General features: G+C 54.2%; 4 protein-coding genes across 6 annotated transcripts; 1 reads left to right on the top strand and 3 right to left on the bottom strand.

Annotated features, from left to right (window-relative positions):
• The first annotated feature begins 38,122 nt into the window (after positions 1–38,122).
• On the top strand, positions 38,123–44,849 carry ALX3 (ALX homeobox 3). Its single transcript, XM_030965537.1, has 4 exons — positions 38,123–38,351; positions 41,898–42,199; positions 43,225–43,287; positions 43,957–44,849. Exons 1-4 carry the CDS (start codon positions 38,123–38,125, stop codon positions 44,485–44,487), a joined length of 1,125 nt encoding a protein of 374 aa, XP_030821397.1. The 3' UTR covers positions 44,488–44,849.
• Positions 44,850–46,861: 2,012 nt separating this feature from the next.
• STRIP1 (striatin interacting protein 1) lies at positions 46,862–62,406 on the bottom strand. Its single transcript, XM_030965536.1, has 21 exons — positions 62,259–62,406; positions 60,242–60,311; positions 59,900–59,974; positions 59,239–59,373; positions 57,296–57,416; positions 56,938–57,006; positions 56,466–56,572; positions 55,942–56,069; positions 54,869–55,051; positions 53,952–54,169; positions 53,380–53,445; positions 53,123–53,186; positions 52,388–52,459; positions 52,071–52,145; positions 51,807–51,904; positions 51,161–51,287; positions 50,974–51,074; positions 50,302–50,368; positions 49,472–49,576; positions 49,097–49,325; positions 46,862–47,536 (listed from the first exon to the last, which is right to left on the bottom strand). Exons 1-21 carry the CDS (start codon positions 62,382–62,384, stop codon positions 47,274–47,276), a joined length of 2,499 nt encoding a protein of 832 aa, XP_030821396.1. The 5' UTR covers positions 62,385–62,406; the 3' UTR covers positions 46,862–47,273.
• An 896-nt stretch (positions 62,407–63,302) lies between these two features.
• AHCYL1 (adenosylhomocysteinase like 1) lies at positions 63,303–92,128 on the bottom strand. Of its 2 annotated transcripts, XM_030965867.1 has the most exons (17): positions 91,923–92,128; positions 76,527–76,638; positions 76,016–76,159; positions 75,190–75,290; positions 74,073–74,175; positions 73,162–73,256; positions 72,300–72,406; positions 72,103–72,219; positions 71,897–71,960; positions 69,967–70,055; positions 69,466–69,536; positions 68,763–68,857; positions 67,802–67,900; positions 67,206–67,274; positions 66,081–66,159; positions 65,574–65,694; positions 63,303–65,108 (listed from the first exon to the last, which is right to left on the bottom strand). In XM_030965867.1, the coding sequence occupies exons 1-17, from the start codon at positions 92,025–92,027 to the stop codon at positions 65,102–65,104; spliced, it is 1,578 nt and encodes a 525-aa protein (XP_030821727.1). In that variant the 5' UTR covers positions 92,028–92,128; the 3' UTR covers positions 63,303–65,101. The 2 variants fall into 2 exon arrangements, with proteins under 2 accessions (XP_030821727.1, XP_030821728.1); XM_030965868.1 differs by lacking the exon at positions 63,303–65,108 and having other exon boundaries at positions 65,570–65,694.
• A 4,589-nt stretch (positions 92,129–96,717) lies between these two features.
• On the bottom strand, positions 96,718–105,133 carry CSF1 (colony stimulating factor 1). Of its 2 annotated transcripts, none has more exons than XM_030965754.1 (9): positions 105,044–105,133; positions 103,659–103,787; positions 101,859–101,921; positions 101,402–101,581; positions 100,367–100,544; positions 98,760–99,538; positions 98,359–98,414; positions 98,209–98,276; positions 96,718–97,955 (listed from the first exon to the last, which is right to left on the bottom strand). In XM_030965754.1, the coding sequence occupies exons 1-8, from the start codon at positions 105,062–105,064 to the stop codon at positions 98,225–98,227; spliced, it is 1,458 nt and encodes a 485-aa protein (XP_030821614.1). In that variant the 5' UTR covers positions 105,065–105,133; the 3' UTR covers positions 96,718–97,955; positions 98,209–98,224. The 2 variants fall into 2 exon arrangements, with proteins under 2 accessions (XP_030821614.1, XP_030821612.1); XM_030965752.1 differs by having other exon boundaries at positions 98,224–98,276.
• Between the last annotated feature and the right edge of the window lie 20,676 nt (positions 105,134–125,809).

Below are 125,809 nucleotides of genomic sequence, written 5' to 3'. Positions count from 1 at the left end.
GAGCCTGGCTGCATTTCCCAACCAGTGTATTTCTGGTGCTGATGATGCTGGTACCAAGAAAAACCCTGATAGGAGGAAAAGCACATTTGGAAGAGACAAACTCCAGAGGATTCAAACCTCCAGCCCCAAGCCACGCTGCCTCAGCTCCTGGATCACAGTGTTTATACACATTCCTGGCCTTTCCAGCCTATTAGGCACAGAAGGATCAATTCTCCCAGGTGCTTGGGAGCTGGGCCAGCAGCCATGGCCATAACTCTGCCTTTTCCCTGGGAGAAACGAGCCACACTCCATTAACTGTGCCTCTCCCAGCCTGGCTCTGGGGAAGGCAGCCCTGGAAAGGGAATGAACCCATCACACTCATGATTTAAAAATCAAAACACACTCCCAGTGCAGCATCCACAATGGCAACATCTCCTCTGATCCAGGGAGTGATGGGTGGTGGATCCAGCCCCTGTCCTGGATTGCCAAGCAAATTGGATTCCATTTGCCATCTGGATGGCAGTTGGCTTCTGTTCAGTGGGCAGTTTTCCTGATCTCTTCTGTTGGAATGTTGGGGGACACGAGACAGATGATGGACTTTGGACTGGTTAACAAAAGAGATTTGATAACAGGATGCCTTGGCAAAAGAAAACGGAACTTTGAAAATTAGGCCTGGATTGCAAGAAGATGAAATCAAACGGGTTTACAGGAAAAAGAAAATCCCATTAAACTCTGCAAGCAGGAGATGTTGTTATATGCATAAGTGTGTGTATGTGATTTTAAATAATAAAAAGTTTGTGTATGTGATTTTAAATAATTTAAAAATAAAATCATAGTCTCCCTGAAGTACTATATAAGTGTTTGTGTCCCACAATAAGATTGGATTCTGATCACCGAGTCAGTCTCCCCGTCTCTCTCCATCACCGACATCTTCCACACCCAATCCTTCCTCAGGGACACATCTGCTGATAACAGGCTATTGAGTGTCCCTGCATGGCTGATCAAATTCCATCATCCCATTGGGAGATGTGAGCCCAGAGGGAGGAGCCAAGCATTCCTACCCGGATATAATCTGGAGATTCTGGAACACCAGCACGGCTTCTGCACTGGATTGCCCAGAGGAACAGCAGCTGCCTCTTCCCCTGGATCTCCAGAAGCAGAGACTGCACCTTTCTCCAGGATCCCTGCTCCAGCAGAACCACCCCTGACACTGCAGGAGGGCTGAGCCACAATTCCAATGGGACTGCTGCCAGCACCCTGAACCACAGGGTGTCAGGTTGGGTTCTGACTCTGGCAGTGTTGTTTTGGTTTACTGCATTGTTTATTTAATCTTTTTATTTTCTTCCTTAATAAAGAACTGTTATTCCTGCTCTCATATTTTTGCCTGAGAGCTCCTTTAATTTAAAATTTGTAGCAATTCAGAGGGGTGGGGAGGGTTTACATTTTCCATTTCAGGGGAGGCTCCTGCCTTCCTTAGCAGATACCTGCCTTTCCAAACTGAGACAGCCTGGGAGAGCTGGGATGTGGTCAGCACCTGCCAGGGGCTGCTCTGGGCTGTGGTCAGTCCTGGTGACCTCTCCAAAGATTTGGCACTTCCTGTGTTTGTGGCACTGCCCTCCCTGTGGGACGTCCCTTGGGTGGTGGGGAAGCAAACAGGGAAGCCAAGGAGGAGATGCCCAGGCTGGGACAGGCAGACATGGACAGGACAGACAGCCAGGACCCCAATGGGGACACACAGGGGATGTGGGAAATGGATTTGTAGAGAATTCTCTACAAAGCTTGACAGAAGGCTCACCTGGTGTGCACCTGTATGCAAACCTTGTGATTAGAAATGTAAACCTTGAGATAAGAAATGCTGGCTTAGAAATGCCATGGAATAGGACAAAGAGATGGAGATAGAAACAAGAAATGGAACCAGAAACAAGAAATTGAACTAGAAACAAGGTCAGAAAAGGGCATAATCAGGGGACAGGGAGGTGAGGCCCTGGCACAGGTGCCCAGAGCAGCTGCGGCTGCCCCTGGATCCCTGGCAGTGCCCAAGGCCAGGCTGGATGGGGCTTGGAGCAGCCTGGGATGGTGGAAGTTGTCCCTGCCATGGCAGGGGGGGCACTGATGGGCTTTAGGGTCTCTTCAACCCAAACCACTCCATGATTCCCTGACTCTGATTTCCAAAGATGGGGATTTTTTTTGCCTCTGTGGGAAGATGGGCCTGAGCTTGGAGGGCTGGGGAAGGGGAGCTGCAGGTCCTGTGGGCTGCAAGTGCCAGCAGCAGCAAACTCTGCACACCCAGATTAACAGCAAGAAGATCAGGCAACCTGATTAGGGGGTCTTAAGCAAAGAGAAATCAAGGATCCTTCTGAAGGAGGGGCTGAAGCAGCCACTGAGCTCCCTGTTCCTGCACATCTCATCAGGGAGCAGGGATAACCCCACTGCAGATGGGCTGACTCAATGGCACCTTAAGGTCTCACAAATCCTCCCCTGTGGATTTAAAATCTCCCTTTGGTTCACCATGCATCACCAAAGTGCTGGTTGGTAAAATGAATGACACCTTAAGGTCTCACAAATCCTCCCCTGTGGATTTAAAATCTCCCTTTGGTTCACCACGCATCACCAAAATGCTGGTTGGTAAACTGAGGCATGGAAATATTCCCAGGTGTATCAGAGCTAAAACCAGATGAGAAAAGCTGGATTTGGGCTCTGCCATGAACATTTCCAGGACCAAAAATTCAGGTTATGGCCCAGGCAGCCCCCAGCAGAGGAGATGCCAGGGGCAGATGCAGGAAGGTTACGGCTGCGTTTGGCTGAGGCTGATTCAGAGAGATTCAGGCTCAGGAAAAAATAAACCAGACCCTCTGCCCGGTACTTTTCCGACACCAGGCTGAGCAGCAGGAACAGTCTGGATTAAAGCAGAGCATGAGTAATGTCTCTCCTGGAAGAGCAGTGCCCCGGAGAGCCGGCGGAGGGCTGATACCACGGTCCAAGGCAGACGCATTTCCATAAACGCTGGAGCAGCAGCCTATAAATAACTGCCTGAATTTACCGCTGCTCTCATGTGACCCTGATCCCCGCATTTCCCGCTGCCATCTGTCACCATGGAAATGGCATCACACGGCCACCAGCCGTTCATTCATGGCGCTGGCCCGGGGGAGGGGGTCCGGCGCGGGGGGCGGGGGGGCTTTTTAAAGGGTTGGAAGTTGTGATTTCGGGAGGAAAAATACAAAGGGGAGGTTCCGAGGGAGCGGGTGAGGATGGAGCAGGCGGAGATGGAGCGGGGCCTCCCGGCAGGGATGCGGCAGAGCCGGCGCTCAAAAACGCGCTGTGGGGAGGGACGGACAGACAGACAGACAAACCGGGATGGACAGAAACCAGGCATGAATGGGCACCTCCAAGGAGCGCAGGGATGAATGAATCCCTCCCCAGGCATTTCGGAGCATCAAGAGGGAGCTGCTTTTCCCGTCTCATCTACCCCAGCCTCATCCTGTGCCTCTGGGAACCCACCTGGGTGCCCCCTCTGCCTTTAGAACCCACCTGGGTGCCCCCTCTGCCTTTAGAACCCACCTGGGTGCCCCTTCTGCCTTTAGAACCCACCCGAGTGCCTCCTCCGAGGGTGAAAGAGCCCCCAAAGGCAGCTTTCTCCCCCAAAACCAACTGGGAACAGGCTGGGGATTAACAGGACAGCGAGTGCAGAGTGCCAGAACGCTCGGAAGATGATTTTCCACCTAAGCTGTCAAGCCGACCTACATTCAAGTGATAATAATTGCAGGGGATAAAGCCCTCTGGTTTCTAAATAGGAATTTGCCTGCAAAGCCAGGGCCTGTCGTGGCTCATTCGGGGCCAGCACTGCAAACAAGGAGGGGAAGGAGCAGACCCGGGGAAGGAGAGCCCAGGCTGACTCAGAGCAGAGGAATTTCTGGCTCTTACGGAGCCGTTTTGCACCCAAGAATCCCAATCCCAGCTCTCTCTGCCAGGATGTTTCTCTCATCCCATGAGGCAAAGAGATGTGTCCAAGAATGGGAGAGGCTGCAGCACGCCTGGGATGCCAAGCAGGGCATTCCCCTTGGGTTTGCCTTCCCCATCACAGAGATGTCCCTTCCTCAGGGACGGCGTGAGCTTGTGACCATCGACCTGGTGGCACTTCCAAGGGTTCCCAAACCTCTTGGGTCGCTCAAGAGTGGGGTGACAGCACCACAGGGCAGCGTGTCCCCAAAAAAGGGGTTGATGGCAGACAGCCCCAGCTGGAAACATCAGGAATCACAGAGAAAATGACCTTGAAAAGCATCATGTCCCTTTTTCAGGGGTTCTAATTAACCCAGCCCGGTGCCCCTCCATGCACTCACCTGTAGGCTGTGTGCCTCCAGCCCTGGAAGGAGCAGGGATCATCTATTTTTGGCCTAAAGATCATGTCAGAAAGACAAAAGGGTGGCTGGGAGGAGGCAGCAAGCCATGTCTGAGCGCAAGAAAACCACACTGCTTCCCTCAGCCCCGGGGGACAGGCATGCAGGGAATCAAGGGGACTCTGCACAATAGAGGGGAAAATAATAAACCCCAGCCCAGGCAGAGGAATGAGAACCATGTCCCACGGCCCCTGGGAAGGGCTCCAAGCAGTGGGACATGCTTTAAAGAGCTGCTGCTCCAGAGTTCTGGTATTCATTTTCTCCACATGCCAAGCTGCCTGGGGTGATATTGTGCAACGGGGCGAGCTCAGGAGCGCCAGGGCTGGGTGGCACCACTCCAGCTCAGCCTGGCACTGCATTTCCAGGAGCTTTTGGTGGCCTGGATGCATTTTTGGAAGGGATTTGGGTGATCTCAGAGAGGTATTTTAATGTTTTTCCCATAACTTGGGTGATGTTGTTCCCCACATCAGATTTCTGGTGCTGCCCCTCGCTGACTGCAGGGCCCATCTGAGGCAGCTCCATCTCCCCGGAGGGTTTCCAGTGGCACAGACCCCAAAATCTCTCTCACAGCTGGACCCAGCCCTCTCTGCCCTGCACAGAGGCCTGAGCTGGGATCTGGGATGGTCTCAGTGCCTGGACCCACTCTGGGGAGCTGCTTGGTCCTTGGACATTTTGTCCTTGGAAATAAAAAATAAAAATAAAAATAAAAATAAAAATAAAAATAAAAATAAAAATAAAAATAAAAATAAAAATAAAAATAAAAATAAAAAAATTAAAATTAAAATTAAAATTAAAATTGAAATTGAAATTAAAATAAAATAAGAATAAAAATAAAAATAAAAATAAAAATAAAAATTAAAATAAGAATGAAAATAAAATAAAAATAAAGATAAAGATAAAAATAAAAATAAAAATAAAAATAAATTAAAAATAAAAATAAAAATAAAAATAAAAATAAAAATAAAAATAAAAATTAAAATAAAAATAATAAAAATAAAAATTAAAAATAAAATTAAAATTAAAATTGAAATTAAAATAAGAATAAAAATAAAAATAAAAATAAAAATTAAAATAAAAATTAAAATAAAATAAGAATAAAAATAAAAACAAAAATAAAATTTAAAATAAAATAAAAGTTAAAATTAAAATTAAAATTAAAATTAAATTTAAACCCTTTCAAAGGCTGCTCAGCCTCAGATCTCCTTGCACAGGCACTGCTGACCGTGCTGCTCGTTCCTGGAGGAGCAAAGAGAGATCTCAGCCTGACTCGGGGCCAGTTTCTCTGGGTGGGGCTGGTTATGAGATGTCAGCAGAGAACAAAAAGAAGGATCCTGAAAGCGACACGTGTCTTGTAGGTGATCACACCACGAGATGGGAAAGCAGATGAGAACTGGCTAAAAATATAATAGCAATACTTTATAAATAATGCTTATCATAAAAATCAATACATTCACATTATACAATCAATGCATCAGCAGTAAGTGTTTGAGGAAGTTAAGAGAACATTTTTTTAAACATTTTTTAAACATTCCTTTTACATTTTCTCATGTTACATTTTTAAAACATTCATGTATCAAGGAAACAGAGCAAAAATTTTTAAAACAATTTGATATTAACCCCAAGGCCTGAAGGGAGGGCACAGGCCTGCAGGGAGGGAGTTTGCAATGGTTTTGTCTGATGCTGCCCAAACCAGCCCTTGGCTTGCTCCTGCAGTGCTCACCCTGACTGTGCAGACTGCCTGGTGGGCTCTGCAGGGCTCCAAGTGCCAAAACCAGAGGATTTTCACCCCAGCCTGCACCTTCTGTGTGGCAAAAGCATGGCCCGGGCTCCTGAGCCAGCCCTTCCAAGCTGCTCATCATCCCTGTCCCTCTGGGGAGGTGACCCTCAGCAACTTGGCACCCAGCAGCGTTTTCTACCCAGCTAATGAGAAGCAGCCAGACACCATCCAGCCAGTCCCCACCAGTAGCTGCTTCCAACAGAAGTCACCCAAAAATCGCCTCGGGGCCGTGCAGCCACAGCCCCGGCTGTGGGAGCAGATGGGAACCAGGCGGCCACCTGCTGTCCCCAACCCTCTGCTGTCCCCATCCCTCCCTGCTGTCCCCAACCCTCTGCTGTCCCCAGCCCTCCCTGCTGTCCCCAACCCTCTGCTGTCCCCAGCCCTCCCTGCTGTCCCCAACCCTCTGCTGTCCCCAACCCTCTGCTGTCCCCATCCCTCCCTGCAGTCCCCAGCTGTAAGAGCCTGAATGGGAGATGTGGGGCTCCAGGCAGCTCTCCAAAATGCAGTTTATTCCATCCAAGAGGTTACAGCAGCCCAGGGTGGTGGGTGACAGAGCTGTGCTACAGCTGTCAGCTCCAGCTGCAGGCAGGCCTGGAGACCCCTTGGTTTTGGTTACAATGCATGATATACTTTTCTTTTGGTTACAATGCATTATAAACTTTTCTTTTGGTTACATTGCATTATTTACTTTGCTGAGGTCTTAATGCAGTAGAACCAATCTATACCTTAACCTTTATCTATAGCCTATCATAACTATTATAATTACCTTATTTGTTGGGGAAGATGAAACAGGAAAACCTTATAAATATGATTGTCTGGCAAAAGATTTTGAGAATATGGAAACTATAAGTGAGATTGAAATGAAAGCAAGCTCTGAGATACCTCAGTTACTGAACAACTGGAAAACAATGGTGTGGCTGGCTGAAGGTGATCCCCTTTTGATGGAACATCACCCTCTGCTTGCAGACAGGCCCAAGGGTCAGAGCAGACCCTACAGCTTGGCAGAAGGGCCCAAAGAGGAGTTTTTAGGGTTTAAAAATGTTACTATTCTCCAATCACTCAATGTTAGTACATTACAGTTTAAGCTAGAAGTTGTTTTTCTGTTTTCTTGCAGTGGAAAATTCTGAGACCTTTTTCTACTTTCAACATTTGCTGACTTGTTTGCCTGTGCTATCTTTCTGCTTGGTAAAAGTATCTCTTTGTCTGAGGTGGGTTTATCTTTTTCTCTAAGCCATACAAACCCCTTCTAACTAGCACACCCTTTGCCTCCTTGGTTATCCGGTAAGATTGGCTCAGCAATTTTTTTCTTCTCTATCAAAACTTGCTTCCATCTCTATTCCTTCTTCAGACTCTACATTTAAAAATCTCTGCCAAGCACACAGATCTCTGAGACTTTCTTGTCAAACTTTCATCCTTCCCAACACCCAGCCCTCCCTGCTGTCCCCAGGCTGGCAGAGCAGCTCCCTGGTCATGGTCAGAAACACAGAATCACAGAATTATTCTATGCAGGTGCTTTTATTGAAGAGCTCTGGGTGTCAGGGGTACAGACCCAAATCTGATTTCGCTACGGGTTCAGGATGAACACATATTTATACCCTTATCATTATATAACTCTCAGGTTTCTGTGGTTGAAATGGCTCCTGAGGTATTAGAAAGTCTTTTTCTCCCAGCCCTGCAACAGAAGAAGAAGCCGAAATTCATCAGTTCTGCTTTTCAGGGTTGTTTATTCTCTCTCATCTATTCCATTCTTTCTCTGACCTGCTGAGATCTGTCCAGCAGGTCGGGTTGTGGCACAGTCCCTGCCCTTGGGGTGGTGTTGGCTTTTTACACTACAAACTACGTGTACTTTATTTACAATAATTTTCCAATACCTATCACCTTTGTTAGACAGTCTGTCTCTGCTCTAAACCAATCCAGAAGTGTCACCATCCCAGCAGAAGATGGAGAAGAAGAAGAAGGACAGGACACGCCCAGATTCCTCCATCTTGCCTCTTGAACCCCCATTCTAAATCCCCAAAATTCTACTTTTCCACCCTGTGACAAATTCACTATCATTCTACTCAAACTCTTGTGGCTTGTGAATCTTCACACAAAGTTGGTAATTGTTTCCATGGGTTAAAATCCAAGGCACAGGTGTCTGTGACTCCGTGCCAAGGTCTCTGAGCCCCTTGCCAGGGTCTTGAGTCATCCAGGGCAGCCAGAGGAATATCCTGGGTTCTGACATATAACTACATATTAATTATTAAACTTATATTGTTCTATTGTATACACCGATTCCATCCGAGCATGGATTTTTGTAACTTCTATCAAAACCCACCAAACATCATTCCTCACGGTTCTTGTTAGGATTAAACAATAATTATATCCAATTACCAAACGATCATCACATTTAAAATTCATATCATTTATCATATAACAACCATATCTTTTATCACAGCCATTAAATGATTACACAGGTGCAGTTTCACATGATCCAGTAAAGCCTAACATTCCCCCAGGGTCCTACCAGGCCCAACCTTTCTTTCCAACTCCCCTGAATATCCCATGATTTTAGAAACATTTTATGCCTGTGCCATCAATGGCAAGGGCTGGCAAGCAGCTCCAGCAGGAGCACAGATCCCCAGGCTCCCCTGGGACTCGTGCTCAGAGCTCCTGTTTCACCAGCTGCCATGTGATTTTGCCCTGGGTATATTTTAAGCGCTGTGTTTGACGTCACACCTTCTTCCCCAGGATGCTGCTCTCTATAAGTTTCCAGGCAAAACCGTTCCCAAATCTCCTTTTCAGCTTCTCCCCAGCAGGCAGGGAGCCACCGTGGCCTGGATCTCCCCTTTTCCCTGCAGCATTGGCTCCCCACAGCCAGGTCACCCCCTGGCAGCTGAGCAGAGCTGAGGGGCAGGGAGGGGTTAATGATCCCTTTGGGAGAACAGGGAAAAGGTGGAAAAGCAGGCTGTGAGATGGCCAGCTCAGCCAGCAACCAGCCTGGGGCAGGATGGCTCCATCAGCCCCACAGCGTGGGTGTGGGGAGCCAATGCTTCAGGGATGGGTCCACACAGGGTGGTGGGTTCAGCCTGCCTCCCTTCTCTTTTAGAGCTTGGCACATATGAAAAATCCTTCCTGTGTCCCAACAGATGACCTCAAAAAACCCCATCAAGCCAGACCCTGTCCCATCCTCCCCACCCCAGCTGCACTCCTGGATCTCATGAAGTGCTGCATCCTGCCCCAAACCAGCACCAAGCCTCCAAATTCCTCCTGTCCCAGGCTGGAGCCCCTCCAGCCACCTGAGGCAGAGGACCTGGGCAGGGATAGAGCAGCATGGACGCTGTGCTGGCTCTGGTGGCTGGGCAGGGCTTTGGCAGTGCTGCAGCACACCACAAACTGAGCTTGGAGCTCCCACAGCCCATCCCTGAAACCCCCCAGAGACCCTCACCCGAGCCTCCCAGCCCCTCTGACCCAACAGTTTGGGCTGGGCCATTGCTGATGCAGAGCAGAGGGGCAATGATCCAGCCTGTTCTCCCTCCTGCTGGGAATTCTCACCTGTGGCTGTGTCTCAGCACATCCCACTGGATCCCAGTGCCAGCACCAGGCACACAAATGCTCTTTGTTCTCCCCTGCATGTCCCCAAAGCCAGGAGGTGCTGTAGGAACACCCACATGGCACAAAGCCACCCTTCAGTGCCCTGAGAGCACCCCTGGTCTGAAACAAACCCAAAACACCTGGCCAAGGGACTCTTTCCTTCCCCTGAACAGGCACAGCCCAGGTTTCTCATTGGGGATCACCCAGCCAGGTTCCTCTTTTAGGATCACCCAGCCAGGTGTTTCTGTTGGAATCACCCAGCCAGGTTTCTCTGCTGGGATCACCCAGCCAGGTTTCTCTTTTAGGATCACCCAGCCAGGTGTTTCTGTTGGGATCACCCAGCCAGGTGTTTCTGTTGGAATCACCCAGCCAGGTTTCTCTGCTGGGATCACCCAGCCAGGTTTCTCTTTTAGGATCACCCAGCCAGGTGTTTCTGTTGGAATCACCCAGCCAGGTTTCTCTGCTGGGATCACCCAGCCAGGTTTCTCTTTTAGGATCACCCAGCCAGGTGTTTCTGTTGGAATCACCCAGCCAGGTGTTTCTGTTGGGATCACCCAGCCAGGTTTCTCTTTTAGGATCACCCAGCCAGGTTTCTCTGTTGGGATCACCCAGCCAGGTTTCTCTGCTGGGATCACCCAGCCAGGTGTTTCTCTTTTGGATTCACCCAGCCAGGTTTCTCTGCTGGGATCACCCAGCCAGGTTTCTCTTTTAGGATCACCCAGCCAGGTGTTTCCACAGCTGTCCTATACCAGAATATCTCAGTCTGTGATCCAGCCCCCACTCGAGCTGCACAGGCACAGGAGGGCTCTGGACAAGGAGAGGTCACTGGGAGGACTAAAGCAGCTGATAAAAAAAATAAAATTTTAAAAATCCCATCGCAGCAACTCGGCTGGAAACGATCATCCACGCGAAGACAGGCGGCTTGGGATGAGCTGCCCTGCCCTCCCCTCCCTCCTTGGTGCTCCTCAACGATCTTTAAAGACAGAAGAAGCCTCGAGGAGTGTGGAACGCTGCTGGAGAGAGGAGCCTGGATGCCGTCCCTGCTCCCATCCAGCGGGGCGAGCCAGGCTCCCAGCAGGGCTGGCAGCAGCCAGGGCACCTCCGCTCGTCAGCCCCGGGCTGGCTCTGCCCTCCCGGGCTGCACACAGCCCCAGCCCGCCTGCAACAGGGCCGGGGGAGGGAATCGGGCTGGGGAGGGCTTTGAGGAGCGATCCTGCCCCAGCAGCAGCTCCTGGGGTGAGCTCTGAGTGTCACCAGGGGTGCGGGGTCGTGCCTTGAGCATCCCGCACCTAGGCAGCTCTGCACGATGCCAGGACAAATATCCAGGGGGATTTTTCAGGCCGGGCAACATTTCCTGCAGCTTGGCAAGGCGTTCCAAGAGGGGGATTTTCATCCTTAAGGCTCCTTACCTGACAGAAACCAGGCATTGTGACCGTGTTCACAGGGGTCCGAGGATGAGGGAAGAGATGAGGATCTGACTCCATGTTTCACAAGGCTTGATTTATTATTTTATTGTATATATTATATTAAAACGATACTAAAAGAATAGAAGAAAGGATTTCCTCACAAGGCTAGCTAAGAATAGAAAAAGAAAGAATGATAACAAAGGTTTGTGGCTCAGACAGAGTGTCTGAGCCAGCTGAGCTTTGATTGGCCATTAATTAGAAACAACCACATGAGACCAATCACAGATGCACCTGTTGCATTCCACAGCAGCAGATAACCATTGGTTACATTTTGTTCCTGAGGCCTCTCAGCTTCTCAGGAGGAAAAATCCTAAGGAAAGGATTTTTCAGAAAATATCATGGCTACAAGGCATGAATGGGCACCTCCAGGGATCTCCCCCCAGGCATTTTGGAGCATCAGGAGGGAGCTGCCCTTGCCATCTCACCTACCCCAGCTCCCTCCTGTGCCTCTGGGAGGAGGCAGCCGCCTCTATAACCCACCTGGGTGCCTCCTCCGAGGGTGAAACAGCCCCCAAAGGCAGATTTCTCCCCCAAAACCAAGCGGGAGCATGGTGGGGATTAACAGGACAGCAGGAGGTGCTCCCAGCCAGAGCTCCCCACCTGGATGAGCATGGCTGGCTGTGGTTGAGGGTCTGGTTTGTACCTGCTCCATCCTCCCTTGTTTCTGGCCTCTCCTCCTTTCCCCCAGAGCTTTCTGAGCTGGCTCCAAGTGGAGATTCCTCTGCCCCATCCCTTCTCCCGCAGCTCCAGCACCACCCGGAGCCAGGGGAAGCTGCAGCCAGCGCTGAGATCAAGCAACACTTGATGGAATCAGGGGAGGATTTACAAACAGGACTTTGCTCCCTGTCCAAAAGCCCTCAGAGATTCGGGATCCTGCTGGGACCACCCTCCCACCCCTCCCAGGCATCCCCGGGCACGGGGGATCAGGGACAGATCTTCCAGTGGAAATGGAGATCAGCATTAGAGGGAAACCATCCAAGCAGGGCCCGCCTGTGGGTGCCCGTCCTGTCACAGACATTTCTTTTATGAAAAATCCTCTCTCAGGGTTTTTCCTGCTGATGGAAACAATAGATTGTCTGCTGCTGTGGAATGCAACAGGTGGATCTGTGATTGGTTCTGGTGTTGATGTTTTGGTTCAGTGACCAGTCACAGCAGAGCTGGCTTTCGGAGTTTGTCAAGGCCAGCTTGTGTGTTATCATGCTTTACTTTTCTTACTTAGCTTAGCAGCTTCTGGAAACTCTCCTTTTCTTTTTAGTATAGTACATGTATATATCATAACACAATAAATCAAGCCTTCTGTAATGGAGTCAAGGATCTCTTCCTTCACCCCAAAACCCTTGTGAGCACCGTCACACCCGTCCCTCCTCGCTGCCAAGCCCGCAGCACGCCCCATTGTCCGCGCCGCATCAGCCGCTGCCTCCCGCGAGGAGCTCCGGGCATCCAACAAAACTGGCACTGCCAAAGAGAGCCCGGAGGAGGCGAGGAGACAAACAAGAGGAGAAATCAAGCCCTCCGAACAAACAATGCAGCTTTCGGATCAAGCTGGGATCGTCCCCGCTGCAGGGCTCGGGGAGAAAGGGAGCGCGGAGGAATGCGGGCAGCGGGGGTCCCGGGCAGAGGGGGAGCGGGGGAAATTCGTGTTTGGGACGGGGGAGAGGGGGTTGCAAAGCCCGAGGCCTTTTCAGAGGCTTGGAGCTCTGTTTTGGCTGTGCCATCTGGGGATTTAACCCCTGGGCTGAGAACAATCCGGGAGTCAAGGGAAGAGTTTGGGGGTGCAGAGGGAGATAAATCCAATCAGGCTGATTTTATGGAGATTCAACCCCTAGAGCTGAGAACAATCTGGGAGTCAGGGGAAGAATTTGGGGGTGCAGAGCGAGATAAACCATCCAATCAGGTTGATTTTGTGGAGATTTAACCCTTGAGGCTGAGAACAATCCAGGATCTGAGGAGTCAAGGGAAGAATTTGGGGGTGCAGAGGGAGATAAACCATCCAATCAGGTTGATTTTGTGGAGATTTAACCCTTGGGGCCGAGAACAATCCAGGGTCTGGGGAGTCAAGGGAAGAGTTTGGTGGGCAGAGGGACACAAATCCAGTCAGGCTGATTTTATGGACCCCTGGGGCTGAGAACAATCTGGAATCTGGGGAGTCAAGGGAAGAGTTTGGGAGTGCAGAGCGAGATAAACAATCCAAACAGACTGATTTTATTGAGATTTAACCCTTGGGGCTGAAAACAATCCGGATTTGGGGAGCCAAAGGAAGAATTTGGGGGTGCAGAGGAAGATAAACCATCCAATCAGGCTGATTTTATGGAGATTTAACCCTTGGGGCTGAGAACAATCCAGGATCTGAGGAGTCAAGGGAAGAGTTTGGTGGTGCAGAGTGAGATAAACCATCCGATCAGGCTGATTTTATGGAGATTTAACCCTTGGGGCTGGGAACAATCTGGGATCTTGGGAGTCAAGGGAAGAGTTTGGGGGTGCAGAGGGAGATAAATCCAATCAGGCTGATTTTATGGAGATTTAACCCCAGGGGCCAAGAACAATCTGGGAGTCGAGGGAAGAGTTTGGGGGTGCAGAGGGAGATAAATCACCCAACCAGGCTGATTTTATGGGTGTTCTAACCTTCCCTTCTCTTTGATAGCTGGAATTTACAGCTCCTTCAAAAAGATGCTCAGGGCAGGAGCCAAGGACACAAAACACATGGCAGCCTCTCTGCAGCGGGGAGAGGAATGCGGAACCAGCAGGTCCCAGCCTCCTCCGTGCCTCAGTTTCCCCTCAGAGGGAGCTGTGTCCTCACCTCAATTCCTCAGCAGCTCAAGCTTTGGCTTTGCACCGTGCAAAGGAATGCAAAGGTGGGAATAGGGGCTGGGGGTGCAGGAGAACGTGGGGGTCCTGCTTGGCTGGGAAGGGCTCCGGGCGATAAATCAGCAAAATAGAAGTTTCATCATGTTGAGATATTTGATGGTGCTGGGAGGTCGATTAGGGAGTCGTTGATGATTTTCAGGATTTGGTGGTTTTTACGAAGGTTGAGGGCCGTTGGTTGTTTCTGTATGTGGATATGAGGATGATGAGGATGGATAAGGTGAATGATTAGGCCGGAGTGGAGGGTGGTGGCAGCTTTGGTTGCTGTTGGTTGTAGGTTGGCTGCTCCTTCTGGGCCTAGTGTTTTGTATCAGGAAAGGCCAATTAGCTGGGAGGCAATGCTTTGGCCTCTGTTGAGGAAATTAGTTATTGTATTCCTAAATACAATCAAATCGTAAACCCTCTCTACCTAATCACCCATAAAAAAACACTTTCCACTAAAACCCTGAACAACAACAAACCTTTACCCAAATCAAACAAAAAATTACTCATACAATAACCCTTAACCCAATCAAAACAAAACCAAAAATAAAAAAATACTCTACTCTACAACCAAAAACCATAATTTATCCTAAAACCTTTAACCAAAAAATACCTAAAACACTCAAAACCAACCACTAAAATTTTTAAGTCAAAACTACAAAAAATGTAAAACCAACAATGCTCCAACAAAAAAAAATCTTAACTACCTATAAAAAAATCCAAACCACCTCAAAAATAATAAACACTAAAACACAACTCCTCCTAATACCCCAACTACCAATACTAAAATAAATACTCAAAACAAAAACTCCCTCTACACACCATACCACCAACACTACATAAAGAAAATAAACTGCTATTATCACACAACGCACCCATATTAAAAAACTAAATCACCCTAAAATTCTAAAAATAATTACAAACTAACCAAAAAATAAAAACTTTAACCTCACTAATTAAAAAAAAACAAAAACAAAAAAGTAACACAAACTAAAAAAACATCAATGCTCTGTTGAGGAAATTAGTTATTAGTTATTTAGTTAGTTATTAGTTATTTAATTAGTTATTTAATCTGCCGGTTAGGCTACGGATTAAAGGATTAAAGTAACCTAGGGATGTGGAGAAGTTTGAGAGAGGGGTTTGTTTTGTGAGGATGAGCGTATTTGTGAAATTTCTAGGGCTGAAGCCATGCCTAGGGCTGTTACGACCAGGGCAGTTATTTTAATGGGAAATGGTATAGCTGTTGGAAGGGTTTTTGTGGGGATGATAAATGAGGAGGAATAAGAGGAGCTGGGAGAGAGAAGGAGGAGAGGAAGAGCGAGGAGGCGGCGGCGGGAGCCAGACGGCACCGACCATCTGCTGCGAGCGCTCTGCATCGCTCGGGCTCGCTCCAGCCCCGCTCCTCGGCTCCTCTGAGGGGCTGCAGCCGAGGGGAACCGTCCCCAGCCCCAGGGAATGGGGCAGGACCAGGGCAGAGCCGCGTTTTGTGGGGCTGAGCTGCGTAGGGCTTGGAACTTGTGGGTTATTGCAAAGGGCCAAGGGCAGGGCCCTGCTGGGAGCTGCCAGGCCCCAAAGAGGGAGAGAGAGGTAAAGAGAGAGGTAAAGAGGATGAGAGAGAGATGTTCCCGCTACAATACAATAAATCTTCTTCTGGTCTTGTGTCGCAGACATGTTTTATGAAAAATCCTTTCCTTAGGATTTTTCCTCCTGAGAAGCTGAGAGGCCTCAGGAACAAAATGTAAACAATGGTTATCTGCTGCTGTGGAATGCAACAGGTGCATCTGTGATTGGTCTCATGGGGTTGTTTCTAATTAATGGCCAATCACAGTCAGCTGGCTCGGACTCTCTCTGAGCCACAAACCTTTGTTATCATTCTTTCTTTTTCTTAGCTAGCCTTCTGATGAAATCTTTTCTTCTATTCTTTTAGTAGAGTTTTAATATAATATATATCATAAAATAATAAATCAAGCCTTGTGAAACATGGAGTCAGATCCTCGTCTCTTCCCTCATCCTCAGACCCCTGTGAACACGGTCACAGTCTTGGAACTTGTGGGTTATTGCAAAGGCACAAGTGCAGGGCCCTGCTGGGAGCTGCCAGCCACAGCTGGAGCAGGCCCCAAAGAGAGAGACAGAGGTAAAGAGAGAGAAGGCAAGAGCGTGGTAAAGAGGACGAGAGAGTAAAAGAGAGGATAAGAAAGCTAAGAGAGCGAGGTTCCCGTTACAATACCATAAATCTTCTTCTGTGTTGAATATTCTATTTCTCACTAACCAATCTAGTACAAGATACAAATCCTACAGCATTTCCATACAGCCTATAAGAATCATTACATTACCACACTGTGTTACATTTTAAACCCTAAAAACTCCTCTTTGGGCCCCTTCTGCCAAGCCAGCAGGGTCTGCTCTGACCCTTGGAGCTGTCTGCAAGCAGAGGGTGTTGTTCCATCAAAAGGGGATCACCTTCAGCTGGCCACACCATTGTTTTCCAGTTGTTCAGTAACTGAGGGATCTCAGAGCTTGCTTTCATTTCAATCTCACTTATAGTTTCTATATTCTCCAAATCTTTTGCCAGACAATCATATTTATAAGGCTTTCCTGTTTCATCTTCCCCAACAGAGACGGAGAGCAGCACCTGCCAGGGATGGCTCTGACACCAAACCAGGGCTGGGGAACCTCTGCAGGCAGAGCCACGCTTCAGGAGGGGAGGGAAAAGCTGCTGGGAGCAGCTGCAGAGATTTCACACAACCAGGCAGCTGCCTGAGCCCTCACAGCTTTTTAAGGATGCTTCAGTTGGAGTGCTCAGAGTGCACCTGGGGCTGCTGAGCTCTGCTCCAGGCTATAAATACCCCTCTGCTCCCCACAGCACCTTCTTGGCATCCCCAACTACCTCCCTTGTGCTCCTCATTGCTGCCCTCACACCTGTGACCCCCCCCAAACCCTCACCCAGAGTCCCCATTCCTGCAGCATTCCTGCTTTCCCCACACCCCAAAATCACCTTTGCCAATGGGCAGGAGCAGGAATGAAAATTAAAAATAAAATAAAAAAAAAATTTTAAAATAAAAAAAATAAAAATAAAATAGAAATTAAAAATAAAAATAAAATAAAAATAATATAAAAAAAATAAAAAATAAAAATTAGCAATAAAAATAAAATAAATTAAAATAAAATAAAATAATTTGGGCATCCCTCCTGGGTGTGAGATCTCCCACTGGGGATCCCCCTGCCAGTTTGCACCACTCTGGGTGGGTTTGGGGGTCCCCCCATCACAAGGGCTGCAGCCCATGAGGTGTTTGTGTTGGCCCTGCCATAACACAATAACAACAAGCCACCGTTCTCCCCACAGCCCTTTGACCCTTTGTTGGGGCTGGGGGGAACCCTGGCTGTTAATTATTCCTTGCTGTTAATTATTCCCTCACCACATGTGCAGCATGGATGGACCCAGGCCGTGCAGCATCCCCTCTCCAGGGGCTGGGGTTGGCTCACAGCTGGGCACCACCTGCCCTTTAGGGGCTCCCCAAGACCCCCCCAACCCTTCCTGGGCTGGGTGGAGCTGCCAGGAACCATCACGGATCCCATTAACCAGAGCCTGGTAATTGCTGTTCACAGCAGGGACGGTCCTGGGAGGGAAATGCAGAGGCAATGCTGCAGCCACGTGTCCCCACACACCAGGAGAAGGCAGCAGGAGCTGTGGCTCCAGCTCCTGGCACCCCTGGGGATTTGCAGGGTGGCCCTACAGGGGATTCCAGCGCTCCACACTGGGAATATTGAGCTGTCTGTGCTGCCCTGTCACAGGGGATGCTTTATAGCCTACAAAACTTGTGGGGCTGGGATTCAGAGGGGCAAAGGCAGCTCTTCTCCCCATGCCAGTGGGCAGCAGGGATGTGGCTGGGAACCCAGGGTTTGGACAAGCAGCAGAACTGCCCATCCCTCACTGCAGTGTTTGCAAACAGGATCAGAGCTGCCAGCAGAACAAATGTGCCGTGCCTGGGGTTTAAATTCCCTCCTCAGGGAAGGCTGGAGCTGAAATCCAGAGCTGCAGAGAGCTGCACTCACCCAGTGCTGGGTGCCAGGGTGAGGAGCTGGCTGGGCCTGGTCAGTGCTCAGTCTCTGCTTGTTAATCCCCGTGGGGAAAATTATCCCAACAAAGCCAAAAGATGGGGATGGACCTGTGGGCATCAGTGGAGGTGAGAGTCCAAAGGCAGTGAAGAGGATGAGGAGGTGAGTAAGTGTGACCGTGTTCACAGGGGTCTCAGGTTGAGGGAAGAGACGAGGATCTGACTCCATGTTTCAGAAGGCTTGATTTATTATTTTATTATATATATTACATTAAAACTATACTAAAAGAATAGAAGAAAAGGTTTCATCTCAGAAGGCTGGCTAAGCTAAGAATAGAAAGGAATGAATAACAAAGGTTTGTGGCTTGGAAAGAGAGTCTGAGCCAGCTGGGCTGTGATTGGCCATTAATTATAAACATCCAAGATGGGTCAAATGCAGATCCACCTGTTGCATTCCACAGCAGCAGACAATCATTGTTTACATTTTGTTCCTGAGGCCTCTCAGCTTCTCAGGAGGAAACAATCCTAAGGAAAGGATTTTTCATAAAAGTTGTCTGTGACAAGTAAGCGCCCTGTGTCCTGAGGACCAACACAAAATCCTGCCTGAAGGATTCCCAGGCACAACTGGGAAGATACAATGTCATAGTTTGACATGAAAATAATTTAAATAAGTAAATTCTTTAAAATAAAACCACCACATACATCCCAAGAGGTCACTCACCCAGCAGCTCAACGCAACAAGCTGAGAGCACCAACAGGAAAAAGCTGCAGGTGAAAATTGGATCTTTAATCTTGGATCAAATCCTGCTCCCATCCCTCCCCTCCCTCCCCCGCCTCATCCCACCCCTTGGAACTTCACTTTCATTTTTCCAGCGCCCCAGGAAGGTTTATCCAAGGTGGGTCACAGGGAGGGGACAGGCTGGGGACATCCCTCACACACGAGCACATGGGGGATGTGTCTGAGCTGAACAGGGGATCCTGCCTAATGCAGCCCCGGTTGGTTTTGGGGTATCCGCGGGGGGCTGCAATGGGTCTGGATAGGCCAGGCCTGCTCAGCACAGCCTGTCCCAGTTCCCAATGGGGTCTGGATAGCCCAGCCCTGCTCAGCACAGCCTGTCCCAGTTCCCAATGGGGTCTGGATAGCCCAGCCCTGCTCAGCCGCCGTCCAACCGCTCCCAGCCCAAGCTTAGGTGATATCAGCTCTAGTGATTATCAGCTCATTTGTGATTTCAGCTCTTTGCTTGCTGGGTGCCTTGGGCAGACACAGGGAGAGAGAGGGGAAGGCTGTGTGAGGTTCCATGGTTCCAGGAGTGTCTTTGTTGAATCTTCTGTGAAGGTTCTCAGGGACAGCTCTTCTGCCAAACTGGGCAAAAGTAGGGGTTTTTATAGGATACAGGAGTTTTAGAAATTGTCCAGTAGCAGGGGTCGAGGGGACTGTGACCTACAGTCTTACAGAGAGATAAGCAAGGGCCTGAAGGCAGACAAAGGGGCTTCTAAGGTCCAGTCATCATCACTGGGCATTTCCTATCTTGGGCTGCTGACTCCAGCCCTGCACACACCTTTGCACTGCTGTGGGCTGGATAAATCAGGCTTTCAGCAGCCTCCAAGCAGCCTGGGATTGCGGTGGATGAGTTTTGTTAATGCACATGGGTCCTCTGCCCTGCTTCTTCCTTCTCCTCCAGCTCAGGGCTGGGATTTGTGGCCTTTCCCTTCTTTCTAATCGCCCGGAGGGAGGCATTAATGGGCAGCTGGAATGAGAAATTGCAGGGCTGGGCAGCTGCTGGCAGTTTAGGATGGACGTGTTAATTATGTTAAAGGCACTAAATAATTTAACTGTGTTAATGAGGGAGGGAGGAGGGGGAGGGATGCTCTGGATGTCCGAGGATGTCCTGGTTTGAAAAGGAAGTGAGTTTTTTGGGAGAATATCTTTCCGTGGGGGCACTGGCATCGCACCAGCATCAAACCTTCACAGAGGGGCTGGAGGAAATAAGATGAGATATATTAATTATATATTATGTTAATGTTATGTTAATGTTATGTTAATGTTATGTTAATGTTATGTTATATTATATTGTATTGTATTGTATTGTATTGTATTGTATTGTATTGTATTGTATTGTATTGTATTGTATTGTATTGTATTGTATTGTATTGTATTGTATTGTATTGTATTGTATTGTATTGTATTGTATTGTATTGTATTGTATTGTATTGTATTGTATTGTATTGTATTGTATTGTATTGTATTGTATTGTATTGTATTGTATTGTATTATATTATATTATATTATATTATATTATATTATATTATATTATATTATATTATATTATATTATATTATATTATATTATATTATATTATATTATATTCAGCCAAAGCTTCACAGACACCTCGTTCCCCACAAATCCTTTGGAAATAAAACCCCCAGTTTTTAAGATTGAGCAGCCCGGTTTGGAGATGTTCGGGCTGGGTTTGCAGGGAAGGAATCAAGGCGAAATCCATCCCCGGGAGGGCCCGGCCGGGGCCGGTGCCACCCCTGCGGCGGGTCCCGTTGTCACTAGATGGCAGTGGAGCATCTCGGTGGGGCTCGGGGGTGCCCCAGCCTGGCAGACCCTCCGAGCCTGTCCCACCCCGCCTGGTCCCGAGGGGGATCCCGGCAGACCCTGGATACCGCCCGATTTCTGGCTGAGATGTATTTGGGTGGGAAACAGAAGATTTTGGTTGCTGAGCCGGGGTTTGCCCTGCAGCGGGCTCGGTTCTGGGCTCACGTCTGGGCTCTGTCGGGCAGCACCACGGGCGGGATGCAGATCCCAAATCCTCCTCTCTATCCCTACAAATAACCCTGTCAGACTGTCGGGATCTCTAGCTTGTGACAGTGACCCCGAGATGTGTTGGAAAGTCTCTTTTCCCAGCCCGGCGCTCGAAGAAGGAGTCAGAGCTCTTCATTTCTCCTTCTCAAGGTTGTTTATTATTTCTTATCTATAAAATTCTTTCTCCTGCCCTGCCGAGGTCCATCCATCAGGACAGTTCCTGTCACTCTGCCTGCTCCCAGGGCGGTGTTATCTTTTTATACTAAAAACTACGTGTACAATATTTACAATTACTTCCCAATACCTATCACCTATGTTAGACAGTGAGCTTCTGCTCTAAACCAATCTGTAAGTGCCAAAACATCACAGCAGAAGATGGAGGCCAAGAAGAAGAAGGAGAAAGGCTGGACATGCCCAGATTCCTCCATCTTGCCCCCTGAACCCCCATTCTAAAAACCCCAAAATCTACTTTTCCACCCTGTGATAAAGTCACTATTATTCTACTTAAACTGTTGTGGCTTGTAATCCTTCATGTAAAGGTTGGTAATTGTTTTTTCCAAGGGCTAAATCAAAGGTACAGGTGTTTTGGGCTCTGTGCCAAGGTCTCTGAGCCCCCTGGGCAGGGGCTGGAGCCCTCCAGGGCAGGCAGAGGAATTTCCTGGGTTCCCCCATCAGACCCTGTCAGACCCCAGCTGTCCCCTCAGAATGGACAGCCCCAAGTGCAGGGACCCCGTGCTCTCAAAGCCATAAAGGGGAGAGGCAAGACAAGTCCTGGAGCTCCCATGGAATAAATCCCAGCTCTTTAACCCAGCACAATCACACGGGAACGAACCCCCCAGGGCAGTTAAAGTGCCCCCATGGGCTGGCAGCAGAGCAGGGGATCCCAGCGCTGCCAAACAAGGAATTCCCCAGGAAAATCAGATTAGTTCAATCGCTGCAGTGGCTGGCACGGAGATGAGCCAATCTAGAAACCAGCTCCATTAGATTACTGTAATTTCTGGGTGTGGATCAGCTCTGGATTTACAGGCCTCCCAGCAGGGCACTGCCCACAGCAGAGTGGATTTCCAGAGAGGTCTGGTTTTTCTACCTCAGGACCTTCCCTCTGCTTTCCAGGACCAGCAGTCCTGGAGCTGAATCAATTCCTGCCTGGGAAAGAGACCGCAAAACCTGGGGATGGTTTCACCCCAACGAGGTCAGGCCTGGGATGTGCAGCTGCAGGCTGGAACTCCTGCTCAGAATGCACTGGGATACCTGGAAAGGGAGAAATCCACCCCAAATTCAAGATGAGCTGGGAGGACAAAGTCCCCAGGGCCAGCAGAGCAGAGGGATCACCCAGCACAGGCAGAGCACACCCAGAGTGAGAAAAGAGGGCAATAAATAAACTGGAATTACCCTGGTCCTTGCCGGGCAGACAGCCTTGCTGCAGGGCTGCTGTGATAAGGGAGATCCCCTCCAGCCCAGTAAAACCAGTATCCCACAGTTCCTTCATCAGGCAAGACCCACAACGCCCAGGAGGTGCCCCCAGACCAGCTTGGGAGAGAGATTTTGGGGTTCACCTCCTCCTTTTGGACACAGGACTGACCCCAGATGAAGGGAGCAGAGAGATGGGAACAGCCCTGACGCCTTCCCAGGCATCAGGTGGGACCCACGTGGCCCTGGGACTCAGCAAGCACAGCAAAGCCCAAAAGAGAGATGACACTCATTCACAATGAGCACCCAAATGTTTTTGGGGTGCCTCGGTGGGTGCACCTGGAAGCTTTTAACGCTCAGAACCCAGCACTGCCAGCACAGATCAGGGGGATGAAGCCCAGCACAGCCCCAGTGAGAGGCACTAAGACCCCATCCATCCTCCAAAGGGGTTTTTTTTTGCAGTGGGAAGGAGGGAAAGCAGCAAGATCTGCTCATTCTCAGCCAATTTCCACATCCCCCAGGAGCCGTGCTCCTGACTCCGGGGCATCGGGTTTCCATGGCTGAGCATCAGCCTCTTATCACCCAGAGCTGCAGGAAATTGGGGCTGATGGGAGGCCCTGGGAGCCAGGATGGGGCTGGGAGGTTGGATCAGCAGCTGCCAGGACAGTCACAGAGCCCAGGTGCCCCTGAGCTCACCCACCTGGGGTGCACTCCGGGGGGGAGTTTTGGGGGTTACCCCAGGGATTGCTTGTTTGGGGAGGGCACAGCACTCACCCCCTGCCTTCTGCCATCAGCACACAGGGCCTGGGGGGTACATGGAATGGGGGAGTGGGGAGAGCATGAGCCTCTGCTGGGCTCTGGAGCCATGGCAGGGAGAAATCCTCATCCTCATCCTCATCCTCATCCTCATCCTCATCCTCACCCTCATCCTCACCCTCAACCGCATCCTGCTGCTGTGACAGGACACAGAAGGAAAGATGTTTGTAGGAGCATCCAAGAGCCCCCAAAGTTACAACCCTGTGTCCTGTTACCCCCAACCTCTGCTCTGAGCTAAGAGACAAGCAAGAGGATCAGCAATTTCCCAGGAACCAGGGATGGCAGAGCCCCAGGATGGGGCTGAGCCTCAGGATGGGGCTGAGCCCCTCTCTTGGGGTCTCCCCAGCCCACCCAGCTCCTCCACACAGAGCTGCTCCCCCCCAGGTCTGTCTGCTCCATATTTATTAAAACAACGAACAGGGGCTCTGCCTCCAGGTGCCCTCCCTCCCACGTTCCTGTTCCATCCCACCTTCATCCATGCTCCCACATTCTATTTTCCCTTCAGCCTGGTAAAAAGCAGCACCCCAAAGGCAGCTGTTGGGTGAGGAGCAGTGTCTTGGTTCGGAAAGCCAGGTGCCTGCTAAGGAAGGCAGGAGCCTCCCCTGAAATGGAAAATGTAAATCCCCTCCCTCCAAACTGTTATAAATTTTAGATTAAGGGACTCTCAGGCAAAAATATGGGAGCAGGAATAACAGTTCTTTATTAAGGAAGAAAATAAAAGGATAAAATAAACAATGCAGTAAACCAAAACCAACACTGACATAGTCAGAACCCAACCTGACACCCTGTGGTTCAGGGTGCTGGCAGCAGTCCCATTGGAATTGTGGCTCAGCCCTCCTGCAGTGTCAGGGGTGGTTCTGCTGGAGCAGGGATCCTGGAGAAAGGTGCAGTCTCTGCCTCTGGAGATCCAGGGGAAGAGGCAGCTGCTGTTCCTCTGGGCAATCCAGTGCAGAAGCCGTGCTGGTGTTCCAGAATCTCCAGATTCTATCCGGGTAGGAATGCTTGGCTCCTCCCTCTGGGCTCACATCTCCCAATGGGATGCTGTAGTTCTTATCAGCCATGCAGTGACATTCAATGGCTGTTATCAGCAGATGTCCCCTCCCGAGGGAGGAGTGATTGTGGTCACTCAGAGAGAGAGATAAGGGAAACTGCCCACTTGACAGAAGATAATCTGCCATACAGATGGTAACAAATACATCTTGCCTTGCAATCTGGAACAAGCAGAGAGCTGGCTTGGGGATGGGCCCCCATGGGAGCAGGGAGCTGCAGCTCGTGGAGCCCCAGCAGGGTGGGATGTCCCAGCAGGAAGCAAAGGGATGATGGATCTCACCACACCTGACTCCAGGTGAATTTTTCTTCCTGTAGCAAATGCTGTCTCTCCCACCCAAGGAGGGCAAATCCCCCTTTTGGGGCTGGACAGAACCTCACTCCTTCCTGGGAAGCACCTGAGCTGCTGTGAGCTGCTGGGCCCTTGCCCAGAAGTGGTTGTTTTCCTGGGGAAAAGGGAATTGATGGATCCAGGCTGGGCTGGGATTCAGCCCTGCTGGAATCAGTGTGTGGATCTCAGCCTGGGACACCAGGCAGCCTCCACAGGCTCAGTGAATGCTGGTGTGGAGCCTCCTCTGGATTAAAGATTAATGAAATTACTGCGAGCTGGAGGGACACAGAGCCATTCTTGCACCTTCCTCCTCAGGAAAGCATTGCCAGGGGATGCTCTGAGGGACAGGAGTGTGGGGGTGCCTCAAAATCCCCTCCTGAGCATCCCTCCCCTGCTGGGCAGTGCCAGAGGGATGGAGAGCAAAACAGAGATGCTGCAGCAACCTCCTCACTGCTGCTGCTTGTCGGGGTCTCTCGCTGCTCACAGTGACACTGAGATGTGTTAGAAAGTCTCTTTTCCCAGCCCGGCACTTGAAGGAGTCAGAGCTCTTCATTTCTCCTTCTCAAGGTTGTTTATTGTTTCTTATCTGTAAAAAATTTTCTCCTCTCCTGCCGAGGTCCATCCAGCAGGACAGTTCCAGGCACTCTGCCTGCTCCCAGGGCAGTGTTATGTCTTTATACTAAAAACTACATGTACAATATTTACAACTACTTTCCAATACCAGTCACCTATGTTAGACAGTGAGCTTCTACTCTAAACCAATCTGTAAGTGCCAACATCACAGCAGAAGATGGAGGCCAAGAAGAAGAAGGAGAAAGGCTGGACACACCCAGATCCCCCCATCTTGCCTCCTGAACCCCCATACCCAAAAACCCCAAAATCTACTTTTCCACCCCGTGATAACTTCACTAATATTCTACCTAAACTGTTGTGGCTTGCTGATCTTCATACAAGGTTGGTAATTTGCTCCATGGGTCATAATCAAACCCACAGGTGTTTTGGGCTCCGAGCCAGGGTCTCTGAGCCCCCTGACAGGGTCCTGGCCGTCCTGGACAGCCAGAGGGATGTCCTGGGTCCTGACAGCTGCCAATGAACCCTCCTGGGGCAACTCCATCCCCTGGGCAGTGCCCAGGCAGGGCTGGCAGGACGGGCTGACCCTTCCCAGCCCCTCGGGGGGCACACAGAGGGAGCTCTGCTGCCCTAACAGCCGTGACTCCTCCTGCGGAAGGGGCAGCGCCGGGAAAGCCTCGCTGAGCTCATGCCCGGGGCAAGGTTATCGGATTTAGTTCTCCCCATGAGCTGAAGGGAAGGGGCAGCGCCTGGGAGCCATTAAACCCCATCCCTGCAGCCACACGGGGCCCCGGGGGTAGGGGGGACTCTGGTTCCTCCTCCCCAAGCAATGTCCTCCCAAAAAGAGGGCCAGGAGAAAAGCCCAGGGCAGGGGAGGATGGGGCCAGGCAGAGATGCTGAAGGAGGGTTGTTGGTGCAGGTCAGGTCCTGCTCATGGAGTAATTCCATCACCTGTGAGTGGATGTGCTGGGATCTGTTATCCAAATCAGCGGCGTCAGATCCAAATTCGGTGCTCCCTAAAGGCTAAAATTCCATGTGTGTGCTCTGAGATCCTCTGCCCCAATGAAAACACCTCTTACAGAGCCCCCCACTGTCACTATAGGACACAAAAGAACACAAGCACACCACCGTTCTCAAGGTGAAGGAAGAAAAAGGCAGTTTATTTTCTGACTCCAACATTTATAGTTTTCCAAAAGTGACAGCGCATTGGAGGGTGGCAGTGCCACCTCTCCAATGACACTGGACAAACCAACAGTCCATCAACTTTCTCCTCTTCCATAAAGGAATGCCAAACAATGAGTTATTTACAGAAAGTGTGTGATAAAGTTCATTACAAGAATGTCAGCATCAGAAGGCTTAGAAAATCTTAAAAAACCAGGGTGACACCCCACCCCACAGGATCCCCCAGGAGCCCAAGCCCAGGCTCCTGTGTCCCTCCCAATGCCCAGCAACAGGGGTTCCATCCCCAGCTCCCTCCCTCACGTGGGTCCCTGTTCCAGCTCCTCCCTCAGCTTTTGGGTTCTGCACAGCCCAGCTGGGGTGGGGAACCCCTGCTGAAGATGCTCAAAAGGAGCAGCAACAAAAAAGAAAATCACAAATCAACCATTTGCACCCAGAATGCCCCATCCTGCCCATTTCCCATGAGGAATGTGGTGCCCAGACCACAGTGTAATTTTTTTTCCCAGACCCACCTCTCTAAAGCACTCATTTCCCCCCAAATTACCTGAGTTGATGACTTTCCAGCAGGCTTCACATCCTGGATATGGGTTCTCTGAGTGATCCCTCCAGGAGCATCCTCCAGGTGTAGGGTTGGCTGCTGATCCTCACCCCCAGACCCAGGAGGTTTTCACCCTGGTTCCATGCAGGAAGGGCTGCTCCTGGCTCTTCCTCCCTCCTCAGTCACTCTGGGCACCGGGGTTTAATGGGAAAATGCTGTGGGCTGTTTGGGCAGCAGGAGGAAGGCAAGCCTTGCTCCAATTTGGCAGAGGTCGCCTCCACTTATTGCTCTGAGCTTTGCCCCCTGCTGCTCCAGAGGCTTTGAACCAGCTCAGATCCCATTAGTGGGGCTAAACAACAGCAGGGAAAACACAGAGTTAGTAACTGAGGCAATATAGGGAACCTGCCGGTGTTTAGGGCCTGATCCTGTGGGATCCAGGTTTGCCGTCACCTGGAAGTGGAGTTGTTCTTGATAAACACCCTGGAAAAGATCAAGTCATGGAAACGCAGTGGGCTGTGTTTGGGGAAAGCCTCAGGGCACACAGTTCTCCTCCAGGGGCTCACACACAGCCCATGGCCACACCAACGTGGTCCCCAGAGCCTTAATCCACTGACCAGGGGCCAAACACCCCCTGGGACATGGGAGCCCTGCCTGATCCCCTCGGAGCAAGCACAATCCCTTTGCTGTGCCCCTGCATCCCCTGCTGTTGTGTTTCCACCAATTAATTGCTCAAAGCAATTAAGGAGCTCCAACACCTCCAGCCACCACCTCCCCGTCACAGCGTGACCCAGAGGGTGTGAGCAGGGAGCAGGGGATGCCCTGGGGCTGGACTGTGCTGCTTTGGGATGGGACAGAAAGTCAGGGTGGAGCTTTGCTTCCATAGGCCACTGCTTTAGGCAGGAAGGGACTTTAAAATTCATGGTGTCCCATGGCAGGGACACTTTCACTGTCCTAGGGTGCTCCAACCTGGCCTTGGACACTTCCAGGGGTTATTTTCCTAAAAAATATCATTTCTATACTAAGTGTTGCACATATTAATGTGAATTTTACATGGATCAGCACCAGAGAGGTTCATACAAATTGATCCAAGAAAAACACCAACTCAGCTACAAAGTGTTTGTGTTTACAGCTCCTACAAAGCTGAAAACTGAAAAGGTTTCTGATTTGGATCTAATTCTGCCTTCTGTATCCACTGAAATGACAGAATCTCAGAGTGGTTTGGGTTGGAAGGGACATTAAAGATCACCTTGCATTCCTTTGTCCATCTCTGCCGACCTTTGTGAGCACAGCAAGCGACAGACTAAACAAAAACTGCACACTTCATCTAAATCTGAAAATTAATTTCTACTCCAAGTTAATTTTCTGACCCCCCCCATGTTTCAGCTCCACCCCCATGCCTTGCACGGGAGCACCAAGGGGTCCATCTGTCTGTCTGTCTGTCCCCAGTGCTGGGGCTGGCAGAGGTAAAGCCTCAGCATCATCGAGGTCTCTCACTCTCAAGGAAGAGCAAAGGAGGTGCCAGGTGCCCCAAGAACCTTTGTACCCCATCAGGGTGTCCAGGGGGGAGCACAGCAGCCTGGAGGGAAGGAGAGAAGAGAAAGAAAAGGGAAGGAAGCATCAGACCAACCCTCCGGACTGATCTGCCCACAGCACCTCCTACACATCCCACGTGCTGGCCCCGCTCCTCAGCAGGGTTAAACCCACCCCATGCTCCTCGCGGGGGCCCTTTTTGGGTGCTTTAGAGCTTTTTGGGGGGTGAAATTCCTTAAAAGTTCAGCAGCACAGGGGCTTTGTTTCCTATCAAGGAGCCTTTGAGATGCGGAACAGCCCGGGCTCCTCGCAGGGGGATTTGTGGTTGAAAGGTCAAAGCTGTTTCTGCTTCCCCTTATCAGCCTTGGCCGAGCAGGAGGAAGCGAAGGAGACCCCGGGGTCGGGTCAGAGAGGTCACTGAGGGGACAGAGCTCAGGGGCACCGGGGTCTGGAGACGAGGCACCGATGGCAGAAGGTGTGGAGAAACCCAGGAGTCAGGAATCCTGACTCAGTCCCTACAGCCAGGCCAGGGGGAAGGCGGCCCCACAGAGCCATGGGGATGGTGGCACACAGCAGCCACACCATGGCCCAGCGTGGATTTGGGCACTGCAGTTACAGATTGTCCCCAGGAGCGGCCCCTCAGCTCTCCAGACCTGTTCAATGTCCCTCCCAGCACTGCTGGGTTTGGTTTGGGTCACCCATGGACACGGATGAGGATCCACGCTGGATTTGGGGGCTCCTCCAGGGTTCTGCAGGAACACGGAGCTGGCTGGGCACAGTTCCCCCCCATGAAGCAGTGTTGGCTTTGCAGGACCAAGGCCTCCTGAGCCTGATCAGACCTGAGGGACAAGGTCTCCACAGAGTGTGTGTCCCATGGGACCCCCTTGGCCTTGAACCCAAATAACTCAGAGCAGACGCATCCTCCAACCCAGCAAAGCTGGAATGCTGCTGAGCTCAGCTCTTGCCCAGCCCTGTCTTGTTCACAGCTTTCATCCTCCTTTTTCCATCCATCCATCCATCCATCCATCCATCCATCCATCCATCCATCCATCCATCCATCCATCCATCATCCATCCCTGTCTCCATCCATCCATCCATCCCTCCCTCCCCCATCCATCCATCCATCCATCCCCCATCCCTCCCTCCCTCCCTCCCTCTTCCATCCATCCATCCATCCATCCATCCATCCATCCATCCATCCATCCATCCATCCATCCATCCAGTGCTCTGAGTTTTTGGACATTCCAAGCTCCCTTTCCCTTCCTGCTCTTCCCAGGTCCTCCCCCACCCTGCCAAGCCGACCCTCCAGGCTGGGCTCTGGGGCAGGGAAGGAGCAGCCCCTGGAGCCCATCTGGCTTTGTGTGGCTCCCGTGGTGCTCTCGGTGCTGTCACCTCTCATTCATCCTGACAGGCCCAGCCATCAACACCAGCCTGATCCCTTCAAGCCCTGATGGGGACAATCCTGTTATGGGAAAACAAGAGCTCCTGCTGATGTGCCTGTGGGGAAAGCAGAAAGCTCTGCAAAGCTGGGAGGAGTGGGAAGCACATGGGAAAGGGGGAAACACTCCCTGGGATCCTTGAAGGGGTTCCTTGGGGTCCACCTCCCCTTCCCTGCTTTCTCCAGGTGTAAAGCCATCCAAACATTCCCAATCAACCAATAAACCAGCAAAGGGAGAACTGGGGGAGTATTTGCAACCCCTGAGACCCATGCCACAGCCACATGCCTCAGTTTCCCTTTGGAAAGAGGGGCATTTTGTCCCCTGGTGTTGGCTCCATGATGGGACCACGAGGATAAGGACACATCCAGCACTCCCCACCAAGCAGCCTGCAATGCTGGAGAACCCCTGTGAGCTCCATTCCACGTCTGCCTGGAAGCAGGAGCAGTGGGAAAACGCAGCCCTGCCCCTGCAGAGCCCCGGCTCGGCTCCTTCCCCCGCCACCAGCCACCAAAAAAATCCCGATTGCTTTCAGGTGTCGGCCGGTTAATAAAATCAATCTTCCTTCTAGGAAAAAGGAGGTGTGCAGGGGGGGATTTTTTTTTTTTTCCAAAGGCTAAACACAAACCAGAAGGCAGCAGACTCCAGAGCGCTGGCTCCGCTGTCCTTTCGGGACACACTTGGAGACACTTCGGCTTTATTTCTTTTCTCTTGCTTCACCCCAAGAAAAAAAATCTTCCTTAATTTTTAGGAGTTGCTACGAATTTATCCCCGGAATCCCAAGGTGATGCCATCCCACCAGCTTGGCCACGGGGAGTTTCTCACGTTGCTGTTTTGCTACAGATTTTTCCGGAGAGAAAACTTTTTCTTTCCTTGCAATAAATTTTCCACTTACATTTTTTAAGGGAAGAAAATGTTTTCCGGTGCTTTTGCTGCCTCTCTGTCAGGAGTGATTACTCCCAGATTTATTGGGACTTGCAAAGGAGGCAGCAATACGGGGGATCTTCGAACCTTGCCGGGATAATGATGCAGGCAGAGCTTGGCAGCCTCAGATCTGATTTATGGAGCAAGATTTCACCCGTCCCGGTGCGTATAATTTACTGGGATCTGGAAGTGGCTCATTAGGGAATGGGATGAATAAATCCATCAATCCCCCAGGGAGGGGAAGGGCTTTGTCCAGCTCTGCTTGCAAATCTCGGGGGGAATTGGGGTTTTCCTTGGTGGCAGCCGGGTTGGGAGCGGGGCCCTCACCGGAGCGATTCGGCATCCCCGGCACAGCACGGGATGGAAATGAACCCTTGGGGTGGGGGGAAAATCATCCTGGAACATCCCCAGGCACCCTGAGGGTCCTGGGTGGGAATCAGGGGGTGCTGAACCCCCAAATCTACGGATCCCAAACGAGCAGGGGGAGCTGGAGCTGGATGTGTTTGCTCCCACAAAGCCGATTTTGGAATGGCTCGGATTTATCCCCGATCCCTCCCCAGATCACAGGGTTCTTTCAGTCCTTTTGCACTGCACAGCCAGGAGCTAAATTTCCCCCAGCCCTCCCAAATCATCACCTCCCTTTTGCTTTTTTCCCCCATTTCCAGCATTTTACAGCCATTTCCCGGATAAACTCTGCCCAGGGGTAATCGCATGGAAATTCGGAATAATGGAGCCCAGAGCAAGAGGCTCAGCCCTGCACTAATGATAGGAATAAATTAATTTATTCCCCTCAGGGAATAAATTCCCCCCACTCCCTAGGAGTTAATTCCCCCAAACCAGGCTGTTGTACATCCCATAGGAAGCATAAATCCACATAACTCCCAAATTACTCTGATTTACACCCATTTCTCCAGCTTCTGTGTTAATCCAGGGGCTGGATCCTGCTCCTGGCTCTGTAGATCGTAAATCCAAAGTGATCCCACTTAATTTAACGCCAACATTTGAGACTTGCAACTCTTAACAGGTTCAAATTAAAAACTCAAAAGGATTCAGATCCTACCGCTTCCCAGCAAAGCAATTTTGCAATAAATTCCCTTCAATAATAGATGGAATAAATTCCCTTTAATCCCTAGCTGCTTTTCTGATTTTCCAAGAACCTTCAGGTTTTTAGGAGTCAAAAGGACCATTTTGCTCCCAGTTCCACAGCTTTTACTGGGATTAAATGGCATAAACATTAATAAACATAAACTTCGAGCCCAGCATCTCTCCTGAATCCCACCCACTGCCCGCTCGGCTCGCTGCCGCCTCCAGGCTTCACTTCCACCCTTATTTTTAATATAATAAATATTTTTGGAGCAGCTGGAAGGAAAACAAGGCTGAACTTGCCATCCTGAAGTACTTCCCAAAGCAGCCTGGAAATTCCCCACAGGGATGAAGGACAAATCTTTCCTTATTAAAGCAAAAATCCAGCGCAGCATCGGGAGAAGGGATCCACGGAGCCCCCTCTGCGTCCTGGTGTAAAAATGAGTTTATGGGCCCAAATTACCCAGGGGTGGAATTCTCTGGCTGCAAGGAAGGAGCTGGATCCTCTTTTAAAGCAGCCCAAGGGGTTTAAACTGATTTATTCCTGCAGCTCCTCGAAAGGCCACTACTTAAATTTATAAAAACTTAGAATTTTATCCAGCAGCGGTAAAAAAAAATTGTTTTGATACTGGTTTGAATCGGGCGAAAATAACGTTAATTTTTATTTTCCTTTCTTTTATTTCCTCCTAATTTTTCTCCTTGAAATGCAAAGGAAAAGTCCTTGAATATCGAAGGAAAACCCCTTGAAATGCAGCAGAAAACGAAAGCGCCGAGCTCGGCGTTCCCGCCGGGTGAATCCCGTCCCGTCCCGCGTTTGTTTTCACGGGATTCGCTCCCTCGATCGTTGTTAAATCGTTAATTCACGGCACGGTTTGACACCAAACGCTGCTCCTGAGCCGGCACCGGGACAAAACCAGGAGCATCGAGGCGTCAACAACACAAAAAACAATGAGGGAAAATTGTTAAAAATTGAATTTTTACGAAATTCGCTGTTTTCCTGGAAAATTTCCCTCCTTTCCAGTGCTGTGTCCGTCTGTTATCCCCCCTTGCTGCAACCACACGCTTTGTACGTAGAAACTCCACAATCTCCATGTATTTATACAAATTTAGGGATTTATGCAGTTACTTGCATGTGATTTTCACATGCTCATCCTCATCTTCCTGTCATCCAGACACAAAATTCCATGATTTTAGTGTCCCTGTGCTGAGAAGATAAACTAACATGGAAATACACTGGTTTGGAGCAAAATAATTATATTTGCATAGGATTAACTTCTTCGGGAATATATCAGATCAGCTATAAATAGGTATTTTTATATAAATATGTATTAATATTTAAATATTGTTCTATATAAATATGCATGTATTAATACGGAATTACAGAATTACAGAATCATGGAATGATTAAAACTCATCTCATTTCACCCCTTGCCATGGCAGGGACACCTTCCACTATCCCAGGCTTGCTCCAAGCCTGGTCCAACCTGGCCTTAAATATTTCCTGGGATAGAAAAAATACTAAAAATATATAAAATTAAAATATTGCACAATTAATATTTAATTAATTCAGCATAGAACAGTATTTCTAATAATTTATAATATATATATGGTATGTATAATAATATACAATCCACATTGATTTATATTAAATATATACTGTTTATATAAATAGTATACTATTTATATTTTTATATATTTATATATATTTTTATATATTTATATATATTTATATATATTTTACATATATTTTACATATATTTTACATATATTTTACATATATTTTACATATTTATAGTATACTATATAGTATATAGTATAGTTTATATACTATTATATACATATATACTCTACTATTTATATTATATATATAATATAAATCTATACTATTTATATCTAATATTAATATATTGGATTAAGGTATTTTATAACATAATACGAATATTTAATTTATATTTAAATTACATCTCCAAACCTATTCCCATGCCTGTAAAACACGTGTGTGACCCAGGGGCATGGTGATTCCTTGTGGGTTGATATTTGTGTTTGGCTTTTTTGGAGTCCGGATCATTCCCTGCATCATCAACCTCAGAAAACAACAAATCCAGCCTGGATCTGGGATCCTGAGGGGTTTCCAGCCCCAGCTCCCACTCCCTCACCCAAAACAGCCTTGTGACCAGCAAGGGATTTTATTTCTCTCGATGTAAAATATATATAAAAATCACTTTATTATTTCCCCGGGGAATTCAGTAATTTTTCCTGCCACCAACATGAACGTCCCTGAACAAAACCCAACGGTGGCCTGGGATGAAGCTGTGCAGTGAGCTGGACACCAGGATCAGAGGGGTTGGGGATGTTTGGGAGGTGGAGAGGGACGTGCAGATGGACAAGGACAGAGGGTCAGGGAAAAGCAAATGTAAGGAAGGGCAGAGATTCCCTCCAGTGCCCCAGGAGGGGTGTCCTGGGACAGAGAGGGACAGGGATGGGTGTCCCTGGGATGGAGAGGGACAGGGATGGGTTCCCAGACTAAGCAGAGGATCCCACTGGCACCCCGAGGGGTGCATCCCCTGAGGATGGATCCCCTCAAATGTGGATCTCCCTGGGGATGGATCCCCTTGGGAAGCAGGGGAAGGTCCTGGATCAGTCGAGCCTTGGAACAACAGCAGAGGAGCAGGAGCGTGGCCCTGGCTGAATCCCACATCTTCCTCAGGCAAGGGAAGGAGCCCATGGGCATCCCCCAAATGCCCATCCCTTAAAGGACAGAGGGAATGGCCTTTGTTGTGCTGTTCCAGATCCTTCTGCCCACACATGGTGCTTCCCCAGGCTGAGAAGAAACAGGAATTTTTTTTTGCCTGGGGTTGAGAGGAGCAGCAGAGCTGGAGATCATCCTCCAAGCCCTGCTCCAAACTCGGCCAGGAAACACCCAGCAGAGCCGGGAATGCTGCAGGAGGGAGGGGCCTGCAGGGCCTGATCACCCTTCGGACAGCTGTCCCCAGACTGTCCCTTCTGCCACCACCCTGAAGCTCCTGTGTCACACACAGCCACGCTGAGCTGAGCTTGGGAAAACTGCAACTGGGGAAACTCTGCAAGACCCCTCCAAAGGTTTCATATCGTCATACAATTATTCCTTTCTAAAAATTATTATTTAAATATTATAATTGCTGCAGATGCCCTGAACATCCTAGACAACCTTTTAACTTTTAAAGAGTCCTAAGTAGGATTAGAAGCAACGTAAATATTACAGAAATCTTCCTTCCCAGAGCTTTTCCTCCACAGCCTCCCAGGAACGGTCTTTAGTCCCAAACTGCCAAAGACAATAAAACCCAACTTGCCCTTGAGGAAAAGCTGGACCTGGATGTCCTCATCTCCCCTGGCTGAGCCTCGGGCTGGGAGGGAAATGTGACCTTGGGGAAGGAGCAGGAGCGCCGGGCACGGCTCCATCCCCGCCAGCATTCCCGGGGCTCCGGGCACGCTGCGGAGCCTCGGCTGGGGAGGGATGGATGTTCCTCCAAAGCACAGAGCCCTGCAGAGCCTCCCTGCCAACTGCACAGCTCTTCTCTTCCCAGGGGAGGAGAGGCAGCGCTCAGGGATGGCGGGAGACAGCGGGAAAGCAAAAAGGATGTGAAAAGGGAGGGGAAAATCCTCCCAGCGAGCAGGAGAAAAAGCAAAACCAGCTTTTCCCCCACAGAGGATCCCATCAGAGTCCTCCTGCCTCTCCTGGTGGCTCTCTGGTGAGGCTCACGTGGTGGAAGATCCAATTAAAACCGGGCCACAAAAGGTCATTAATTAAAACTGGGCCACCAAATGTCATTAATTAAAACTGGGCCACAAAATGTCATTTCCACGCGAGAGCCGGCCCAGCAGCTCTTCCCCTTACGGAGATGGAGTCGGACTCTGTGACGTTGTGAGAAGTTTCTCCTGGAAGCTTTTCAAGCTGGTGGGATCATTCTTTGCCCAAAAATAAGCTCTGATCCATGGAAAATGAACCCCAGAGAGCGTCAGGAGCAGCACGGGGAGTTCCCCGGTGCAGTCAGTCCCACACTGGCACCCACCCATGGTGCCCCAGGAAGGGGCAGCACTTTTCAGCCTTTCCCTGATCCCAAAGCGCCCACCCCAAACATTCCCACACCCAGGAGAATGAGGAACCCTGCTCTGGCTCTACAGAACAGGGCAGAGGGCTGGTGGCAGGTTCAGAAGGAGATCCTGGGGGTCCTGGTCCTCATCCTGCCCACTGGAAGAACCGAATTGCTCAGCAGCTCCAGGAACCAACACAAACCCCCCAAAATCTCACAAACCTTGTGCTGCCTTCAGCTCCAAACACCCCAAATCCCACCTGCCCAAGACCTCTCCACTTGCCCAGGAGGGTCTCAGCAGTCTCTGGAGCCTGGAAAAGCAGCAATCCCTAAACCAGCACCCCCTAAACCCCTAAACCCCTGGAGCAGCGCATGAGGATAGACTCATCCCTCTGCCTCATCCCATTAAATTCCTTTAAGTGCCAGCAGTAAAACTGGGAGAGCAACCTTAAAAACTAATAAGCCTTTCCAGGAGTTATGTTGTGTTTAATAATATTGAATGACCTGTTGTGAGCCAGAGGCCTCCCAGTCCCTATTTAGCCATAATTTACAGCACCCTGTGAGCTGTGGACAGTGGAACTGGGAAAATCCTGGCAGCTCCAGCTGCTGCAAAGGGAAAGTGTCAGGGGAGGCTTGGGATGCCCAGGGAGCATTGTGGGCACTAAATGGGTGCCCACCCTGCAAGCAGGGAGCCAGATCCTCTTTTAAAGCAGCCCAAGGGGTTTAAACTGATTTATTCCTGCAGCTCCTCGAAAGGCCACTATGTTAATCTGTAAAAACTTGGAATTTTATCCAGCAGTGGCAAATAAAAAAATGTTGTTTGGATACTGGTTTGAATCGGGCTAATTAATATTTAAAGAGGGGGCATTGCATGCTCAGACCCCTCTGTGCAGAGCCAGCCCCTCACAGGATTCTGAGGGAATAATTTTGAGTCCAGGATCACAACGCAGCATTTCTCACAAATGCAGTTTCCCTGAGCAGGGCTGGAAAATGCAGCTGTGATTTACAGCACAACTGCACCACTCCTGCAGCAACAACAGCTTTCCAATGACCAAACAACACATCAACCCCTGCCAAGACACAGAGGTGACATTTACATCAGAAACTCTTTGAAATGGGATTTTCTCATGATTCCAGGTTTTCACCGTGCCTGGGTAACAAAGTCCAGCCCCAGCAGCAGCAATGAGAGCATTAATGTTATTTATGGTCAGTGTTATCCCCTTGCTCTGCTATCTCACATCACACATCTGGGATCCCCCGGGTTCCTCTCCACCTCTTTTTGCTGCTCACATGCAGCTCATGCCCTCCCACCCCTGCAGGTTGTTTTTTCATACACCTGGAGCAAGGAGTGGTGCCCAAGAATGAACTGAAAGTGTTGAAAAACAGCAAACAGAGGGGGGAAACCTCACCCGTCAGATTTCCACTTAGTTCTCCAGGCCCCTTATTTAGTTCCTTCTCCAAATCTTTGAAATTCAGATCTTTCCCCTCATTTTGCACACAAACACCCCCAAATCTGAATCCTCCCCCAGCCAAGCCAAACCTCCAGCCCTGGGGAGCAGAGGAGCAAAATGCAGAAAAGGGAGGATAAAGAAGTCCGAGCTCTGATCCACCCCAGTGCCTGATGCCAAAGCCAGACCCAAGCTGGGATGAGGGGATCCAAACCCTGGGTGTGGAAACATCAGCAGGGGAGCAGGGTAGGACCCTCTTGGTGCTGGGAGCCAGCAGGCACAGCAGGGCCAGCTCCAGGGACACTGTGGGATCCTGGCTCCCACATCCTGGGGCCACCATCACCCCTGAACCAACCTGACCCAGGCCTGGCTCTGGTTTTGGGCCGGGAAAGGCTGCAAAGGGACTCTGTAGAGCTTGTGAAGGGGAAAATAAACCCAGGGAGTGACAGGAAAATGGAAGTTTCTCCTCTGCCTGGCGTTTCTTGCTGCTATCAGCAGCGAGGGATGGAGTTTGGAATCAAAGAAGAGCCCTGGGTGTTTGGTGGAGCTGGGAGACGCTGGGAGAGCAGGGAGGGGGGCACGGCTCGCCCTGCGGCCCCCGCCCTGGGGGGATGTGGCCCACGCGGGACAGTGTCCCCAGCAGGGCAGGATTTGGGATTAGAGGGTTAACCCAGAGCCTGGCAGGACGCACGTGACCGGCTGGGGGGTTGGGGGTGTGCGGGCTGGGGGGGCTGCGGGCCGATCCCTCCCTCCCCATCACCCCCCCATCCCCGTCCCCCTCCTCCCCGTGCCCCGCACAAAATCCGCTCCCGCGGACCGTCCCCGTCCCGTCCAAGCCGCGCCATGGACACACCGGGCTGCCCGGCCTTCCCCCCGCCTCGCCGGCCCGGGGGTCCCCCGGGGCTCCCCCAGCCTCCCACCGCCTTCGCCCTCGGTGCTCCGGGGCCCCACCGGCGGCCGCCGCCGCTCAGCCCCCGGCCCGGCCGCTGCCCGCGGTACCCGGGGGTGCCCAGCCCGGGCCCCCCCGCCGTGGCCGTGCATGGGAAGCCCCCGTACCCGCCCGGGGCTGCAGGTACCGGGGAGCCGCGGGTGGATGGGGGGCCGGGGCTGCCGACCCCTCCCGGCCCCTTCTGCTTCTCTTCCCCCTCTCGGGTTCCGCCGGGAGCCCCAGCCCTGAACCCCCGAGGGTGTCATTGCGCTGACACGCTCCCCGGGGCTGCTCCGAGGCGGCGATGTCGCGATATGGCCCCGTCGGGGATATCCAGGGCGTTCCCCGACGGGAGCCGGAGCTGGGAAGGGCCGGCAGCTGGGCTGTGTCGCGACAGAGAGCGGGGTGTCCGGGCCGGTTCCCGTTCTCCAGAAACAGCGAGGGAAGGGGGAGAAAAAGCGGCGGGGAGCGGCCGAGACGGCGGGTACGGCCCGGGGTGGGGAACGGCCGGTCCCCGTTCCCGGGGATGGAGAGCGGCCGGTCCCCGTTCCCGGGGATAGAGAGCGGCCGGTCCCCGTTCCCGGGGATGGAGAGCGGCCGGTCCCCGTTCCCGGGAATAGAGAGCGGCCGGTCCCCGCTCCCGGGGATGGAGAGCGGCCGCGCTCCCGGAGGAGGCTGCAAAGTCCCGTCCGGCCGCCGACTCCGCTTCCCGGAGCCCACCGGGCAGGACCGGCGGCAGCAGCCGCGGTGCGGCCGCACGGACGGGCCCGAGGCTCCGGGACCTGGGGGAGGCCGAACTGCGGGGCTGGCAGCGCTGCCCGGGGCCCGGTGCCCGCTCCGGAGCCCCAGCGGTCCCCGGTGTGCCCGCTCCGGAGCCCCAGCGGTCCCGGTTCCCTCGGTACCGCTCTCGGGGGCAGTACCGCTCTCGTTCCCCAGTACCGGGCTGCGGCTCTCCCGGTTCCCCGGCTCTCCCCGGAGCTCCAGAGCACCCGGTTCCCCTCGGCCCGGGTGTCCCGGGGCTCCGTGGCCGTCCCCAGGCTCGGACAGGACCGAGCTCGTTCCGAGCTTCTCCCGCCGCTCCTTCGCGCTCTCCCAGCCCGGCCCGTCGGGGGCTGCTCCGGGCTCCCACTTTCGCTTTAATTTTATTCCCCTATTTCTGCTTTAATGGAAGAAGCAAAAGGCAGAGCCGCGGGGGCGATGGGAACCAGGTGGGACCGGGCAAAGCCGCCTCGGGGAACAGGTAGAAAAAACCCGAGAACTGCCGGGAAAAGCCGTCAGGGAGCCCCGGGAGGGCCCCGCTGCAGCGTTTACCTGCTCCAGCCGCGGCGCGGGGATGCTGCCGACCCAGGGGGGGTTCCTCCGGTTCCTGGGAGTCCTTTCCATGCCCCCATCCCTTCACTAATGATCCTTTTGAGTTCCTTCCCCTCCCCATTACCCCAGGAATTGTACAGCTGTTTCCCAGCTGCCGCCTTCCCCAGCGCCGCCAAATCTTTCGGGGGGTGTCAGTTTAGGAAGGAGTGGGAGAAAAAATATCTGTATCTTCCCTTTTTCCCCCGGTGCCGCTGTGTTTGTTTAGCTACGTGCCTGTATCCCGCTCCTTCCTGCCTTTTCCTTCTTCCTGGCTATTTATTTATTTGTCTCCAACGGCAAAACCCGTGGGTCAATTGGAAATGCTCCGCGTTGCCTTTGAAAAAAGAGGGGGAAAAACCCCCAAACTCGATACTTTATGCAGCAGGATTTTATTTTGGTCACTTTTCCCTTAATTTTGGGTATATTTGGGTCTGCTCTTCGGTGAGATTTGGTTTTGAATCATTAAAACCCTCCAGGCCAGCGGCTGAGCCCGTTGGAGGCCAGAGCAGGGAGGAAATGGCAATTCAGCCTCATTCCTTTGCCTTATCCATGACCAGACAGGTCAGTACTGAGAGGGACAGGAGCAATCACCCCCCCAAACCTCCCCCCAAATTACAATTCCTCATTAATTCAAAGCAGCTGGATCAGGGCTTGGCAGCTCCATAGCCCCCAAATTGCCTTAATTAGAAAACAACCAAAAATCCAAAGTGAAAGGCTGGAAAAGGCCGTGCTGGGAGCTGCTCTGGGGAGCCCTGGGTGGCTCTGCAGGGATGGGGACACCATTTCCCTGCTCTGCTGGGATGTGGTGGGCAGGAGGATCCATCCCAAAGGAGACATTTCCCCTCCTGGCCCTCTGAGGTCCCCACCTGCAGGAACCCCAAATCTGCAGCTGCTGATTGGGGTGGGATCAGAGCAAACCCGGCATTTTTTGGTTCTCCTCTCCCCAGGTGACACCTCTGTGTCCCCTCAGCACATGGGGGTCCCCAAGGCACCCCTCCCCATCTGCCAATTCCCAGCTCACTTCTCCTTTCCCTGGCTCAGCCCATCGGGGTTCCAACAGCACCCGGAGTCTTTTGGAGCTGCCCAGCTCTGGGTGTCCCCATGTGGGGACAAACGACCCTCCTGGTGGCCCCAAAACGTGTGGCAGGGATTTTCCTCCTAGATCCCATCCCATCATCCACCCCAGCAATGCAGCAGCACTAAAGGGAAGGGGGGGACACCCGGATTTCTTGCTCTGGTCCCAGAGGAGGGTGAGGGAAGGGAGTTTTGTCCAGCAGAAAAAGCAGGGTGGTGTTTTTTACTCCTTTCCAAGAGTTTTCCTGGGAGCTGCAGCTCCAGGGAAGGGCTGGCTCAGGGGCACAGAGCACCCCCGAAGGGCACCCACTGCTCCAGCCAGGCTTCCCCACCCTCCAGAGGCTTTTCCTGCCCACGGCTCCTTCTCAGGGATGGATGGATTTTGTCCTTCTCAGGGGTGGATTTTGCATTTTTCAGGGACGGATTTTTGCCCTTGTCAGGGACGGATTGTGCCCCTCTCACGGGTGGATTTTTGCCCTTCTCAGGGGTGGATTTTGCCCTTCTCAGGTGCGGATTTTTGCCCTTCTCGGGGATGGAGTTTGCATTTTTCAGGGACGGATTTTTGCCCTTGTCAGGGATGTATTGTGCCCTTCTCAGAGATGGATTTTGCCCTTCTCAGAGATGGATTTTTGCCCTTTTCAGGGACAGATTTTGCCCTTCTTGGGGATGGATTTTTGCCCTTCTCGGGGTTGGATTTTGCCCTTCTCAAGGGTGGATTTTTGCCCTTCTCGGGGACGGATTTTTGCCCTTCTCAGGGATGGATTTTGCCCTTCTCAGAGATGGATTTTTGCCCTTCTTGGGGTTGACTTTTTGCCTTTCTCAGGGGTGGATTTTGCCCTTCTCAGGGACGGATTTTTGCCCTTTTCGGGGACGGATTTTGCATTTTTCAGGGGCGGATTTTTGCCCTTGTCAGGGATGTATTGTGCCCTTCTCAGGGATGGATTTTTGCCCTTCTCAGGGGTGGATTTTGCCCTTCTCAGAGATGGATTTTACCCTTCTCAGGGATGGATTTTTGAGCTTTCCAGGGACAGATTTTCCCAGCCAGCTTTTCAGGGATGGAATTTTGCCCTGCTGTGTGTCCGTGCTGAGCCCTTTCTCCTGGGGCAATAGCTCAACATCCCCTGGGATGAGGGACGGGGTGGGATGGGATGGGACGGGATGGGACGGGATGGGATGGGATGGGATGGGATGCCAGGGCTGTGGCACACAGTTCAGGGCTTCCTTGGCACTGTTAACACCCCCTGGTGCTGTGCCTCTCCCCCCCAGGTGAGAAGGGTTGCAAAGGAGGGTTCCAGGCCATTCCCACTGGCTGCAGGGTCCCCCCAAAAGCCCCGGCGGATTTGGGGTGCCCGCTGGCAGCACCCCTGGGCAGCCTCCGGGATTATGGGATCCCTGAGCTCCCCGAGCCCCTGGGCAAGAGCAAGAGCAAGAAGAGGAGGAACAGGACGACCTTCAGCACGTTCCAGCTGGAGGAGCTGGAGAAGGTTTTCCAGAAGACGCATTATCCTGACGTGTACGCCCGGGAGCAGCTGGCACTGCGCACGGACCTGACCGAGGCCAGGGTGCAGGTATGGGCACAGAGGGATGGGCATGGGCACCCTGGGGCTGCCAGGAGGCGGGGGTTCTCCTGTCTGCAAGGTGGTGCTGAGATAGAAGCTGATTTCCCATGAAAATGCTAAATCCCAGATGGAAAATCTCACGCTCTGCACCCTCTGCTGTGGTTGGGTTTTGGTTGTCTCTGAACCCTCTGCACTCCCCTACCCTGGACCCAAAGGGTGGAAAGAGCCAAAATCTGAGAGGTCAGTGTCAACCACCCCCCTCTCAGAATGCCCTAATCGTGATGCCCCCAATGCATCCATCATTCCCAGAGAGGAACCCCGGGAGCTCCCGTGGGTGGCGCTGGGGTGGCACATCCCGCACCTGGGGCACGGTGAGACCGACCCTCCCTGCCCAGCTCCACTGCCCCCATGCGGTCTGAGGCTCCAGGAGGGAGGAGGCAGCTGGAGGGGACTCCCAGCAGCGAGGACATGGAGGTGGAGGGTAAGGAGTGAGCAGGGAGCTGCCATCCCCAGGAGCAGGAATGGGGACACGGCACAGGCAGGGGGAGTGTCCCCAGGAACCCACCAAAAGTGGGCTGGATGTGTCCCCAGGAGCCTCCAAACGCAGATTTGGGGTGGATTGAGATGAAACCACCCATAGCCATGAGAGCCTCAGGCCAAGTGTCCTGGTAGGGCATCCTCCTCTCCAGGAGGGGCTGCTGGAGTTGTCCCACCCCAGCACAGAGGGGACACGCAGACGGGACATCAGCACCCAAAAAGCCTCATTCTGCAACAAAATCTGGGATAAACAAGTCCCAGAAGCAGCAGGGAGAGGAAGGGGGAGCAGGATGGATCATTTTCGGTGCGGGACAAGATATTCCTGATGTAGGTAAAGGTCAGAGAGGTCCAGGGCTGAGCCCAGAGCAGCTTCCTCTGCTCGGCACCGGCTCTGGGGAGCGCCGGGGCACCGTGGCCGGCCCCTCCTGCTGCTGGGAGGAGCACAGAGCTGGGCAGGGGAAGGGTCCCCACACCTCAGCCCCCTCCTCCATCCCCAGGTTTGGTTCCAGAACCGCCGGGCCAAGTGGCGGAAACGGGAACGCTACGGGAAAATCCAGGAGGTGAGAGATGGCTCGGGAGCTGCTCCAGCCCTGTGTGCCCCCATTCCCAGGGGAGGGGTCCTGTCCCACCGCACCTGGGGGTGCCCCACATCACCCATTCCTGCCCCTTCTGCCCCACATCACCCATTCCTGCCCCTTCTGCCCCACATCACCCATTCCTGCCCCTTCTGCCCCACGGTTTTCCCCACCCTTGGGAGAAGGGGATGGAAAAGAGGGAGGATGGCATTTTGCCACATGTTGCTTTATGTCCCACTCCACTGCCCTCTGGGGCAGGTTTTGGGGTCCTCCTGCTGAAGATCCCCTTTAGCTCTCTCCCACCCATCCGTGCTTCCTGCCCCCCTTTTCTGCAAAGCTGCCTTTCCCCCCTCAGTATCGAAAAGCATAAAAATGATTTAAATAATTTAAAACTCAGCTTCATGCACATCCCTGAAGCCAAACTCTACCGGAGAGGGAATAATTCAAGCAAGATTCCACCCCCCAGGGGCAGAAAACAGAGCAAAGGCATCGTTCCCTCTGCACCCTGGGGGTGGATCTGGGGAGGTGAGGGGGATCTCAGGTGGGAATCCTGAAGGGGGGACATTGGGATCTAAGGCAGAATGGGGGGAAACTGAGCGGGGTGTGATGTCCCCAGCCTCATTTTGGCCTTTTTTGTTGTTGTTGTTATTTCAGCTGCAGAACAACCTGTGGCCGAGCCCTGGGAGCCCCCCGGGGCTGCTGCCCCCCGAGCCCATCCCGTCCCCCTGCATGTCCTCGTACCCCCCCGCTGCCAGCAATGGCTTCGTGGGCATCCCTGCATCCCCGGGCCCCCACCCCGGCATCAACAGCCTGTACCCCCTGCACGGGCTGCCCCCCGGGGCTGGCCCCCCGCCCCTTCGAGCCCGCCCAGCACGAGTACAAAGCGCCCCCGCTGGTGCCGCTGAGGATGAGGAGCAAAGAGGGCGCCGGGAGCCTCCTGAACTGGGCCACCTGATCCCCAAGGGGATGGACACGGATCCCTGCTCCCCCCGGAGGGTATCCCCCACCCCAGCGAGGGGGGCAGGCTGCTGGGGTCACCTTCACCCCCTCTCTGCAGCCCCCGAGCTTCCCCTGCATCCAGCGCTGCCCCCACCCCGTGAGAGGGGCCAGGGGGAGGAAAAAGAGGGGTCCCCAAAGCCAGGCTGCCCCACTGGCAGCTCGGAAACGGCTCCCCCAATTTCCTGAGCCCTCCCAGCACTTTCAGGACTGGCTTTGATGGAGATTCCCGGTGCTTTCCCCACCCCCCATGCGTGCCGGGCACTGCCAGCCCTGGGTGGGGCTGTGGAGCCCCAGGGCAGCACTTTTGGGGGCAATTCTCCCCTCTCCAGCTGAAATTTGGCTGCTCAGCCCCTGCCCAGCACAACCAGCAAGGGCAGAAATCGGGCTCCTCCTCTCCCAGTCCCATACTGGGAAGACTGGGCTGGGACAGTACTGGGGGTTACTGGGGGCAGGGCCAAGGAGCCCCAAAGCCCCCCCAGAGCATCACAGCTCCTTCTGCTCCCTCTTGGAGGGGAAATAAAGCCCTGGCACAATAAAACCCCAAATTAAGGCTGTCCTTGGGGGGGTCACCCTGTTACCCCTCAGGAAGGAGTTTTAATCCCAGCAGTGGGATTAAATTCCCAGTGGGAACCCAGAAATTCCCAGTGGGAACCCTCCCAGGATTGGGGTGGGTTGGGCACAAATGGGCAATTTTGGGGTGAGGGGTTTTCTGCATTTTGCAGGGTTCTGAACGTTACTGGTGGTACCTGCAAGAGCAGTAATGAGGGGGCACCTCATCTGTTCTGGGGGTCCCCAGGGGGGCTCCCCAAGTCCCCCCAAGAGCTGGCATGTCCTGTGTCCCCCCTTCACCCACTGTGACCTCCCCAGTGCAGGAAACACCAAAAAATGAAGCCAGGAACGACCCTGCTCACCCCAGCAGCAGGAGATGCTGGCACACCCCAGGGACACTCTGGGGCCAAACCCCCTCCCTGCACAACCTGCAATGCCCCCCTGCCCCAGCCCCACATCCCGAGATGGGCACACCCCCGTGGGGCACCTGGATGCCCTCAGGGAGGCACCAAACCTGCTGATCCAGCCCTGGCTGGAAAAGCCCAAGGTTTTGAGGCAAGCCCTGGGCACAGTGGGTGCCACAGGAGGCAGCCCAGGGCTGCCCAGCCTCACCCAGGATATCTGACACCCCCTCCCACTGGTGGGCGTTTTGTTCTTCATTTCTAAACAATAAACCACATTTTTCATAAGTTAATTATGGCTCCAGCAGCCCTGTAAAGCCAGGGGGGCTGGGGCTGGGGACTCCCAGCAGGCTCCTCAGGCCTGTGCTGGTGCTGGGAATGGGGTTTGGGGGGGCAGGATGGTGCTGGAGGCACCCAGGTGGGTGCCAGGGGTGGGCACAGCCCTGGTAGGACCCTGGGGGCACATCCAGCAGTGCTCTGTGGTTGAGGAGGGCAGTAAGAAAATTTAAAAAAAAAATCCCATTTAAAACCTCTGTCCTAGGGAGGATAAAATCCATTTGTCTCCCCCCGAGAGCCGGGCCTTGCCAGGACCTGATGCTCCCCTGGAATGTGGGATGAGGGCCGAGGTTTGGGCTGCTCAACACCCCAGCCACAGAATGGGAATGGAAACGCCCTCTGGGCTCATCCCAGCCCAGCAGCACCACAGAGTCTCCCTCTAAACCACATCCAGGGGTTCACTGGGGTGCAAAGTGCTGCTGAGGGAGCTTTGCTGGGTGGGTTTGCAGTGTCCTGAGCAGGGTGAGCAGGGATTTCTGGAAGTTTTACTCCAAATCATTAAACCAAGCCAGGGCAGCATTTCCTTCTCTGTGCCTCTCCTGGAGGCACATCCACACCTGGCTCTGGGCTGCCCATGGGGTCAGGGTGCAGCACTGGGCATCCAGATGGACCCAGGGCTCCAGCTCAGTGTCACTCCTGGCTGAGGGGGAAGAGGGCAGGATGGGGACATGGATTAAGAGCGCACAGAACTTCTCTGATGGCTCATAAAGCTGAGTTTGCTCCTTCCAGGGCTGAGGCTGAGCATCCCCACAGCTGGATTCACTCCTGGGGCTCCACAGGCTCAGAATCCCAGCAGGTGATGGCGTGGAATTGGTGCTGTCCCAGGCTCTCTCTGCCCACAACCATCTCTGTAAATTCCTGCCTCGAATCAGGGTGAATCCCCCAGGATTTCATCCCCCAGGGCTGCTGCTGCCCCTCTGCCAGGGAAACTGAGGCCAGGCAATGTGCAAGGCTGAGCTCTGGCAGGATTTGGTGTCAGGATCCTCTGCTGGGAGCAGGCACCAAAGAAAATCCCAGTGGTAACAGCACAGTGGTGTCAGAAATCCCAGCACAGAGCTGGGGGAGGGTTCAGTGACTGGGACAGGGAAAGAAGGGACAGCCTGTGAGAACCTGCTCCCCCCAACCAACAGACAGGGTGCAAGATTAAACCTTCTGCTGAGGGGCCTTCTGGGGTTTGAGGGACGAGTGGGGACAAGGACATGGGATGAGGAACTCTCACCCCAGCCCAGCTCCAGGCAGGAGGGACAGGGACAGAGCCCAGCCACGCTCAGGGCAGAGGTATCACCAAATATATATAATATATGTACAGCTCCTGCACCCCTCGTGGGGTGAGGGGAGGCCACCCCAGCCCCTCAAGCCCCCAAACCCCCCAGGGGGGCTGGGCAGGGCCAGCCTGGTGTCCCACCCAAGGACCCCACTGCCACCTGCTCCCCCTTCCTGGCCGGGGGGCACGAGAAGGAAATGCCCCTGAAAGCATCACAGGGGGTGGGCAGAGATCCCCCCCAAACAGGAAACCCCCAGGGCACCCTCAGCTTTGGGATGAGCCTGGAAGGAGGCAGAGGGGCAGGATGTGGTCTCAGCTCCATGCTCTTCCCAAGCCCACCACAACAGCACAGCCACCCAGAGACCCCCCTGCCCCGTGAGCCTCCAGCTCTCCAAGCAACCCATCCTGCATCCCTGTGTCCATCACTGCAGCAGCTCCTCCCACGAGATGGGCCGGGAGAACACCTCCCTCTCCAGCCAGAGGTCGTAGTTGAGCTGGAAGTCCTCGGGCAGCTCCACCCTCTGGCCCAGCACGCTCTGCAGGCAGTTGTCCACGGGCACGAAGTCGGGGTTGCCGTGGGCGCGGTCGTAGCGCCGCGAGTTGAAGCGCTCGATGCTGGCACGCAGGGCACACTCCTCTGCCTGGAAATCCCAGGGACGGGCATCCAGGTCTGGGAACAGGGATGAGAGGGGTCAGAGCAGAGCTGGGGACTCCTCAGCCAGCCCTTAACCCTCAATGTGGTGGTGTAACCCCAGCCAGACTGAGCCCCATGCGGCTGCTTGCTCGTTCCCCCACCAGCTGGAGCTGGGAACAATCAGGAGGGTAAAAGCTGGAAAACTGCTGGGTCAGGATAAAGAATAATAAAGCTTTTGCTTAATAAAGAAAGCAAAAGCTGTGCAGCACAAGGAAAGAAAAACAAGGAATTAATCCCCCACTTCCCATGAGCAGGCAGGTGTTCAGCACCTTCAGGAGAACAGGGCCCCACCCCAGGGAGTGGTGGCTTGGATGACGAACACCATCACTCCCAACATCCCCCAATTCCTCCTTTTTCTCCCCACTTTATATCCTGAGCAGGATGTCCTAGGGTCTGGAATATCCTTTGGTTCTGTCTCCTCCCAACAATCCAGCCCCCTCCCAGTTGGGAAAGGCCTTTGTAGGTACTTCACACAAAGCACAGAGCCAGGAGCCACCACCAGCTCCACCACCACTTCCAGCATCCCCACCACAGGGAAAGAACCAAAATGAAGCCAGGAATGGCAGCTCCCTTTGGCCCCACTTGCCTCAGCACCAGCAAATGCCGGAACACCCCAAAGGATATTCCTGGCCCAAAACAAAATCCCCAAAACTGCAATGCCACCCTGTCCCAGCTCCCACATCCTGATGGTGGGAGGGGAACACCCCAGTGGGGCACCTGGACCCCCTCAGGGAGGCACCAAACCTGCTGTTCCAGCCCAATCTAGGCCAAAAAGGGTTTTCAGCCCAGACTTGACACCCCTGGCAGAGCCCTGATCCCTGCAATGTCACCACCCAAAATTCCTCCCACACCCCAGACCTGCTGGACTCTGTCTGGTTCTGCTGGAATTTGTTCTCCCACAGGAGTCCTGCCAGTGCTGGGCTTTGCAGTGGGAGCTGGGAAGGCTCTGGGAACCCACCAGTATTCTGGTTCTGCTGGGCAGAGCTGGCACAGCACCAGCACTGTCTCCCCAAAATTCCCACCCCATCATGCAAGTGGGCAAGATCCTGGGAGGGGACACAGGCCAGCTGACCCAAATTAGCCGAGGGAATATTCCAGATTCTGTGATGTCAGATCAGATATAACAGCCAAGGAAAGGAGGAGGAATGATGGGGCATTTGTTATTTAAAACACGTGCAGCAGAGCTCCACGTGCTGCAGCTTGGCTTCCCCAAAGTGGCTGAACATCACTTGCTGATGGGAAGTAGAGAACAAACCTGGTTTTTTTTCTGCTCTTGCTGTACTAAACGACCTTATTTCAACCTACAAGTCATTCCCCAGCTGGTTTTCTCTGCCCTGTCCAGCTGGGAAAGGATAGAGCAGCTCAGTGGGCACCTGGTCAAGCTCAACCAGCCAAGATCCACCAAGGTCAACCCAGAGCACCTGCCCAAACCCCAGGCAGCAAAGGGCGAGCTGGGGGCACAGACCCTGGGGCAGGAGGGCTGGGGATGCCAGGGGTGCCACAGATCCTGGGGTAGGAGGGCTGGGGATGCCGGGATGCCAGGATGGGTACCGGGCTGGGGTGCCAGGGGCCACAGTCGCTCGTTGGGCTGGGATGCCAGGGTGCGGTGCCTCACTTTCTGGTAGATGGCTGACATGGTTTTCATGTTGCTCTTCCTCCACTGCCTGCCCAGGTACTTGGTCTGCACCTTGAGCAGCTTCAGCACGTAGAGCTGCATCATGGCCTGCTTCACCTTCAGAGCCCGCTTCAGGATCGGCGCCGACTTGAACACCACCAGCATCTGCCAGAACATTCCCACATCCAGCTGGGATGGATCCCTGGGCCAGCCCCTCCTCCATTCCCCTGCTCAAGCCCTGGGTTGTCCCAGGTTATCCCCAGTGCAGGTGCCTGGATAATGCTGAGCTCCAGAACATTCCCAGGGCTCACCATGGTGCGGGAATGCTTCCACTTGGTCAGCTTGTTCAGGATGCGCAGGAGGTTTATGCAGGAGAAGAGGTTCCGCCAGCAGAACTGGTTGTTGTCTCCAGCTTCCTGTGGGGAAGGAGATGCAGGGTCAGGCAAGGGATTGGAAAGGGGATGGGGAGAGGCTGGGGTGATCTGAGGAGCCATTGGACAAGGGGACAGCACAGCATGTGGGCATGGAATCCTCCAATCATGGAATTGTTAAGATTGGGAAAGCCCTCCGAGATCATCAAGTCCAACTGTTCCCCCAGCACTGCCAAGGCCACCAGTAATCCCTGTCCCCAACTGCCACATACACACTCACACATTTTCTGAACACTTCCAGGGATGGTGACTCCAGCACTGCCCTGGCCAGCCTGTACCAGTGCCTGACCATCCTTTTCACAAAGAATTTCTCTCCAATATCCAACGTGAACTTTCCCTGGCACAGCTTGAGGCCATTTTCTCTTGTCCCCTGGGACCAGAACCTGAGCCCCCAGTTCCACCCTCCTGTCAGGAGTTTTGCAGAGCCAGAAGGTTCCTGGAGCATCCTTTTCTCCAGGCTGAGTCCCCCCAGCTCCCTCAGCCACTCCTGGTGCTCCAGCCCCTTCCCCAGCTCCATTCCCTTCTCTGGACACGCTCCACCCCAGCAGACACCTCCCATCCCCATCCCCAAAATCCCAGTGGCACCAGGGGCTGAGCACAGGAGAGCTGAGGGTGCAGGGGCTGGGTGCTGGAGCCCTGCTGCCCCCTGCAACCCAAACTCCCCCGGGCAGCACCCCAGGTGCCAGGAGTGTCACAGCAGGAGGACTCACCAGGCTCTCAGCCGTCAGCTCTGGCAGCTCATGCACCACACAGTAGGGGTAGTCCAGCACGGAGATGCTGCAGGAAGGAGAGGGGTGCTTGTCCTGTTCCCCCAGATCCCCCCTGGCCCGGGGGCAACACAGCCCCCACTTCCCACACACTGCACATGGGCTGTGGTGGGAACTTTCCAGCTCTGCCTGAGCCTGAGCCACTGCCAGGGAGGGATTGCAGAGAGGCCAAAGAAACAGGGACCCCTCCCCACATCCCCAGGAATGCAGGTGTGTGTCACAGACGTTTTATGAAAAATCCTTTCCTTAGGGTTTTTCCTCCTGAGAAGCTGAGAGGCCTCAGGAACAAAATGTAAACAATGGTTATCTGCTGCTGTGGAATGCAACAGGTGCATCTGTGATTGGCCCATGTTGGTTGTTTCTAATTAATGGCCAATCACAGTCAGCTGGCTCGGACTGTCTCGGTCAGTCACAAGATTTTGTTATCATTCTTTTTCTATTCTTAGCTAGCCTTCTGATGAAATCCTTTCTTCTATTCTTTTAGTACAGTTTTAGTAATATATATATCATAAAATAATAAATCAAGCCTTCTGAAACATGGAGTGAGATCCTTGTCTCTGCTCTCGTCCTGGGACCCCTGTGAACACCACCACAGGTGTGCAGCCTTCTCCTCACCTGTTCTTGGCAGTGATGTAGGACATGATGTTCTGGTTGAAGAACTTGAGGATGAGTGGGATGCAGTTGGCAAAGACGAGGTGCTGGGCCATGTACTCAAACTGGGGAGGAGAAATGTGGGTGAACAGGAACCCACTCAGGGTCCTGCCATGCCCAAAGACCCGTGGGCACTGCTGGACCCCCTCACCTGGTAGATGTGGTTGAGCTTGAAGTGTTTGAGCAGGAGCAGCAGCACAGCAGAGATGGCTTTGACAATGATCTCCTTGTGCCGATTGACATCCACGCCCAGCTTCATGCTCTGCAGCACAGTGGTCCTGGGGGACACAGAGGGACAGTGTCAGCAGGAATTCTTCCCTCTCAGGGTGGCACAGGCTGTCCAGGGAAGCTGTGGCTGCCCCAGCTCTGGAAGTGTCCAAGCTCAACCTGGTCTAGTGGAAGGTGTCCCTGCCAATGGCAGGGGGTGGAACTGGATGAGCTTTAAGGTCCCTTCCCACCCAAAACATTCCATGATTCCTCAAACCCTCCCAGGGTGCACTGCAAGGGACACCACAGCATGCTGAGCATGGGGGGCTCCAGGGACATTTACACCTGCCCTTCCCAAACCCACTTTGCAGGATCACAGAATCATTCAGGTTGGAAAAGCCCTCTGAGATCATCAAGTCCAACTGCTCCTGCTGCAGGAGGCCACCAGTTCCTGCAGGGTGCAATCCAGGGCAGAGCAGGGTCACGTCCCCCAAGGAGCCCCAGCCCACAGCAGGTCACTCCCCCAGCTCACTCCCATCCCTCCTTCCCTTCCCAGCCCCAGCCAGCTCCTCTGCTCCACAGCCACTCACGGCATCTCCTCAGGCAGGACATCTGCCAGGATGTTGATGGAGTCTGTCTTGGCTTTGGAGGTGGGGGCTGCAGCCAGGAGGATCTTCAGCAGAGCAATCTGGGAAGAAGGGAGAGATGGAGGGGGAATGGGAGCTGCAGGGGACTGGCAACAGGCCCTTTCCCCACTGCAGGAGGGAGGAACAGGGCAGGGGCAGGGGGTGAAAACTTGGGGTGCATCACTGGAAAGGGACTGATCCAGGGGATCCCAGTGCTCCCCAGCTCACCATGTACTGGGGCAGGCTGGGCAGCAGGCCCTGGTACAGGATCTCTGCAGGGACTTGCTCCACTTCCTCTTCTCCCTGGTGCCAGGAGAGACCAGAAAACCTCATCCCAGGAGCTACCACCAGCAGAATACCCCCAACTCCTGCCCCACGCCCTTCTGCCCCTGAGAAACCTCTCTGCATCAAAACAAACCCTCAGCCCTGCCGAAAAACGTGGCAGGACCAAGTGCCCCCAACTCCCATCCCATCCCATCCCATCCCATCCCATCCCATCCCATCCCATCCCATCCCATCCCACCCCACCCCATTCCCACACTCACTCCTGAGAGCGGAGAGCGCAGGTACTCCTCTTCCATGTGCACCTGCACCTCAGCAATGGACGTGTACTTGTGCTGCAGGGGGACAGGGGGGGTCACCATGGTCCCCAGTGCTGCCCCCAGCCCCAGCCTGCTCCCACCACCCTGTTCCATCCCTCCCAGATCCCCGTCCCAGGAGTGACCTGGGTAGATGGGCAGGGTGGGAGTTGTTGGGCTCAGGTCTGGGACAAGGCCAGTAGGAAAGGGATGAAGGCATGAAGAGAGGGAAAAAACCCTCTTAGAAAGGGATGGAACTCCCTAAGGAAGGGATGGAACCCCCTAAGGAAGGGATGGAGCCTCCTAAGGAAGGGATGGAACCCCCTAAGGAAGGGATGGAGCCTCCTAAGGAAGGGATGGAACCCTCTAAGGAAGGGATGGAACCCCTAAGGAAGGGATAGGGATGAAGCCTCCTAAAAAAGGGACGGAGCCTCATAAAGAACAGATGGAGCCCCATAGGGAGGGATGGAATCCCCTAAAGAAGGGATGGAGCCCCCAAAGGAAGGGATGGAGCCCCCAAAGGAAGGGGCTCAGACAAGCCGTGAGTCCAGGATGAGATGAAAGCTTAAGGCTGCTCTCCCCTCACTAGGTGGAGGACATGGAAAATGGTCAGGAAAATCCACCCAGAGCTGTGATGGGAGCAGGGAGATGGGCAAGGTGCACCCATAGAGCAGCAGGGGCTGAAGGAATTCCTCAACTCACCAGCTTCAGGGTGCGGATGCTCTCATGGATGGGCCTGGGCAAGCCCACCACGGTGTTGGTGTCACTGGAGGAGGGAAAGAGCCAGGCTGGGAGCAGGGCTGAGCACCCAGGGGTGGGGCAGAGACCACCCAGGGGTGAAACTACAGCCCAGCCAGCCAAGGCCTTCCCTGCTGCCACACAGAGACAAAAGCAGCCCCCAAACTGGCCTCTCCCACAGGTCCCCAGTAATGGCAGCACTGGGCTGGCTCTGCACCCACCTGCCCAGCGTGTAGCCGATGAATTTGCTGCGGCTGGATTCCAGGAACATCTCAATGTCCTTCTCCCTGCAGCAAAGGCAGAAGGGAAGAGTCACACCCTCTGAAGCATCTGGAAGATGCCCAGCCAGGCACAGCCCAGTAAAGGGTGCCCAGCTGTCCTAGGGTGACATTATGATGCTTGTATCCCCATTCATATGTTCTGTTTCTGCAGGATATTATGTTCTGTGCCTTTAAGACTGGCTTTGAAGAGTGGAAGTTTTGTTTGGGTTTTTCTTATCAGGGACACAGGGTTTTTTTTGGGCTTTTTTTTTTTTTTTTTTTACTTTCTGCTTGGCTGCTCTCTCTCGCTTCTGCTTGCTTTTGCTTTTGCTCTTTAGCTAGTTTAGCTAAACAGTCCAAATTTCTTCCTGGACTGTGTATCCTCTTCTTCAACCCCACAAGAAAACAGCCATCAGAGTGACCCCCCCATCCCAAACACCTTCCCTACATCCCTGCTGAGATTCCCAACATCCAACAGCCTGCATTTCCCTGACGCTGCTCCAGTTCTCCCAGCAGGGAGACCCCGGACTCACCGGACCTTGGGGGCCCAGGGCAGCCCTTTGGGGCAGGTGATGCGGTCGCTGGGGGGGTGCTGGGTAGGGGGGGGCATCACTTCATCCCGTTCCAGGGGGAAGGTCTCTCCCTCCAGGCTGTTGTCATCATCATTTTCCTCTTCTTCCTCGCGGGAATCATCAGCCTTGTATGGATCCCGCTCGTTGAAGGCATCGAGGTTATCCTGCTTAATGAGGGCCTGGAGGGGAGAGCAGGAAGGGAATGTCCCAAAAACAAGCCCAGAGCCTTCTCAGAATCTCTGCTGGTCACAGTGACCCCAAGATGTGTTAGAAAGTCTCTTCCCAGTCCAGCAGTTGAAGAAGGAGTCAGAACTCTTCTATTCTCCTTCTCAAGGTTGTTTATTGTTTCTTATCTATAAAATTCTTTCTCCTGTCCTGCCAAGGTCTGCTCAGCAGGACAGTCAGAGGCACTCTGCCTGCCCCCAGGGCAGTGTTATCTTTTTATACTAAAAACTACGTGTACAATGTTTATAATTACATTCCAATACCTATCACCTATGTCAGACAGTGAACTTCTGCTCTAAACCAATCTAAAAGTGCCAACATCACAGCAGAAGATGGAGGCAAGTAAAAAGAAGAAAGACTGGACACACCCAGATTCCTCCATCTTACCTCCTGAACCCCCATGCTAAAAACCCCAAAAATCTACTTTTCACCCCATGACAAACTAACTATCATTCTACTTAAACTTTTTTTACTTGTAATTCTTCATATAAAGGTTGGTAATTGTTTTTTCCAAGGGCTATATCAAAGGCACAGGGGTCTTGGGCTCTGTGCCAAGGCCTCTGAGCCCCCTGGGCAGGGGCTCGAGCCCTGCAGGGCAGCCAGAGGAATTTCCTGGGCTCTGACAGAGCCCTCCCTGATGTCCCTGTCCCCACCTTGTGCTCCCTCCGGCCGCGTTTCTGCTGCTGCTCGATGAGGTCGGAGGCGGAGGCGGGCGGGGAGGCCGCCCGCATGTTGCGGATCACCTGGATGCTGTCCTCGGGCAGGGGGGGCAGGCCCAGCATCTCCCTCTTCTCTGCCTTCATGCTCTGCAGCTCCTCAAACCCTCCCAGGGTGCACTGCAAGGGACACCACAGCATGCTGAGCATGGCACAGGGGGCTCCAGGGGCATCTACACCGCCCCTTCCAAACCCATTTTGCAGGATCACAGAATTGTTCAGGTCGGAAAAGCCCTCTGAGAGCATCGAGTCCCACTGCTCCCACAGCACTGCCAAGGCCACCAGTAATCCATGTCACCAGGTGCCACATCTGTGTGTCCTTTAAATCCACCTGGAGGTGGTGACTCCAACACTGTCCTGGCCAGCCTGTGCCAATGCCTGACCACTCTTTCCATGAAAAAAACTTCCCAATATCCAACCTAAACCTCCCCTGACACAGCTTGATGTCATTTTCTCTTGTCCTCTCCCTTGTTCCCTGGGAGCAGAGCCTGATCTCCACCCGGCTGCCTCCTCCTGTCAGGGAGTTGTGCAGAGCCAAAAGGTCCCCCTGAGCCTCCTTTTCTCCAGGCTGAGGCCCCCCAGCTCCCTCAGCCACTCCAGACCCTTCCCCAGTGACGTTCCCCTCCCTGGCCACACTCCAGCCCCCCAAAGTCTCTCTTGTCCTGAGGAGCCCAAATCATTCCCCAGTTTCAAACAGGAGCTGCCTGTCCTGTGCTCCTCTTGTCATTGAGAGAGGCCAGAGGGACAGGAGGATGTCCAGGCATCCACAGCTGTTCAGAGCTTTCCTTTCCCCACCCAGGGACCTTGCTTTGGGTCTATCATCAGTATCCAGCTCCAGACACCAATATCCAATGCTTCCCTGTGGGGGAAAACCTGGGACTGGATATAAAGGAAAACTGAACACCAGAAAAAGAGGATGGAGCAATTACAGCCAACTAACTCTGAGAGCAGAATTCCCTCCTCTGTCAAGTATCAAACCACACATCCCACATCCCACAGCCTCTCCTTACCAGCACAGTCTTCCAGAGCAGAAGCAGCACTTTCTTCATGGGGAAGTGTGGAGCGTGGCCACTGCAGAATTTGGTCACCATCCCAAAGAGCATGACAGAGAAGGGTTCATTGTTGTACAGGGGGGCTCCTGGAACCACACAGCACCATCAGCCAGGAATTCCTCATCCCTGGCCTCACCCTGATCACCAGCATCACCAGCTCCTGCAGCCTCCTCCCCATTAGTTCCAAGATCCTCACCTCACCCCAGACAGCTCCCTCTCCCCTTCCAAGGCCTCATAAACACCAGAATTTCTTACCTCTATGTTTAAGAGGAAACAACAGCTCAAATATTCAATTTTATTCCCAGGGAGAGAGCACCCAGCAGCAGAAAAGCCTGGATGGCTTCCTCTGCTCACCTCCCTCTGCCCCAGAAGTTGAGCAGAAACCAACCCAGTGCTGCCAGTCACTATTACCCAACTCCTAGAGCCAAATGCCATGTCACTGTCTCCAGCCCTGCAGCTCTATCGCAGCTCCTGGTCCTCACCCAGCTCTGCTCGGAAGGTTTGCCTCATGCTCTTCCACTCAGGCTTGTCCCCCTCGGCCTCCTGGCGCACAGTCTCCACAATCAGGTACATGATGTTCAGCAGCACCCTGCAAAAACCAGGGCAGCTGAATCCCTGCCAGGGATAAGTTATGGAACCACTGCCAGCACTCAGGGAGAAGCTGGAGCAACCCAGACCACAACCACAATTCATGTGCTCCAAACCAGCACACAGGTACTGGGGGAAAAAGTCTCTACAAGTCCCAACAGGAAAAAAAATCTGCTTTCCCAAATTTTACTGCTTTCATATCCCCAACCTGTCCCATTCCTGCTGTGCAGGCTGAGCACAATGGACACCTGCAGAAACTCTCAGAGCTGGGACAGCTCCGGGACCCCTTCCAGTGCCTGCCTCAGCCTCCCAAAGCCCCCAGAAAACCCTGGAGCTCCTCCTGGTGCCCCCATTCCCACTGCATACCTGAGGTCGGTGCTGTCAGCCAGGGAAATGGCCGGTTTCCTCACGGCACTGGAACAGGCTGCGCTGTTGCTGCGGAGGGAGAACAGCTCAGAGAGAATTTGGGGAAATTCAGACTGCCATGGGCACTCCACATGCCAGCTCCAAACCCTGAGACAGACACTGCTGCCATGAACTCCCTGTTCCCAGCACAGCCACGTGAGGAGGAGCAGAGCTGCCTCTTTGCTGCCAGGCACTTTGATTCATGGGCAATTTCAGGAGAAATCAGGTATAATCCCACATTACACATCCACCTAGGACAACGGGAATCATTCTGGTGAATTCCAGAGCCACTCCTGAAGTGTTTTCCCGCAGTACTCACTCAATCTCCATGTTGAGCAGCTCCACCAAGGCGTTGAAGGTTCCCACTTCCAGCAGGAGGAAGATGTTGTACCTCATCCAAGCCTGGACCTCGGCCTCGGAGCTGCACTCGCCGAAGGTGCCTGCAAGGAGACCCTGCTGATGCCAGCCCCAGGGGCCCTCCCACTGCACCTCGTGTGGAAAACACACCCTTCAAAATGGGGGAAAACTGGGATGCAGAGCATTGAGCTGCCCTCCCTGGGGAACCCATTCCAGGTCTGCAGAACTGGGGTAACATGGGGAAATCAGACACATTTTGGGCCAAACTGCTCTAAACTATCTGATCCATGAGATTCAGCTTGGTTCCACACATCCCAGGTGGAATGGAATCCACAAGAAATGAAAACCTCTTTAAATATTATACATTAAAAGTAATTAGTAATTATAGTATCATATTAATCCTATACATTCATTATATATTGATATATTACATACAATATATATAACATACTGTGTATAATGTATAATATATATTATGAGTAACGTAAACTACATGTAATATATATAATATATATTAAATACATACAGTATTTAATATATAATGTATAAATACTCAATGCATTATATGTAAGACATAACGTAATATATGTAATATATAATATACAATATACAGTATATTATATATAATATGTATTGTAGATTAAATTGTATTATGTATTACATGTATTATACATATTATAATTTAATATTTTATGTATATATTATACACATATATATTTATGCATATACTACATATGAGATTATATTGTACTGTATCTCACATGTAGCACATATATAAAAATGTTACATATAGTATAAATAATAATATATCTTTATGTATTTATTATATATAACATTATATTGCGCTATGTCTCATATATATAGTATATACATATAATTATAATATGTATTCTACATGCAACACTACAATATAATCTACAATACATATTATAATACAATATACATTATACTATACATAATACAAAACTATATTACCTATTCTGTTATACACAATTGTATTATTGTACACATTGTATTATATAGTACATATATAATTGTATTATATAGTATATATAATTGTATATATATTGTATATAATACAATTGTATTATACAGTATATATACTATATATACTATATAAAATGTATTAAACATTTATAAGACACATAAAGATTTATATATAAAGATATATACATATCTTGTATCTTATAGATTTAAAAGATACCTTGTATCTTTCATATAGATCTTAGATATAACTTATATATATATCTTATCTATATCTTATATCAATATCCTATATATATATCTTATATCTTATATATAACTTATATATATCATAGATATAACTTATATATATATCTTAGATATATTTACACATATCTTGTATCTATGTATCTTATATCTATATCCCATATATATTTTATATATATCTTATATCTATATCTTATATCTTATATATAACATATATATTTTAGATATAACATATATATATATATATATCTTATATCCTATATATACCTTATATCTTATATATATATATATATAAAAACATTATGAACATAAAGGAGTTCTATATTAAATATTTAAATATACACTATATAGAAAACAGTTAACATACACAACATAACACATACAACTAACTTTACAACTCTACTGTACAATATATATAATATATATAATATATATAACATATAATATATATAATATACATATTATATATATTATATTATACATATTATATATGTGTTATATATTATATATTGCACAGTAATATGTATTATAGATATATATTACTGTACAATATATATTAAAGATATGATATAGATTATATAGTACAGTAATATATAGATATACAGTAATTATAGATATGATATAGATTATATAGTACAGTAATATATATATTATAGGGGGCAGGGGCGGTGTCACCTTGTGCCACGTAGAGGATGGCGCGTGCCACGCGCAGGCGCCTCTCGCGTGCCGTCACCTCCAGCCCGTCCAGCAGGCGCATGGCGTGCGTGCGGTGCTGCGTCCGCTCCAGCTCCGGCCACTTCTTGTCCCGCACTGCAAACCACAGCAGGGCTCTGGGCACAGCCTCAGCTGGCACAGCAGAGCCAGGGAGCGCTGGGGGAAGGGTGAGGGCTGAGGGATGGTTCCTGCTGTCCAGCAGGGGATCAGAGCAGTCCTGGCATCATGGAACGGCCTGAGCTGCATGGGACCCACAGGGATCATAGAGGGCAACTCTTGGTGCTGCACAGACACCCCAAGATCTCACCGGGTCACTGACAGCACTGACAGCATTGTCCAAACACTCCTGGAGCTCTGGCAGCCTCAGGGCTGTGCCCATTCCCTGGGCAGCCTGGGCAGTGCCCAGCACCCTCTGGGGAAGAACCTTTGCCTGATCTCCTCCCCTGACAGAGCCCCAGCCATTCCCTTGGGTCCTGCCCCTGCTCACACAGAGCAGAGATCAAAGCTGCCCCTCAGGAGTAGCTGCAGACCCCAGTGAGCTCTGACATCACGCTTCTCTTCTCTAGAGAAATCCCTGTGCCTCCCCAGGGGAGAGGAATCCAGAAAAAGATCCAGCTCTTACTGTGGATCCTGAAGTCCTCCTCGAAGCATTTTCTGTTGAGCAGGAACTCTGGCCCCTCTGTGTAGCTGTACAGCTCTGCCAAAAGAGGAGAAGCTCCAAAAACCTGCACCGAGCTGCAACTCAGCCCTGGGAACTGCAGTTTTAGCAAAATATCAAAATGTAATAAAACCCCACCCAGTGTAAGGCCAAAAATATGAACTACACATATCCTGTCCCTTTTAACATGAATATGGCATTTAAATGTAATAATAAAGCAATGCTGGAATTGACAGAGTTCCTTTAATTCTGCCAGGAGAGGAAGTCATGGTTGATTAATTGATCCACCACAGAATTATTCCTTACCTGACAGCTCTGCTGTCCATTTATCCGTGTCTGCATATTCAAACTCCAGGTCTGGTGACTCCGAATAGCCCTGAAAACCCGGGGGAAAAATCAGTTCCATTACAGCACATTTTAGGAAAACCAAAACCCCTGAAAACACTCACAATTCACCTCATCCTCCTGCAAATCCAGGGCTGCTCTTCCTGGTTTAGGGACCAAAAACATTCCTGCAGCAGCACAAACGTTACCGAGGCAACTCCAGCTCACCTCCTGCGTCTGCACAGGCTGTGTTGCATCCACTGCAGCACCCCCAAAGCACGGGGGGAGCCCCCAAAGCACAACAAACACGGCAGGACACAGGGAGAGGGTTCTCTGAGATCAAGCAGCTCTCAGAACTCACGTATTACGCACAAATTTGAGAAAATTTGGGCTATCCCCCAGTGCTATCCCAGCAGATGGGATTAGTGAGGATGAAACAACTCCAAACAGCTTTGGAGAAGCTGCAAAAACAGCCAGGAAAACCTTTAGTGCACAAAATATCAGCTCCCTTTACGGAAGTCAAGAACATCGACCCACAGCATTTCAGGGCACCCAGCCCTGAGTGGGGCAGGTGCACTGCAAGACTCTCACAAATTTCAGGATCCTGAAATCCACACCAGAACTCTTCTGAATTATGAGGCTCCCACTCCTGAGCATGGCGAGGATCCAGAATAGAATCCTCACCCACTCCTGAGTGAGGGGCAAACCCACACAAGAACCATCCCAAATTTTGGGGCACCCACTCCTGAGTGAGCGGCAGACCCAGAGCAGAATTCTCCTGAATTATGGGACTCCACTCCTGAGTAAGGGGCAGATCCACATCAGAACTCTCCCAAATTTTGGGGCACTCACTTCTGAGTGAGGGGCACATCCTGAGCAGAATTTTGGGACCCACACATCCCTGAGCACAGGGCAGACCCACACCAGAACCCTCTCAGGACACCCAGCCCTGAGCGAGAAGCAGAGCCACAGCAGAACCATCCCAAATTTTGGGGCACACATTCCTGAAAAAGGGGCAAACCCAGAACCAAACCCACTCAAATTTTGGGGCACCCACCCCTGAATGAATCCACAAGCAGAACTCTCCTAAATTTGGGGGCTCCAACTCCACTCTACATCAGGACAATCCCGAATTCCAGGAGTATGAGAGCAGAGTAGCTCCAACCACCTCAGGTTCTCCAAGATTCCCCCTCACATCCCTCCCCTGGCATTCCAAGGACTTTTCTGAGGAAGCCGTGGGAGAGAACGGCTCCGGGGCCATCCCAGGAGTGAAATGCTTTGGAGAAGCCCCGGGACACCTCAGCTCCACACAACCCTCCGACCCCAAGGCTCAGGGTGACCCCAGCACCGCGGGGTGGCCCTGGGGGGATTGGTCACCTCTGGCTGGATCCATCCCTGGTCCGAGCACGGCAGCGGGACCTGGCACCCCATTCCGGGCTGGAACCGACGGTAACACCGAGAAAACCCCCGGATGGGCTGGAGACCCCCGGGCCAGCCCTGTCACTCCCGTTTGGGACCGGCCGACCGAGTGACCCTCGCGGCCCAGCCCGGTCACAGCGGCCCGGACCCGGGGAAGGGATGCACGGATGGATGGAGGGGAAATCGGCACCGAACGAGACCGGGCAGGCTCCGGGCAGCCCCAGGGCCGAGCAAGGAGAGGCCTCCCGGCTCCACAGCCCAGGGAACCGGTACCGAGGGAGCGGCCGGTCCAGAACCGGCCCTGGGACCAGAACTGGAGCACCGGAGCCACCGGCCGAGCCGGTCCTGGGCCGGTCCCCTGAAGGCGGTGCCCAAGCAGGGCTGGAAGGGCCGGACAGTGGCACCCGCGGGCACCGGCACTCCGGGCACTGGCACCCACAGGGACCCACGAGCACCGGCACCGAACGAACACCGGCACCGCCCCCGGGCACCGGCACCCATGGGCAGGCCCTGGACGAGGCCCGGCGCGGCCCGCCCCGCCCGGGAAGGCCGCCCCACTCCCGGCGGCGGCGGCGCTGACCTCGGAGTCCTTGCGCGGCGGCCGGGCCAAGTCGCGGCCCCTCCCGGGCGCGGCCGCCCCACCGCGGCCCTTGTTGTTCCCCGGGACCGGGACAGGGCCCGGCCCGGGGCCGCCACTCGGCTCCATGTCGGCCGCTCCGCCGCGCCGAGCTCTCGCGAGGACTCACCCCTTCCTCTCGCGGGAGCGGCAGGGAGAGCCGGGGCAGCGCCGCCGCCATGTTGGGAGTGGCAGCAGGGGAGCGCCGGTGTCTCCAGTGGGTGCGATGCAGCTCCGCCCGCCGGCCCCGCCGCTCCGCCGTGGCGGCCGCGTCACGGCCGGCGCTGCCCGCCCCCGGCGGCCACGGACGGCGCGACACACGGCCGGACGGCCGGCTCCGCCCCCGCGCGGCCATCTTGGGTGCGGCGCGGCCCCAGGCGCGGCCATGCTGGGTGTGGCACTTCCGCCTCGCTCCAGGGTGGGCCCAGGCCTGGGGGCCGCCATGTTGGGAGTGGCGGAACAGGCAGGTCCCAAAGCGAGGGGCCTGGAACAAAGGAACGCTCCAGTGAAGGGGCTGGGGGGGCTCAGACCCCAAATTGAGGGGCCTGGAACAAAGGAACGCTCCAGTGAAGGGGCTGGGGGGCTCAGACCCCAAATTGAGGGGCCTGGAACAAAGGAACGCTCCAGTGAAGGGGCTGGGGGGGCTCAGACCCCAAATTGAGGGGCCTGGAACAAAGGAACGCTCCAGTGAAGGGGCTGGGGGGGCTCAGACCCCAAATTGAGGGGCCTGGAACAAAGGAACGCTCCAGTGAAGGGGCTGGGGGGGCTTAGACCCCAAACTGGGGTGGCCTGATGGGCTCAGAGGGGAGTCAGACCCCGACGAAGGAACCTGACAGGGTTTAAAGCCCAAGCTAAGATGCCCTGTTGGGCTTTGAAGAGGGCGAGACCCCAAAATCCAGAGTTGCGGCAACGCTCAGAAAATTCTGGCGGGACCCAATCCCAACCCCGAGGTGACCAAAGGGAGATTCCAGCCCTACCCTTGAGACCAAACAAACCACCCACAACCACTTGATTTTTCCTAATAGTTTAATTAGACTTTAATGATTTATTGCTCATCTGCAAGGATTAATATTGCATTCATTAAAAATCATTCCTATACAAAATAAACCTCTCGCTCCCGGCCCGCCGCTGCCGCCGCCGTCGCCCCCGGGCTCCCCCAGCATGGCTTATACAGACACAGAGCCCTTGGCCGAGATTCCACCCGGGACGGGTGGGAACGGGGACCCCCGGGCGTGGGGGGCTCGCAGGGAAGGGGGGATGCTCCCCATCCTTCCCACAAACGCCCATCCCAGCTCGCTAAGCTGTCCCCAGGGAGGTCTGGGGGATGGTGGAAGGGACCCAGGGGATCCCTGGGATCTGTGGGGGAGCAAGGCAGGTGATCCCCAAAATCTATCCAGGAGGAGACCAGGCAGGCTGGGAGAGAGGAGCAGTCAGAGGATGTGGAGGGGGATGATGTCAGCACCTCTCCCATCCCCTGGTGCCCCATGGAGCTCTGCACACCCCAAAACTGCAAATTCCCCGGGAAGGACCCGTCCAGGTGGATCCCTGCAAAGGGGGGAAGGAGCAGCTCCACCATCCAGGAGGCGCCAGCAGCTCCTTCCCTCCCCTGGGTGGGGAAAGGAACAGGAGCCAGAGGAACCTCGGTGGGTTGGAAGGAGCTGCTCACACCCCAGCACAAGCTGGGAATGGGAAATGTCAGCAGGGAGGGCATGGAGGAGGTGATGGGAGCATCCAGGACACACCAGGAGAGGAAAACAGTGACAGGGAGCAGAGGGGCCGGGCTGCAGTATGGGGAAGGCTCATCTCTGCATCCAGCTCAAAAAAAAATTGTGAAACACCCCCAAAACCCACCCCAGACACCCTCAACACCACCCAGCACTTCCCAGTGGGAGATGGGAAGGTGGCCACGTTGCCAGTGCTTCCTTTTTAAAACATCTAATAACAATCCTCGCCCTCTAAAACATCTCTGTAAGGATCAAAAAGGAAAAGAGGAAGAAAAAAAAACCCAAATAAACAAACAGAAAAAAATGTTTAAAACTCAATTAAGGTGCAGTTTGGCTAAAAAAAAAACAAACAAACAAACAAAAAACCTAGGAGAGATGAGGATAATGCTGGGAAAGCGACCCCCATCCAGATTCAGATTAGCACCCTGAAACACTGAACTCCCCCGGACCCAGGTGGCCACCAAACCCAATCCAGTGGCCACCAAACCTGGGCCACCTCATCACAGGGACCTGGGCTTGGGCACAGTCACCCCCTTTGCCAGGTGTCCTGCAGGCCACTCTGCTCCCAGGAAGCACCTGGAGCAGGGATCTAGCAGCTAAAACTGGGCTCTTTAAGGCAATTTAGAAGTTGCAGATAATCCACACAAAGAAATAGAAGATAAGGTAGAAGAGCATCTCCGGATCCACAGGGAGCCCGGCTGAGACCGACGTGGGCTGGAAAGGTGGGAAAAAATACAAAATAAAAGCCAAAATAAACCATTGCTGCAGGAATGAAGTGCCCTTGGCCCAGCAGGAAAGGGAAAGCCCCTCCTGGAGCCAGGGCTGGGAATCAGCAGCTTCAGCCACATGAAAGCAAGAAGCAAATCCCAGGTTGTCTGGCAAGATCAGACAGGGATGTGATCATGGAAAAGGGGGAAAAAGAAAACCTGACCTTAAAATCACAGATCAAATGTAAAAACAGGTTCTGGTGGTGGTTAACCAAAAAAAAAAAAAAAAAAAGGTAAACCAAAATAAAAATGATTTTTAAAAATAATCTCTCAAATGTTGCCTTGTGTGGTCTGGTCCTTCATGGAAATGGTCCCGTCAGTATCTAGGAGAGAAGGAAGGGACAGTGAGGGACATGGATGGGAGGTACTGCTGTGCCAGGGCAAGGGCATCCCCCAGGCATGGGATTCCAGACTGCTTTGGGCTGGCAGGGACTTTAAAGCTCATCTCATTCCACAGGCAAGGACACCTTCCACTGCCCCAGGCTGCCCCAAGCCCTGTCCAGCCTGGCCTTGGACACTCCCAGGGATGCAGGGGCAGCCACAGCTGCTCTGGGCACCCTCACAGCCAAGAATCCCTTCCCAATATTCCATCCAATCCTGCCCTCTCCAGGCACTGGAAGGGACTCTAAGCTCTCTCAGGAGCCTTCCAGCTCTCCCAGAGGGGCTCCAGCCCTCAAAGCATCTCTATGGCCTCCTCAGGACATCCTTCTGCTGCTGGAGACCTTGGAGCTGGAGGCAGAACTCCAAACCAACGGGGAGCTGGGAGCTGCTGCCCCAGCAGCTCTCACCTGTAGTAGTTGGGTTTGAAAGGCCCGTTTTTGTTGAGTCCCAGGTATTTGGCCTGATCGTCCGTCAGCTCCGTCAGGTGGGCGTCGAACGACGGCAGGTGCAAACTGGCCACATACTCATCTGGGAACGGGACAGGGAACACGGGATCAGGGGGTCCACACCTCACCACAACACGGGCAGCGATGACTGGAAGGTCTGGATGAGCAGCACCCCAGATTCACCATCACCCAAAGCAGGGCTGAGCCCAAGCCTGGGCTGGATGTGCCCCTAAAGGCACAAGGAGGGCATGGAAAATCCCAGAGAAGGGAGGCTGCAGGATGTGGGATGCCTCCCACGCTGCACAACACTAACAAAGATAAAGCAAATAACCCCCATGGATTTTAAGGTCACTGCCTGTGGCTTTCCTGAACTTGCTGTCCCTCTGGAAGTGTTTCCCAGCCCAGGTTTGAGCTCTTCTGACACTGCTGGCACACGGATCCCCAGGGAAAGTCAGTTCCTTCACTCACCCATCTTCTTTGGCAGCAGGTAAACGTCCTGCTTGTACCGGCCCTCGGGAGCATTGTAGAGCTCAATCAGAGCCAGAGCCTGTGGAGAGCACAGGGATAAGCTGGGAACAGTCAGGAATGGCCTACAGCTTGGGCAGCACAAAGCTCACAAAGGCAGAGAAGGATCTGGGAGCTTGAAGGACAGTGCAACCATTTCCAACATGCCTTGAGGGACAGGCTCCCACCCTGGGTACATCCCTGTCTGGGTCCCCATAATCCCACTGGAGGGATCAGAGAGCAGGGATCACCCAGCCTGTTTGCAGCATCTGGGCTCAACACCCCAGGGAAAACCATGATGGTGGTTTAGGGTTAGCAGCTCTTCTCCTCTTAAACCACCCAGCTGCTGCAGCACATGGAAATGGAGGGGCTGCTCCTCAGAAACTGGCAGCATCCAAAAAGCAGGACAGATTCCTTCAGGACAGATGAAACTGCATCTGAGAGCTGGCTTCCACTGTTGGGAACCAAATCCAAAACACAGGCCTGTTCCCTGTCCCCTTGGGCTGACAGGAGTGAGGATAAGGGAATTCATGTCACCATGGCTGTCCTTCCCCATGAGTGCCAGTGCCACCAGACCCTCCATGCTCCCAGTCCCATCATCCCCTCAGTGTTCCCAGTCCCATCAATCCCATCAATCCCCTCAGTGTCCCCAGTGCCACCAGCCCCCTCCATGTTCCCAGCCCAAACAAAGCCTTGCTTTAAGGTAAGCTAAAACCTGTGCTAGATGGGCTTAAACACATGCTGAGGGAGCTTAAATCAGTGCTAGAGGGGCTTAAACCTGTGCTGGGGAAGGTTAAACCCATGCTAGAGGGTCACAAACCTGTCCTAGGAGGGTTCAAACCTGTCTGGGGGAAGGTTAAACCTGTATTCCAGCCCAGCAGGATCTGTGCCATGAAACCGCTCATTTAAAAGCTCTCCCAAAACTCGCTGTACCCAAAACACTGGGTCCGTGCCAGCAATAACTCCAGCCCAGAAAAAATGGTATTTCTGGCAGTGGTGCCACCTCAAGGACCAATCCCAGCATGTTCCCAGCTCCTTCCAAACCATCCCCACCCCTAGGCTTGTGCAGGGCCCCACCCATGTACGGACCTGTGTGGTGGCTGTGATGGAGAGAACGAAGGTGGGAACCGTGGAGCAGCTGAGGTTGAGCAGACGGCCCTGGGAGGAAGCAGGAGTCAGCACACAGCTGGACATGCTCCCAAATCCAAACCAAACTGAGTTCCCAGATGGGATTCGCCCTCATCCCCTCCCTGCACAAGGAACCAGGGGCACAGAGAACCAGAGCACGGTGCCCAGAGCATTTCAAATCTGCTTCAGTTTCCACCTTAACCCTTCATTTCAAGGCACGGGTATATTGTGGTCCCTAGAAAAGCCAGTCCCTCCTCCTGCCAGAACAGCTCCTGTGGGAAGAGGAGCCACCCAGCACCTGGGAAACTCTGCACAGATGGGGTTTGCCTGAGTGGGATGAACCCCAGCTTGGAAGAATGGAGTCACAAGGCACCTCTGTGGCTGCATGTGGGATATGACATGCCCACCCTCAAGAAAGGAAAACAAAAAATAAATTAAATAAATTTTAAAAACCCTTTTTTGAGGCCTGAAGCTTCTCTCAGCACTTTTCCACCTGACTAAACCTGTGTGATTTCCTGACGGAGGCCCAAAGCACCATGGCCCAGCTCTCCACACACCTCGGCCAGCAGCACCACCCGCTTCCCGTCGGGCCAGATGACGTGATCCACTTGGGAGCGCACCCGCTCCCAGGTCAGCTCCGGCATCCGCAGGCTGGTCTGCAATGGGAGGGCACAGGCTGGGTCAGGGCAGGAGCTGGCAGGGGGGCACAGCCAGGGGTGCCAGCAGATGGGCACAGTCAGAGGAGAGGCACAGCTGGTCAGGGCAGGAGCCAGCAGATGGGCACAGCCAGAGGAGCCAGCAGGGAGGCGGGCACAGTCAGGGGTGTTGCCAGGAGGGCACAGCCAGAGGAGAGGCAGAGGCTGAGGTCATGGCAGGACTCAGCAGGCAGGGGAGCACAGCCAGGGGAGAGGCACAGCTGGGTCAGGGCAGGAGCTGGCAGATGAGCACAGCCAGAGCAGCCAGCAAGCAGGGGGCACAGCCAGAGGAGAGGCAGAGGCTGAGGTCATGGCAGGACTCAGCAGGCAGGCACAGCCAGGGGTGCCAGCAGGCAGGGGGGCACAGCCAGCGGAGAGGCACAGCTGGGTCAGGGCAGGAGCTGGCAGATGGGCACAGCCAGAGCAGCCAGCAAGCAGGGGGCACAGCCAGAGGAGAGGCAGAGGCTGAGGTCATGGCAGGAGCCAGCAGGCAGGCACAGCCAGGGGTGCCAGCAGGCAGATGGGCACAGCCAGGGGAGCCAGCAAGTGGGCACAGCCAGAGGACAGGCACAGGCTGGGTCAGGGCAGGAGCCAGTAGGCAGGCACAGCCAAAGGTGCCAGAGGTGGGCACAGCCAGAGGAGTCAGCAGGAAGGCAGGTACAGCCAGAGGTGCCAGCACTCACAGCCAGGGGTGGCAGCAGAGGGGCACAGCCAGGGGTGGCAGCACTCACAGCCAGGGGTGGCAGCACTCACAGCCAGGGGTGGCAGCAGAGGGGCACAGCCAGGGGTGGCAGCACTCACAGCCAGGGGTGGCAGCACTCACCACGTCAATCTCGGTGTTGGAGTGGCCCATGTTGCACACGATGCAGCTGTTCTTCATCCGGTCCAGGTGCTCCCTGGTCACCACGTTCTTGTTCCCTGCAGGCACAGAGGGCACAGCTGACCCCACAGCAGTGGGAACACAAACCCTCTGGTTTCTCCTTCCCTGAACTCGAGTCAGAGAAGCTCAGCTTGGAGCAATATCAGAGGAGCTTCCCTGGGACTGAACCCTTGTGGCTGTGACAGAGAACATGTGGGACAAGTGCAGTTGTGGAATATCCTGAACTGGAAGGGATCCACGAGGGCCATCAAGTCCAGCTCCTGGACCCTGCACAGGACACTGCCAACAATCCCACCCTGTGCCTGAGAGCATTGCCCAAACACCCCTTAAGCTCTGGCAGGACTGGGACTGTGACCATTCCCTGGGGAGCCTGGGCAGTGCCCAAATCTTTGATCTTTTGCTCCTATGAATTAACCAGGCTCTAGGAGATCCCAAAATACACTAAGAACATGTGGCCAAGATGTCCCTCTGCTCTGGGCCAGGACTGTGGTCATACAGCAAATCAGGGTGAAAAGCTCTTGGCAGAGCTCAGCTGTTGTGGAAAATTAGGAGCACAGAGCAGTGAAATGTCCTCCATTCCCAGCTCCCTTGAGACCCCACTTGGGAATGGTGCTCCTGAGCCTGCTCCAGCCTTGTCTATCCCTACCTGTGCAGGTGATGACGACATCCACCTGACGGATTACTTCACTCAGCTTCACCACCCGAAATCCATCCATGCTGGCAAAAAAAGGGGAATAGGGACCACAATGAGGAGGAGAAGCTTGTTCCTTCTCTGCCCCAGGCCATGAGGGATCTCAGCAGCTCCAAACTGCTCTGGCAGCAGCCCAGGCTCTCCTCTACCCCTCCAGGGACACCAGTGCCACGAGGGAAGGCTGTGCAATAGTTGGGATATCCAGCCCACACTTGGAAATGTTGGATGAGCCAGGAATGTGTGGCATAGAGGCCTGAGCAGCCTCCCCAAATCAGCCAGTGAACACCTTCTGCCCAGTATCCCACCCCTGAAAGCTGCCCAAGCCCTTTCCTATCACACCCCAACAAGGTGCATGTTCTCCAAAATGCACCACAGATCCCTGGCTTCACTCCAGCCTCTGGCAGGGTTTGGAAGAGCAGAGAGAGAGTCACTCCTGAGCCGATGGGAGCACCTTACCAGGCCTGGAGAGCACAGATGGGGTCGATCTCGGTGACGTACACGATGGCTCCCAGGGCTTTCAGGGCAGCACAGCATCCCTTGCCAACCTGCCAAGGCAGAAGGAGCAGTGAGGCAGGACACAGAGCCACCAGTGCCACAGCCCCTGCCCTAAACAGCCCAGGCCCATCCCAGGCTGGAACAGCTCAGGATCCTCATCCCAGCCACTTGCCCAATGCCAGGAACAGCTCAGGATGTACCTGGTGAGTGGCACAACTGCCACAAGCCCAGCTCCCCCTCCAAGGCCAGCAGCCTCCCACTGCCAGAGGGCAGGATTAGACAGGATACTGGGAAGGAATTCTCCCCTGTGGGAGTGGTAAGGCCCTGGAACAGGTTGTCCAGAGAAGCTGTGGCTGCCCCAACTGGAAATATCCATGACAGGAGCTTTCCCAACCCACCTCTCACAGCTTGTGCAGCCCCAGCATTGCAGGAGCCTTTCTCCAAGCAGGAATTAAAGACAGCCCAGAGGAGCACATAGTGCCCCCTTGCCTTTAAGCTACAGGATTTCAGAGCCATCCTGCACTCCTCAGGGAGCAGGTCCTCCATCCCATGCTGCCCACATCAGCATAGGGAGCAGAGGGTTCCTGCAACAGCATCTCAGACTCGCTCCCTCTCCTCAGTGGAAAATTAAAACAGAGTCCAGCTCTCCACATCACCAACCCACACCAACACCTGGCTCTGCTGCACAGACTCTACTCAGCCCCGTTTTGTGACCAGCAAGGTGCTGGACCAAAAACCTTTCCAGAGCAACCCTCACTTATCACCCAGCTCTAACCCTGGGTCTACTGAACACAGCTGGGACTCAACTCACACCCACAGGGGAAACCATTCAGGGTGAACAGGCTGGGGGAGCTAAGGGTGCTCAGCCTGGAGCAGAGCAGGCTGCAGCAAGACCTTAGAGCCCCTTTCAGTGCCTAAAGGGGCTTCTGGAGAGCTGAAGAGGGACTTTGGACAAGGCACAGAGTGACAGGGCAAGGAGGAATGGCTTCCCACTGCCAGAGGGCAGGGTTAGATGGGATAGTGGGAAGGAATTCTTCCCTGTGAGGGTGGTGAGGCATTGGAATGGACTTCTCAGAAAAGCTGTGGCTCCCCATCCCTGGAAGTGTTCAGGGTTGGGTGGGGCTTGGAGCAACCTCGTCAAGTGGAAGGTGTCCCTGTCCATGGCAGGGGGTAGAACTGGATGAGCTTGAAGTTCCCTTCCAATCCAAATACAGGCTGGAAGTCTGGGATTCTCTGACTCCCCTGTTGTGAAGTCCAGTAAAGTTCAGGACAGACAACAACACCCAGCACAACTCCTGCCTGCAGAATCAGGCACCAACCCAGAGCGCTCACTGAGAGCCAGCACAGTCTCTTGGTCAAGCAAAGCTGGACTCCCCTGGTGCCTAAATGAATTAGGGAGCAAATTCCTGCTGGGAAGAGCCTTTGCAGCTCCTGCCAGTCCCTGCACAGTGCTGGAAGATAAACACCCACACAGACGTGCACAGATGGAGGGAAGGTGGCAGCTCCCAGCTCCAGCTCTTCCAGGGTAGAATCAGTGACAGGTTCATGATACAATTTCCCACTGCCAGAGTATTATTCCCAGGGAGAAGCTGCCTGCCCTGCTCAGTGACAGCCAGGCTGGATGCTGAACCTGGGCCAGGGACAGCAGATGGGAGTACCCGTGGGTAGTTATAATTCAGGCCAGTGCTCCCAGCAACTGTCAGCTGTGCAGCCCAGTTCATCTGCAGCAAACTGGGAAATGTGATCTCTGATCTCCTTCCTCCCAGCAAGATTTCCCTGGTTATTGCTCACCAGGTTGGATCTACTCTTTATAGGAAGGGCAAGTGGACTTTGCACAGGGAATTGCAGGATGCTGAGCTTGGGGGAGGCCAGCACAGCTCACAGAACTCACCTCCCCATAACCACAAACCACCACTTGCTTCCCTCCAAACATCACATCCGTGGTCCTCTTCAGGCTGGGGGACAGAGAGAGACCTGTGTTGGGATCAGTCAAGCCCAAAACCAGGTCAAAGCAGCAGAGCCTGATCTCTGCTTAAGAAGCAGCCAAAGCCAAACCCACCCATGTGGAAGTCTCATGGGGAAAAGAGCTGGACTCACCCATCCAGGATGGATTCCCGGCAGCAATACAGGTTATCAAACTTCTGCTTGGTGACAGAGTCATTCACATTCATGGCTGGGACACAGAGCTTCCCAGCCTTGGAGAGCTGGTACAGCCTGGGAGAGGGCAGAGGCAGGTCAGAGCAGACAGCAGCAACTCCCTGAGATCTCTGGGTCTGCCTTCCCAAAGCTCCCACCTGTGCACGCCTGTCACGCTCTCCTCCACAATCCCTCGGATCTTCTTGAACACGCTGGGGTATTTCTTATAAACCCAATGGGTCAGGTCCCCACCATCATCCAGGATCTAGAACAGGCAAGGAAGAACAGGGAGCAGTCAGGCCTCCCACTGGGAAATGCACTGGCCGAGGACAGGATGGGGAAAATGGTTTGGAGAAGCATCTTCAGGCACTGCTGGAGGGGCTGTCTGGGCAGAGGCCTGGAGGTCAGGACTCCCAGGTTCCCCTGCAACTCGGGGTCTCCTCTAAAACACTGAGATTCCTTAACCCTGCGTGGAACTGCTGGATCCTAACAGGATCTCCTGCCTCTGCTATTGCTCTGCAGCCTGGGAAGGTGACCACAGGCAGCACTAACTAACCAGGCTGAGCTCAGGACACCACCACACTGATGCCCTGAAAGCAAACAGGAGAGGACAGGCTGTGGGAGGTGCCATGGCCCATGGACACATCACTGGTGACCACAGACCATGCACCAAGGGGGGACATGGGCTTTGACAAGGGGAAGGTGCCCACTATGAGCCCAGCTTTGGGAGGGAGAGGGCAGATGGCACCTGTGCTGAGAGAGGAGTGGCTGGGGCAGCTCCTGCAGGGGAAACAGGTCCCATTTCTTGGCTGATGGCAGCTCCACCAGGAGCTGTTCCCTTGCCCTTGGGATGTGCCAACTCAGGACATCCTCTCTGCAGCTCCTGACATTCCCATGGCTGTTCCCAGCCCATCTCCAAGAGCCCCCCATTAATGGAGGTCAAATTCAAGGTCAGCAGGCTCCCAGGAACAGCCCCAGGGTGGAAGGGAGGAAGAGGAAGGGCAGGAGAAGGCTCCTTACCATGTTGGCCTGCCAGCCATCTACGTTAACACAGCGGTCAATGCACCACCAGAAATCATCCTCGGACTCCCCTTTCCAGGCAAACACAGCAACACCTGCAAGAACAGGAGCATCCCTGGAGTTTGCTGGGCGTGGCTGAGCTCTCTCCTGCTTGGCCAGCTCCAGAAACACACGGACACAAGAGCCAGGGGGAGCATGCAGAGATCCCATCACTGCCCACAGCAGGATCAGACCTGCCCATCCCTCCCTAGAAGATATTCCCCAAAAATAGCAATTCCCTAAAACAGAAATACAAAATTAAAAAAATATTTTAAAAAACACAAAGAAATAATAATAAATAAGAAGAAAACAATACTACTAACAATAACTTGTAGTAGTTACTATTGTAGTAGTAATTATTGTAGTAATACTATTAATGGCTTAATTTTAAACAGTATAAAAATTAATAAAATAGAACTAAAATATGGTAAAATATAAAATTAAAATATATTTTATGTTTTTAGAATTTTATATTTATTCCAATTTATTTTATACCTATTTTATTGATATTCTATATAAAATATATTTATAAGTCTTTTATAAGTATCTATACATGTATTCATATTATATTGTATATTTTATGTGAATGTATATATATATATTTATAATATATATTATTTAAATATTTATTTATATTTTTATATATCTAGTAGAAAACACTCCTAAATAGAAATGATAATTTTATAATTTAAATATAATTTTTATTATTATATATTATAGTAAATATAAAATTTCCATAAATATAGAATAAGACATATACAATATAAAACGAAATCTATACAAATGCAATACGAAGTTCCCTGGAAGGTTTGCCCTGGGGGAGGCCAGGGAGGCAGGAGGGGCCGGGGGGGCTCAGGCCCAGCTGCACTCACCAGCCTCTGCCAAGGCCGCGGCCACCTCGTTCTGGGTGGAGTAGATGTTGCAGGCGGACCAGCGGCACTGCGCCCCCAGGGCACACAGCGTCTCGATCAGCACCTGCGGGACAACGGGTGGGCCGGCTCAGGGGTAACCCAGGGACAGGGGTGTCTGGGGTGTTCGGCGGGGGGGGGGTGTAGTCAGTCCAGACGGTCGGGCCAGAGGGTCATGTGAGGCGTTGGCAGGATGCCCCAGGGACGGTCGGTGTTCCGGGTGTCGCAGGGTGTCCGGGGTATTCTAGGGGTCAGGGGTGTCCCAGAGGTCAGGGATAACCTGGGGGTCAGGGGAGCCCCAGGGGTCAGAGCTATCTGGAGGGCCAGGGGTTAGGGTCAGGAGTCAGGGGTGCCCCAGGGATCAGGAGTGTTCCAGGGATCAGGGATAACCTGGGGGTCAGGGGAGCCCCAGAGATCAGGGGTGTTCCAGGGATCCAGGTTGTCCTGGGGGTCAGGGGTGTTCCAGGGATCAGGGATAACCCGGGGGTCAGGGATGTCCTGGGGGTCAGGGGTGCCTCAGGTGCCAGCAGTGCCCCAGGGGGTCAGGAGTGCCCCAGAGGTCAGGGGTGTTCCAGGGGTCATGGGTGCCCCAGGGGACAGGGACGTCCTGGGGGTCAGGGGTGCCCCACGGGGACAGGGATAACCTGGGGATCAGGGATGTCCTGGGGGTCAGAAGTGCCCCAGAGGTCAGGGGTGCCCCACGGGGACAGGGATAACCTGGGGATCAGGGATGTCCTGGGGGTCAGAAGTGCCCCAGAGGTCAGGGGTGCCCTGGGGGTCAGGGGCACCCCAGGTGCCTGCAGTGCCCCAGGGACCAGGGCTGTCCCAGGGGTCAGGGGTGCCCCAGTGGTCAGGGGATGAGAGCAGAGACTCCCAGGGTGCCCCTGACCCTGGCCTTGGGCAGCAGTGATGGGCACAGGAACCAAATGCTGCCCTGGGGAAATGCCACCAGCAGATCCTTTCCAAAACGTGTCCAGACTCAACTGAACGTCCCTTCTCCCACCCAAAGAGATAAAGAAATTTGCTCCCCATGGAAAAGCTGATGTCCCAGCCCAGGCCTCCCAAACAAGCAGCCACTCACTGCAGTCTGTGCTGTGATGTGGGTACAGCCCACAATTTTAGCTCCAGCCAAAGGCTTCTCCCCCTGGGCTCGTTTCCTGAGTGAAATCAGAGCAGACATATCTGCAAAAGGAAGAGAGGTTTTAACGCTGCTTCAGTCTGCAGGGTCCCCTCTCTGCCACAGCTCCCCTCCTTTCAGGGCCTCCCAGGATACCTCCAGCCCCAAAACTTCTGCTGAAGCTGTTACACAGGCAGGGAGAAAGCTCCTCATCCCTGGCCTGGCAGGTCTGTGCAAAACAGGACCAAAACACCAGCGCCATTTGTCACTTGACCAAGGGACAAGGAGAGAGGCAAGCAGGGGTCTGGGACTGGCACTGCCTGGGGAAGGTTCATAATGACAGTCACCAGCCCTGTGGCAGCAGGTGAAGCACCTGAACTTGAAAACAGAGCTGCCACATCTCAGAAGAGCTGCTCTAGATGTGTCTGAATTATCTTCCCCTTCTAAAAGGAGAGTTACCCAATCACTTCACTGGAAATGGTAATTCAGCTTCCTACCACCCCCACAGGAAGGGGTGGGATTTTCAGCTTTCATATCTCTGAAAGTGTTACAAAATCCTTGTCCATCCAAAGCCAACAAAACATTAAACCCCGCAAGAGCTCTGCTCCTGCTAGAAAAGGGATGGGACACAGCATCAACGTTTGCTGGCACATCTCACTCTTCCCTAACTGATTTTGGGGGAAAGAAACAGGACATCCAAGGCTGCAGCAGGAGTGGGATTTGCCATTCCTCAGCTCCTGGTGTCCAGAACCTGCCCCAGGCCCCAGAAGCCCCACCCTCCACTCTGTACCTTGCTCGGCGATCTCAATCTCGCGGCGCCCGAACTCTGCCTGTTTGATGTTCTTCACACAGAAATTGCTGCTGCCCTTGGAGTTGGTTTGCTGCTTCTCTCGGGGGGACACCTCATCATCAGAGCTGTCTGTGTACGAGGCAGCTAAACCAAAAAAGAGCAATGAATGAGTGTTATGCCAGGCCTTATGAACCAAGGAACCTCCTACCCTTCAGGTTTCTGCTCTGTTTCCCTTCCCAGCTTTCACTCATGGCTCAAACTACCAAGGAAAGCCAATGCCCTGAAGGAATTTTTTGCACTCTTTTTCTCTAGAACAGCCCAGAGGTACCAGAATTATCAACTGGCAATCAATCAATGCCTGAGCTTCGGGAATGCCTGGAATCATTCCCTCAGCATCCAAGTACGAACAGCAGCACAAATCCTGCCACAGGGTGTGAGCAGCACATTCACTGCAGCACCCACGCTGGGTTTTTAAGAGAGGAACACACAAGGACAAGGAGCTGGCACCTACCAGAGCTGTAGCTGTCAGTGGAAGACTGGGAGATGGAGCGGGACAGGGACCGACGGCCCGTCTTGGTCGGGAATTTGGTGAACTCCTGCATGTCATCTGCAAACTGGATTTGCTGGGAGCAAAGGAAAGAAATGCTAAATCAGGATGTGATCCTTAGGGCATGGCATCTCCCCAAGCTACAGGGAGCCATGGATCCCTTCAATCCACAAAAATAAACATCACCAAATACAAGGCTACAGATGCCAAAAATTAAATCCCTTCCTCTGCCTGAAAAGTTGCCACCAGGTTTTTGTCACCCTGTAAATTTGACACACCTGAAGATAAAAACGAGCACCCTGACACATCCCCTTTAATCCCTTCCCAGCTCCCTAAGGCTCCTTCAGGAATTACACTCCTTGCACAACCCACATCCCATCTGGAGGCAGAGCCCCTTGTCCCACAGCCCCTGCCCCAACCAATCCCAGCACATTTCTGCCCAAAAATGCAGCAGTAAGAAAGCTGGGGTGGTCCCAACAGATCCCTGGGGCTTCCAGGCTCTTCCCCAGGAGCAGAGCATCCCACAGGTTAAAAACACCACACATCCTTCCAAAACTGACACTAAAAGCACAAGAAAAAACCTCAGCAAGAGAGAACATTTCAACAAAAAGAAGTTGACATTGCATTGCCTTTCAGCCTCCTCTGCAGGACAAGATGTTTCCATTGGAAGAGAACCCCCAAAACAGTCACCTCTCTCAGCCAGAGGCAGCTCAAAGCTCCAGCACCTTCCACCAGATCATCAAATTTAACTGTGTTGGGCCAAAAAGAGAGGAAAAATAGCCCAAAACTGCTCAGCTGCTGTGCTCACCCTGAGTGAGCAGCCAGCAAAGGGCCTTATAGCTGCTCCTGCCAGTGAAGGGCAACAGAGATGAAAGGGAATTAGGGAAAGCAGCAGCAAGCCCAGCCTGCAGCCCCCTCCCTGCTGCCATGCAGGAGACCCTGACAAAGAATCCCAGCACGGCCCCTTCCCTCAGATCATGTCACTGCAGGATTTAATTTTGCCATTTAACAGGGATGAGACATCATGGCAGGGAGTGGGATTAACAAAGCATCCCCGAGACCCAGGAGACCTTGAGAGGAGTCCTAGAGAAATCAAGATGATGGAAAGAGACAGCCCAGAGCAGCCACAAGGAGGGGCTTTCAGTGCCACAGCCAGCCCAAAAGCTCCCTGAAAGCTTTGATGCAGGAAACAGCCTCCAAAGGGGAGAAGAATGAAACTATTTAGTTGAAATGATCCATTCCAGAAAGGAGGAATCTGCACAGGCTGGAGCTGGGGTGCCTGCAGCACCAGTACAGCTTTTTGGGCTGGAAAATGTTGCCACAATCCTACAGAATCCCAGCAGATGGGCCAAAAAACAGCATGGTATTCCACTTGGGAAGGGACAAGGGGGCATGAAACCCATGGCTCACTCCAAGGGAGGGCAGGAGGGATGATGTGGGACTCCAGCATCCCTTCCAGGAACTGACTGGCACAGAGAGATCCATCACCACACCCAGCCAAGCACCCCAGGCATTCCTGTGGGTGCTGCTGCTGCAAGGTTTCCAGCCAGCTCCTCCATCCTGGACACATCACAGCCCAATATCTGCTTCCTCAACCAGACTTCCCAGCAGACTCCAGCTGGATTCTGATGCAAACTGCTTTAGTTTGTAATAGTGGAAGGAATAGGAAGGATAAATGGAGATATAAGGTTTGGTTTTGCAATTGTTAAAGGTCATTTGCTGCAGAGGGAGGATTCAGAGGGCACCACAACCTCCATCCCCATGGGGAAGCAGAGGGAGGATGCAGAGGGCAGGATCCAGAGGGCATCCCAACCCTATCCCCATGGGAGAGCAGAGGGGGGATGAAAAGGAGATCACAACCCTCATCCCCGTGGGAAATCAGAGGGATGACCTGGAGGGCACTGAAACCTCCATCCCCATGGGAGAGCAGAGGGAGATTGAGGAGGGCAGGATCCAGAGGGCATCCCAGCCCTGTCCCCACAGGAGAGCAGAGGGAGGATGCAGAGGCCACACAAGCCCATCCCCACAGGGAAGTTGGTTCTGGGATACGAGCACTTCCAGGCAGGTACCAATATTGTGCTCAGGGCGTGTGGCAGGGGCTGGCAGGATTCCCAACAAGGAATGGTGTGGCTGGAATTTGCTCAAGGTCTATTCCTGGGAACAATCTTCCCCATAGAGCCTGGGATAGGCTTGTGCTACTTCCACACCAGTGTATTGCTCATGGGCACTTCCAAGGAAGAAAAAGCATCAGCAATTTCAGGACACAAGATTTCCATGCCTTCACATCAAGCTCTTCCTCTGGCAGCTCATCAAACCAGAGGGTATAAAAAAACATTCTCTATAAAACAGCTGCTGGCATTAAAACAGCTTAAAGTGTTAGCTGAGGAATTTTCTGTATCTCAGGGAAAGGTTTCCAGGGAAGAGGTGACCCAGGAGGGAAAAAACAAAGCCCAGTGCTCCAGCCCAGGGTGCAGGTCTGTCATGGCCTGCAGCATCCAGGACATGTGTGCTCTGGGACAGGGCAATTCCCTTCAGGGAAATGTGCTGCCTGGATGGTCTCATGGAGCAAAGTTCCTTTGGGATGCAGTGGAAAAGAGAGATAGAGGGAAAAGAGAGAAGAGGGATAGAGGGATGCTGCACTGCCCAGTCCCACAATGTCCCACACAATCCACCTCCCCTTCAGGGCTCCAGCTGCGAGTGCTGAGCCAGCTCTGAGGCACAACCCCACCCTGCAAGAGAAACAGCAGGTTTAGAAACATGGGAATGAGGAGATTGAATCCAAGGGGAGAGAAAAAGCAAGTGCTAAGCAAACCAAGTGCTGAATTACCCCCAGTAATCCCTGCCGTGGCTTTACCAGGGCTCAGCTGAACTCCCCAGCTTAGCAAAATCTGTCCTGGCTAAAATTATCATCAAACACCACGAACAGCACCCAAACCTGAGGAACCATGGGAACATCCAAGCCCTCCTTGCCCGGGGGATCTCCGCTGTGCCGGCAGCGCGAGGGGCAGCGCAGGGAGCTGGGGCGAGGCGCCACAGCAGAGCTGCGTGACCAGTGCCCTCCACGTGCCCAGCTCGAGCTGCATTAAGGAGACAGAGAAAATCTCCTAATCCCTCTGCCTGTCATGGCAACTGGAATGAACAGCATTCCCAGCTGGGGGGCTGTGGGTTAGTGCTCCCTGGCTCAGCAGGATTGGGGCTGTCCAGCTCTCAAGAGCACGGAGATGAATTGTATCCCAAACTTCATCCTGCTGGAAGCAGCTTTTCCAACCGGGTGGAGCACAAAGGTTTAAGAGCAAGGAAAATATTTTTTCATCCCAGAAATTCGTGGTCAAGTAGGGAAAACAAGACAGCACCCATTTCCCTGCATAGGAATGAAGCCAGGGGTTTTCAGCATCACTGCCTGGAAAAGGAGAAGAAGGGGCTGGAGAGCTAAGGGGCCAAATGAGCAGTTCCTCACTTGGAGCAGCAGGGATTTTGGGATATGTTCTGCAGGAAAACAGCAGGATCCACCATCACCTGCCAAGTTCTTCCAGAGCATTGCTGGGCACTGCCTGCTCCCAGTGACAGCAGCCAAGCCAGGAGGACATTTTCTCCCTTTGGGAAACCCACTGCCACTGTGCCCATTCCCAGGCAGATCTGACATTTCCCAACAACAGCCGCTCATGTTCAGCTCAAACCACCCTTTCCAGGGCTGGAGCTGAGGGAGCACTGTCCACCCTATTTGGCCACACTGCCCAGAGCATCCCAAACCACCAGGAAGCTGAAGACCAGCCTGAACAAGCTTCTCTCCAGGGCATAAGGATAAATCCACTGAGAACATTGGTGGGGCAGCACCAAACCCAGCAGCTCAAGTGTCCCCAGCACACACAGCCTCGTTTGTTTAATTATTACGACACAGGGAGGACAAACAGATTGCAGGTCTGGATTGGTACCACCTCACCAAACTGGGAGCTCGTGACTGCAGGGTGTGCCATCCTCCATGGCTGATCCCAAGCACTTTCCCAGAGGTCAGCCAGGAGAGCAGTGTTTGGAGCTGACAGAGTAAGAAAATTCCACTCCCCGGCTCCAGGATGAGCCCAGCATGTCCCTCTCGCACAGGACAATCCCACTTTTCATTTTAACACTTCTTCCACACCAAGAACAGCTCCAGATAGGTCATTTAAGTTCCTTTGGTGTCCTACACATCCCTGACTGCATCCCATGCAGCCTTGGGGGAGAGCAGGAGCAGATTGTGGAAGGAACAGAGATTTTGGAAAGCATCCACCAACTCACAGCTGACATGGCTCATCAATGCACAGGCTCCACAGGGGAAAGGACACAGGCTGGGAAGCAGCTCCAGGCTCTATTCCTAGCACCCCCAGGTTTGCTTCAGCAATCCTTTTACTATTATTATTATTTATTATTAGGGACAATGTGAGCATCAGCACATACACAGCCATGGGAAAAGTGTCCTCCCAGCCAATTCTGCCCTGGATAAGTGAAGACAGGAGCAGGCTCCACACATCACCTAAGATAAGCAGGAAGCAATGAACCATCTAAAACCCTCCAGACTTTTGAGTCTGACATCCGTGGATGTGAGGACACAGCAGAGTTGCCCAGGGAGGAACAGCAAAATGGGAGCAGAGCACATTCCTACAGCCACACAACCACCTCTAAAGCAGAAGAGTCTCTGCAACCCACTTCTGTCCTCCCAGGAGAAAGCCTGGAAGGATCCAGTCCTGGGCCCTTTCCTTTGGCTGCAAAAAATCAGCAGCAGGGATCAGAACTATTCAGTACAGCCAGTTCCCCTGATTTTGTATGTTCTCCCAAACAAAAACTCCCTGGCAGAGGCTGGGAGGGCACTGCTGGATGCCCATGCTGCCAAGGCAGCCCTGACGTGACCTGTCTCTTAAGTTCATCATTTCTTTGTCATTCCTGGAAATTCAGCCAGACAAGGAATGTTTTACAGCTCAAACAAGCATCCTCCTCCTGCTCACCAGCCCTGCTCCCACATGAGACAGGAGCAGCAGCTCAGAGCAGGGCTGGGTTTTGCCCACCTGGAGATGGGCACCTTCAGGTTTCAGTCTCCAAGGATTCCTTATCTGCAGAAGGACAGAGAGCTGCTGGTTTTTCCTCAGGAGGAGCTGGGTCAGGCACTTCTAAAGGACAAGTTGTTCTAACCCAATGATTTGTAGAAGCAACTCAGCACAGCATCCAGGGAGGGCAGAGGCATCCCAGGGAATGAGGCCCTTCAGCACCACCAGCAGAGGGGAAAAGAAGTCAGAAAACCAGAGTTCTCCTTCATTCCAGGTCAAAAAGAAGAGAGGAGCAGCTTTGCTTGAGCCACCTCCTCAGAGAAGGGACAGAACTGTCCCATGCTGTTTTCACAGCCACCCAGATCCCAGAGGGGACCCCGAGTTTCCTGAGTGGGAAAAAGAGCTATTGCCACGTTTGCTTCCCTGAGGCCATCTCAACCCCACCAGCTGCAGGTTCCCAATGCTCCCAGTGTGTGTCCCTGTGCTGGCCCCTGCAGCTGGCCCCATGCCCACCGTGGCCATGCCAGGCCACTGGGTTTGTTTAGAGGACTTGGCTGCCCTGTCCTCAGGCCCCCTGTGCTCTGCTACCAGGCTGGGAGAGCCAGCCCCTGTTCCCACAGGACAGTGTCTAGACATGAGCCTGGGAACAGGGGACACACAGGGGACATGGCTCCTGCTCCACAATCCAACAGGACACGGATTTTTGGGGTGGGAATCAGCAAGGCAGACAGGGAGTGTTTTAGGGTTCTTTTCCTGGGAGGTTATCCAGCCTGGAAGGGTATTTCTGGATCATAGCACTCCTTAAGGATGGAAGGAAAGGAAAAACAAGGTGCTTGGAGAAGAGGGATGGGGGATCAGGACCAGCAAGACTCTCACCCTGACAACTCACCATCCTCACCCCCAAAGCACTGGGGAGGGGAAGGTCTGGAGGCAGATTTGGTTCTGTGACCCAAATCATCCCATTTTCCCACCTCCAAGCTCTGGTCACACACGCCAGTGCAAACATGGATAGCAAAGGGCTGCACAAACTCACATCAGGCTATGGCCAACCCATGGAAGAACCACCAGACTCCCAGTTCAAATCCTCCCAGCAGCAAACAAAACCCCAGCCAGAGCCCATGGCATTTTCCCCAGCAGTGCTTCACTGCTTCACCCCACCACTCCTGCTGGAAGAGCAGGAGAGCTGCTCAGCAAGCATCTCCTGGTCCTCCACAGCCTGAGCACCAAGGGCTCTGTGAGAGCTGGGAGTGAAACAACCCTCAGGAAAAAGGACCGGCTTCTGCTCCAGGTGTGGCCTTGGCAAGAGGAGAACTTTCTCCTGGTGGTTCCCCCAACTTTGAAAGAAATCCCAAGTGCCCCATTCAGACATCACAGCTGGAAGAGCTCCCTGAGTGTGCTGCTCTGTGCATGGAAGTACAGCCATGGGGAATTTGGTGCCCCTGGATCTATTTCTCACTCCCACAGGGCTCACAGGGCAGGCTGTTCTCCCTAGAGGCACTGACCTGCCTGGCACTCTCCCCACCAACTCCCTGAGCAGGAATCCCAGCCAAATCTCCACCTGGAAACCTTTACACTGTTCCCAGTGAAGAAGTAAAAGGGCACTGAGGTTCTGGCAAAACAAAGCAGCCAAGCCCTGATCCCAACATCCATCTTCCACTGCCAGAGAAAAGCTGGTTGGGTAAAGCACTGAGGGGAAAAAAAACCACGAAACCAAGGTTCTGTGAGTCCAAGAGGAGAATTAAGGACTTCCACATGAATCTCTAAACTCAGCAGAGAAAAAGAAACACCAGGAAAGAAAGAGACCCATTCCAAAGGTTACTAGGCTGGAAATCACCACAAGATTTCAGTCATGATGGGAATCACTGTAAATGCCAGTTAAAGGAAAAATAAACAGGAGGGATTCAATAAAAGAAATGTCATTTTGAGTGTTAAATAGTAACTGGGGATAAATCTGCCTCATAAACACCTGGAGGTCAAAGGTGTGCTCCAGCAGGAGCAGAGGGAAAGCTCCCCACCAGCAGATAAGGAGGCAACTAGCCCTTGGACTGCAGGAATTGAGGCAAAGGCTTGGGCCTGGCTTTGATGGAGTGGGATATCTCCTGAACCACACAGGGATATCTCCTGAACCACACAGGGATATCTCCTTCCTGGCAGGAACAGCACAAGTCCAATGTCTGGGATCCCTAAGTGCAGTGAACTCAGGTCATGTCTCACAGGTTAACCCCATGATCCCCATGAATGGGCAAACAGCAACTGGTCTAAAGCCAGCCCAGATTTCTCACCTCTGGATTCCTCCCCAGCACCCACCCAGCCTATGGCACAGCATGTGTTTGGGCAGTAGGAAAATTAGAATTAATTGGAGTTACCACACTGGAGGAACTGCACAAGCAATACCAGGTCATGTCCTTCAAGGGCAAGGGGATGGATTCCTACTGCCAGAGGGCAGGGATGGATGGGATACTGGGAAGGAATTGCTCCCTGGGAGGGTGGGCAGGCCCTGGCTCAGGTGCCCAGAGCAGCTGTGGCTGCCCCTGCATCCCTGGCAGTGTCCAAGGCCAGGCTGGATGGGGCTGGGAGCCATGGCAGAGGGAGGAACTGGGTGAGCTTTAAGGACCCTTCCAACCCAAACCATTCCCTATTCCATGAGTGGGGGTTAAATCACTCCCAGCAGCTTATGGGGCAATCTGAGGACTGCTGGCCTCCAACAGGCCCGCTGGCAGAGCTGGAAGCCCATGGAAATGTGTTTGTCTGTCAGAGCTGAGAGGGACTCAGCTTTAATTAGCATCAATTTTTAAACTAATTAGAAAATGCCTCTCCAAGCACAGTTGTAGGAGACCAAGGGAACACTTGGAAACACTGTCAAACAGCTCCTTCAGCAACACCTCATGGTCTGAAGGGAGGGCTTGCCACAACAAAAAACAAATTGAGAAGGCCAAACTTCTGCTCTGTAATCCTAAAGCAGCCCCTGTGTTTTGGGGGAGGAATCACTCCCTTTGGCACTCTGGGCACCCCACCTGCCTCCTCTTCTCCCCCCAAACTGCCTTGGAGAATCTCAGCATTCCAAGACTCCGACTGCTCTTTCAAAAACCAAACCAGCAAATCCCACTCAGGAGAGGCTCCAGCTATTCTCAGGTACCCTTAGCTGATCCTCCATCCCTGTGGCACAGCTTTAAGGGAAAACACCCCTCAGGATCAGCATGAAAACAGGAGCAGCCTGTTCTGGAAAACTGGAAACCCATTCTCCCCCTGCCCTGACTCCCAAAGCCTCTCACAGTGCTATTTCCACTGGAGCTGCCCATTCCTCATTTACCAATAGACTTTTTTTCAGCCCTGGAAATTACTTGGATTTTGATACATCTGGTGAGAGGCAAAGCAGGAGAAACCTCAGGATTCAGCATGGGCTCCTCCCTGCTCAGGAGTCTGAGGAATCACCACCAGGAGGGACAAACATCAGACTTGTGTCACAGCAAAGCCAACCTTTTCCTGCAAACAGGGCTGATTCCATGAAGCCCCTTTCTTTTAAAGAGGAAGGAGGGATGGAAGTGATTTCCTTGTGGAGATGGCAAGCTCAGAGAATATTTGGAGAAGGAGTTAGTTACTGTAGGAGACACTGTGCTGCCTGCAAGATGCTGACAGCTCCAAGGTCAACAGGGATCAGCCAGATGTTCTTGCTCCAAAACATGCCCAGGTTGGATGCAAAATTCTCCCCACAGTGCAGGAATGTGTGAAATCCGGAGCTCCCTGTTGGGAGGTGAAAGGAGGAGAGGCAGCAAACAGCAGACACAGGCTGAACCTCACCCTCATCTGGAAGGATGACACTAAAACATGAATTTCAGGAAGGCAAAGCCCCAAGGAGCCTCCTTTTCCAGGCTGCCCAATTTTTTTCTCACTGAAAAGGGCCAGAAGGAGTGATGCCCTCCACCCACGGCACACAGATAAAGCAGGCTCCAGCACTCCCACCCAAACCCTGGCTCCTGAGGCAGGCAGCTCCTCAGGCAGGCAGCAATGGGTGCTGCCAGGCAGCTCCAGCTCTGTGGGGGCAGCCAAAGGGAAGCTGCACCCTGCTCTGAGGGCTGCAGGAGCCTCACCCCAATTACAATGCAGCCTGTTCAAGGAGCTGGAACATCATGTCCTCGGCCACCTCAGTCCTTTGGCTGTCACCAACCTGAAGTAAACAGATTCTGCAGCAGCAATAAGCTCGTTACCAAGGCCACCGTATTGATCCCAAAGTGTAATTAAAATTCACAGTTCAAGCAGCCCAAGTCAACAGGGCAGTGAGGGCAGCTCCAAAAGGCAGGACTGGCCTCAGCTTCCACATCCTGCTGGCTCAGAGGCGCAGAACCCATGGGGAGAGCAGCTGCCAAAAAAACAGCCCAAATTCTTCCCTGTCAGAGTGGGGAGGACCTGGCACAGAGAAGTTGTGGCTGCCCCATCCCTGGAAGTGTCCAAGGCCAGGACAGGGCTTGGAGCAACCTGGGGTAGTGGAAGTTGTCCCTGGATAATGAGAATTTTAAACTTTCTGTGCTGAAATGCACAGACCTGCAAGAGAACACTGCATTTGACCTGAGGCTGTGGAGAGGGCTTCCAAAATTGATTAACAGCACTGGGATTAGGGGTGTGTAATGGCAGGGGTGGAACTGGGTGATCTTCAAGGTCCCTTCCAATCAAACCATTTCCAAACCAGCAGCTTCCTCTTTGGACCTTTGGGCCATCAACCAAGATGTGCCAGAGCACCCAAGGGTTAACCATGCCAGGGAAGCTTGCAGGGATGATGTGGGCAGAGAGGGATGGTGCAGAGTGGATTCCAGCACTGCTCAGGGTGCTCAAGCCCCTGGAATTATGCAGTGCCCTGGGAAGGGGCTCCACACAACCTGCTGAGGTGTCACCATGATGCTCCTCCTTGGTGGGGCTCCCTGACTCTTCTCCCAGCCCCTTACAGACTCAACTCCTGTTGAGTCTCACCGAGGCTCACTGTGGGAGAAGTTCTGGCACAAAGTCCTTCACACTGAGGGCTCTTGGGGCCACCAGCAGGTCCCAGGACAGTCACCTGCAATGTCACCACCGTGTGCTGAGTGAAGGTGAGCCAGAGGCCCCAGATAAGCAGCTCTGATCAAAGGGCTCAGCAGGAAACATAACTGAGCCCTCTGCAAATGTGACTGTCACCCACAGGAAACTCCTGCTGATAAAACCACAGCCAGGCACAAGCAAATCCCTCAGGCTGAGTGCTGAGGTTCCATACATTTCCTGCTCCACAATGTACCCACCAGTTCCTCAGAGGAGCAACACAGACAGGATCCCCACTTGCAAAGGATTAACTCCAACCTGACCTTGAAAACCTGATTTTCAGAGTGAAAAACCCCAGCCTCAACATCTAGGAGGGAGCACAGGAACTCATTCCAACATTTGCACAGGCTGGAAAGCACAGAGAAAACTGTTCCCAGAGAAAGTATTGTGGTAGGCCAGTCCCCAGCAGAAGATAACCTGGCATCTCAGGGAAGGTCAAAACAAAACACTGAGCTCCTGCTCCAGCTCTCTTCCCACACTCCAGACCTGGCAGTTCACATGGGAAGGGGGCTCCCAGGATGGGTGGTTTCCACCCCCACACCATTAAAAGATAACAGGAGATGCTTCTGAAGACTGGGAAGAATGGATATCCAACTCTTCTCCCATCTCCAAAGGGTTCACATAAGAGTGGAAACCCAGCCTCCTTCAGGGATGCAGGAAGAAAAGGGGAAAGCAAAAGCCACAGGTTCGGGCACATCATTTTGAAGATGGTTTGTACCCATCAAACCCCAAAAACCTCCTTTCTTCCCCCTCTCTGGTTCAACAATTCAATTAAGTGTCTTCTGGCCTTGCCCAGCGCTGGGGCACTGGCACAAGCCTCCCCATGGACATCAGGGACACCCTCCAAAACACCAAAACAATGGGAAGGTCCCAAGAGCAACTTAGAAAAAATTAGGATTCTATCATTTAACACAGCACCAGGAGTGACCTGGCTGTCCCAAGCCCTGGTAATTCACTCCAAACACCCCTGTGCTTTTTTCCTCACTTCTTAGGGTTTTCCTGTACCCCAGGAAAGGCCAAACCCTCTCAGGACATCCACAGAGGATGATGAGCTCATCTCAGCCCAAGCATCTCACTATGAGAAGGTAAAACTCAGAGCAAGGAACCAAAGAAGTGAAGATGTGGGCAAAGGAACAAGGAGAGCCAGGTGCACTGTGCCTGCAGAACAGCAGGACAGGAGGTGGTAGCCATGGCCCCAGACAGGCTCACAAAGGCACAAAGGATTTATGAGCAGCCACTCTAAGGAATTAAATTAAAGGGACAGGAAAAACGAATGGCTACAGGAGCTCTGTCAGGACAAACAAGGGCAGTCTCGTCCCCCTGACAGCCCCAAGGGGAAGGTATCACCCAGCCTGGCAAAGCTGCAGGCACCTGGGATAAGTCATGACAGAGCAAAGTGGGGCAGGAACAGGTCTTTGGGAACGGGCTGTGCAGGGCAGGGATGCAGGCGGCTGCAGCAAGGTCAGCGGTGCGCAGGCCACTGCAGACAGCAACAGCGGGAAGGATGCTCTGGAGAGCACACCCAGCCCTCCCCAGGGGCCAGCAGCTCCCCACAGGCCCCATCCCCCCCTCCCCAGCTTCTCCCTGCTCCATCTCTGCCACCCCCACAGCAGGCAGCAGCCGGCTGGCTGCCACCGCAAAGCTGCGGCGCTGTGCATTAGCATTCCCTGCCACGGGCGGGATCCCGCCGGAGCCGCAGCCGCCCCGATGCACCCACACCGGCTCCAGGGACACGGGGATGCCACCCCACTCACCTCCCCAGAACCACACCGGAGCCTTCAGCCCATCTCAGAGCCCAGCAATGCTGCAGGAGAAAGATCCGTCTGCAGCGTCCATCTGTCTGCCAGCAGCCAGGTGTGGAGGAGCCCAGCAGGCAGCGATGCCAGAGGGACAAGGACACAGCAGGGAGAGGTGGCAGACACGGACAGCACGTGCCAAGCCCCCTGCCCTGCCACAAGCACGGTGCCCCTCTCCGTGTCCTTCCCACTCCAGGGCACCCCAGCTTGGCTCGCTGGGAGTTTAAGGCTCCGCCGCCCGGCTGACGTGGATGGGGAAAGCGACGGCTGCCAAGGGCACCTGCAGTCTCCAGGGAGGCAGGAGAGCAGATGCCCAGACGCAGCAGTGATGGCACACAGGGATCTGGAGGAGCACAACCTGTCCTTGAGCTCTGCCATCGTCATCTCCACATCCATGCTCACTAAACTGGGTAAGCCACCAGCCTCAGCATTCCCAGTCCTCCCCAGCAACACCACAGCCGTGGCTGGAGATGGTGCTAAACTCAGCTTCGCTCACCTCTGCCTGCAAAGCACTCCTGGCCAAACCGGGGTCATTATGCTGACAAATCACCACAAACTGCAGTGAAAAGGGAGCTCTGGCAGAGCCAGGAAATCCCAGCTCTTGGGGGAAAATGTCCCTATTCCTCCTTTCACCTCTACTGAGCCAGCCTGGAGTTGATCGTTGAATCTCTTCATCTCTTACCCCCTGCTTGTTTCACTTTTTCACCTTAAGTCCCTGACAAGAGGAAACAGCAATGCCAGCGGCTGACTTCCAGCTCCAGATGACCCCAACAAGGAGACACCAACTTCTCCACATCACCCACGGGCCCAACGTGCTTGCAGCTGCATCCAAGATGCTCCTGCAGGTCCTGGGCTGGACGCTGTGGGCTCACACTGGCACTTTCCCCAAGCTCCAGCACAAGTTAAGGATCCTCTGAAAAGCCATTCACAGGGAGAGACAGAGCCTGCACTGAGCTTGGCCACATTCCCACCCTCCCCAACTCCAAACACCTCACACAAACTGCATCAGCAAAGTTCAAGGAGCCTGAAAACCCAGGAGGGATGTGCTTCAGCAGCACAGCACTATCTTGCCCACATCCATGCTGGTAAATCATCTCTCTCCACTATCTCCACTGGCCTCTGACCATGCCAGGAGGTCCAGGGCAGCTGGCACAAAAACCACTTTGACTTGCAGGGAATCAGAAGGGCGTTTTAATGGCTTAATTGCAATCCTGTTCTGAGACATCAGAGCTGGGGGCACTCAACAGCTTATCTCAGGAGAGCAATTCTCCCTTCCTTGGTCTTTCATCCTCCTGCCAAGGCCTCTGCCTTTCCCCAGCACTATTTGCAGGAACTAGCCAGGCAAGGAAAACAGGAGCCCGGAGCAATTTGTTCCCTGAGCTCAGCTCAGCTCGCTCCCATCTCTGATGTTATCAGCCTCAAATGTCGTGTGTCGCTCTGGGCACCTTCAATATCCTCACCCAGCCAGGAAAAGCTGCAGCAGCCACCGAGTCCAACCAAGGCTCCTCACGCTGCACAGCCAAGTCTGCAGCAGAAAATTCTGGGGATACAACATCTCATCCTCCTGAGAGGATGGCAAACTTGTCTCTGAGGATGCTCAATGGATTCTCTTTTACCACAGGTATTTTGGTTCCATGGGATGCTCCAGGATTAGCAGCCTGCTGTCCCCTTGGAGCAGCCTTGTGCTGTCTCTCTGACAGAGATGATGGTTATGAAAAGGTAAAAACAATCCCTGAGCTGGAACTGTGCTGAGCCACTGCTGGAAGACGCAGATCCCAGCCCCACATTCCTCTGCTCGTTCCTCCAGGCCATGTCCACAGCCCAGATAAACAGGGCCTAGTCTCCAACCCCTGCTCCCTGGGAGGGAAGACACCTCAAATCCAGCTGACCTTGCCCAAGGGTCAGACACCCCCCAATGCCACCCGTGGCCAGAGCAGGCAGGAGAGATCCCCCCAAAGAATGAGGATGTTCCCATTCTGACTGCTCCGCCTTCGCATCCACCGCTTCCAGGCGGCTGCAGCCCCGAGGAGAACACAATGTTCAGCTGCACAGATCTGTGCAGGGCCTGGAACATGGATCTGCCTCCCTGACAGCACTGGGAGTTCAGCACTGAGCCCAGAGCACAGGGACAGATCCCCAGGTCACTGGGGTCCTGCACCCTGCTGCAGTGGCAAGACCAGCACTTGCCCACCCTCGGTGCCATTTGAGCACCCCACAGGGTTGTGGGGCAGCACTGGGAGATCCCAGAGCTCCTGGGAGGCCTTCAGGTACGGACAGGGACTGAGGAGACTCGGCATCCTCCTCCTGGGCCCAAAGGTGCTCCCACCCACACCTCCAACAGAATCCCTGTCCCAAAAAACTCAACACTCTGAAATCTCTTGGCCACCCTCCTGAGTAACCCACAGCGGATTCCAGGTTGCTGCTTCTGCCTCTTCCCATATAACAGATCCCCCATGCTTTGTCCCCACCACAAAGCCCTGTCACCCCACAGTCCCACACAAGGGGCCCACCCTTCCTGTCCCCTTCCCGGGGTCACTGTCCCCTTGCACCCCTATGGCACAGCTGAGGCCCCTGCTCAGGCCCCAGCCCCCCAGAACTGCCCTGCAGGTACCGCTCCTCCCCTCAGCCCCATGCAGGCCAGGGCTGTACCCCAGTACAGATCCCTCTGTCCCCAGTACCCAAGCCCTTCCCTCCCACCCCAAACTGGGCCAGCAGCCCCCTGGCCAGTACCTGCCACCCCCAGACTGGCCCAGCCCCCTCACGGGTACCAGTCTCCCTCTTTGCCACTGAATGGGGACAAGCCCCGCTTCCCAGTCCTTGTCACACTGGATCAGTTCCAGCTTTCCCAGCACAATCCCCACCTGTGGGGCTGCTCCTCCCAGAGCCGGGTCACGGTCATGTCCTCCCCCAGCCGAGGGCTGCTCCCCGAACCGGAGGCTGCATCCCCCACCCCAAGCGGGGCTGGGCCCCCCGACCAGGGGCTACTGCCGCCCCTAGACCGGGGGGTTCTCACCCCTCAGCCGGGAGCTGTTCCCCCCGAACCATGGGTTGTTCTCTCCCCCAGAACCACGGGCTGCTCTCCCCCCAGAACCACGGGCTGCTCTCCCCCAGAACCACGGGCTGCTCTCCCTCCGAACCACGGGCTGCTCTCCCCCCGAACCATGGGCTGTTCTCCCTCCGAACCACGGGCTGTTCTCCCCCGAACCACGGGCTGTGCTCCCCCGAACCACGGGCTGTGCTCCCCCAGCACCACGGGCTGTGCTCCCCCAGCACCACGGGCTGTGCTCCCCCCGAACCATGGGCTGTGCTCCCCCCGCACCACGGGCTGTGCTCCCCAGCCGGGAGCTGCTCCCTGCTCCCACCACAGGCTGTGCCCCGCCAGCACCACGGGCTGCGCTCCCCCCGTAACCACGGGTCCTCCCCCCAGCACCACGGGGCTGTGCTCCCCAGACCACTGGGCTGTGATTCCCCGCTCCCCCCGCTACCTTCTTGGGTGCCTTGGTGACGGTGGCCATGAAGGAATATGTCTCGGCGTCCTCCACCTCCTTGGCCTGCTTCTCCTCGCCGCCGGCGGGCTCCGGCACCGACATCCTGATGCGGAGGGGAACGCGGAGCGGGCCGCGGCCGCCGGCGGGACGAAAGGGGACACGGTCCGGCGGGGCGGACGGGGTCCACCCCGGACGGGTCTGCTCCCGGTACGGCTCTGATTCCCGCTCCCCGCTCGGCTCGCTCGGCTCGCCTCGGCTACGGCTCGCAGATATTTTCGGCGTCTCCCTCCGCCCTCTTCTCGCGCCACAATTTCTCGGCTCGGCTCGGCTCGGTCCGGCCCGGCCGGTCCCTCACGCTCGCTGCGCTGCCGCCGGCGCGGTGCCTGCGGCGGGTCTGCGGCCGCCGCGCCAGGGGCGGGGCCTCGCGACGTCACTGCGCCGTGACGTCACCGCGCACCCACCGGGCTGCTGAGGCCGCGGGGAGCGGAAGAAGAAGCAGGCGAATCGGCGGACCAGATGTGTTGGGGCGTGGTCACGACACGTGGGCGTGGTCATTGTGTGAGGGCGTGGTCAAACTGGGGGCGTGGTCAAACTGGGGCGTGGAACCTCAGCGCCGGCCAAATCCCAATTAACCGCAATAATTACATAAATAAAATTATATAGAAATGTTTATATAGGCATTATATTTAAACATTAACGCTAATTAAATTAATTATTTAGACTAAATGAAATAATGATAAAGATTAATTTTATACATTCAATAGCAACCATATTAATTATATAAAAATGTGTAAAAATATGTTAATTTATTTAAAAATTATGTACATCATCTATGTTAACTTATAACTTATATACAAGTTATATATATGGTTAACATATAACCTTATATATGTTAATTTATTTATAAGTTATATACATTTACATTTGTGTTATCATAAAACTACAAAATTTGTATAAATTCATTTTATGCATATATATAATTTGCTTACATTTATATGTTGAATAACTGAATTATATACATTTAATTCATAAATTATATAAATTTATATACATAATTTTTCTCAATAAATACAGAAAGTAAATAATTATGTAAATTAATTGATTCATTAATTGGGAAATAAAAGCTGAAGCTGAAGAATGGGGATTTTCAGGGTAAAAAAATATTTGTGTTTGTTCAGAGGGAGGAAATAAAGTAGAAAGAAAAAACACAATTAATTAGGAAAACAAATAGTTTAAATAAAACATAGGTAAAAGTAAATTGGTGAAAAAATAAAATATCCAGAAGTGTGTCTGGTCTCAGACCTGTGTGTGCCCATCCCCAGGTGTGTGCCCATCCCTCTGTGTGTGTGTGTGTGTGCCCATCCCTGTGTGTGTGTGTGCCCACTCCAGGTGTGTGTGTGCCCACCCCAGGTGTGTGTGTGTGTGTGCCCATCCCAGGTGTGTGCCCATCCCTGTGTGTGTGCCCACCCCAGGTGTGTGTGTGCCCATCCCCAGATGTGTGTGTGTGCCCATCCCTGTGTGTGTGTGCCCACCCCAGGTGTGTGTGTGCCCATCCCCAGATGTGTGTGTGTGCCCATCCCTGTGTGTGTGTGCCCACCCCAGGTGTGTGTGTGCCCATCCCAGGTGTGTGTGTGTGTGTGTGCCCACCCCAGGTGTGTGTGTGTGTGTGCCCATCCCAGGTGTGTGCCCATCCCTGTGTGTGTGCCCATCCCAGGTGTGTGTGTGCCCATCCCAGGTGTGTGTGTGTGTGTGCCCATCCCAGGTGTGTGCCCATCCCTGTGTGTGTGCCCACCCCAGGTGTGTGTGTGTGTGTGCCCATCCCAGGTGTGTGCCCATCCCTGTGTGTGCCCATCCCAGGTGTGTGCCCATCCCTGTGTGTGTGCCCATCCCAGGTGTGTGCCCATCCCAGGTGTGTGTACCCATCCCAGGTGTGTGTGCCCATCCCAGGTGTGTGTGGGCTCTGCATTCCGGGGAGTTCACAACCAACCTGTGCCCGGTTCAGGGACACTGAGGGGCCCCATCCGCATCCCGGACCGCGGTCCCGGCTCCAGAGAGTCCCCCACACGGGCTCTGGGGACATTCCAGGACAGACTGACATGCGGGGGGGCCACCCCGACCCCATCCCCAAGCGCCCCCCAGGCAGCCGGGAGGGGTTAGGCCTGAGCCCTGCTCCTCCTTCACTTAAAATCCAAGCTGGGAAAACATCGGCGTGTGGGTTAAAACCCACGGGGGAAAGAGCAGATCACGGTTTTTAACCAAAATCACTTTGTCTGGCCGCAAAACGGCCTCTGGGCACCCAAATCCTGCAGCAGTTCCTGGGCCAAACCCCTGTCCCGGAGCCGCCGTGCCCCGGGCCCGCGGGGCCTTTCCGCCGCTCCTGCCCCGTCAGCAGCTCTGCGGTGGCGCTGCGGAGGCTGCCAGGGCGGGCAGAGCTCTCTGGGGGCTCCTGCCGGGGGTCTCAGCACAGCTGGGGGGGTCTCCGAGTTCTTGGGAGGTTTTGGAACAACAGGACGAGCCTGAGATGTCCCAGCCCTGCCAATGCCACAAGCAGCAGGGGTATGGGGGACCCCCAGGACCCCCGGTGACCACAGTCTGTGCCACTGCATGCCAGCCCATGCTTCAGGTCCTGGCTGATGCTTTCCCCTCCCACCATCCATCTTTTCCCCCAACCCTCTGTTCTCATCCCATCCAAGCTCCTTTTTGCAGTGCCAACACCCATTTGGGACCCCAGGGGGGACCCCCGGCATGGGGGGTTCCTTTCTACCCTCCCCTACGAGTGCTGAGGGACAGGGATGGAGCCCCGTGGGGTTCCTGAGTGAGAGCAGGTTTTGCCCCCAGATTGCAGGGGCTGGGGGTGGAAGGTGCCCGGGGCAGGGAATCCCATCCTGCCCCCCACACAGGCCGGTCACGGGGTGGGGAAAAAGCATCAGCTGGGAGCATGAGGAGCAGAGGGACCCTCCTGGCCTGAACCCGAGGGCAGGGAGGCAGAGTTCAGCTTTTTTCCTGCATTTTCCAGGTGCTTTTACAGCACACAGAGCAGCCAGAAAAAGCCTGGGGTGAGGGACTGTGGGGTGTAAGTACAGAGGGGCTGGGGACTCATGAAAAAATAAAAAATGCCAGGCAGCCTGGCATGCTCCCACCTCTGCCCCCCAGCTCTGCCAGAGCTTCAGGCTGTCATCATCCAGCTCCAGCCACCCTCTCCTGTGCTGCTGTGGAGCTGCCCAGAGCACCCTGGAGCACCCTGGAGCATCCTGGAGCACCCTGCAGCACCCTGCAGCACCCTGCAGCATCTTGCAGCACCCTGCAGCACCCTGCAGCATCCTGGAGCATCCTGCAGCACCCTGGAGCACCCTGGAGCATCCTGGAGCATCCTGCAGCATTCTGCAGCATCCTGGAGCACCCTGGAACACCCTGCAGCACCCTGCAGCATCTTGCAGCACCCTGCAGCACCCTGCAGCATCCTGCAGCATCTTGCAGCACCCTGCAGCACCCTGCAGCATCTTGCAGCACCCTGCAGCACCCTGCAGCACCCTGGAGCATCCTGCAGCACCCTGCAGCACCCTGGAGCATCCTGCAGCATCCTGCAGCACCCTGCAGCACCCTGGAGCATCCTGCAGCACCCTGGAGCATCCTGGAGCACCCTGGAGCACCCTGGGGCATCCTGGAGCACCCTGCAGCACCCTGGAGCATCCTGGAGCATCCTGCAGCACCCTGGAGCATCCTGCAGCATCCTGCAGCACCCTGGAGCAGGCCAGGGACTCGCTGCCCTCAGCACCCCCAAACCTGGGCACGGTGCCCACCCCTAAGAGCAGCCTCTGGCCTCAAACACCCCCCAAATGTGACCATAATGACCGTGGCACGGGTCCAGCAGGATATATATAGGTCCCACTTCCCTGGGAAGGGGATGTGGACCTGGGAAACCCCGGCCTGCTGCTGGGGAGAGGAAGGGCTGGGCTGAGTCAGCTCGCCTCGAGGAATCCTGATTGTCAGCAAACAAGGGCAGCAGCTCAGCCCTGGCACTCGCAGAACGCTCCCAAATCCCCTCCTGCCCGTGCCACCCCCCTGGATGAGCGATGGGGGTGTTCACCCTGCACACCCCACGGGCTGGTGGGGACCCAGGGTGGTGGGGGAGCCCCCTGGCATCCCCCTGGAGATGCTGGATGTGTGCAGGGGGAGCAGGACGTGGGGCTCCCCTGCTCCTGGAAAGAAGGAAGGGAAGCAGGGGGAGCAGCAGGAGGGGAGGAAATGCCTCTTCCAGGACTGTCACTCGAGGCAAAGTGCTCCAGGAAACTTTGCCTCAAGTGTGTTTGCTTTAAACAGCTGCTTCCCAACCGTTCACACAGATTTTGGGGGGCCCCCAGCAGCAGAGTCGGTGCCTGGAGGTCTCAGCAATGCCAGCAGAGCTGGGGCAGGAAGGGCAGATGAATCCCTCTGCCCTCATTCCAGTGGCCATGAACTCCCACATGCATCCACAGGGAAGCAGGTCAGGGTAACAACAAAACCAGGAGTCAGCCCCAGTCACCCCCTCAGGGACCCCAGGGCTGAGACAGCTCAGTCCCCCCTTGCATCCCACACTCACACCAACCTACACCTCTCTGTTTATTAATAATATTAAATATACAAGTTGTTTTCCATTATTTTCTTTAAATAGACTTTTAAATGCCTTTGTATAAAATATTTCAGGATTTCATTGTATAAAAAAAAAAAACCAAAAAAAACAAACCCATCCCAAAACCAACAAAAAGCCCCAACCAAACATCAACAACAACAACAACAAAAAAAAAAAGGCAAAATAAATCCAACATGGGTAAAGGCAAGTTTTCTCCCCCAGGAGCAGCTCCTCCACAGTGTAAACTGGTGACTTACACCACCAGGAGTTTGGCCCCAGACTTCCTGCTGCATCAGGGCTTTTATCCTGATTTACACCAGTCCCTCGCCCAGGAACCCCCTCCTTCTGCCAGTCATAAATACACACACATATTTATATATTTATATATATAAAACCCCAAATTAATAATGATGCTTTCTTTAAAAACAGTCGGGTTTGTCCATATTTTCATCCTTCATATAAAAATAATGCTTGAAACTCCCAGAGCAGCGCGGGCCACGCTTCATCCGGGGCTGGAGGGAGCCGTTGGATTTTGGGGCATCTCCAGGGCTGGTGTGTCCCAAACCTGGCTCTTCCCAAAGCCCAGGAGTGGGGCTGTGCCAAGAAGCCCCCGGGTGCCCAGCTGGGGCAGCTCCAGCTCTTACACCCATGTGGATCCCATCTTTCCCAGCCCCATTCCCTTCTCCAAAGCGCAGTCACCAAAGAAATGGAATCCCAGCGAGGCCAGCTCGTGGTGAGGACCCTGTGAGGGGCACACGGCCCCTCCAGAACACTTGTGCAGGATAAAGACTTTCATCCACTCTACTAAAAAATAAAAAATAAGCCCTAACAACAGGAGCCAAGGGGATGGTGCCAAGGGTCACCCCAAACCCAGCCCTGTGCAGGGACAGGTGGGCTTTAAATATTCACAGTGTGAGGGTTTGAGTTGCAAGTCAGGGCTGGGGGTCTCAGGACTGGCCCCCCCAGAATTCAGGATGCTCCAGTTGAAGCCTCAGGAAAGGCAGGGTGAAGGGGGGCGATGGGTGCTGCTCCAAACCCACTCTGCTGGGATGGGAGAAGAGCCAGAGGACTTGGGGAGCCGATCCCTTCCATCTTCATCCAGCTCTGGCCGTGTCCAAGTGGGATCAGCTTCCATCACCCACATCCAGCACTCCATGGTCCTGCTCAGCACCGCAGCATCACGCCAGCCTGCAGGCATGGCTGCAGCCCTTCGCTTCCTGGTGCCCAGGGGTCCCACTCAGGGCACATCCCCCCATCCTTCTGTCCCTGCCAGGGAGTTCTTTGCAGTCTCTGGCCACGGGCACGGGGCAAGGGCAGAGGGAGTGTCAGCATCACGGTGGGATCGCGGCGAGGCCGGCGCGTGCCAACCCTCCTTCCGTCCGCATCCGTCCCCCGAGCAGCTTCACATCCTGCCTGGGGCCCTGGGAAAAGGAGGAGAGAGATGAGCGGGAGCTGGGGCTCTGCCAGGGAGGGCAGCGTGGGGAGAAACACACGAAAACCACAGGAAAAAAATACTATGTATATTAAGAAAGTGCCAGTAATGGATTAACGAGCTGCGAAACCACATGCTGGCAGCGCTGGGGCGCAGACCTGCTCCTGTCCGTGTCTTCCCACCCAGAATTTCCCTGCCCATGGCCAAGGTCAGCACCAATGGGGACACAAGATTGTCCTCACCCAGCCCCTGATCACCTCAGAGATCCTGAGTCTCCAGCTCTGAACATTCCCTTGCTCCCTGCAGCGCCCTGTGACAGAAAGATGGGGGGGTTTAGAGCAGGGTTGCCCAGGGTGGGGGTCCCCAAAGCCCCCCATGAAGGTCACACCCACCTCCTCTCCGGCTCCTCGGGGTCGCAGCCTCCATCCTCGAGCGGCCGCTGCAGGACCTGTGTGGAGGGAGGGAAATGAGCCCCGGGGAAGGGGAGGAGGCTGCAGCGGCAGGGTGGCAAATCTCCCAAATAACATCCTCCCACCACGTTCAACACCACCAATTAATTGTCCCCCAGTCTCAAAATTATGGGGGAAATGGGGCTCAACCCACACTGGCCAAGAGACAAGTGGGGAAACTGAGGCAGGAGAGAATCTTGGTGCCCAGGCAGAGACAAGGTAGGGTCTTACCCCAAAAATTATGGGGAAAATGGGGCTTAACCCACACTGGCCAAGAGACAAGTGGGGAAACTGAGGCAGGAGAGAATCTCGGTGCCCGGGGAGGAGACGAGGAGGGGTCTTACCCTGGATTTATACTTGTAGAAGAGCAGCCCTCCCGTGGCCAGCAGGACGGCCACCACACTGGCCACCGTAATGTAGATGAGGGGCTCCTGGCGGCCCTCCCTGGCGGGCGGCTCCTTCCTGCGCTGCTCTGCGCCCAGAACAAAGCCAGAATCAAAGCTGGGCCCGGCCCCGCCGCCATCCTCGGGGCCCCGCAGCCGGCTGAGCCCCCAGCCCCACGGCCTGGCCCTGGCGCTGCCCGGGGCTCGCAGCTCCGGGGCCATCCTGGAGAAGCGGAGCTGTGTGACCGCGGCCGCGGCACGGATCCGGGCTGCGCCGGGCGATGCTGTCGGAGGGCTGGTCCTGAGCCCGCCGCGCTGCTCCGGGAGGATGGAGCCTCCCCGCTGCTGGCCTGGATCCTGCGGCAGGTGGCCGGTGCCCCACTCCACCAGCTCTCCATCCCCACGGAGGACAGGGATGTTGCCCAGCGCCAGGCTCAGCGTCCCGGCCGGATCCTGGAGGGCTTCGGCACTGCTGCCTGGAGCTGTCTGCTTCATCCCGGGGGCCAGCGCTGTGTCACCTAGCCCGGCAGCCGGGACCTCCTCGGTCCCTGAGCCCCCGTCCGTGCTACTGGGGGGCTGAGATGGGGCCTCTAAGTCAGCGAGGGTGGCATGGAGGAGGTTGGAAGGGACCCGGGTGCTAGCGGGTGCCGCGTCCCTGCCAGTGGCAGCAGAGAGGGAGGGCTGGGTGGCAGAAGGGAGGGCAGGGGACAGGCAATTGCAGTCAGGATCTGTCCCCACACCTGAAAGAAGGAGAGAGAAGAGACAGCCGTGGGGTCACCAGCCTCCAAGAGGGGCACAGGCAGCAGATCTGAGGTCGGGGGCGCTGTCCCCGTCCCTCCCCGCAGCCCCGGGCAGGCAGGTCAAACAGCCTCTCAAAAAATGGGAGAGCCAGGGAGGGGCAGGGAGCAGGCAGGAGCAGCGTGAGGGGGACAAGCAGCGGGTGGGATGAAGCAAACCCGAGTCACCGGCTCCCCTGAGCTGATGGCAGTGGGTTATTCACAACTTGCAGGAGCCAGAGAGCCACGCTTAAGGTCCCCACGGCACAAGGACGTGGCACAGCTCCGACACGGGCTGACAGTGGGACATCTCCTCCATGCAAACACAGCACGGGCGCTCGCGGAAGCGCGGATGGCAACACAGGGCTCCTCCACCCCGGCAGCAACACTCGCCCCGAAGGCTTGGCCAGGGGAAACTGAGGCACGAGGCAGCTGAAGTGACACAGCCAAGGTCATGCAGCGTGTTGGTGGCACAGCAGTCCCTCCGTTTCTCTGTGTTATGCTCCACCCGGCATCGGGGCTTTGAGACAGAGCCCGATGCCTCCTTGGTCCCCCTCACATCTCTCCCTTGCCTTGCTTCCAGCAGGATTTAGCCCAAATCCCACCTTCAAATGGCCGCCAGCCCCTTGTCCCCTGACACTGATGCAGAGCTCACTGATGCAGGAAAGGTGCCAAGGCGGACACGTGCCACACCCACAGACACACGACTCTTAAGGTGCTCCATGCAGGCGAGCCCAAGCCCCCCAGACTGGCACAGGTTTTCTGGGCAGAGGCCAAGCCTTGGCATCTCACCTGGTGAGGATCCAGCCTTCTTGGGTCCCAGGCACACCCTGCGGTAAACGTGGCTGCAGTCCTTCGCAAAAGTCTCCTGTTCCTGCAGCAGACGCTTGATGTCCTGGAAGAAATCCTTCACCAGCACCAGCATCTCATAGGGGGACGTGGTGAACTCCTTGAAGCACATCTGTGAGAGCTGGAGGAAGCACCAGGCTCAGCATCAGCTCCATGACCGCCCAGTGTCACCCCCACAGATACCACAGTGCTCCCAAGGCAGGACTTGCTGGTTCCTCGTGGCTCCTTGTCCATGCACACGCCAGCTCTGCTCTGCTCCACAGCCCTGCCACACACCCACCCCAGGGCACTCTGCACATCCCATTGCACCCCAGGACACTCTGCACATCCCATTGCACCTCAGAATGCTCTGCACATCCCATCGCACCCCAGACACTCCACTCTGCTCATCCCATTGCACCCCAGGACCCTCCACTCTGCTCATCCCATTGCACCCCAGGACACTCTGCTCATCCTATTGCACCCCAAAATGCTCTGGATATTCCACTTCACCCCAGGACACTCTGAACATCCCATTGCACCTCAGGACACTCTGCACATCCCATTGTACCCCAAAATGCTCTGCACATCCCATTGCGCCCCAGGACACTCTACATACCCCATTGCAACCCAAGATGCCCTGGATATTCCACTTCACCCCAGGACACTCTGAACATCCCATTTCACCCCAGAATGCTCTGAACACCCCACTTCACCCCAGGACACTCTGCACATCCCGTTGTACCTCAAAATGCTCTGCTAATCCCATTTCACCCCAGGACACTCTGCACATCCCATTGCACCCCAAGATGCTCTGCACACCCCATTTCACCCTTGGACACTCTGGACATCCTATTTCACCCCAGGATCCTCTGGACATCCCATTGCACCCCAAAATGCTCTGCACACCCCATTGCACCCCAGGATGCTCTGAACATCCCGTTTCACCCCAGGATGAGGACCCAGGCCCAAAGCCCCACCAGGCTGGGGTCACTGTACCATTCTCTCCTCGTCATCCTCCTCCCTGATGCAGGGGTCCACGTTGTTATCGATTCTTTTGTACATGTCACGCACAGTCTTCATCTTCTTGGCGTTGGATGAGTTCTCCTTGAACTCTGTTCTGTCCAGGATCTTGCCCATCAGGGGAAAAGCAGCTTTCACATAGCAGGTGGAGTCGTTCTGCAAGGACACGGGGACAAAAAGTGACAGTGGTGACCGGATGGGCGTCCCACTCTGCCTGGGGAAACTGAGGCACAGAGGCACCGAAGGCCTTTCTACAATCCCACAAGGTTCCCAAAGTGGGACTTGGAAGCCACCTGGCCTAGCAGGATGGGTCCCTCCTGGGCTGTCTCCTGCAAAGGGAGATGAGAGGGGAGAGTGGGGATCTGGGGACCCCCACCATGCCCCAGCCCGCCCTAATTCCTGTCCCCTACTGTCCCCAGCAAGAACCACTCACCAACTGCATCTTGTCAATGAACATGAAGGAGACCCTGCCCGGGTGCTGCATCTGGGTGTCAGCCTGGAAGGACAAAGCAGGATGTCACCCACATCCCCAGGGACAGCACTGAGCCCCAGATATGCCATGGTCTGGGCATGGGGTGCCTGAGACCCCCAGATCCACAGGGCTAGGAGGACTTTGCTCCCATTCCTGCTTCATCCCGTCCCACACTCCTCCTCACACATCCCTAAGGTTGATGTAGTGGCAGGAATGAGCTCAGGATTCCTGCTCCCATCAGGATGTTGCACTCCCCAATTCACAGACCTTCTCCTGCCTTTCCCTGCCTGCTCCCACCCCGCCTCTCTTCCTCCTCCTCCTCCTCCTCCTCCTCCTCCTCCTCCTCCTCTTCCTGCCAGCGCCACAGCAGAGCCCAGCCCTGCTTAATTCTCCTCGGTTCTCTCCCGCGCCACTCTCTCCTCTAAATCCAGGCTGCAAAAGAGCATCCTGCGGTGCAGGAGGTGGCCGTGACACCAGGGTCACACATTCTCCGGGATCACACAGCGCCGGGGTCCCACACGCAGCGCTGCCGGCCGCCCATGCCACGACCCTTTCCAACGGGAGGAAAAACCCACCCGAACCAAACGCTCTCCCTCCGGGCTGCCATCCCAGGCTGGGAGGGCGAGGGCTGGCAGAATTGCCGGCCGGCAATTCTCCTCCTAGGCTGGGATGCCGTCCCGGAAACAATTGCTCCATTATCCTGCAGGCGCTGCAGCGAGGGCCAGCTCCTCCATCGGCGAGGAGAGGGCTGCAATCCCCAGCAGGAAAACCACATCTTCCATTCAAACCTGCTCCGTCCCCTTTCTCCCACAGCCGCGGACCCAGTTTTAATCCCTGGGCGGAGAGCAAAGGCTCCGGGGATGTGCTGAGCAGGGAGGGCTCGGGCAGAGGAAGCCGAGCTCGCCCGGACCAGAGGCTCCTGGCCCCGCAGCTCGGTGTTAAAGAGGAAGAGGTGAAGCGAGCCCGGACACGGCGGTTACACCGAGCTCGGAGAGCTCTCGGGGACTCGGAGGCGCCGCTCCCGTCCCTCGCCCGCACACCCCTCTTGCTGCAGGCAGAATTTAATCTGCGACAACCCTGCAAATCCCTGCGTGCCCCCGATTCCCGCTTCTCCCCTGAACATCCGCGTGATTCCCCGCTCGGAGGTGAGCCAAGGGCCACGGAGACAGAGATAGGGCCCCGGCAGCTGGATCCGCTGGGGCAGGGCTGGCCGTGCTGCGGGGCGGCTGCCAGCACCCAGAGCTGCCCACGGGCTGGGCGGGATGACGGCCCCATCGCCCAGCCCGGCCGGGCCCCCCTCGCTGCCTGCCACCCACCCACAGCCCCGTTGCCAGCCCAGCTTCCAGGCAAGCAGCTGGACTCAGGAATGCAGCCGGATTCCTCTGCTTAACCCCTGCGCAGCCGCCCAAAAAAGCACAGCAGCCCGCAGCGCCGGCCCCTCCGCTGCTTCCCCCGCGCCCCTGCACCCACCCAGCCTCGCTCCTGTCCCCTTCCCGGGCTCGCTCCTGCTTCCATCTCCTCTCCTTCCTCCTGGCGTCACTTTTCCACGGCCACCCTTGATAGAGGCATGACATCTGTCACCCTCCGGTGCCCACTTGTCCCTCATGCCCAGGGATGCTCAGCTCCTGGGTACCATCACTTCACTAGGGCAGCTGAAAATCGCCCCATTTCCGTATTTCAGCACTAAAATAGAGCTGCTTTGTGCCCGTCTGGCCCCAAATGAGCCCCCATCGCACGGCACAGCCCCGGCAGGGCACTCACCAGCTCCTCCAGCTCGGCCAGGTGCCTCTCGGTGATGATCTGCTCGCAGTAGCTGTTCTGCTCCGTCTCATGGATGCGGAGCAGGAGGAGGAGGAGGGACGGCAGCAGGGAGCAGCGGAGCAGGCACACCTGAGCACGACACGGGAAGAGTTTGAAGCAAGGATCACCCACACACACGCCAAGCCCCCTGCCCCTCTCCACCACCCCGCAGCGTGACCACCTCTGTGGTAGCCGGGACTTGGCCACGGTCCAGCAGGATAATCCCACTGTGGTCCTCCAACCCCGCGCCTATCCCCATCCTGCTATTTTTAGGAGCTCCAGGTCAGCAGGGAATTTCCCAAGGCCCGGTGACACAAGGCTGGATGTGGCTCTTGGCCACCTCCACATTCCTGATCCAGCCCCTCTCCCCTCTCCCGCACCATTTCTCCGTCTCTCCTGCAAATCTCCTCCTCCGCCCTGGCTCTCCAGAGCCCATCTGACACACTGACCCACCCATCCCCAAAAATCCTCTTCCCACCCTCCAGACCCCCCCAGCTGCACCCGCCGGGCTCTTTCCATGCAGCAGCTCTGGCCTGGTCCCAAATTTCCCTCCCAATCCCCCTGCAAAGAAGCGGGGAGGCCCCGATCCGTGGCGGGACCCCGGTGAGAAGCGGGGCTTGTCCCAGCGCCAAGACTCCCGAGGAGGGGGTGGCGGGGACCCTGGGGTGGGGGCGCACCCCCGCCTCCCGGGGCACCGGCAGGGACAGGGTGCCTGGGTGATGGGTGGGGGGAATTTCCCTTGAATGATGGCCAGGAATCCTCCCCTCTTGTGAAACTCCAACATGCCGCCCGGGCCACCGCCGAGATGTGGCCACGGCTGAACGGAGCCTCACCCCGCCGGGAACGGGGCTGGGGACGGGGCTGGAGCCGGGAACGGGGCTGGGGACGGGGCTGGAGCCGGGAACGGGGCTGGGAACCGGGCTAGAGCCGGGAACGGGGCTGGGGACGGGCTGGGGGTTGGAGCCTCATCGCGCAGGTCCGGGAATGGAGCCGGGACTGCAGCATCCCCCCGCCGGGGACGGGGCTGGGGCCGGGGACCGGCCGGGGCTGAAGCCGGGGCCTCCCCACTCCGGGTCCGGGAATCGTGACCGGGCTGGAGGCAGGAACCGAGAACCGGGATTCGGGAAGCGGGGCTGGAGCCGCGGCTTTACCCCGCGGGTCCGGGGCTGCCACCGCCAACCGAGACGGGGCTGGAGCATCTCCCGCCGGGAGCCGGGACCCCCGGAGGAGGGGACCCGCCGCGGGGGCAGGGGACACCGGGGGCCGCCGCTCCCGCACAGGTGGCAGCGGGCGCCGGGTTAAGGGGGGTTCTCCGCGGCCGCGGGGAGCGGGAGGGGCCGCCGTACCTTGGCTCCGAGGCGGGGCATGGGGGCTGCCGTGGGACCGGGGCCGGGCGGAGCGGGCGAGACGGCGGCAGCGGCGGGGCCGAGCGGGGCCGGGCTGAGCCGCCGCCGCGGCCGCGCTCCCCTTTATAGCGCCGCGGCAGCATGTGGTTTCTGAGAAAGCATTGGCGAGCCGCCAGGCCCCGCGGAGCCCGGGCCGGGCCAGCACCGGGAGGGCACCGAGCGGCACCGGCCGGCACTGCTGGGTCCCATCGGCACCGCTCGGGTCCCAGCAGAACCGCTCAGGTCCGATCGGAACCGCGCGGGTCGGGCTGGATCCGATCGGAACCGCTCGGGTCGTTCAGGCGGTTGGACTCGTCACCGCTGGGCTCGGATTGGCGCCGTTCGGGTCGGGCTGGAGCCGCCCGGTCACGATGGGATGGGCTCGGATTTCCCGGAATCGGATCGGCTCGGCCCGAGGCACCGCGTGTGTGAGCCCCCGTTATCACAAACACACGCGGTGGGCTCACCTGGGCGCACACACACACATCTGCACAGATGTGCCAGGGACAGACACCAGCCTGGATGGCCACGGTCAGCCTGGGCACCGGCAGCCGTGGCACACGTGTGTAAATACACACACAGCTGTGCATGCATGCACACGGAACGTGCACGTGTGCTCACACACCCCCTGTATGTGTATGGTCACCCCTGGGCACTTGTGAACGTGTGAACATACACACAACACCCCTGGATGGGCAGGGACACCCCTCAGAGCACACACAGACACACACACAGAGTTCTGGGCCTTGCACGTGTGTGTGCTTGCTCATCCCTGGGCACACACACACACACACGCAGGACACACACACACAGACACACAGACAGACATACAGACAGACACACAGACACACACACACATATATGTACATATGATGGACACCCATCAGAACGTGCAGGGATGGATGCATCAGCAAGAGTGTGCACGGACAGATCCATGAGCATTGATCAGCCCACGTGAGCACAGATCCATCTGCATGGATGGACACACACGTGTACAAGCAGATGCATTTGTAGGGATGTGCATGGACAGACAGCTGCATACGTGTGCATGATAGATCTGCATGGACATGGACAAATCCCTGCGCATGGATGGGTCCACAGGAGCATAGACAGATCTGGGGGCATGGATGGGTCCACACATGCATGGACAGATCCACGTGTGCATGGACAGATCCATGATCCATGATCTATGTTTGGATGGAGAGATCCCTGTGTGCATGGACGGATCCATGTGTGCATGGAGAGATCCCTGTGTGCATGGACAGATCCATGATCTGTGTTTGGATGGAGAGATCCCTGCATGCATGGACAGATCCATGTGTGCATGGGTGGATCCATGTTTGCATGGACAGATCTATGTTTGCATGTAGAGATCCATGTTGGCATGGACAAATCCATGTGTACATGCATAAATCCATGTTTACATGGATAAATCCATGTTGGCAGGGGCAGATCCATGTGTGCATGGACAGATCCGTGTTTGCATGGAGAGATCCATGTGTGTATGGACAGATCCATGTGTGCATGGACAGATCCATGTGTGCATGGATGGATCCGTGTTTGCATGGACAGATCCATGTGTGCATGGATGGATCCACATGTACATGGACAGATTCGTGTTTGCATGGACAGATCCATGTGTGCATGGAGAAATCCATGTGTACATGGACAGATCCACGTGTGCATGGATGGATCCGTGTTTGCATGGACAGATCCACGTGTGCATGGCTGGGTCCATTCGAGCTCAGATGGATCCCCATGTGCACAACCAGATCCATTTGCACAGGTGCAGGTGGATCCCTGGGTAGATCCGTGCACAGGGATCTGAGAGGGGCTGGATCTGGGGCCAGCAGAGCCCCACCACAAGCCCCATTCCCAGCTCTGGGGTTTTCCTCTTCGCTGCCTGTTTATTTCCAGGCGACTGGGAGTGATTAGTGGCCACGAGGTGATCCATGGCAGTGCCAAGCACTCTGACTGACAGGAAAGCGAAAGCAAACTGCTCTACACACACACACACAGAGGGATGGGGCTGCAGCAGGGGATGGTGACAGCGGTGAGGCCATGTGTGGGTGACAGCCACCACATCCGAGCATGAAGAGACCAGCAGGATCTGCTCCCCAGGGCCGGAAACCCTGCTGGGGCTGCAGGAGATGCTGAGGGGTTTCCTTGGAGCTGAGAGCTGATGCCAAGAGGGGAGAGCTGGGATCAGTGACCTGCTGGAGGAGATGGGGAAGAGCTGGGAAGCAGCTGGAGTTGGGGACAGCAGTGACAGCCCCAAGATAGTATCAGATCTGCACCAGCACATGCGTGTCACAGGTCTTGTCACCTTCAGTGTGCCTCAGCAACAGCAGCAGATAAACGCCTGAAAGTGCTGAAGGTGACAGGTTGGGGAGGGAGGGCTCTGCATTAGAAATCAGCCATCCTCCCCAAATAACCCCTTTCTCCCCAGAACACTGAGACATTACCCCCGTTTTTCATCACAAGCTGTTCTGGGAGCCTCACAGCTCCCACGGAGGGAGGACACCAGGGTGGACACCAAGGGGCAGGGTGGGTGACGCCAGCACCGGGGGTGACTCACGGGGACCCCGTGGCAGCACATGAGGCCCTTTCACACCGGCTGAGGCCACGGGCTGCTCATGTCCCACACACTCATTGCCCTCTGCTTTAAAGGGACAGGAAAAGTGTCATATGCTGGGTCATGGGACAAGCTGTGGGGCAGGGACAGAAGGAGAGCAGGACAGAGGGACGGCAGGATGGACGGACGGGTTAATATTAATCCGCCTCATGCATGACAGAGGGCGAGAGCAGCATCCGCCTCCTTTTTTTTTGGCAGGGAAGTGGCTTTTGCCCCTCCTCCCTTCCCAAACCTGCCGAAATCCCTGAGTCACGGGGCAGAAACGGGGCTGGTGGCAGAGGTGACAGAGGTGGCAGCTGTTCCGTGCCCACGCTGTAACCAGAGAAACTGGGGGAGGCAAAATTTAGGGTGGCTGTCCTTCTCCCTGTTGCAAACTGGGACCAACAGCACTGTCACCACTGTGGTGCTGTGCAGGAATTGCCCCTCTCCCCCCACAGGCACTGCCAGCCAAGGGGGCAAGGTGACATGAGGCTGTGGGGCTTCCTGGGCATCCCAGGGTGCCAACATCTGCTGGCCCCAGCACAGAGCATGCAGGGCTGGGTGCAAGGCAGGGCAGGATGGGCCCTGTTCCAAAGGGACTGGAGCAGCCACCAGCACCACCCTCACACAGCCACATCTCCACTGCGGGCAAGGCTGGAGCATCCCCCAATTCTCCTGCTTCAGCAATTCCCTCTCTTCCCACCCCCCATGGGAGTGAGAGCACATCTCCACCAATCCCTCATTTCAGGAGGCTTTTTCCAGCCAGCCAGCCCCAAAGCAGGGATAAAACCTGGGGCATATCCAAAGGGCCTGGAGCAGCCAAAGGTGGCAGCTGTTCCGTGCCCATGCTGTAGCCAGAAAAACTGGGGGAGGCAAAATTTAGGGTGGCTGTCCCTAAAGGGGACTGGAGCAGCCACCAGCACCACCCTCACACAGCCACATCTCCAGTGGCCAAGGCTGGAGCATCCCCCAATTCTCCTGCTTCAGCAATTCCCTCTCTTCCCACCCCCCATGGGAGTGAGAGCACATCTCCACCAATCCCTCATTTCAGGAGGCTTTTTCCAGCCAGCCAGCCCCAAAGTAGGGATAAAACCTGGGGCATATCCAATCCCCCCAGCTGCATCCTAGGAGCAGCCTCTGTGGAGAAAGTTATTTCCAGCAGGAAAATGTTGCAAGGTCTTAATCAGTTCCTTCCCGGTGATTCACCAGAGGGTCAGGATGCTCTCCCGCAGTCTCCTGGGTGCTGCAGCTGAGCCAGGAGCCCAGCAGCCCGATCCAAGCTGCAGCCATGTGTGCCCAGGCTGGAAATCCCCGTGGGAAGGTCCCGAGCCAGTTCCTTCAGGAGTGGAGGAATGTGGCTTGGAAGGCACTTCCCCCCCAGCCCGCTGCCGGCGGGGGGGGCTCAGGATGTCGTGATGAGGCTGGAGCCTTCATCCCACAGCAAATCCCCCGCTTCCCCTCCTCCAGCCACCCCTCCCGTGCTGCCCCCTCCACACGGGGACACTGGAACATCAATAGGGACACTGAAACACCCATGGGGACACTGGAACATTCATGGGGACACTGAAACACCCTAGGGGACACTGGAATGCCCCTGGGGACACTGAAACATTCATGGGGACACTGGAACACCCATGGGGACACTGGAACACCCCTGGGGGACACTGAAACATTCATGGGGACACTGGAACATCAATAGGGACACTGGAACACCCCTGGGGACACTGGAATATCCATGGGGACACTGAAACATCTATGGGGACACTGGAGCACCCATGGGGACACTGGAACATCAATAGGGACACTGGAACATCCATGGGGACACTGAAACATCTATGGGGACACTGGAGCACCCATGGGGACACTGGAACATCAATAGGGACACTGGAACATCCATGGGGACACTGAAACACCCCTGGGGACACTGGAGCACCCCTGGGGACACTGGAACATCCATGGGGACACTGAAACACCCCTGGGGACACTGGAGCACCCCTGGGGACACTGGAACACCCTAGGGGACACTGAAACATCCTAGCCAGCTCCCATCAGGGGGGGATCTCAGGGTTCCCTGGCAGCAGCCCCCTCCCCACAGGAGCAGAGCCCTGGCTGATGCAGGTCAGGGAATTCAGCCAGGCTGGGAGCGAGGGAACCGCAGGGTCAGGCTGCGTCCGGCGCCTGCGGAGAAAGTCCCTGCTCAGAGTTATCATAACCCAGGCTCCTCCACCACAGAGGCTCTCAGGAGACCTCCCACCACCCCAGCACGTGCTCGGGGGTCCTGAGGCCCTGATAAAGCCCAGCCTGGGGTCAGAGAGGGGCGCCCATGTCAGGGGGGTGCCAGGAGGGACCAAGCACGGGTGACGGCCCTGTGTGGGTCACTGGCATGTCCCCAGTGCTCGTGGCTGTGGCTGAGTCACATCAGGCTCCAGCTCCACTCCTGCCTCCACTGAGGAATGCGGCAGGGCCAGAGCCAAAAAGCTTCCAAACCTTCCCAGGCAGCTGCTCACGGGCACCCGCAGGGGCTGGGGGACACACAGGGCAGGAGGTGCCACCAGCTGCGGGCTCAGGGTGGCAGCAGGACAATGCCCACCCTGGGGCAATGCCCATGTGCCCATGCTCTGGGGGACTCCCCAGCACCCCCAGCACACCCTGAACAAGGGTGCTGGGGGGCCACAGTGCCCAGCGTGCCCCCTTCCCTGCTGGGCATCACCCAGAGCCCACAGTGCAGTGCGGGGGCAGCCCTGGCTCAGCCAAGAGGGTCCTGACCCATGGCCAGGGGTCCAGGGGCTGTGCCAGGAGCAGCTGGGCACACGTGGGGGCAGCTTGGGAATGCCCCAGGGAAGCCAGGCCCCAGCACCACCTGGGGGCTTCCTGTCTGTCACCATGGCCAGGAACAAGGTGACATCCAAACCCAGACCGTGTGATGCGCTGTCCCTGACCTCAGCACGTGTCCCAGGAACTAAACCCCAGTTTAACCCCCCAAACTGGGAATGTGACCCCCACACACGCCCAGCTGCAGGCTGATGGGGTGACAGCCCTGTGCCACCCGCCGGCACGGGGCTGGGGCGGCTCTTTGGAGCGGCAGAGCCCGGAGCCAGAACAGAGGAGCTGTTTGTGCTCCCGCCGAGGCCGCTTGTTTATCGGCAGCCGGAGCTGTTTACATCAGCCCTGGCCGCGGGCTCCGCACGGACACCCAGACGCGGGGCCGGCCCCGGCTGCTCCCGCGGTCCCCAGGTGCCGGCGGGGCTCTGCTGGGAAGGAGGGGAAGCAGCGATGAGGCTGAGGCTGAGTCACGGCCTTATCTTGCTCCACACCCCTCAGCAGGATCCGGAACTGCTGAGCTCCTTCCCCTGCTTGCCCCCATCCTTGAAAGCTGCAGGACCCCCAGCGCTAAGGGACATCTGTTGTATTGCACTGAATAGTTTATTTAGTTGTTACACGGAAATCTTACAGACATCCTTGCCAGCCAAAGGGACACCTTGGGGGACAAGGACTCCTCTCGATGGGCACCATGGGGCTTATGCCCATCATCTGCTGGAGGGGTCAAAGATGGACAGCCAAGGAGAGGGACAAAGATGGACAGAGAGACAAGGAGGGGGATAGAGATGGACAGACAGACAAGGAGGGGGACAAAGATGGACAGACAAGGAGGGTGACAAAGATGGACAGAGAGACAAGGAGGGGGACAAAGATGGACAGACAGACAAGGAGGGGGACAAAGATGGACAGACAAGGAGGGGGACAAAGATGGACAGACAGAGGATTGGACAGACCCCTGGCAGTGTGTAATCTCCATCATCCCATTCCCTGATCCCCGAAGGGCAGCTGGGGGTTAATGGGGACAGGGGGGGCAGCAGTGCCTTGCTTGCTGGAGAAGGAGCCCTCGCCTCCCAAAAGGAAGCAGCTCCTGCCAGGAATTCGAGGCATTACTCAGCTGGCGGCCATGGATCAGCTGTTTGGCTGCTTGGAGCCTGTTTTTCATTAGCAGCAGCGATTTTAGCACCGTGGAGCTGCCTCCTCCCTCCTGCCAACAGCTCCAGGACGGCCCTGGAGAGCAGGAGCCCTACCTGGCAGGTGGGATGCCACGGCAGGTCAGGGATGCCAGGAGTGGTTTAGCCCTGACGAGCCTTGGCTGTGGGAGCTCTCAGTGGCTCACCTGAATCCAGCCCTTTCCCATGGCAGGGATGAAGTTCAGGAGGGTTTTTGGAGGGATGGTGGTTCTGAGGAAGCTGGTTGTTGCTCCACACCCAGATTAATCCTTTTCCCATCAGAGGACGAAGTTCAGGAAGGTTTTTGGAGGGATGGTGGTTCTGAGGAAGTTGGTTGTTGCTCCACACCCAGATTGGATTCATCCCTTTCCCATCAGAGGGATGAAGTTCAGGAAGGTTTTTGGAGGAATGGAACTCGTAGGGGAGCCATCAGTGGCTCCACACCTGGATCCATCCCTTTCCCAACACAGGGATGAAGTCCAAGCTGGATTTTGAAGAGATGGAGCTCCTGGGGGAGCTGCCAGGACACACATGCTGCCCCCTCAGCTATGCTGGCAGCCCTGGCTCAGGCCAAGTGGTTCATTCTGGGCTGAAAATGGGAGATTTTGAATTTGCAAAGGCTGGTGGGGGGAGGGTGGTGGTAAGGGGGTGAAGAGGTGTTTGGGGGCTCACAAAGCTCTCTCCAGCTTGGGAAGGGTCAGGAACCCACTCAGCTTTATTAAAACCATCTTTTCACCTCCGAAAAGCCAAATAAATGTGATACAAATTCAGACTCCATCCCCCTGCTCCCAGGCAGCCCAGGTACCATGGGAAGGGATGCACGAGGATGGAGCAGGGACAGAGCTGAGCCGGCATCTCCCGGCACAAACCCCGCAGCTCCTGCGGCTCCCACGCTCCCGGCCAGAGCTGATGCTAAATCCGGCCTTTCCCATCTCCCTCACAGCTGGACACGGAGCTCCCGTCCCCATCTCAGTGGCCTCATCTTCACTCCCTGGGGACATTCCCCATTCTCTTCCCCCTGCTCATCACAATTCCAGCCCGTGCCAGAATGGAGCTGAGCAGCTCGCAGGAATGGGGTGAAACGGCTCCGGCTGCTTGTGTGTGATTGGAGACTCAAATTTTGGTGGCTTGCTGCTTCCTCCAAGAAAACAAATGGTCCTTCCAGCAGGTGAGCTGCTTCCCTGCTCGTCCAAGGATCAAAAGCTCCGTCCAGCCCTGGGTGGTGTCGGTGCTGTGGTTGCAAAGGGGCTGCTGAAAAGTTCTGCTCATGCAAAACTGGTAAGAAATGGGGTCCCACAGCAGTGTGGAGGGGGCTGCAGTGATGTTTAGGAGAAATGGGGTCCCACAGCAGTGTGGAGGGGGCTGCAGTGATGTTTAGGAGAAATGGGGTCCCACAGTAGTGTGGAGGGGGCTGCAGCGATGTTTAGGGCAGTGATAACCAGGGTCACCCTGCTCCAGGCCGAGAGCAGCGCGTGTGCCCGGAGGCCGCTCTTGCACCTACGCCAAGAGCATTGGATCATCCCTGGGACACACAAACAACCTTCAGGCACCACCAGAAAAACACAGGCTGATGCATCTTGGCATGTGCTGCTGCGCCTCCACCCATCATCCCGCCCGGCAGCCCCGCAGCCCCCGGCAGAACAGAACGTCTCCTCTGGCCCCTCAGGATCCTCGGAGCAGCTGCCACACCAGCGTGGTGCCCAGAGAGGCCGAGAGCACAAAAACATCACAAAAAACCTGCCTGGGCTCTTGTGTCCCCCAATGCTCAGGGGAGCCTCAGCTGGACCCTGAGTATGGGGCATCACCCACGTGCTGGCAGGGGCAGGATGCAGGAGTGGGGTCAGGCTGCTGAGGGCATCCAAGCCTTGGAGAGTCAGCAGCTCCCAGAACTATTCCTCACACCCAGAGGAATGTAATGAATCAAGGATCCCCAAGGACCTTGCAAAGGTTCAAGTTTAGGGCCTGAGATGAGCCAGACAAGTCCCAGCTGAACGAGGAGAGTGTGAGGCAGAGCCAAGCCACCCCAAACCCAATTGCAGCCAGGGGAAGGGGCTCCACAGTGCTCCCCTGCCCAGCACTGCTGCAGAGTCAATCTGAGCTGCCACCCCCACTTCAGCACTCATAATTAAGGATAATCCATCAGAATTTCATCCCGTGGCTGCTGCTGCCACATCTGGAAGCCGGTGTGGGCTGCAGGATTTCCAAGGAACCACAGGAGTTTTCCATCCTCTTTTCATTAGCGTGTGGTTCCCGCCCCAGAGCTCCAAGCAGGGCCAGCAGCCCCACACTCAGCCAGGGACCTCGGGCCTGAGAGGTCCCCAGGCAACCCTGGGCTATTAAAATTCATGATGTCCCTGTGCCTGGGCTGTGCCACCCCCCTGGGGACAGCTCAGCTCCTGCTGGAGGTGGTGGCACAGCAATGGGGACCTGGATCGTGTCAGTGAGTGATCCTGCTTCCCAAAACACAGCCCCAGGATGGCACTCCAGCCAAATCCTGCTTCCCAAAACACAGCCCCAGGATGGCACTCCAGCCAAATCCTGCTTCCCAAAACACAGCCCCAGGATGGCACTCATGGGAATTGCTCCGTGTCCTCCGAGGCTGTGCCACCCAGCAGGGCTGAGGCTCCACAGCCTCTCCCCACAGACTGTCCCTGTCACCCCTCCCTCGGGAGCAGCCCCTGCCACCCGACAGGTGGGACCAAACCCCCGGACAAAGCAGCTCCTGACTCTCAGGCCCGGCCACCGGCCATGTCCCTGCTGCTGTCCCCGTGTCCCCGCTGGTGCAGCCGCAGCTGCCCGGCCACATCTGGGGCTGATTTTCAGCGCGGAGCCGCCGGGAGGCTGAAACCGCGCTGGGAGCCCGAGGGCTGCCTCAGGATGTGGCGGCTTGACCGGGAGGAAAGTGGGGCTGGAGGGGCAGGGGGCCCGGAGCTGCCCCCGCCACCGGCCAGAACCGGCTGCGGCCCTGGGGACGCGATTACGCCGAGCCCGAGGCATGTCCTGCGGCCAGCCCAGCGCTCCATGACCTCACCACCACGTGCCTGCGACCAGGAAGGAAAAGAGGAAATTCTACTTTTTTTTTTTTCAAGAATAACTCTTGCCTGAGCTTTTCCTGGGGGTGAGAGTGTGACCCGTGGCCAGCACCACTCACCTTTTCCACGAGAGCATCACTCTGGGGTGATGGGCGAGGCTCCCAGCCCACACACATCCCAGGATGAGGGGATGGACACAAAGAGATGCAATCCATCTCCCCAGATGTCCCTCAGCCTTGTCATGGGAGGGGTTGTCACCCACGGGTCACCCACTGCACATCCTGGGTGCCTGTGGAGAACTTGAGTCCTTCACTGGGAAATTTGGGCAGAGGAAGTCGTGCCAGGCTCATAAAGACATCGAAACCCTCTGTGGTTTCCACATGGGTCACATCCTCCTTGTCCCACCCCTGTGTGACATGTCCCCAGGGCTCAGAGCCACTGGTTGGATCCCCGTCCCTCCTCAGGGGCTGGAGCCACCAGAATGCAGGAAGGGAAATGGGAATTAAAAATAATGAAGGTATTTAGAAGGGCACAGGCCTGGAATGGAGCCCACCCGAGCTCCAACTCTAGGGCTGGATCCCACCTCCAGCCCCAGGATATAAATACGGGTTCCAAAGGTTCCACCTGGCTGCAGCAGAGGCCAGGATGGGATTTGGAGCAGAGACCCCTGGGTTATCCCAAGCAGCTGTGAAAAAGCAGGACAGGAGCTTTTCACTCCCTGGGAAAAGCCCAAACCACCCGAGCTGCTGGTTGCTGCTGCCCAGTGCCAGCTCTCCTGGCCAGGACAGCCCAGGGTGGTTTGGCTTCACATCAGCCCTTCCCTGGCAGCCCTTCTGTGCCCCTGAGGTACCTGATCCCACAGCAGCACCTCCACCTTGGCATGAGGAAAACCAAGCCAAATCCCAGGAAAGCAGGAGACATTGGCAGCAGGATCACCCCAGGATACAGATTGAAATAAGAACAAATTTAATCCATACCCAGGAGCTGATGAGCTGATGGCTCCTCCACGTGCAGGGAATGAGCAGGACCTGAGCTCATTGCAATGGAGAGATGGATGACAGTTGGGATTAGGATTGGGATAAGAACCCAACAGCCCTCCCTTCACGCCTTCAAACCTTTCTGCTGAGCCAGGGGGGCAATTTTGCCCTCCCTGGTATCAGGATTAATTCTGGCTTTCAGCTTCTTTTTCCCACCTCTGTTGAGGTTGGGACTGAAGGCACTTGAGATGATAATTCATGTTCAGACTCAGGTGTTCATTGTTTCTTATCTATGTTACAGTCTCACAACTGTAACATAGATAAAAAGTTCTGCAGCCTCACTAACAAGGCACAAAAATGGCCAACAATCTCCTGTTACAAGGTCTTTTAAGGCTATACTATCCAATTAGGAAATGACACCTAAATTATTTTTACTTTTAACCCAATAGCTAATCACTCAAAGTTGGCAAATGCAGACTTTTCTGTCCAATTACAAAATACCACCCAAACCCATGGAGAAGAAAGTGAAGAAGAAGGTGAAGAAGGAGCAGCCAGCACCCTAAAACCTCCATCTTGCCCCATATATATTGCTATATTCCAAAACCTTGAACTCTAAGTTTTCCACCCTTCTGACACACCTCTATTCAAACTCCACACCCACAATCCCAGTTCTATCAATCAATTTTGGAAGCTTCTCCACAGCCTCAGGTCAATGCAGTGTTCTCTTGGGGGTCATATCAGTTTCTCTGGGGCTGGATTGAAGGCACTTGAGATGATAGTTCATGTTCAGACTCAGGTGTTCATTATTTCTTGTCAGTAGAACAGTCTCACTACTGTGAGCTCGGCAGCTTTTCATGAGAAGGCACAAAAGGGCCAACAATCTCTTGTTACAAGGTCTTTTAAGGCTAAACTGTCCAATTAAGAACTGACACCTAAATTATTTTCAGTTTTAACCCAATAACTGATCCCAAGGAGCCCACAATGTGGTCTTTTCTGCCCAATTACAAAATGCCACCCAAACCCATGGAGAAGAAGGTGAAGAACAACCAGCCACCACCCTAAAACCTCCATCTTGCCCCATATATATTGCTATATTCCAAACCCTTAAACTCTAATTTTCCCACCCTGTGATATCACACACTTCTATTCAAACTCCACACCCACAATCCCAGTTCTGTCATTCCATTTTGGAAGCTTCTCCACAGCCTCAAGTCAATGCAGTGTTCTCCTGGGGGTCAGTGCCTGTCAGCACAGAAAGTCTGGAATTCTCAGCATCGAGAACTCCAACAGACTGACCTTTGGCAGCTGGATCCTCTCAGCTCCCAGGGACCAGCAGGGGCAGGATCCAGCTGGGCATCACACGAGTATTTGTGCCTTGGACAAGGAAAATCAGATCCAGTGGGATGAATTTGGCCTTCCCCAGGAAGGGGCTGGATTTGGAGGGGTCCAGGCAGGTGCATCACGTGCCAGAGTCACAGCCCACCCTCACAGCCCCCTCACAGCCCCAGGATGCTGCTTTTGGGTTGTTTCCCCCAATCTTCACACATTCCAGCTGGGCTGGGAATGTTTGGCTGAAGGAGGACCTGCCAGGGGCCTCAGAACCTTCTGGTCTCCTGTCCTCCACCATGAGGGGAGACCCATGGAACCTCCCCAGGGAGGAGCAGCACTGGGTACCCCAATCCCAAAGCACCTTCATTAATGGGGCACCCTCATTAATGGGACACCCCCATTAATGGGACACCCCAATCTCAGGGGATCCTCATTAATGGGAGACTCCAATCTTAGGGCAGCTTCATTAATGGGGCACCTTCATTAATGGGACACCTTCATTAATGAGGCACCCTCATTAATGCGACACCCTCATTAATGGGACACCCCAATCTCAGAGCAACTTCATTAATGGAGAACCCCAATCTTACGCATCCTCATTAACAGGACACCCCAATCTCAGGGCATCCTCATTAATGGGACACCCCAATCTCAGGGCACCTTCCTTAATTGGGGACCCTCATTAATGGGACACCCCAATCTCAGGGCATCCTGATTAATGGGACACCCAAATCTTAGGGCACCCTCATTAATGGGACACCCCAGTTTCAGGGAGAGCCATGGAACCTGCCTGGGGAGGAGCAGCACTGGGTACCCCAATCCCAAAGCACCTTCGTTAATGGGGCGCCCTCATTAATGGGATGTGGGAAATGGATTTGTAGAGAATTCTCAAAGCTTGACAGAAGGCTCAGAGTGTGCATCTGTATGCAAACCTTGAGATAAGAAATTCTGACTTTGAAATGCCAAGAAACACTTATAAGGTATTATAATTAAGAAATAGTTGGCTTCTAATTGTAATGGCATGAATTATAACATGTGTATTGCCTCACCCTTCACAGGAGACTAAAAATGGATTAAAAGTTTTTAAAATGCCTCTCAGTTGCCCCATCTCTGGGTCAAAAAAGGGTATAATCTGACAATGGGACATCCACATTAATGAGGCATCTCTTCCTTGGGGTGCCCCCATCTTTAAGGCACCCCCATTAAAGGGACATCCGTGTTTTTAGGGGCATCCCACCTCCATGGCACCCTCATTAAGAGGGACCCTCATTAATGGGACAGCACCATTAATTGGGGACCTTTGCTTCTGGGCTATCCTGTGTCCTTATTAATGGGGTGTCCTTATTAATGGGGTGCCCTTATTAATGGGGTTCCCTCATCTCTGGGGCACCCTCATTAATGGGGCAGCCACGTTAATTGTGGACCCTCACTTCTGGGGTGTCCCTTTGTCTCCAAAACACCCTCATTAATGGGGCACCCCCATCTCTGGGCACCCCCATTAACCAGGCACCCTTATTAATAGGGCAGCCTGATTGTGGGACCCCTCCCAGGACACCCCCCCTCCCCTGGCATCCCCCCCCGTTTTTGGCAGCCCCCCGAGTGCTGCACCCCCAGAGAGCATCCCATGGGAATGGGCACCCCAAAGGCAGACAGAGCTGTGCAAGGCGTGGGGGGCACCCATCACCTCTCTGCCCCCCCATTCTGTGAGCTCCAGGCTTGACTCTGTGCTTGCAGACCCAGCTGGGGTTTGGCAAAAAAAAAAAAGGAGGAAAAATTGAGTTTTCCTCCTCTGTAAGAACGAAACTGGGGGAAGGAGAAGCGGCTCCGGGTCCTGGAGCTGTTGCTGGACTTTCCTCCCTGGGGGAGGATTTTATTCAGCTGATACAAACGATATCTGGGGCTTTTTTGATTCTGGTTTCCTCCCGGCAACGGGTGGAGATGAGTCAGAAATTCAAAATAAAGATAAATAAGTTTAAAAATAAAGGGAAGCAGAGGCACAACTCCCATCCCACTTGTAAATAAGTGCCGGAGCTGCTGGATGGAGCTGCAGAGGCTGGCGGCAGGGCAGGAACGAGGGCTGGGCGGTGTCCCAGGACAGCTCGGGGGCATTTTGGGTGCTCGGTGATGCCGGGCTGCATCCCCGCTCCCCGCGGGCCGCGCCGAGCGCGCTCCTCCAGGGGAATGCCCTGCCTGGATTATCGTTAATAATCCAGGATTTTGGACCCTGGAGCTGCAGTTTGGCAGCGTGCCGGGTTTGCTCGGGCTGGAAAGGAGCCGGCTCTTCCCGGGATTCAGCGAGGTTTAACCCCTGCGTGTCCCCCGGCGTTCCAACGGCACCGGACACTTCCAGCCCCTGGCGGGTGGTCCCGGCAGGGATTTGGGAGCAGCCAGCATGGCTTGGCCAGACACCCCGCCCGGCGCTGCTCCTCATCCTCACCGCCACCACAAACCCCATCCAAACCCCGCCGTCCCCGGGGGACTCTGCCGAGTGACCCCGGGGCCGCCTCCACCGCTGGATCCCCAGCCAACATCTGGGCAGCGCCTCTCGCAGCTTCCTAATTAAGGGATTCATTAAAACACCTCCCTCCCGCGGGGGTGGTGGTGCGGGGGCCGTGCGCCACCTCCAGTGACGCTTTTGCAGCCCCAAAATTCCCACCACGGCCGTCGGCGCTGGATTTTGGCAGCAGCAGCCGCTTACTCAGCCTGGAAGCGAGCCGGCTCTTCCCGGGGCAGAGCCCTCGCCCCTCCGGCCGGCCGGGCTCGGGCTCAAATCCATCCCTCCAGCTCTGATCCATCCCTCTGGTTCAAATCTATCCCTCCGGCTCAGATCCATCCCTCCAGCTCTGATCCATCGCCCCAGTTCAAATCTATCCCTCCGGCTCAAATCCATCCCTCCAGCTCAAATCCATCGCCCCAGCTCAGATCCATCCCTCCAGCTCAAATCCATCCCTCCAGCTCAAATCCATCTCTCCTTCTCAAATCCATCCCTCCAGCTCAAATCCATCCCTCCAGCTCAAATCCATCCCTCCTGTTCAAATCCATCCCTCCTGTTCAAATCCATCCCTCCAGCTCAGATCCATCCCTCCAGCTCAAATCCATCCCTCCTGCTCAAATCCATCCCTCCAGCTCAATCATCCCTGGTTCAAATCTATCCCCCGGCTCAGATCATCATATCCCCCAGCTCAGATCCATCCCTCCAGCTCAAATCCATCCCTCCAGATCCATCCTCCTTCTCAAATCCATCCCTCCAGCTCAAATCCATCCCTCCAGCTCAAATCCATCCCTCCTGCTCAGATCCATCCCTCCAGCTCAGATCCATCCCTCCAGCTCAGATCCATCCTTCCTGCTCAAATCCATCCCTCCAGCTCAGATCCATCCCTCCAGCTCAGATCCACCCCTCCAGCTCAAATCCACCCCTCTGGCTCAGATCCACCTTCCCGGAGCCCCTTCCCTGCCGTGGGTGCCCCCTGGTGCTGCTGGGCTCCCCTGGGCACCTGCGATTCCCGATTCCAGCGGTGGAGCCGGGTGGATCCCGCTCCTCCCTAAAGCAATGGGATGTTGTCGGAGAATTAAATGCAAAAGAGGGGGGGAAATCAGCAAAATAACAAAAGAAAACAGCTCTAAGGGTGATGGCAGGGATGGTGCTGCATGGAGCATCCGTAGGGATGGGGTCTGGGATGCCGTGGGGAAAGGATCTCCTGTCCCTCTGCCCCATAAACCTGGTCCTTGTAAATCCACCCCCGTGGGAGCTAGAAACAGGTTGCATTTTATTTTATTTTATTTATTTTATTTTATTTTATTTTATTTATTTTATTCTAATCTATTCTATTTCACTTTAATTAAATTAGTTAATTAAATTTAATTTCACTTTTTTTCTCCTTTATTTCATTATATTTGGTTTATTTTATTTTATCTATTAAATTTATTTTCATTATGTTAATTTATTTTATTTATTTCATTTTATTTACCTATTTGCTTTTTTATTTGGTATACTTAATTTTATCCTTCTTCATTTCATTTCATTTCATTTCATTTCATTTCATTTCATTTATTTTATTTAAAAGGCAGCAATTGCTCAATTTCAGCCTCTGGATCCAGAAATTCCTTTTTTAAAGGCTGGGGTGTCTCTGAGTCCAGACCATCCTGGCTGCTGCCCTCAGCCCTTCACTGAAGGGCCCCACGAGGATCCTGCAGGGGCTGAATCCTGATTCTGATCCCACCTCCTCACCCCCACCTCCAGTGCCTGACCCTGGGATGGTTCAGGGACTGTCCTGGGTGGTAAGATGTGGTTTTGAGGGTGTTTATTGCATTTCCAAACTGTCAGAGCTGGGGCAGGTATCTTCTGTTCATTGGGCATTTTTCTTTATCTCTCCCAAGACAATCCTCCCTCCAGGAGATCTCTGCTGTTAATGGGCCATTAATTATTAATTATCTTCTCTTAATGGGCCAGCGAGTGTCCCTGCATGGCTGATCCAATTCCAGCATCCCATGGGGAGATGCTCCGCCCAGGGGAGGAGCCAAGCATTCCTACCTGGATCCAATCTGAGCCTGGAGCAGCACAGCAGCCTTTGCCCACTGCATTGCCAGAGGAGCAGCTTTCTGCTGCCCTGCATTGCCAGAGGGAGCCCAGGCCCATCTGCAGCAGCCCTGCAGCTGCAGAGGAAAACTCCCCCCTTGTGCAGGATCCCTGCTCCAGCAGAAGCACAGCTGGCACTGCAGGAGGGCTGAGCCCCCATGGGATGGGGCTGTGCCACCCCCTGACACACAGGGGGGCAGGGACTGCTCTGACTCTGGCACTGGTTTGTTTTGTACTATTTTATTTGTATTTTTAATTTTCCTAGTACAGAACTGCTATTCCTGCTCCCATATCTTTGCCTGAGAGCCTCTCAGTTCCAAAATTATAATAATTCAGAGGGAGTGGGTTTACATTTTCCATTTCAGGGGAGGCTCCTGCCCTCCTTAGCAGACACCTGTCTGTTCAGGGACCCTCAGCCCTCTCCTGGCCCCTGGCCCAGCCTTGGCTGAGGCGTCTCCAACCAGAGCAGCTGGAGGGCTGAGGAAGAGGAGGCACCAGCTCAGGTCCTGTGTTCCCCCAGCTCCGTTGGTAGAGCATGGGACTCTTCATCTCAGGGTCGTGGGTCTGAGTCCCACGTTGGGCGCCAGCTGTGAGATTGATCTGGTGGCAGATTGGGTCCAACCCAGCATAGCCATGGACCTGAGCCCTTAAAATCTTACACAGGACAAAAGCAAAGGATGGGAGGTGCTCTTCTTCTCAGGACCAAAGTCCTATTTTATTCCTAGGCAGGAGTCACCTCAGGATTCAGGTGACATCCCAGGAAAAGAGAGGGGAATGCCTCATTTTTAAGAGATTTTAAGCTCAGGGGAATGGGGGACGGAGGAAGAAAACCACAGCCAATGGGATAAAGGTGAGGAAGGGGCAAGGGGAGGAGTAAACCTGGGACAAACCATCACCACCAGGGCTTTTGGGGAGAAAGGGGAAATGGGAGAGAGCATGTACCAGACCCAGTGCAAAAAACAACTAAATAAATTGTTTAGTGCAATACAACAGCCCAGGAGCACCCACATCCTGCAGAACAACAAGGATCCCCCTGGGAAGCTGCTGGGAGCATCTCAGGAGGCATCAGCCACATCCCAGCTCTGTGGACCTTGGCCTTCAATCTTCCCTGTCCCTCAAAAGCCACTTTGAGACTGAGCCAGGACTGGGGGATGTCCAGGTGACAAATTCCCCCCTCCCAAGGGAAGCAGATTCCTCTGGCCCCTCCTGACCAGGGAATGGGCACTTCCAGGGATGGGCTGTTTCTCAAATCATCCATGAATCACCCAGCATCTTCCAAACCAGGGTGAAAAGTCCCAGGATTTGTGTTGGATTAAGGCTGGAGATGCTGCCTGGGGATGGCAAACCACAGACAAAACCAGAGTGAGCATCCATTACTCCAGAGGCTGGATATTCTTCTTCAAAAAATTCACATTTTGGACCAATTTCAGGACCTGATCAACCTGTTCCTGGACAGAAAATGGTCCTGGATATTCACATCATCCAAGGGCACAACCCTCCTGATGCCCAGCAGAAGCTGCACTGGCTGGAATAGGATGAGCTCCTCCTCCTGCTCAGCTTCCCACAGGAGCCAAACAGCAGGGAAGGTCAAACACTTTCCATTCCTAATTTTATCAATGGAATTCTGTTTTCTGGCAGGAGATAGTTGCTTTTTTGGGGGGGGGAAAATCAGCTGTTTGTGTCCCAGTAAACCTGGACCGTGCTGGAAGCAATGCTGGGGGGCCTGGGACCCCTGGGCTCCCATCCTGCGACTTTGGGAGGTGTCCTGGGGTGAGAGGTGGCACCTGAGGGCAGGAGCAGCCGTTGGAGTTTTGCAAGAACATGTCACATGCAGATTCTTCTGCTTCTTTTCAGTCAAGGTCAGGATTCAACGTGTGAGATGGTATTTCTTGTTGGGACTCAGATGTTTATCAGTTCTTATCTCTGTCACAGTCTCACAAACCCTGAGTTCTACAGCACTTCACTCTAGCAAACTAAAAATGGAGCCCTGTGTCTCTCTACAAGGCCTTTTAAGGATCGACTGTCCAATTAAGAAATTACACCTAAATTATTCTTACTTTTAACCCAATAACCAACCACCCATGGCCCACAATGTGGACTTTTTTATCCAATTACACAAAACCACCCAAACTCATGGAGAAGGTGAAGAAGAAGGTGAAGATGAAGGTGAGGGTGAAGGTGAAGGTGAAGGTGAAGACAAAGGTGAAGGTGAACAAGAAGGTGAACAAGAAGGTGAACAAGAAGGACCAGACTCTGCCCTAAAACCTCCATCTTTCTTTATATATATTTCTATATTCTAAACCCTTAAACTCTGAATTTCCCACCCTGTGATATCACACACTTCTATTCAAGCTCCACACCCACAATCCCACTTCTGTCATTCCATTTTTGAAGCTTCTCCACGGCCTCAGGTCAATGCAGTGTTCTCCTGGGGGTCAGTGCCTGTCAGCACAGAAAGTCTGAAATTCTCAGCATCCAGGGGGAGTTCCAGCAGTCAGTGCTCCTCACCCTGTCCAAACAGCCCCAAACACCTCCTGGGAGCCCTGTGCCTTTCTGCAACCCCCTCCTGCCCAGCTCCCACCCCGAGGGAGGAAGGACCCACAGACGGTTCCCATGACGTGGGAGAAGGAACCTGGAAAGCTCCTCCGTGGGCTCCCCACACCCCACTGATGGCATCTGCTCCCCCTTTCACAACTTCCTCCAGAGCTTCTCCCTCGAGTGCAACACCCCTGACCCATGCTGGGTGGCACGTTCTGCACCCATCCCCCTCCCAGGGACTTCGTGGGGTTCCTGCTGGAACCCTGGATGCTGAGAATTCCAGACTTGCTGTGCTGACAGGCACTGACCCCCAGGAGAACACTGCATTGACCTGAGGCCGTGGAGAAGCTTCCAAAATGGAATGACAGAACTGGGATTGTGGGTGTGGAGTTTGAATAGAAGTGTGTGATATCACAGGGTGGAAAACACAGAGTTTGGGGGTTTAGAATGTAGCAATATATATGGGGCAAGATGGAGGTTGTAGGGCAGAGGCTGCTCCTTCTTCACCTTCATCTTCATCTTCACCTTTTTCCTCACCTTCTTCTCCATGAGTTTGGGTGGTTTTGTGTAATTGGATAAAAAAGCCCACATTGCAGGCCATGGGTGGTTCGTTATTGGGTTAAAAGTAAAAATAATTTAGGTGCCATTTCTTGATTACACAGTCGATCCTTAAAAGGCCTTCTAGAGAGACACAGGGCTCCATTTTTAGTTTGCTAGAGTGAAGTGCTGTAGAACTTAGGGTTTGTGAGACTGTGACAGAGATAAGAACCGATAAACATCTGAGTCCCAACAAGAAATACCATCTCACACATTTAATCCTGACCTTGGCAGAAAAAAAGCAAAAGATTCTGCAGGTTCCCAACCCAATCCCATCACCCACGGGGTCTCCAGGAATGCTGACCCAGCAGCACATTCCCATGGGAAGGGAACCCACCCATCCCACCCCACCATAGCACCTCCCTCCTGGCTGCAGCTCAGGGCCATGAGGCTCAGCCTTCATCCACCTTCATCCTCCTCCCTGCAAAATGCTGTGGAAATGGGATTTTCCCCCCTGGAAAAGCCGCCACTTGCCACCCTTGATCCCATTCTGCTCCCCATCATGGCCACAGGCTCAGTGTCCCTGGGTTTGTCCATGGGGATGTTGGGTTTGGGTCTCTGAGCAGCTCCAGGTGCTCCATCCAGCCAAGGAACTCACCTCATTTCATTCCAGGGAAGAGTTTGGATTCCTGAGCTTTGCTGAGCACCTTTTGCTGCCATTCTAAAACCCCACTCAGATCCCAGGATGGAGGACTTGGGGCTCATCCCTAAATTTTGGGGGATTTAGAGCTGGAGGAACATTCCAAGGCTCAGATCCCACCACCAGGGAGATGCTGCTCTGGCAGAGCAGGTCAGGAATCCTTTGGATTAGGTTTGTCCCTGAGTGGGGAAGTGATGATGAGGAGGGAAGGGCTGGGAAGCAGGATGGAGGGGTAAAGACACCAGCTCTTCCACAAGGGAATTCATCCCAAATGCCAAAATCGGAGGAGAAAAAGCCAATTTCCAGCCTTCCTTGGGCTCCCTTGGATCCCAGCACACCAGGGATCTCCAGCATTCCCCATGCTGGAGAGGAACATGGAATAATTGTGGAGCTGTGGCCTCCCTGACCTCCCTCCTCACCCTCTCCCACCCAGCC

Source organism: Camarhynchus parvulus, chromosome 26 (assembly GCF_901933205.1).
Source record: "Camarhynchus parvulus chromosome 26, STF_HiC, whole genome shotgun sequence".
NCBI lineage: Eukaryota > Metazoa > Chordata > Aves > Passeriformes > Thraupidae > Camarhynchus > Camarhynchus parvulus.
Note: the sequence above shows the minus strand (reverse complement) of the source record. Positions and strands in the feature narration are given on the sequence as shown.

What these genes read in the sequence shown, in the direction of transcription:
- STRIP1 (XM_030965536.1), bottom strand. Translation starts at nt 62,384, where the DNA reads ATGGAGCCGAGTGGCGGCCCCGGGCCGGGCCCTGTCCCGGTCCCGGGG. An exon ending in CATCCTCTACGTGGCACAAG is followed by an intron (nt 57,417 to 59,238) that starts GTGACACCGCCC and finishes GTCTCCTTGCAG; the next exon opens with GCACCTTCGGCGAGTGCAGC. An exon ending in GCCCCTGGCACCCCAGCCCG is followed by an intron (nt 47,537 to 49,096) that starts GTACCCATCCTG and finishes TCTGACCCCTCT; the next exon opens with CATCCCTGTTCCCAGACCTG.
- AHCYL1 (XM_030965867.1), bottom strand. Translation starts at nt 92,027, where the DNA reads ATGTCGGTGCCGGAGCCCGCCGGCGGCGAGGAGAAGCAGGCCAAGGAG. An exon ending in ATGGCTGGCAGGCCAACATG is followed by an intron (nt 72,407 to 73,161) that starts GTAAGGAGCCTT and finishes TGCCTGTTCTAG; the next exon opens with ATCCTGGATGATGGTGGGGA. An exon ending in CCAACACCGAGATTGACGTG is followed by an intron (nt 67,901 to 68,762) that starts GTGAGTGCTGCC and finishes CTCCCATTGCAG; the next exon opens with ACCAGCCTGCGGATGCCGGA.
- ALX3 (XM_030965537.1), top strand. Translation starts at nt 38,123, where the DNA reads ATGGACACACCGGGCTGCCCGGCCTTCCCCCCGCCTCGCCGGCCCGGG. An exon ending in GTACCCGCCCGGGGCTGCAG is followed by an intron (nt 38,352 to 41,897) that starts GTACCGGGGAGC and finishes TCTCCCCCCCAG; the next exon opens with GTGAGAAGGGTTGCAAAGGA. An exon ending in TGACCGAGGCCAGGGTGCAG is followed by an intron (nt 42,200 to 43,224) that starts GTATGGGCACAG and finishes CTCCATCCCCAG; the next exon opens with GTTTGGTTCCAGAACCGCCG.
- CSF1 (XM_030965754.1), bottom strand. Translation starts at nt 105,064, where the DNA reads ATGCCCCGCCTCGGAGCCAAG. An exon ending in AGGATGACGAGGAGAGAATG is followed by an intron (nt 100,545 to 101,401) that starts GTACAGTGACCC and finishes TGCTTCCTCCAG; the next exon opens with CTCTCACAGATGTGCTTCAA. An exon ending in TCTACAAGTATAAATCCAGG is followed by an intron (nt 98,415 to 98,759) that starts GTAAGACCCCTC and finishes CCCTCCACACAG; the next exon opens with GTCCTGCAGCGGCCGCTCGA.